The sequence below is a fragment of the Pongo pygmaeus genome, chromosome X (assembly GCF_028885625.2).
Source record: "Pongo pygmaeus isolate AG05252 chromosome X, NHGRI_mPonPyg2-v2.0_pri, whole genome shotgun sequence".
Taxonomy (NCBI): domain Eukaryota; kingdom Metazoa; phylum Chordata; class Mammalia; order Primates; family Hominidae; genus Pongo; species Pongo pygmaeus.
The window spans coordinates 31,417,588-31,561,766 of NC_072396.2; the positions used below are offsets into that span (position 1 = coordinate 31,417,588).

Consider the following 144,179-nt stretch of genomic DNA (forward strand, 5'->3'; position numbering starts at 1 on the left):
TGCCTTGTGCCTCATTTGGCTTGCTTTGCCTTGGGCCCTGCCTTTCTGTGTCTCGCTCTTTGCTTTGTTTTGACTTGCCTTGCCTTGTGCCTTGCCTTGCCTTGCTTTGCGCATTGACTTGACTTGCTTTGTGCCTTGCCTTGCCTTGCCTTGTGCCTTGCCTTGCTTTGCCTTCCACCTTGTCTTGCCTTACTTTGCCTTGTGCCTTGCCTTGCTTTGCCTTGCCATGCCTTGTGCCTTGTGCCTTGCCTTGCATTGCTTTGCCTTGCCTTGTGCCTTGCCCTGCTTTGCCTTGACTTGTTTGTTGATTTGCCTTGCCTTGTTACTTGCCTTCCCTTAGCTTGTGCCTTGCCTTGGCTTGTGCCTTGGGTTGCCTTGCCTTGTGCCTTGCTTGTGCCTTGGTGTCCCTTACCTTGTGCCTTGCCTTGTCTTGCCTTGCCCCTTGCATTGCCTTGCCTTGTCCCTTGCCTTGCCTTGCCTTGTAACTTGCCATGGCTTGTCTTGCTTTGCCTTTTGCCTTATCTTACACTGTGCCTTGCCTTGCCTTGTGCCTTGCTTTGCCTTTGTTCCTTGGTATGTTCTGTGCCTTACTTTGCCTTGCCTCGTGCCTTGCTTTGGCTTGCCTTGACTTGGGCCTTGCCTTGCTGTACCTTGCTTTCTGCCTTGCCTTGACTTTCCCTGCCTTTTGCCTTGCCTTGCCTTGAGTTTTGCTTTGCCTTGCCATTTCTTTATGGCTTGCCCTGACTTGCCTTGCCCCTTGCCCCTTGCCCCTTGCCTTGCCTTTTGCCTTCCCTTGCCTTGCTTTGTGCCTTGTCTTGCCTGGTGCCTTTACTTGCCTTGTGCCTTGCGTTGCCTTGTGCCTTGGCTCGCCTTGCCTTGCTTTACCCTGCACTTTGCATTGCCTTGCTTTGCCTTGTGCCTTGCCTTGCCTTGCTTTGTGCCTTGTCTTGCTTTTTGCCTTGCCTTGCCTTGTGCCTTGCCTTGCCTTGTGCCATGCTTGCCTTGTGCCATGCCTTGCCTTGCCTTCCGCCTTGCCTTGTCTTGCCTTCTGCCTTTTCTTGCTTTGCCTTGCTATGCCTTGCGCCTTGCCTTGCCTTGCCTTGCCTTGCCTTGCTTTGCCTTGCCTTGTGCCTTGCCTTGCCTTGCCTTGACTTGTGCGTTGATTTGCCTTGCCTTGTTACTTGCCTTCCCTTGGCTTGTGGCTTGTCTTGCCTTGCCTTGTGCCTTGGTCTCCCTTACCTTGTGCCTTATCTTGTCTTGCCTTGCCTTGCCTTATATCTTGCATTGCCTTGCCTTGTGCCTTACCTCGTGCCTTCCCTCGCCTTGCCTTGTGCCTTCCCTTGCCTTGCCTTGTAACTTAACTTGCCTTGCCTTGTAACCTGTCTTGCCTTATGCCTTGCCTTGCCTTATGCCTTGCCTTGCCATGCCTTGCCTTGCTTTGCCTTTTGCCTTGCCTTGCCTTGCATTGTGCCTTGCCTTGCCTTGCCTTGTGCCTTGCCTTGCCTTGCCTTGTGCCTTGCCTTGCCTTGTTCTGTGTCTTACCTTGCCTTGCCTTGTGCCTTGCTTTGGCTTGCCTTGACTTGGGTCTTGCCTTGCCTTGCCTTGCCTTGATTTTTGCTTTGCCTTGCCATTTCCTTGCAGCTTGCCCTGACTTGCCTTGTCCCTTGCCCCTTGCCTTGCCTTTTGCGTTCACTTGCCTTGCCTTGTGCCTTGCTTTGTGCCTTGCTTTGCCTGGTGCCTTGACTTGCCTTGTGCCTTGCCTTGCCTTCACTTGCCTTTTGCTTGCGTTGCCTTGTGCCTTGCCTTGCCTTGGCCTTGCCTTGCCTGGCTTTGCCTTGCCTTGTGGCTTGCTTTGCCTTGCCTTGCCTTGTTCCTTGCCTTATCTTGCCTTGCCTTGTGCCTTGCGTTACCTTTGCTTGTGCCTTGCCTTGCCTTCTGCCTTGCCTTCTGCCTTGCCTTGCCATGCTTTGTCTTGCCTTTTCTAGTCTTGCCTTGTGCCTTGCCTTGCCTTGCTTTGTAGCTTTCCTTGTGCCTTGGCTTGCCTTGTGCTTTGCATTGCCTTGCCTTACCCTGTGCCTTGCCTTGTGCCTTGCCGTGCCTTGCCTTGTGCCTTGCCTTGCCTTGCCTTGTGTTGCTTTGTGCCCTGCCTTTTGTTGCTTTGTGCCTGCCTTGCCTTACCTTGTGCCTTCCCTTGCCTTGCTTTGTGCTTTGCCTTGCCTTTTGCCTTGCTTTGTGCCTTGGCTTGCCTTCTGCCTTGCCTTGTGCCTTGCCTTGCGCCTTGCCTTGCTTTGCCTTGTCATGCCTTGTGCCTTGCCTTCACTTCTGCCTTGTCTTGCATTGCTTTGCTTTGCCTTGTGCTTTGCCTTGTGCCTTGCCTTGCCTTGCCTTGACTTGCACGTTGATTTTCCTTACCTTGTTACTTGACTTCCCTTGGCTTGTGCCTTGCCTTCCCTTGTGCCTTGCCTTGCCTTGTGCTTTGCCTTGTGCCTTGCCTTGCCTTGCCTTGCCTTGAGTTGCATGTTGATTTTCCTTACCTTGTTACTTGACTTCCCTTGGCTTGTGCCTTGCCTTCCCTTGTGCCTTGCCTTGCCTTGCCTTGCCTTGCTGTGTGCCTTGGTTTGCTTTGCCTTGTGCCTTGCCTTGCCTTGGCCTTGTTTTGCTTGGCTTTTCCTTGCCTTGTGCCTTGCCTTGCACCTTGCCTTGCACCTTGCCTGTGGCTTGCATTGCCTTGCCTTGCCTTGTTTTGTGCCTTGATTTGCCTTGCCTTGCCTTGCCTTGGCTTGTGCCTTGCCTTGTAACTTGCCTTGTGCCTTCCCTTGCTATGTGTTGTCTCTCCTTTCCTTTCCTGGCCTTGTTTTGCCTTGTGCCTTGCCTTGCCTTGCTTGTGCCTTGCCTTGTGCCTTGTCTTGCCTTGCCTTGTGCCTTGTGCCTTGTGTCTTGCCATGCTTTGTCCTGCCTTCCCTTGCCTTGCCTTGCCTTGCTTTGCCTTGCACTTTGCATTGCCTTGCCTTGCCTTGCCTTGCTTCCTGCCTTGCTTTGTCTTATGCCTTACCTTGCTTTGTGCCTTGCCTTTCCTTCTGCCTTGCCTCGTGCCTTGCCTTGCTGTGCCTCGCTTTCTGCGTTGCCTTGACTTGCCTTGCCTTGCCTTGCTTTTTGCTTTGCCTTGCCATTCCCTTGTGCTTTGCCTTGACTTGCACCTTGCCTTGCCTTTTGCCTTCACTTGCCTTGCTTTGTGCCTTGCCTTACCTTGTGTTGCCTGGTGCCTTAACTTGCTCTGTGCTTTGTCTTCCTTTCATTTGTCTTTTGCTTGCCTTGCCTTTCCTTTTGCCTAGCCTTTCCTTTTGCCTAGCCTTGCCTTGCCTGGCTTTGCCTAGCCTTTTGCCTTGCCTTGACTTGACTTGTGTCTTGCCTTGTCTTGCCTTGCGCCTTGCATTGCCTTGCCTTGTGCCTTGCATTGCCTTGCCTTATGCCTTGCCTTGCTTCCTGCCTTGCTTTGCCTTGTGCTTTACCTTACTTTGTGCCTTGCCTTGCTTTGCCTTGTGCCTTACCTTGCTTTGTGCCTCGCCTTTCCTTCTGCCTTGCCTTGTGCCTTGCCTTGCCTTGCTGTGCCTCACTTTCTGCTCTGCCTTGACTTGTGCCTTGCCTTGCCATTCCCTTGTGCCTTGACTTGACTAGACTTGCACCTTGCCTTGCCTTGACTTGCGCCTTGCCTTGCCTTTTGCCTTCGCTTGCCTTGCCTTGCCTTGCCTTGCCTTGCCTGGTGCCTTCACTTGCCTTGTGTCTTGCCTTCCCTTCACTTGTCTTTTGCTTGCCTTGCCTTTCCTTGTGCCTAGCCTTGCCTTGGCCTTGCCTTGCTTGGCTTTGCCTTGCCTTGACTTGTGCCTTGCCTTGTCTTGCCTTGCCTTATGTCTTGCATTGCCTTGCCTTGTGCCTTGCCTTCTGCTTTTCCTTGCCTTGCCCTGTGCCTTCATTTGCCTTGTCTTGTTCCCTGCCTTGGCTTGTGCCTTGCCTTGCCTTATGCCTTGCCTTGTTTTCTGTCTTGGTTTGCCTTGTGCCTTGCCTTGCCTTGCTTTGCCTTGTGTCTTGCCTTGTTTTGCCTTGTGCTTTGCCTTGCCTTGTCTTACCTTGTCTTGCCTTGCCTTGGCTTGCCTTGCTTATGCATTGCCTTGCCTTGCTTATGCGTTGCCTTGCCTTGTGCCTTGCCTTGCCTTTCTTGTGCCTTGCCTTCCCTTGTGCCTTGCCTTGCCTTGTTCCTTGCTTTGTTCTGTGCCTTACCTTGCCGTGCCTTGTGCCTTGCTTTGGCTTGCCTTGATTTGGGCCTTGCCTTGGTATGCCTTGCTTTCTGCCTTGTCTTGACTTACCTTGCCTTGTGCCTTGCCTTGCCTTAATTTTTGCTTTGCCTTGCCATTTCCTTGTGCCTTGCCTTGACTTGCCTTGTGCCTTGCCTTAACTTGCCTTTTGCCTTCACTTGCCTTGCTTTGTGCCTTGCCTTGCCTTGCCTGGTGCCTTGACTTGCCTTGTGCCTTGCCTGGTGCCTTGACTTGCCTTGTGCCTTGCCTGGTGCCTTGACTTGCCTTGTGCCTTGCCTTGCCTTCGCTTGCCTTGCCTTGCCTGTGCCTTGCTTTGCCATGGTCTTGCCTTGCCTTGTGGCTTGACTTGCTTTGCCTTGACTTGTGCCTTGCCCTGTCTTGCCTTGCCTTGTGCCTTGCATTGTCTTGCCTTGTGCCTTTCCTTGCCTTGCCTTGTGCCTTGATTTGCCTTGCCTCGTGCCTTGCGCTATCTTGGCTTGTGCCTTGCCTTGCCATGCCTTGTCTTGCCTTCCTTAGTCTTGCCTTGTGCCATACCTTGCCTTGCGCCATGCCTTGCCTTGCCTTGCTTTGTGGCCTCCCTTGTGCCTTGGCTTGCCTTGCACTTTGCATTGCCTTGTGCCTTGCCTTGCCTTGCCTTTTGCCTTGCCTTGCCTTGTGCCTAGACTTGTATTGCCTGTGGTTTGCCTTGCCTTGCCTTGTCTTGCTTTGAGCTTTGCCTTGCCTTGTGCCTTGCCTTGCCTTGACTTGTGCCTTGCCTTGCCTTGACTTGTGCCTTGCCTTGCCTTGCCTTGTGCCTTGCCTTGCTTTGCCTTGTCATGCCTTGTGCCTTGCTTTGCTTTGTGCCTTGCCTTACCTTGTGCGTTGCTTTGCCTTGCCTTGTGCTTTGTCTTTTGCCTTGCCTTGACTTGACTTGTGTGTTGATTTTCCTTACCCTACTTGCCTTCCCTTGCCTTGTGCCTTGCCTTGGCTTCTGCTTTGCCTTGCCTTGTGCCTTGCTTGTGCCTTGGTTTGCTTTGCCTTGTGCCTTGCCTTGGCTTTGACCTTATCATGTCTGGCTTTAACTTGCTTTGTGCCTTGCCTTGCTTGTGCCTTGCTTTGTTCCTTGCCTTGTCTTGCCTTCTGTTGTGCCTTGCCTTGTGTCTTCTCTTGCCTTGTTTTGTGCCTTGATTTGCCTTGCCTTGTGTCTTGCCTCGCTTGTGCCTTGCTTTGTTCCTTGCCTTGTCTTGCCTTCTGTTGTGCCTTGCATTGCCTTGCCTTGTGCCTTCTCTTGACTTGTTTTGTTCCTTGATTTGCCTTGCCTTGCCTTGTGCCTTGCCTCATTATGCCTTGTCTCTCCTTGCCTTTCCTGGCCTTGTTTTGCCTTGTGCCTTGTCTTGACTTGCCTTTTGCCTTGTCTTGCCCTGCCTTGTTGCTTGCATTGCATTGTTCCTTGCCTTGTTCTGTGCCTTACCTTGCCTTGTCTCTTGCCTTGCTTTGGCTTGCCTTGACTTGGGCCTTGCCTGGCTGTGCCTTGCTTTCTGCCTTGCCTTGACTTGGCTTGCCTTGTGCCTTGTGTTGCCTTGCCTTGCTTTTTGCTTTGCCTTGCCTTTCCCTTGTGCCTTGCCTTGACTTGCCTTGCACCTTGCCTTACCATTTGCCTTCACTTGTTTTGCTTTTTCCTTGCCTTGCTTTGCTGGTGCCTTGACTTGCCTTGTGCCTTGCTTTCCCATCGTTCCCCTTTTACTTGCCTTGCCTTGCCTTGGGCCTTCCCTTGCCTTGCCTTGGCCTTGCCTTGTGCCTTGCCTTGTGCCTTGGTTTGTTCCTTCCTGTTCCTTGCCTTGTGCCGTGATTTGCCTTGTCTTGCTTTGTGACTTGCCTTACCTTGGCTTGTCCCTTGCCTTGCCGTGTAACTTGCCTTGTTATGCCTTGTCTTGCCTTCCTTTGCCTTGTGCCTTGCCTTGTGCCTTGCCTTGTGCTTTGCCTTGCCTTGCCTTGCGCCTTGTGTTGACTTGCCTTGCTTCCTGCCTTGCTTTGCCTTGTGCCTTGCCTTGCTTTGTGCCTTGCCTTGCTTTGTGCCTTGCCTTTCCTTCCTTGTGCATTGCCTTGCCTTGTGCCTTGCCTTGGTTTGTGCCTTGCCTTGCCTTACCTTGGTTTGTGCCTTGGCTTGCCTTGCCTTGCCTTGCCTTGTGCTTTGCATTGCCTTGCCTTGCCTTGCTTTTTGCCTCATCTTGTGCCTTGCCTTGCTTTCTGCCTTGCTTTGCCTTGTGCCTTGTCTTGTGTTGTTCCTTGCCTTGTTCTGTGCCTTACCATGCCTTGCTTTGTCTTGCCTTGACTTGGGCCTTGCTTTGCTGTGCCTCGCTTTCTGCCTTGCCTTGCCTTGCCTTGCCTTGTGCCTTGCCTTGCTTTTTGCTTTGCCTTGCCATTGCCTTGTGCCTTGCCTTGACTTGCACCTTGCCTTGCCTTTTGCCTTCACTTGCCTTGCCTTATGCCTTTTCTTGCCTTGCCTTGTACCTTGCCTTGTCTTGCTTTGTGTCTTGCCTTGCCTTGTCTTGCCTTGCCTTTTCCCTTGCCTATCCTTGCTTTGCCTTGCCTTGTGTCTTGCTTTTCCTTGCCTCATGCCTTGCCTTCTTTTGCCTTGCCTTGCCTTGTACCTTGGCTTGCTGTGCCTTTCTTTCCCGTGTGGCTTGCCTTGCCTGCCTTGCCTGACCTTCCTTTGTGCCTTGCCTTGCCTTGCTTTGTGCCTTGACTTTCCTTGGATTGTGCCTTGCCTTGACTTGGCTTGTGCCTTTTCATACATTGCCTTATGCCTTGTCTTGCCCTGAGCCTTGCTTTGTCTTGCCTTGTGCCTTGTCTTGCCTTGCCATGTTTTACACATTGCCTTGCCTTGTCCCTTGCCTTCCCTTGCCTTGTGCCTAGCCTTGCCTTGCCTTGCCTTGTGACTTGCCTTGCCATGGCCTTGCCTTGCCATGGCCTTGCCTTGCCTGGCCTTTCCTTGCCTTATGCCTTGCCTTGCTTCAACTTGCTTTGTGCCTCACCTTGCCTTGTCTTGTGCCTTGTCTTTTCTTGTGACTTCCTTCTCTTGTCTTGTGCCTTGCCTTGCCTTGTGCCTTCCCTTGTTTTGCCTTGTGCTTTTCCTTCTCCTGCCTTGCCTTGCCTTGTGTATTGCCTTGTCTTGGCCTTGCCTTGCCTTACCTTGCCTTGCCTTGTGCCTTGCCTTGTTTTGTTCCTTTCCATGCCTTTCCTTGTCTTATGCCTTGGCTTGTCTTGTGCCTTGCCTTGCCATTTCTTGTGTTTTGTTTCGCTTTGTGTCTTGCCTTGCCTTGCCATGCCTTGTGCCTTGTCTTGCCTTGAGCATTGCCCTGCCTTTCCTTGCTTTGTGCCTTGCCTTGCCTAGCCTTTCTTTGTGCCTTTCCTTGTCTTGTACCTTGTTTTGCCTTGCTGTGCCTTGCCCCTTGCCATGACTTGCCTTTGCTTTGCATTACCTTGTCTTGCGCCTTGCCTTGCCATGCCTTGCCCCTTGCCATGACTTGCCTTTGCTTTGCATTACCTTGTCTTGCGCCTTGCCTTGCCTTTGCTTTGCATTACCTTGTCTTGCGCCTTGCCTTGCCTTGCCTTGCCTTGTGCCCAACCTTGCTTTACCTTTCGCTTTGCCTTGCTTTGTGTTTTGCCTTGCCTTGTGACTTTCCTTGCCTTGCCTTGCTTGTGCCTTGCTTTGCCTTGGCTTGCCGTGCCTTATCTTGTGCTTTGCCTCGCCTTATCTTGTGCTTTGCCTTACCTTGCCTTGCCTTGCCTACCCTCGTGCCTTGCTTTGCCTTGCCTTGTGCTTTGCCTGGACTTGTCCTATGCCTTGCCTTGCCTTGTGCCTTGACTTTCCTTGGCTTGTTCCTTGCATTAAATTGCCTTGTGCCATGTGTCTTGTCATACCTTGCCTGTGCCTTGCCTAGTGCCTTGCCTTGCATTGTGCCTAACCTCGCCTTGCCTTGCCTTGTGCCTTGCCTTCATTTGCCTCGTGCCTTGCCTTGACTTCCCTTGCCTTGGTTTGTGCTTTCCTTTGCCTTGCCTTGCACCTTGCCTTGCCTTGCCTTGTGCCTTATCTTGCCTTGTGCCCTGCCTTGCTTTGCCTTGGCTTGTGCCTTGCCTTGCCTTGTGCCTTGCCTTGTCCTGTGCCTTCCCTTGTCCTGTGCCTTCCCTTCCCTTCCCTTGCCTTGCCTTTTGCCTTGCCCTGCCTTGCCTTGTGCCTGGCCTTGCCTTGTGCGTTTGTGTTGCCTTGTGCCTTGCTTTGCTTTGTTTTGCCTCTTGCCTTGCCTTGCCTTGCCTTGTACCTTGACTTGTCTTGCCTTGGTTTTTGCTTTTCCATGCCTTCCTTTGCCTTGTGGCTTGCCTTGCACCTTGCCTTGCCTTGTGCCTTGCCACGGCTTGACTTGTTTTCCTCCTTGCCTTACCTTGCCTTGTGCCTTACCTTGCCTTGTGCCTTGCCTTGCCTTGTGCCTTGCCTTGCCTTACCTTGCCTTGTGCCTTGCCTTGCCTTGTTTTGTGTTTTCCTTACCTTGCCTTTTTTATGCCTTTGCTACATTTGCCTTGTGCCTTGGCTTGACTTGCCTTCACTTCCCTTGTGCCTTACCTTACTTTGCCCTGCTTGTGCCTTGTCATAGCTGGCCTTGTGCTTTGCCTTGCCTTGCCTGTGCTTTGCCTTGCCTTGCCTTCCTTTGTGCCTAGCCTTGCCTTGCCTTGTGCCTTGCCTTGCCTTGCCTAGCCTTGCCTTGCTCCTTGTGTTGCCTTGCATGGAGCCTCACCTTGCCTTGCCTTGTGCCTTACCTTGTGCCTTGCCTTGTTCCTTGCCTTGTCTCGCCTCGGCTTGTCCTTGCCTTGCCTTGCCTTGTGGCTTGCCTTGCCTTGGCTTGTTCCTTGTCTTGACTTGCCTTCTGAATTGTAATGCCTTGTGCCTTGCCTTGCCTTGTGCTTTGCCTTACCTTGCTTTGTGCCTTACCTTACCTTGCCTTGCCTTGTTCCTTGCCTTGCCTTGTCTTGAGCCTTGCCTTGCCTTGTCCTTTCCCTTGCCTTGTGCTATGCATTGCCTTGCCTGGCCTTGGCTTGTGCTTTGCCTTGTCTTATAGTGCTTTGCCTTGTCTTGCCTTGCCTTGTGCCTTGCCTCGTCTGCGCTTGTTTCTTGCCTTGCCTTGCCTTCTGAATTGTGATGCCTTCCTTTGTGCCTTGCCTTGCCTTGTCTTGTACCTTGTCTTGCCTTGCATTGCCTCCTGCCTTGCCTTGTCTTGTTTGTTGCCTTGCCTTGCTTTCTCTCTTGCCTTGACTTGCCTTGTCTTGTGCCTTGCCTTGTTTTTCCTTGTGTTGTATATTACTTTGCATTGGCTTTGCCTTGCCTTTTGCATTGCCTTGCCTTGCCTTGCCTTCCCTTTTGCCTTGCCTCCCCTTGCCTTGCCCTGCCTCGCCTTGCCTTGCATTTCCTTGCCTTGTGTCTGGTGCCTTGTTTGCCTGGCTTTGTGCCTTGCCTTCCCTTGTGTCTTGCCTTCCCTTGTGTCTTGCCTTGACTTGCCTTGTTTTGCTTTGCCTGGCTTTGTCTTGCCTTGCCTTGTGCCTTGTTTTGCCTTGCTTTGTGCCTTGTTTTGCCTTGTGCCTTGCCTTGGCCTGACTTTCCTTGTGCCCTGCCTTGACTTGCCTTGCTTTGTTGCTTTGCCTTGCCGTGTTCTGTGCCTGGCCTTGCCCTTTGGCTTGCTTTCCCTTGCCTTGCCGTGACTTGTACCTTGCCTTTCCTTGCAATGCCTTGTCTTACCTTGACCTGCCTTATGCCTTGTCTTGCCGTGCCTTTTTTTTTTCTTTTTTTTTTTTTTTTTTTTTTTGAGGCAGAGTCTCACTCTGTCGCCCAGGCTGGAGTGCAGTGGCATGATCTTGGCTCACTGCAAACTCCGCCTCCTGGGTTCATACCATTCTCCTGCCTCAGCCTCCCAAGTAGCTGGGACTACAGGTGCCTGCCACCACGCCCGGCTAATTTTTTTTTGCATTTTTTAGTAGAGATGGGGTTTCACCGTGTTAGCCAGGATGGCCATGCCTTTTTAGTGTCTTGCCTTTCTTGCCTTGCTTTCTCTTGCCTTATGCCTTGAATTGACTTGCCTTGCCTTGCCTTATGCCTAGCCTTTTCTTACCCTGTGACTTGCCTTGCCTTGTCTTGCATTGTGCCTTGCTGTGCCTTGCCATGCCTTGTGCCTAGACCTGCCTTGCCTTGTGCCTTTCCTTGCCTTGTGTCTTCCCTTGCCTTGCCTTGTGTCTTCCCTGGCCTTGCACCTTGCCTTGCCATGCCTTGTGCCTTGTTTTGCCTTGTGCCTTGTCTTCTGCCTTGCCTTACCTTGCCTTTTGCCTTCCTTGCAATGCCTTCTGCCTTGTCTTGCCTTGAGTGTTGCCTTGCCTTTCCTTGCCTTGTGCCTTCCCTAGAAGGCCTTGCCTTGTACCTTGTTTCTTTGTGCCTTGACTTGTACCTTGTTTTTCATTGCCATGCCTTGCCGTGCCTTGCCTTGTGCCTTGCCATGACTTGCCTTGTGCCTTGCCATGACTTGTCTTGCCTTTGCTTTGCATTGCCTTGCCTTTGCTTTGCATTGTCTTGCCTTTGCTTTGCATTGCCTTGCCTTGTGCCTTGCCTTGCTTTTCTTTGTGCCCATTCTTGCCTTGCCTTCCGCCTTACCTTGTGTTTTGCCTTGCCTTGTGCCTTGCCTTGCTTGTGCCTTACCTTGCTTTGTGCCTAACCTTGTCTTCCCTTTCCTAGTGTCTTGCCTTGTCCCTTGCCTTGCCTCATCTTGCCTTGCCGTGCCTCATCTTGCCTTGCCTTGTTCCTTGCCTTGCCTTGCATTACCTTGCTTGGGCGTTGCCTTGCTTTGCCTTTTGCCTTGCCTTTCATTGCCTTATTTTGTGCTTTGCCTTGCCTTGCCTTTTGTCTTGTCTCACCTTGCCTGGTGCCTTGCCTGGACTTGCCTTTTGCCTTGCCTTGCCTTGTGCCTTGCCTTGCCTTGGTCTTGCCTTGGCCTTGCCTTGCCTTGCCTTGTGCCTTACCTTTCCTTTCCTTGCCTTGTTTGTGCCTTGCCTTGCCTTGTGTGTTTTCCTTGCCTTGTCTTGTGCCTTGCCTTGCTTTGTTTTGCCTTTTGCCTTGCCTTGACTTGCCTTGCACCTTGACTTGCCCTGCCTTGGTTTGTGCTTTTCCTTGCCTTGCCTTGTGCCTTGCCTTGCCTTGCAGCTTGCCTCGCCTTGCCTTGTGCCTTTCCATGCCTTGCCTTGTTTCCCTCCTTGCTTTGCCTTGCCTTATACCTTGCCTAGCCTTCTGCCTTGCCTTGCTTTGTTTTGCCTTTTGCCTTGCCTTGACTTGCCTTGCACCTTGACTTGCCCTGCCTTGGTTTGTGCTTTTCCTTGCCTTGCCTTGTGCCTTGCCTTGCCTTGCAGCTTGCCTCGCCTTGCCTTGTGCCTTTCCATGCCTTGCCTTGTTTCCCTCCTTGCTTTGCCTTGCCTTATACCTTGCCTAGCCTTCTGCCTTGCCTTGCCTTATTTTCTGCCTTCCTTGCCTTGCCTTATGCCTTTCCTACATTTGCCTTGTGTCTTGGCTTGACTTGCCTTCCCTTCCCTAGTGCCTTGCCTTACCTTGCCTCGCCTTGTGCCTTTTCATACCTTGCCTTGTGCCTTGCCTTTCCTTGTGCCTTGCCTTGCCTTGTGCCTAGCCTTGCCTTACCTTGCATTGTATTGTTCCTTGCATTGCCTTGCCTTGAGCCTTGCCTTGCCCTGCCTTGCCTGACCTTGGCTTGTGCCTTGCCTGACCTTGGCTTGTGCCTTGCCTGGCCTTAGCTTGTGCCTTGCCTTGCCTTGGCTTGTGCCATGCCTTGCTTTGTCTTGTTCCTTGCCTTGCTTTGTCTTGTTCCTTGATTTGACTTGCCTTCTGAATTATAATGCTTTGCCTCGTGCCTTGCCTTGCCTTGTGCCTTGCCTTGCCTTGCCTTGTGCCTTGCCTTGCCTTGTGCCTTGCTTTGCCTTGTGCCTTGCCTTGCCGTGTTTCTTGCCTTTCCTTGTCTTGAGCCTTGCATTGCCTTGTCTTGGCTTGTGCCTTGCCTTTACTTGCCTTCTGAATTATCATGCCTTGCCTTGTGCCTTGTCTTGCATTGCATTGCTTCCTGCCTTGCCTTGCCTTGCATTGCCTTAAGTTTTGCCTTGCCTTGCCTTGCCTTCTGTATTGCCTTGAATTGGCTTTGCCTTGTCTTGTGCCTTTTCTTGTCTTTTGCCTTGCCTCAGCACGCCTTACCTTGCCTCACCTTGTGTTTTGCCCTACATTGCCTTGTGCCTTGCTTTGTGCCCAGCCTTGCCTTGCCTTTTGCCTTGCCTTGCCTTATGTTTTGCTTTGCCTTGCCTTGCGTTTTGCCTTGCCTTGCCTTGTGCTTTGCCTTGCGTTGCCTTGCTTGGGCATTGCCTTGCTTTGCCTTTTGCCTTGCTTTTCATTCCCTTATTTTGTGCTTTGCCTTGCCTTGCCTTTTATCTTGTCTTGCCTTACCTTGTGCCTTGCCTTGACTTGCATTGTGCCTTGCTTTGCGTTGCCTTGCATTGTGCCTTGCCTTGATTTGCCTTGTGCCTTTTCTGACCTTGCCTTGTGCCTTTCCTTGCCTTGTGCCTTGCCTCACCTTGACTTATGCCTTGGTTTGCCTTGCCTTGCCTTTCGTTCGCTTGTGATTTGCGTTTCCTTCACTTATGCTTTCCTGGTCTTACCTTGTGCCTTGCCTTGCTTTGCCATGCCTTACTCCTTGCCTTGGCTTGTGCCTTGCCATACCTTATGCCTTGCCTTGCCTTGTGATTTGCCTTGTGCCTTCCTTGCCTTGCCTTCTGCCTGGCCTTGCCTTGCCTTCTGCCTTCCCTTGTTTTGCCTTGTGCCTTTCCTCACTTTGCCTTGTACCTTTCGTTTCCCAGCCTTCTGCCTTGCCAGGCCTTACCTTGAATTATGCTTTGCCTTGCCTTGCCTTGTGCCTTTCCTTGCCATGACCTTGCCTTGCATGGCCTTGCCTCGTGCCTTGCCTTGTCTTGGCTTGCCTTGTGCCTTGCCTTGCCTTGGCTACCCTTGTGACTTCCTTGCCTTGCCTTGTGTTTCCTTGTCTGTGTCTTGCCTTGTGTTGGCCTTGCTTTGCCTGACTTTGCCTTGCCTTGTGCCTTCCCTTGCATTGCCTTGTTTTGTGCCTTTCCTTGCCTTGCCTTATGCCTTGGCTTGCCTTGTTTGGCCTTGCCTCTTAACTTGGTTTGTCTTGCCTAGTGCCTTGCCTTGTGCTTTGCCTTGCCTTGTTTTGCCTTGTGACTAGCCTGACCTTGCCTTGTACTTTACCTTGCCTTGCCTTGCCTTGTGACTTGCCTGGCCTTGCTTGTGCCTTGCTGTGTGTTGTCTTGCCTTGTGCCTGACCTTGCCTTGTGCCTTGCCTTGCCTTTTCTTGCCTTGTGTCTTGCCTTGTGCCTTGCCTTGCCTTTTCTTGCCTTGTGTTTTGCCTTGTGCCTTGCCTTGCCTTTTCTTGCCTTGTGTTTTGCCTTGCCTTTTCATGTCTTGTGCCTCGTCTTGCCTTCCCTTGTGACTTTCTTGCCTTGCCTTGCCTTCCCTCGTGACTTTTTTGCCTTGCCTTGTGCCTTCCCTGCGATACCTTGCTTTGTGTCATCCTTGTGTTCACTTTGCCTCGCTTTGCCTTGCTTTGTGTTTTGCCTTTCCTCGACTTTCCTTTTGCCTTTCCTGGCCTTGACTTGTGCCTTGCCTTTCCATGTCTTGTGCCTTGCCTTGCTTTCGCTTGTGCCTTGCCTTGCTTTTGCTTGTGCCTTGCCTTGACTTGCTTTGTGCCTTCTTATGACTTGCCTTGTGCCTTGCCTTGCCTTGCCTTGCCTTGCGCCTTGCCTTGTGCCTTACCTAGCTTTGTCTTGTGCCTTACCTAGCCTTGCCTTGTGCCTTACCTAGCCTTGCCTTGTGCCTTGCCTTGCCTTGCTTTGTTGTTTGCCTTGTCTTGCCATGTGTCCTGCCTTGGCTTGATTTTTGCCCTGCCTTGCCTCGCCTTTCCTTGTGCCTAGCCTTGCCTTGCCTTCTGTTTTGCCGTGCCTTTTTTGCCTTGCCTTGTGCCTTGACATGCCTTGCCTTGTGTCTTACTTGTCTTGCTTTGAGCCTTGCCTTGCCTTGTGTGTTTCCTTCCCTTGGCTTGCCTTTCATTTTGCCTTGCCTTGCCTTGTGCCTTGCCTTGCCTTGCCTTACCTTGTGCCTTGACATGCCTTGTCTTTTCTTGCCTTTCATTTTGCTTTGCTTTGCATTGCCTTGTGCCCTGCCTTGCCTTCCATTGCCTTGTGCCTCTCCTTGCCTTGGCCTTGTGTTGCCTGGCTTTGCCTTGCCTTGTGCCTTGCCTTGCCTATTTCCTTTTTCTGCTTTGCCTTGCCTTGCCTTGCCTTGTGCATTGCCTTACCTTGACTTGTGCCTTGTCTGGCCTTGTCTTGCCCTGTGCCTTGCCTTTGTGTTGCCTTTTGCCTTGCCTTACATTGTGCCTTTCCTTGCCTTGTGCCTTCTCTTGCCTTGGTTGTTGTCCCTTGTGCCTTGACTTGCTTTGCCTTGCCTCTTGCCTTGCCTCGACTTGCCTTGTGCCTTGCCTTGTGCATGGCCCCGCCTTGCCTTGTGACTTTCCTTTATTTACCTTGCTTTGTTCTTTGCCTTGCCTTTTCTTGCCTTGTGCCATTTTTTTTTTTTTTGCCTTGTGCCTTTCCTTGCATTGCATTGCATTGCTTCGTGCCTTGCCTTGCCTTGCCTTGCCTTGCCTTGTGATTTGCCTTGCCTTTCTGTGCCTTGTGCCTTGCCTTTCCTGACCTTGTTCCTTGCTTTGCCTCACCTTTTGCCTTGGTTTGCATTGCCTTGCCTTGCACCTTGTCTAGCCTTGCCTTGTGCCATGCCTTGTTTTGCCTTGTGCCTTGCCTTGCTTTTCCTTGCCTTATGCCTTACCTTGCTTTGTGCCTTGTTTTGCCTTGCTTTGTGCCTTGTTTTGTCTTGCTTTGTACCTTGTTTTTTCTTGTGCCTTGCCTTGCCTTGACTTGGCTTGCCTTTCCTTGCCTCTCCTTGTGCCTTGCCATGCCTTGCTTTGCCTTGCCTTGTGCCATGCCTGGCTTTGCCTTTTCCCTTGCCTTTCCTTGCCTTGCTTTATGCTTTGCATTGCCTTGCACCTTGCCTTTCCTTGCGATGCCTTGCCTTACCTTGACCTGCCTTGTACCTTGCCATGTGCCTTGCTTTGCCATGCCTTTCCTTGTGTCTTGCCTTTCTTGCCTTGCCTTCCCTTGTCTTATGCCTTGACTAGCCTTACCTTATGCCTTGCCTTTCTTTGCCCTGTGACTTGCCTTTTGCCTTGCCTTGCCTTGTGCCTTGCCATGCCCTGTGCTTAGACTTGCCTTGCCTTGCCTTGTGACTTGCCTTGCCTTGCCTTGCGCCTTGGCTTGCCTTGCCTTTCCTTGCCTTGTGCCTTGCCTTGCCATGCCTTGTGCCTTGCCTTCTGCCTTGCCTTTTTCCTTGCCTTGCCTTGTGGCTTGTCTTGCCTTGAGTGTTGCCTTGCCTTTCCTTGCCTTGTGCCTTGCCTCACATAGCATTTCTTTGTGCCTTGCCTTGCCTTGCCTTGTGCCTTGTTGTGCTTTGCCGTGCCTTGCCTTGAGCCTTGCCTTGCCATGCTGTGTGCCTTGCCTTTTATTGCCTTGCCTTGTGCCTTGCCTTGCCTCGTGCCTTGGCTTGCCTTGCCATACCTTGCCTTGCCTCGTGCCTTGGCTTGCCTTCCCATACCTTGCCTTGTGCCTTGTCTTGCATTGCCTTGCCTTCTCTTGCTTTGTGTCTTGCCTTGCCTTGCTTTGTGCCTTGCCTTGCTTTGTACCTTGTCTTTTGCCTTGCCTTTTTTTTTTTTTTTTTTTTTGCCTTGCTTTGCCTTGCCTTTTTTCTTGCTTTGTGCCTTATCTTGCCTTTTGAAGCCTTACCTTGCTTTGCCTTGTCTTGTGCTTTGCCCTGACTTGCCTTGCCTTGTGCCTTGCCTTGCCTTCTGCCTTGCTTTGGGCCCTGCCTTGTCTCTCCTTGTGCCTTGCCTTGCCTTGCCCTGTGTCCTGGTTTTCCTTCGCTTCCATTCCTTTGTGCCTTGCTTTGCCTTGCACCTTGACTGGCCTTGCCTTGTGCCTTGACTTGTCTTGCGCCCAGTCTCGTGCCTTGCCTTGCGCCTAGTCTCGTGCCTTGCCTTGCCTTGCCTTGCCTTTGCTTGTGCCTTGCCTAGACTTGCCTTGTGCCTTGTCATACCTTGCCCTGTGCCTTGCCTTGCCTTGTTTTTGCCTTGCCTTGTGCCTAGCCTTGCTTTGCCTTGCCTTGTGTCTTGCCTTGCCTTTTTTTTTTTCCTATTTGTGCCTTGCCTTGCTTTGCACCTTCCCTTCACTTGCCTTGCCTTGTGCCTTGTTTTGACATTTTTTTGCCTTGTACTTTGCCTTGCCATGCCTTTCCTTGCTTTGTGCTTTGCTTTGCCTTGCCTTGTGCCTTGCCATACCTTGACATTCTTTGCGGCTTGCCTTGTGCCTTGCCTTGCTTTGTTTCCTGCCTTGCCTTGCGCCTTGCCTTGCGCCTTGCCATACCTTGACATTCTTTGTGCTTTGCCTTGCACCTTGCCTTGCTTTGTCTCCTGCCTTGCCTTCCCTTGCCTTGTGCCTTGCCTTGCTATGCCTTGTGCCTTGCCTTGCCTTGGGCCTTGTCTTGCTTTGCCTTCTGCCTTGCCTTACCTTCTGCCTTGCCTTGCCTTCTGCCTTGCCTTACATTGCCTTGTACCTTGCCCTGCCTTGCCTTTTGCATTGCCTTGCCTTGCCTTGCCTTGCTTTGCCCTGTGTTTTGCCTTGTGCCTTGGCTTGCCTTTCCTTGTTTCTTGCCTTGCCTTGCCTTGCATTTTGCTTTCCATTGCCTTGCCCTGTGTTTAGCCTTTCTTAGCCTTGTGACTTGCCTTGCCTTGCCTCCTACCTTGCCTTGCCTCGCCTCCTGCCTTGCCTTGCCTCGCCTCCTGCCTTGCCTTGCCTCCTGCCTTGCCTTGCCTCCTGCCTTGCCTCCTGCCTTGCCTTGCCTTGCCTCCTGCCTTGTGCCTTGCCTTGCCTTGCCTTTCCTTGCCTTATGCCTTGCGTTGTGCCTTGCCTTGCCTTGCCTTCTGCCTTGCCTTGCTTTCTGCCTTGCCTTGCCTTGCCTTGTGCCTTGGCTTGTCTTGCCTTGACTTGTGTTTTGCCTTTCCTTGCCATGCTTTGTTCATTGCCTGTACTTGCTTTGCCTTTTGCCTTGCTTTGCCTTCTGCCTTGCCTTGCCTTCTGTGTTGCCTTGCCTTTTGCTCTGGCTTGTTTTGCCTTGTGACTTGCCTTGCCTTACATTGCCTTGTGTCTCGCCTTGTCTTGCCTTTTGCATTGCCTTACCGTGCCTTGTGCCTTACCTTTACTTGCCTTGTGCCTTGACATGCCTAGCCTTGTGCCTTGCCCTACCCTGCCTCGCCTTGTGTTTTGCCTTGCCTTGTGCCTTGCCTTGCCTTGTGCCTTGTGTTGTCTCTACTTGTGCCTTCCTTTGCCTTGCCATTTTCCTTGCCTTCTGCCTTACTTTGCCTTGCCTTGTGCCTTGCGTTGCCTTGCCTGGCCTTGCTTTGTGCCTTGTCTTGCCTTGTGCCTTTCATTGCCTTGCCTTGCCTTGTGTTTTGCCTTCCCTTGACTTGCCTTGTGCCTTGAATGTGTTTTGCCTTGCCTTGCCTTGCCTTGCCTTCTGCCTTGCCTTCTGCCTTGCCTTGCGTCACGCCTTGTTCTTTGCCTTGCCCTGCCTTCTGCCTTTCCTTGCATTGATCCTTGCCTTGCCTTGTCTTGTACTTTGCCTGCAGGTACATTGCCCTGTGCCTTATATTGCCTTGCCTTGTGCCTTTATTTGTCTTGCCTTGCCTGGTGCCTTGCCTTGCCTTGCCGTGTCCCTTGCCTTGCCGTGTGCCTTGCCTTGCCTTGCCTTGCCTTGTGCCTTGCCTTGCCTTGTGCTTTGACTTGCCCGTCTTGCCTTTTCTTGCCTTTTGCCTTGCCTTGCCTTGCCTTGCCTTGTGTCTTGCCTTGCCTTGCCTTGCGTCATGCCTTGCCTTGCCTTGCATCATGCCTTGCTTTTTGCTTTTCCCTGCCTTGTGCCTGGCCTTGCCTTGCCTTGCCTTGTGCTTTGACTTGCCTTACCTTGTGTATTGCGTTGCCTTGTGGCTTGCCTTGACTTCTGCCTTGCCTTGCCTTGCCTTGCCTTGCGCCTTGCCTTGCCTTGTCTTGCACGTTTCCTGGAGTTACCCTGCCTTGTGCCTTACATTGTCTTGCCTTGTGCCTTGCCTTTCCTTGCCTTACCTTGTGTCTTGCCTTTGTCTTGTGCCTTGACTTGCTTTTTCTTGCCTTGTGCCTTGCCTTGCTTGTGCCTTTTCTTAGGTCACATTGCCTTGTGCCTTGGCTTGCCTTACCTTGTCACTTTCCTTGCCTTTTTTTGCTTGTGCTTTGCATTGCCTTGCCTTGCGCCTTGCCTTGTGTTGCCTTGCATTGTGCCTTGCCTTGCCTTGTGCCTTGCTTTGCCTTGCTTTGTGCCTTGCCTCGTCTTGTACTTTACTTTGCCTTGCCTTCCCTTGAGTTTTGCCTTGGCTTGCCTTTGCTTGTGCCTTGCCTTGACTTCCCTTGCTTCATTTTGTCGTGTGCCTTGCCTTGTTTTTTCCCTTGCCTCACCCTGCCTGGACTTGCCTTTATTGCCTTGCCTTGTTCCTTGTTTTGCCTTGTTCCTTGCCTTGCTTTTTGCCTTGCCTTTCTTTGTACCTTGCCTTGCCTTGCACCTTGCCTTGCGATGCCTTGCCTTGTGATGCCTTGCCATGTGTTTTGCCTTGCCTTGTTTTGTTCCTTGATTTGCCTGGCCTGCCTTCTGCCTTGACTTGCGTTGCCTTGGCCTTGCCTTGCGTTGACTTTCCTTCTGCCTTGCCTTTCTTTGCCTTGCCTACCTTGTCCCATTCCTTGCCTTGCCTTGCGCCTTGCCGTCTCTCGCCTTGCTTCGTGCCTTGCCTTGCCTTGCCTTGCCTGGCCTTGGTGCTTGCCTTGCCTTGCCTTGGTGCTTGCCTTGCCTTGCCTCGCTCTGTGTCTTGTCTCACCTTGCCTGGTGTCTTGCCTTGCATTGCCTTGCCTTGTGCTTTGCCTTGCCTTGCCTTGTGTCATGGTTTGCCTGGCCTCGCCTTGTTTTTTGCTTTTCCTTGCGTTGCCTTTGGACTTGCCTTGCCTTGCCTTTTCTTGTGCTTTGCCTTCTGCCTTGCCTTGCCTTGCCTTTCCTTGTGCCTTGCATTGCCTTGCCTAGTTTTTCTTTATGCCTTGCCTTGCATTGTACCTTGCCTTGGCTTGCCTAACCTTGCACTGTGCCTCGCGTTGAGACATGCCTTGCGTTGCCTTCCCTTGCCTAACCTTGCATTGTGCCTCGCGTTGGGACGTGCCTTGCATTGCCTTCCCTTGTGCCTTGCCTTGCCTTGCCTGGTCTTGCCTTGCCTTGTGCCTTGCCTTGCCTTGCCTGGTCTGGTCTTGCCTTGCCTTGTGCCTTGCCTTGGCTTGCTGTGCCTTGTGCCTTGCATTGCCTTACCTAGCCTTCCTTTGTGCCTTGCCTTGCCTTGCCTTGTACCTTGCCTTGACTTGCCTTGCCATGTACCTTGCCTTGCCTAGGCTTCCATTGTGCCTTGCCTTGCCTTGCATTGTGCATTGCCTTGCCTTCTGCCTTGTCTTGTCATAGCCTTGCCTTGCCTTGCATTGCCTTGCCTTGTACCTTGCCTTGCCTTGTGCCTTGCCTTGCCTTGTCCCTTGGCTTGCCTTGACATCCCTTGTCCCTTGTCTCGCCTTGACTTGTGCCTTGCATTGCATTGCCTTGCTTTGTGCCTTGCCTTGACTTGTGCCTTGCCTTGCCTCGTGCCTTGCCTTATGCCTTGCCTCGCCTCGTGTCTTGCCCTGCCTTGCCTTGCCTCGTGCCTTGCCCTGCCTTGCCTTGCCTTGTGCCTTGCATTGCCTGGTTCTGCCTTTGCCCTTGCCCTTGCCTTTGCCCTTGCCCTTGCCTTTGCCCTTACCCTTGCCTTTGCCTTGCCCTTGCCTTGCATCTCATTCTGTCACCCAGGCTGGAGTGCCTGGGTGGTGTCATCATGGCTCACTGCGGCTGAGCCTCCGGAACCCAAGCAATTCCCCCACCTCAGCCTCTTAAGTAGCCGGGGCTACAGTTGCATGCCACCACACCCAGCGAATTTTAAAATTTTTTGTAGAGACAGGGTCCCACTATGTTTCCAAGGCTGGTCTCAAACTCCTAGACTCAAGTGATTCTTGTGCCTTGGCCACCCAAAGTTCTGACAGTACATGTGTAAGCCACCGCATTTGGCTTCCCTGTTGTTAATTAATTCATGCCTGATAAGAATTTATCTGGTGCTGCTCAGAGAACAAAAAATTGTAGAACAATTCTATTTTTTATCTAAGATACTTGCATGTTGAGATGCCGTCCACATTTAGCCATTTAATACATAATATTGGTTTAACATGTTATCGAGGAAAGCCTGCCCTAGCACCAATAGAAAAAAATGAAACAACAAATGGATGGGCTGTTAGATCTTTCAAAACTGTTTATGGGCCAGGTGCGGTGGTTCAGGCCTGTAATCCCAGCACTTTGGGAGGCTGAGGCAGGAGGATTGCTTGAGTCAGGAGTTCCAGACCAGCCTGGGCAACATAGCGAGATCTGTCTCTGCAAAAATAAAAAATTAAAAACAGAAAACACTAGCTGGTCATGGTGGTGTGCACCTATAATTCTACCTGCTTGGGAGGCTGAGGTGGGAGGATTGTTTGAGTCTAGGAGTTTGAGGCTGCAGTGAGCTATGATCGCACAGCTGCATTCCAGCCTGGGCAACAGAGCCAGACCCAGACCCTGTCTCAAAAAAAAAAAAAAAAAAAAAAAAATGCTTGGGGAATAGTGCTCATATTGTTTTATCATTATTTGCTTGAGAGAGAATTAAAACTGGGATATTTTTGAAGAGAAATATTGAAGGTTCACAAAAACAAGTACTAATTATTCTTCAATTTATTACTACTTTCTGGGTGGTAGAAAAATAATCTGATAAATATTTCAGAAATTTTCCTTCAAACTTATTCATTATTCATTTAATTCAACATTCTTTCAGTAGATGTTTATTGAATGCTTAGAATATGCCAAGCACTGTTTTAAACTCTTGGGACTCATCAGTGCAGGGTGGACATCCTGATTGTAAAAGGCTCTCAGCCTCCCCTCACACACCGCAGCAACTGTCTTTTAATTACTCTAGATTTTATGTTCCTTTTGCCTCTGCATAAAGATCCATGTGACACTGAAATGGTAAACATCTACTGTCCCTAATGAGACTCCAATATCCAAGACTAAATCCTCCTTTTTAAAAAAGCAGAGTGTTTTCCTTTAGCTGCTGTGAGAAGGATTTTATAGCTCACCCTGGCGTTTTTGGTAGGAAGAGAGCACTTCTAGAATGATTATGACTTGGAATGCATCTTCCTTATACTCTATGATTTTTTTTTTTTCCTGAATCCCACCATCAAATATTCTCTGAGCTACGGCAATCTTAGGTAAAATTTTTCCTCTTCACCAAAAAACACAAACTGTATATCAAGTTCAAAGTGAGCAAAACTGATTGGTGATAAAGCAGTGGTTACCCTTTCTGGAGAACTAACTCAGATGGGTAACAAAAGAGCCTTCTGAGATGCCTGAAATATTCCGTATCTTGATCTGGTTGAGTGTATGGGTGTCTATATATGTAAAAATTTTCAGGCTGTACATTGAAGATGTGTGTACTTTTATATATCAGTAACTTAAATAAGAAAATAGATTCTTATCCTCTCTCATTAAAATAACTCATCTGTTGCTCTCTCCCCAGTTTTTGCATTTAATTTTTTCATTTTAATTTCCATGTTTATTTTCAAATATTTCTTGAATATTAAACTTGTTTTGCGCATAAATTATTAGTAATGAAAGTCCCCGGCATGAGAAAATGGTAGGGATTTTGGTCTAAGTTGTAATTATGTGGAGAATAAAATAACAGAAACTCACATATAGATCACAAACAGAAGCCATACTCTTATGTTCCATAAACTAGAACTCAGAGGTTTCTAGTACTAAAAGGAAGATATGGAAAATGAATCCTGAAGGACAATTAAGGGCTATACTAGACCAAGTATTTCTGGGAATTCTCAAGATCCTTTACCTGTGTCCACAGTTCTGGTGGATAAAGGGCTACCATGGCCAGATAAGCTGGGATCCCACTGCTGAACCTCTCTGTCCCCCAAGCTGAAGTTCGCAGCTGTGCCTTTATGTCCATCTGCGATGATTTCAAAGTTTCTTCACCATTTACACACACCCCTTTAAAAATAAGAGAGTACTAGGCACTCCCTCTGTCTTTCTCAGTAGCATTAATAGAATGATCCTAGAATGGGGTACTTGGGCCTGGGAACACTGCAGAATGGGGTTCCTGCATGCAGGCTTCACCCTGAGGGCATAGCACACTTCCTTAGTGGCCCAGGCCAGGGCTGCTCTGGCACTGTTGGACAACCTGTGTTGTCCCCATACTGGGGTCAGAACCATCACTGCCTCTCAATCTTCCACTGAGACTGGCTGGCTGTATTAAGCTTCTCTTTCCTTTGTGACAAAATATCTCAGTGGCACTACCATTCATTCATGAAATATGACTATTGTCAGTTCCCCATCCCCACCCCCAACAATCTTCTTGACTTATTGACCCAAGTATACCAGACATTCATTCAATCGAGTCTTTTTTTTTTTTTGAGACAAGGTCTGGCCCTGTCACCCAGGCTGGAATGCAGTGGCACAATCTCGGTTAACTGCAACATCTGCCTCCTGGGCTCAAGCCATCCTCTCACCTCAGCCTCCCACGTAGCTGAGACCACAGGTGTATACCACCATGCCCTGGCTAAATTTTGTAGACATAGGGTTTCGCTATGTTGCCCAGGCTGGTCTCAAATTCGTGAGCTCAAGTTATCTACCTGCCTCGTCCTCCCAAACTGCTGGGATTACAGGTGTGAGCCACTGCACCCAGCCTCAATCAAGTTTTTATGAAGCTCCCATTATTTGCCAGGCAGTATGTATGACTGTATATGTGTATAGAAAAAACCTCATTTGGAGACATGAGTTTTTCTTTTGTCTTAAATTGCTCCTCAGCAGTGTGTAAAACAAGGGCTAGCATTAGGTAGAAAGATGTGGCTTAAATCTACTTACCAGAATATTCAAGTCCCAGCTCCATGTCAGCAAAATAAACGCTCAACCACTTTTTTTTTTTTTTTTGAGATGGAGTCTCGCTCTTGTCGCCCAGGCTGGAGTGCAATGGTGCAATCTCAGCTCACTGCAACCTCAGCCTCCTGCGTTCAAGCTCAGCCACTTAATTTTTATGAGAGATAAACCTAGAATGTGCCAAGTGGAAAGCCTATCCGTTGACCAAAAGTAATGTGTTTATACTAGTCCAAATAACTGGTTATGAAAAAGCCAGAGTTCTAAAGTTAAGATGGAAAAGTGAGCCTGTGTATGTGAATTTTTTTTTTTTTTTTTTTTTTGAGACGGAGTCTCGCTGTCGCCCAGGCTGGAGTGCAGTGGCGCGATCTCGGCTCACTGCAGGCTCCACCTCCTGGGTTCACGCCATTCTCCTGCCTCAGCCTCCCGAGTAGCTGGGACTACAGGCGCCCGCCACCTCGCCCGGCTAATTTTTTGTATTTTTAGTAGAGATGGGGTTTCACTGTGTTAGCCAGGATGGTCTCGATCTCCTGACCTCGTGATCCGCCCGCCTCAGCCTCCCAAAGTGCTGGGATTACAGGCGTGAGCCACCGCGCCCGGCTGTGAATTTTTTTCATTTGATCTCTTGTGTCAAAAGCACAAACAGCACAAAAGCTATCAAAATTTAAAGGGTTAATGATGTAAGAGTACTTTAAGCCAAATATATTTTGATGACCATGTGACTCAACCAAATCTACGACTCACTTTCAATGCAGATACACTTGAGAATCTCAAAAAGAGCCCCACTTTAGTGAAATCAAATTTTCATGACAATTGCTTCACATCCATAGGATCTCAGGTATTTCACCAAAGTAGATGGTGTATGGCTGGTCATGGTGGCTCATGCCTGTAATCCCAGCACTTTGGAAGGCCAAGGCAGAGGGATCTTTTGAGCCCAGGAGTTTGAGACCAGCCTGGGCAACATGGCGAAACCCTGTCTCTACCAAAAATACAAAAAATTAGTTAGGTCTCGTGGTGCGTGCCTGTGGTCCCAGCTACTTGGGAGGCTGAGATGGGAGGATCCCTTGAGCCCGGGAGGCGGAGGTTTCAGTGAGCCGAGATTGCACCACTGCACTCCAGCCTGGGTGACAGAGTGAGACCCCCCATCATAAATAAATAAATAAATAAATAAATAATAAAGTAGGTGGTGTTATCAGGAGGTCAAAATCCTAGTCCTCAGACATTTTAAAGTAAAAACTTTTGCTACTCTAGTCCAGTGGTTCTAATTCCTGGCTGAAGATCAGAATTATTAGGGAGTTTTTAAAACATTGATTCCTGGGTCCCAACAGCTATTAACTTCTGAGTTAGGTGACCTAGGGTGAGGTCTGAACAAGATCTAGTCATGTAAAGCGTGACTGTACCTTAGATTGGGGAATAAAAATCTGCAGCTCACATTGGTTTAAAGATAATACAGGACATAAAACAACAATCCATCCATCAACTGAAATTGTATAACTCTAGCAATCTTAGGGGACCCAATCATCAGGCAAACATCCTTCAAGATCAAACTAAAGACAAAGGGCACCTGCTCAAAATGGGTATAAAATCTCAAGTTTCTGTGGCAGAGATAGGCATCTTCCATTCCATTGCTGGAGATATGTGGGGCTCCCTCAGAGAAGACTTAGAGACCAGAAATGAAATCAGTAGGTCCTTTTGTCAAAATACCCATTTGTAAGAGTTGCGTAGAGCTCAGAAGCATAAAAAAGCACTACAGGGTGGGCCCAGTGGCTCACACCTGTAATCCCAGCCCCTTGGGAGGCCGAGGCAGGCGGATCACTTGAGCTCAGGAGTTCAAAACCAGCCTGGGCAACATAGTGAGACCTTGTCCTTACAAAAAATTTAAAAATTAGCTGAATGTGGTAGCATGCGCCTATAGTCCCAGCTACTCAGGAGGCTGAGGTGCCTGACTTCATAGAGTTATGAAACTCACCTGCTGCCAAAACCTGCCTGATCCTTCTTTTGTAAACAATCATAATCGTTTTTAGTGTGGTTTTAAAACCATGGATTTCTCCCATAGTTTAAAATTCTAAACCTATGTTTTTGGTGAAACAGCTCAAAAGACCCTAAAAATCTGACACATTTTAATTAGTATTTCATTACTTCCTTCTGAATCATAAGAGTTTTTCAAAACTATGGCATTAAAACCGGGGTGTGGTGGCTTCTGCTTATAATCCCAGCTACTCAGGAGGCTGGGGTAGGAAGATTGCTTGAACCCAGGAAGTTGAAGTTGCAGTGAGCTGAGATGGCACCACTGCACTCCAGCCTGAAGGATAGAGACCCCATCTCTTAAAAGAAAAAACTAAAAACAAAATGATGGAGTTCAAGTTTATGGTTAAACTTCACCAGCATGGCCAACATGGTGAAACCCCGTCTCTACTAAAAATACAAGAATTAGCTGGGCATGGTAGCAGGCAGGCGCCTGTAATCCCAGCTACTTGTGAGGCTGAGGCACAAGAATCTCTTGAACCTGGGAGGCAGAGGTTGTAATGAGCCGAGACCACACCGCTGTACTACAGCCTGCACAACAGGGTAAGATTCCATCTCAAAAAAAAAAAAAAAAAAATCTGCCCTGTTAACAAATGTTAAGTATATAATACAGCATTGTTAGCACTATGCTCTATAGACCTCCAAAACTTAGTTTGCAGAACTGAAACTTTGTACCCTTTAACCATCACTTCCCCATTTCCTTGTTCCCCTAGCCCCTGGCAACTGCTATTCTACTCTGTGCTCTATGAGTTGACTCTTAGATTCCGCATGTAAATGAAATCATATAGTATTTGTCTTTCTGTGCCTGACTTATTGCTCTTAACCTAATATCCTCCAGGTTCATCTATATTGTTGCAAAGGGCAGGATTTCCTTTGTTTTTAAAGTAGAATAATATTCTGTTGCATGTACTTGCCATAATTTCTTTGTAACATTAGAAAGCTATATTTCTTAATAGCATTTGCTATATGTGTGTCTATACACACAGTTTTACATCTTCAGTATACATTGCTTCATTCATTTGAGCTCCCTGGGAGAGGGTATGTAGAAGAATTAATTTCCAACTGGGGAAGTGAGGCATTGTCTATAAGAATTTTTATCAGGGCACACGTAATTCTGGGAAAAGTGGAAGTCTTAGCAGACAGGGTCCATCTGCCTTGTGCTCTGTTTCTCTAAGAATGAGTAAAGATTCATATTCCTAACAGCACGAATACATGCAAACTTGAACTCCATCGTTTTATTTTTAGTTTTTTTTTTTTTTTTAGAGATGGGGTCTCACTCTGTCGCTCAGGCTGGAGTGCAGTGGTGCAATCTCAGCTCACTGCAGGTTCAACTTCCTGGGCTCAAGCAATCCTCCCACCTCAGCCTCCCACGTAGCTGGGATTCTAGGCAGAAGCCACCACACCCAGGTTTTAATGCCATAGTTTTTAAAAACTCCTATGATTCAGAAAGGAGTAAGGAAGGAGTTACTTTTGGTATGATGTTGAGGAAATCTCTATAATTGGGTTTAGAAATCAAAGTGGAAATTAGATTATGATTCCATTGTATTAACATAAGTTTCACTTAGGTCTAATTTAGATTGTTGAGAGTCAGCATTACAGAGCATATATATATATATATATATATATATATATATATATATATATGTAAAGGTTTGTAGCAGCAACATTGTGAAAACTAGAAGGCCTAGTCTGGATGCAACATTCAACATATCACTTCTGAGAACGGGGTTAATGGTTTGGGTTGCCTGAGATAACTTGATGTCCTTACAAACTTTGGATATTTAAACTTTTATCCTTTAAAATAATCGTAGATTCACAGAATTAGCGAACATAGTACATAGAGTCCCATGAACCCTTCTCCCAGTGGTAACATCTTTTATGACTTTATAGCATAACACCATGATACTTGATATTAAAAATGATTTCAGTTCATTCAACGTTTGTAGCAAAGGAAACAAATGGGCCAAGTCATTTCATCTGAGATGTAATTTTATCTAGCCTCCACTGTGGAAGATTGCATAGAAAAAGAATAGTGGTATGCTCTTTTGAGATAAATAACCCTTAGTCATGTAAAAGGTGGTAATTCGTGTATGCAAGAGAACTGTTCATTAGTTAGAATATGGTTTAAGGCTCATCTGCCTGACATTTAACAAAGTGCATAATGGTTAGCTGATCAATCTGGAGTCCCCACAACTTCATATATCCTCAATTTTAATTGAAAGTCTTCTATATTCAGTTGCCTATAATTAATGTGACAATCCTTAAGTCACATAATATATTCAATTCTCTAGAATAAATTGCACTATTCTAAGAGATTTTGTGGCAGTTTAAAATCTAATGAGATTCTCACACATTAATATTTCAATATAAATAATCATTAGATTCACTATTTGATATCTGCTTAATTGAAATGTATATGAATATTTTGACAAAGCAGCTTATCCATATGGATGGATTTAAAAGAGCTAAGATTTCCAGTATCTTTTTTTTTTGACCACTTTATAAAGGTATGATTGACATCTAAAAAGCTACACATATTTAATTTTGATGAGTTTGGGGATAAATATATACCCGTGAAAGCATCACTGTCAAGGTCATCAATATATCCAAAAGTTTCTTCGTGTGTGTGTGTGTGTGTGTGTGTGTGTGTGTGTGTGTGTATGTGTATGTATGTTTTATGAGATGCTACGTAGGCTGGAGTGCAGTAGTGCAAACCATAGTTCACTGCAACCTCAAACTCCCTGGGCCCAAGCAATTCTCCTGCCTCACCCTTCTGAGTCCCTGGGACTACAGGCACACACTACCACACCTAGCTAGTTTAAATTTTTTTTTGTAGAGACAGGATCTTATGTTGCCCAGGCTGGTCTTGAACTTCTAGCCTCAAGCTATTCTCCTGCCTCAGCCTCCCAAAGTGCTGGGATTACAGGTGTGAGCCACCATTTCTGGTTGTTTGTTTTGTGGTAAGAACAAAACATAAGATCTGCCTTACAGATCACTTGAAGTCAGGAGTTTGAGACCAGCCTGGCCAAGATGGTGAAACCCCGTCTCTACTAAAAATACAAAAATTAGCTGGGCATGGTGGCAGGCGCCTGTAATCCCAGCTACTTGGGAGGCTGAGGCATGAGACTCTCTTGAACCTGGGAGGCAGAAGTTGTAATGAGCTGAGATCGTGCCACTGTACTCCAGCCTGCGGGACACAGTGAGACTCCATCTCAAAAAGAAAAAAAATTTTAAACTGCTGTTAACAAATGTTAAATATGCAATACAGTAGCACTATGCTCTATAGATTTCCAAAACTTGGTTTTGTATAAGTGAAACTTTGTACCCTTTAACCATCACTTCCCTATTTCCTTTTTCCCCTAGCCCCTGGCAACTACTAATCTACTCTCTGTTTCTATGAGCTTGACTCTTTTAGATGCCACATATAAATGAAATCATATAGTATTTGTCTTTCTGTATCTGGCTTATTTCTCTTAACGTAATACCCTCCACGTCCATCTACATTGTTGCAAAGAGCAGGGTTTTTGTTTTTGTTTATTTTTATTTTTTGTTTTTTGAGACAGAGTTTCACTCTTGTCACCCAGGCTAGAGCAATATGGCAGGATCTCGGCTCACTGCAACCTCCGCCTCCCAGGTTCAAGTTATCCTCATGCCTCAGCCTCCTGAGTAGCTGGGATTACAGGCACCCACCACCATGCCTAATTTTTGTATTTTTAGTAGAGACAGGGTTTCACCATGTTGGCCAGGCAGGTCTCAAAGTCCTGACCTCAAGTGATCCTCCCACCTTGGCCTCCCAAAGTGCTGGGATTACAGGCATGAGCCACTGCGCCTGGCCCCAGATGTGGATATGCTAGTTTCCAATAGTAAACATGAATTGCTTTCAGGATTCACATTTAGATACAAAGAAAAAATATTTACCTTCTGAATGGGCACAATGAATGAAACACCATATTAACTCCTCCATTTGTGTTAAGCTTATTTTTTAAAAATACCCATATCTCTGCAAGGATAAGCATACACATATGCTACATCTTTTTATGCCATATGAATTCCTATGATGGTGTTTTATTTTTGTTTTAGGGTATAGCCTGGACTATTAATGGTTAAGGATTCTATCTATGAAATCCTTGTTCCACCTACCACCTACTTGCTTTGTCATCTTCTACAAATTGCTTTATTTCTCTCAAATTCAGGCACCTCATTTTAAAAATGTAAATGATAATAGCACTCTGCCTCATTGAGCTGTTGTGAAAATTAAATGAGTTATTACAGTCAAGGCACAAAGAATAGTGCCTAGCATATTCTAACTGCTAAAAAGCTGTTAGCTATTATTATCATTATGCTATAATTACTGTTTTAAAACTATCATTATTACAAACATATGATGCAAACTGACAGAATTGATGGGCGAAATAGACAGTTATGCAATAATAGTTGGAAGCTTCAGTACAACACTTTAAATCTTGGATAAAACATCTAGACAAAAGACCAATAAAGAAATAGAGGCCTGAAACATTAAACCATCTAAGCCTAACAGACATATATAGAACATTCCATTCAACAACAGCAGAAGGCACATTCTTATCCATTGCACGTGGAACATTCTTCAGGATAGACCATATATTAGGCTTTACAAGTCTCAGTAGATTTAAAAAGAGTGAAATCATACAAAGTACCTTCTCTGACCATAATAGAATAAAATTAGAAATCAATAAAAGAAGGAAAACTGGAAAATTCCCAAATATGTGGAAATCAAACAACAAGAACAACCAATGGGTCAAAAAAGAAATCAAAAGAAAAATTAGAAAATACTTAGAGATGAATGAAAAGTAAATCACAACATATCAAAACTTATGGGATGCAGTGAAGGCACCCTCAGAGGGAAATTTATAGCTGTAAATGCCACTACTTGGCCCGGTGTAGTTGCTCATGCCTGTAATCTCAGCACTTTGGGAGGCCAAGGTGGGTGGATCACTTGAGGTCGGGAGTTCAAGACCAGCCTGGCCAACATGATGAAACCCCATCTCTACTAAAAATACAAAACTTAGCCAGATGTGGTGGTGCATGCCTGTAATCCCAGCTGCTCAAGAGGCGGAGGCATGAGAATCGCTTGAACCCAGGAGGCAGAGGTTGCAGTGAGAGCCAACATGGTGTCACTGCACTCCAGCCCAGGAGACAGTGAGATTCTGTCTCAAGAAACAATAGCAAAAACAAAAACAACAACAACAAAAAACACATAACTAAAATCTTAATAGCCTAACTTTACACCTTGAGGAACTAGAAAAAATAGTGAATTAAACCAAAAGCTGGCAGAAGGAAGGAAATAATAATGGTTAGAGCAGAGATAACTAAAATAGAGTATAGAAAAACAAGAGAGAGACAATGAAAACAAAAGTTGGTTCTTTGAAAAGGAAAAGAAAATGGACAAACCTTAAGCTAGACTGACAACAAAAAGAGATAATATCTAAAATCAGAAATGAAGTTGGAGACATTATTACTAATATTACAGAAATAAAAAGGATTGTGAGAGAATACTATGGACAATTGCACACCAAGAAATTAGATAACCTAAATGAAATGGACAAATTCCTAGAAACACACAGGTTACCTAAGGGACTCAAGAAGAAATGTAATTTCTTAGACTTACAACAGATTGAATGAGTAATCAAAAACCTTCCAAAAAGGAAACATCCAGGACTACATGGCTTTAGTGGTCAATTCTACCAAACATTTAAAGACGAATTAACACCAACTCTTCTCAAATTCTTCCAAAAAATAGAAGTGAAGGGAACACTTCCTTTCTTATTCTGTTAGGCTAGCGTTACCTTGATACCAAGCCAGACAAAGACATCACGAGGAAATTACTGACCAGTATCCTTATGAATATAGATGCAAGAATCCTCAACAAAATACTAGCAAATTGAGTCCAAGAGTATATTTAAAATATTGTACACCATGACCAAGTGGGATTCATCGCAGGAGTGTAAGGGTGGTTCGACATAAGAAAAGTCAACAATGTAATACATCACATTGACAGAACAAAAGAAAAAAATCATCTCAATTGATGCAGAAATAACATTTGAGAAAATCTAATACCCTTTCGTGATTAAAAAAAAAAAACACTCAAAACTATGCATAGAAGGAAACTTCCTCAACATGGTAAAGGGCATTTATAAAAATTTCACAGCTAACATCACATCCAAATCTCATGCTCAGTTGTAATCCCCAATGTTGTGGGTGGGTTGGGGGGATGGTGGGAGATAATTTGATCATGGGGGCAGGTTTCCCCCTTGGTACTTTGGTACTGTTGTCATTATAGTGAGTGAGTGTGTTATCGTGAGATGTGGTTGTTTACAAGTACGTAGCACCACCTCCCCCTCTCTCTAACTCCTGTTCCAGCCATGTGAAGTGCTGGCTTCCCCTTTGCCTTCCACCATGAGTAAAAGCTTCCTGAGGCATCCCCAGAAATGGATGCTGCCATGCCTGTACAGCCTACCGAACTGTGAGCCAATTAAACATCTTTTCTTTATGAATTACCCAGTCTCAGGTATTTCTTTTTTTTTTCTTTTCCTAAGTTGGGGGACTTATTCACTAGAATCTCTCTCTCTCTCTCTCTCTCTGTGTGTGTTTTAAATTTTTATTTCAATAGGTTTTGGGGGAATAGATAGTATTTAGTTACATATTAAGTTCTTTAGTGGTGATTTCTGAGATTTTGGTGCACCCATCATGCGAGCAGTGTACACTGTACCCAGTGTGTCGTCACCCCTCACAGCCTTTCCCCTGAGTCCCCAAAGTCCATTGTTTCATTCTTATGCCTTTGCATCCTCATAGCTTAGCTCCCACTTATGAGTAAGAACATACGGAGTTTGGTTTTCCATTCTTGAGTTACTTCATTTAGGATAATGGTCTCCAATTCCATCCAGGTTGCTGTGAATACCATTATTTTGTTCCTTTTTTTGGCTGAGTAGTATTCCATGGTATGTATGTATGTGTGTGTGTGTGTGTGTGTGTGTGTGTGTGTGTGTGTGTATCACCGTTTCTTTATCCACTCATTCATTGATGGGCATTTGGGCTGGTTCCATATTTTTGCAATTGCAAATTGTGCTCCTATAAACATGCGTGTGCAAGTATCTTTTTCATATAATGACTTCTTTTCCTCTGGGTAGATACCCACTAGTGGGATTGCTGAGTCAAATGGTAGATCTATTTTTAGTTATTTAAGGAATCTACACATTGTTTTCCATCATGGTTATACTAGTTTACACTCCCACCAGCAGTGTAAAAGTGTTCCCTTTTCACCACATCCACGCTTGCATCTATTATTTGATTTTTAAAATTATGGTCATTCTTGCAGGAGTAGAGTGGTATTGCATTGTGGTTTTGATTTGCATTTCCCTGTTAGTGATGTTGAACATTTTTTCATGTTTGTTGGCCATTTGCATATCTTCTTTTGAGAACTATTCATGTCCTTATCCCACTTTTTGATGTGATTGTTTTTTTCTTGCTGTTTTGTTTCAGTTCCTTGTAGGTTCTGGATATTCGTCCTTTGTTGGGTGCATAGTTTGCGAAGATTTTCTCCCACTATGTGAGTTGTCTGTTTACTCTGCTGATTATTTCTTCTGCTGTGCAGAAGCTTTTTAGTTTAAGTCCCATCTATTTTTCTTTGTTTTGTTGCATTTGCTTTTGGGTTTTTGGTCATGAAATCTTTACCTAGGCCAATGTATAGAAGGGTCTTTCTGATGTTATCTTCTAGAATTTTTATGGTTTCAGGTCTTAGATTTAAGTATTTGATCCATCTTGGGTTGATTTTTGTATAAGGTGAGAGATGATGATCCAGTTTCATTCCACTACATGTGACTTGCCAATTATCCCAGCACCATTTGTTGAATAGTATGTCCTTTCTCAGGTATTTCTTTATAGCAATGTGAGAACGGGCTAACACTAGGCCAGTTGAACAAAGAGCCCAGAAATAAATCCTCATATTTACAGTCAATTGCTTTTTGACAAAGGTGCCAAGGACATATGGGGAAAGGGCAGTTTCTTCAATAAATGGTGGCGGGAAAACTGAATATCTACATACAGAAGAATGAAATTAGATCATTATCTCACTCTATATAAAAATCAACTCAATGAATTAAAGATTTAAACATAAAATCTGAAAAAGTGAAACTACCAGAAGAAAATATAGGGAAAAAGCTCCATGACATTGGTCGGGGCAATGATTTGTTTTGAATATCTTCCCCCAAACACAGGCAACAAAAGTGAAAATAGACCAAGGGATTATATCTAATTAAAAACCTTCTGCATAGCCCAGGAGACAATCAGAATGAAGAGACAACCTGTGGATGGGAGAAAATATTTTCAAACCATACATCTGATCAGGGGTTAATATTCAAAATACATAAGGAATTCAGGCAACTCAATAGCAAGAAAACAACCCACTTAAAAATGGGCAAAGGAACTGAATAGACTTTTCTTTCTCTTTTTTTTTTCTTTTGAGACAGAGTCTTACTCTGTTGCCCAGGCTGGAGTTGGAGTGCAGTGGCGTGATCTCAGCTCACTGCAACCTCTACCTCCCAGGTTCAAGCGATTCTCCTGCCTCAGCCTCCCCCAAGTATTTGGGATTACATGCACGTGCCACCACACCCGGCTAATTTTTGTAGTTTTTAGTAGAGACAGGGTTTTGCCACGTTGTCCAGGCTGGTCTCGAGCTCCTGGGCTCAAGTGATCCACCTGCCTCGGCCTCCCAAAGTGCTGGGATTACAGGCATGAGCCACCACACTCGTCCTCAAAAAGATGAAAGATAAATGTTGGTAAAGATGTGGAGAAAAGGGAACCCTTGTACACCATTTGTGGAAATGTAAATTGGTACAGCCACTATGGAAAACAGCATGAAGGTTCCTTAAAGAATCAAATATAGAACTACCTTGTGATCCAGCAATACTACTATTGGTTATATCTGAAAATATGAAATCAGTATGTCAAAGAGATATCTGCACTCCCATGTTAATTGCAGCACTATTTACAGTAGCCAAGATATGGAATCAGCCTAAGTCTCCATCAACGGATAAATGAATAAAGAAAATGTGCTATATATACACAATGGAAGACTATTTAGCCTTAAAAAATAAGGAAATCCTGTCATTTGTGACGTGGATGAACCTGGAGGATATTATGTTAGGTGAAATAAGCCAGGCACAGAAAGACAAATACCACATAATCTCCGTCATATGTAGCAGCTAAAAAGGCAAATTCACAGAAGCAAAGAGAAGAACGTTGGTTACCAGAGGCTGGGGAGTGAGAAGATTGGGGAGATGTTGGTCAAAGGATGCAAAATTTCAGTTAGGAGAAATAAGTTCAAGAGATGTATTGCACCACCTGGTGACCATAGTTAACAATATATTGTATTCTTGGCCAGTCCCAGTGGCTCATGGCTGTAATCCCAGCACTTTGGGAGGATCACTTGAGGCCAGGAGTTCAAGACCAGCCTGGTCAGCATAGTGAGACCCCCCCCCCATCTCAAAACAAAACAAAGCAATGTATTATGTTCTTGAAAAATGCTGGGACAGTGGATGTAAAGTGTTCTCACCATAAAAATGGTAACTATGTGAGGTAATGCATATGTTAATTAGCTCAATTTAGCCATTCCACAATGTATACATATTTCCAGGCATCATGTACATAAGACAATTTTTATCAATTTAATAATAAATTAAGGGAAATAGGGTGTGGTATGAGGTGCTTTTACTTCAGTGAATGAAATTTTTACAAGAGATATTTATGTCTACTAACAGATATTTTAGTCATTTCATACTCCTCACAAAGTCAGTATAAGTTGTTGCAAAAAAGAAAAAAAAAAAATCATCTCTAGTTCCCAGCTAGCCACAAGAAGGATCTGTTGTAAAAGCCTGATTATTGATAACAGGTCCTTAGTCCCAAGAGGAGAAGTCAGTGTTAAAGCCATTTCAGAAACTTTCAAATCCATAGTTTCTGATTCAGGACTTTTCTGTATGGAATCTTATTCACTCCAAGCATGGTATGATCCTCTGTACTGAAGTCTAGAGTTTTGTCTGTTCCAGAATGAATTTTTGTTTTGTTCTTTACATTTTTTAATATCTTTGTAAGAATTTTTGCATCATCAATGGTCTGTCTTATTGATGGGATTCAAAGTGTTTGACTTCTGAAGAAATAGAAGTTTTCCCACAAATACTTTGTATAGTTTTTCACCTGTTTGTTTCAAGTATGCGTGATAAGAGAATTAGGGGCAGTAAATGCCATCTTCTGGGTATGACACACGTAAGGCTTCCTTTAATACGCATGCAAACCTGACAGGTCAGTTTGCTGCTGGGTTAGGCAAATCTCTGTCCACTCCTCTTTCTTAGACATATGGCTTCTCTCCACTAGGTGTCTGTATTAGTCTGTTTTCACACTGCTATAAAGAACTACTTGAGACTGGGTAATTTATGAAGGAAAGGGGTTTAATTGACTCACAGTTCCACAGGCTTAACAGGAAGCATGGCTGGGAGGCCTCAGGAAACTTACAATCATGGCGGAAGGCAAAGGGAAAGCAAGCACCTTCTTGGTGGCAGGAGAGAGAAGAGAGTAAATGGGGAAGTGCTACACACTTTTAAAACTCACATCAGATCTCTAAGAACTCACTGTCATGAGAACAGCAAGGGGGAAATCCGCCCTCATGATCTAATCACGTCCCACCAGGCCCCTCCTTCAACACATGGGGATTACAGTTTGACATGAGATTTGGGTGGGGATATAGAGGCAAACCATATCAGTGTGCTCGCGTGAGTATTGAGACTGCTAGAAGTTGCAAATTGTAAATCACATATATCACATTTACAGGTCTTTTTTCCTTACCGTGATATATGTGACTGTGGGTGATTACCCGGCGTGTTTGAGCTAAGCCTTTATCACATAATTCACATTTGTAAGACTCCTCGCCCGTATGAGTTCTTACATGAGTTTTCAGCTGGTTACAATGGGTACATACCTTTCCACAGACGTGGCCGATACAGAGTTTGACTCCTTTATCTATACTCACATGCATTCTTAAGCTGCTGGCTTCTAAGAACACTTTCTCACACATGTTACACATCAGCTTGGCCTTGGAATACTTCTGATCCAACTCTTTCCCCAGAGCTCTCCAGCTCATAAGGATTCCTGACACTGGCCATATTAGACAGAGTGTTCTCTCAGACTATAGCTGGGCTACAAATTTTGACATTTCCATTTTACTGTTAGAGTTTGCATAGAGACATCTTGTGTTGGAAACGTATTTCCCACAAGTGACATCAACTACAGTTCTGAATTATTTCTTTGTGCAACAACTTCTATTATGAGTGTGGACGATTCATTTACATCTAGAAATAATTCAACATTTGCACAGTATAAAACATTACTGGGATATGGCACTATTTTCTCCTGTTCTTTGGGAGCTGAAAATCTTTTTAGTTTGCGATAATGTCTTTGCCACAGGCTCTTGTTGAGGAGTCACCTGAACTAAATCTGACATTGTTTTTTATTCCATTTTTTAATTATTTAGAAGAGCTTTTTCTTTTAATTTTCAGGTGGCTTGATTTTAGTTATTTTTTAGATTTGATGCCTTACAGTCAGAAAAGTGTGGCCTGTTTAATTCTGTTTTAGAAATTGAGGTTTTCTCGATTTTTTGGGGGGTAAATGTTTGGACATTTGAAAGAACAGTTGGTTATTGGGAGGTATAAAGTTTTATTATAGCAGATTTAACCAAACTGATAATATTCACTATTTGTCTATTTTGCATGTGAAAATCAGACAGTTGTGTTCCTTTATTTGACCTTCATAGGTAAGATTTTTTCAGTCCTCCTGTCCCATGTTTCTTATATCTTCGTTGCTCCTCTCCTATCTGCTGTGTTTGTTTTTTCTGGTATTCCTTATTGCATCTCCTGAGTCTAGATTCACATTCATTTCTTCTATATGTCAGTTCTTCATCTCAGTATCCCTTTCCTCTGAATTCTAGAATCTCCGTTGACTCAGTTCTCTGAACTTTACTACCTGTATTTGTATTTTAGAGTTTTAGTAAAAATTAGTTTTCCTTTGAAGGAAACCTTTTTTGATCTGATTGTTCCTTTTTGAGAGATACAACATTGTTGTAAATTTTGTTTGGAATTCAATTTAGAAATTAAGGTTTTCTCTTTCCCTTCTGTAGAATGAGATTCTTTTTTCAGAATGCTACATCTTCATGTACATTTGATTTTTAAACAATTTTAAATACCATGTGGGTCACATTGTTTAAATCTTTTAATATCTTAAGAAAAAATTGTTCTACTTCTGTAGTCTTATTTTTCTTGGTTGGAAATTACTAAAAGTATTAGAAAGATCAGGAAGTTCAGTGCTTTGCTAAGCATTTCTTTTCAGCCAGTCAGTAACAGGCATCAATGGGTGCTGTTTTAAATATTTATTGTGGGGTTGAAAACTGCTCCCTGGAATCCTCAGCTGGGCCAAACAAGCTTTTCCTCTATGTTCATTGTGGCAGCTTGAAGTTACTTGGTGCCTTATGCCGCTTAACTAGGTGGCCAAACCACTCCCATTAAATGCTTTCTGTAGTGAACTCTGGTGCCAAGTGAGCCAGAAAGCAAATGCTGTAATCTACATGCTTCCTGTCCGGCACATATATCCCTTCCCATTTGCCCACAGCTCACTGTTTGGGGGTCTTCATGGGTTCTTTTGAGGAGTCCCATAGACTTGGTTTGCAGGTTGACTTTCACTGATGGCTGGAATTGTGTGCTGGCTGACACTGGTTGCTACTGCCCTCCATACATCCCCATCTGCTTCCTGTAATTTCTGACCCTGAGAGCCTATTCTCCAGTCCTTAAAAATGCTTTTGTTAGTTACACCAGTGGAATTTGGGAAGAGAAACTCAGATCGTAATCTTAAAATCAGAGTCTTCCTGCCACATGTGACCATTTGATTCACTGTCAAAGTGTATAGAGAACGCAAGGTATTTCCATATGCTAACCCAATTTCTCCTCCCCTAACCCCAAATACCTTCCATATATCTTTTTTTGAATCTTGCACGCCCAAATCAGACCAAATGATTTAAAACAGAATTGGGGGACAGCATTTAGAAATGGCTGTAAATGTTAGCAGTTCTTGATCAAGGGAATGGAATTGCCTGAAAACTACCTCAGTCCCCAGGAATAAATGCACAAATAAGTCAAAAGAAAACTAATTAATATAGAATGTAGTAACTGGCATTTTGTTCCCACCACAGTGCAAAACTCTAGAAAGCTAGGTGGCACCACTTTTCTTGCACGATATATTATCACTGTGATGTCATGAAAGGGTGCTCAAAAGCACACCCACCAATGTTCAAGAGGCAGGACAAGTGAGATGGTTTGACTGCTCTGAGAATAAGGAACTTGCAAAACAAAATCTCACTCACATATTCTATTAATATCTTTGAACTCTCCATCATAAAACATTACCTGGTCAACATTCTAGAAAAAAGGCCAAGAGGACAAAGTCAAGTCAGGAAGTCTTTGGAGGAATGCAGGTGGGAGACACACTGTGCATCTCCTACACAACAGTCCTCCAGTCTTCTGTGTGGAAAACTGAGCTGGGTAATACCTGAAATCATTATACTGATAGTGGGATTAAAGACTAATTATGGGCCAGGTGCAGTGACCTATAATCCCAGCACTTTGGGAGGCTGAGGCGAGCAGATGGCTTGAGCTCATGAGTTCGAGACCAGCCTGGACAATATGGCAAACCCCTCTGTCTACTAAAAATACAAAAGTTAACCGGGCATGGTGCCACACGTGTGTAATCCCAGCTACTTGGGAGGCTGAGGTGGGAGGATCATTTGAGCTTTGGAGTTTGAGGCTGCAGTGAGCCAAGATCATGCCACTCACTGCACTCTAGCCTAGGTGACAGAGTAAAACCCTGTCTCAAAAAAAAAAAGAAAAAGAAAAAGAAAAAAAATTCAGATATGTCTCTGAAAATGAGCACTAAAGTGAACCATTATTGTGGTAACCAGATTTTAAAAGGGACAACCCAGGATGTGGGAAACAAGGGGAAGGGAAAAAAATACTGCACATACTATTTAAAAAGTTATCTTAAAAATTATCTTTGACATTCTATGCATAATTGAACTATAAGATATGGTGGAGGATAACTCAATAGTAGATGAGGGAATTCGCCTATAAAAATATTCAGAGACTGGGCAACATAGCAAGGCCCCATCTCTACAAAAAAAAAAATAAGCTGGGCATGGTGGTATGTGCCTGTGGTCCCAGCTACTGAGGAGGCTGAGGCAGGAGGATCACTTGAGCCCAGGAGTTGAGGCTGCAGTGAGCTGTGATCGTGCCACTGCACTCCAGCCTGGGTGACACGGTGAGATCTTGTCTCAAAAAATCCAGTTAACACATGACTGGGTTTCTGACAGAGACTGTGAGAATGCATATGAAGACTTAAGAGACATAATCAATTTCACGTACTCTATTTAGACCCTAATTTGGATAAGCTTGTTAAAAAAATCCATGAAACTATTAGAGAAACTTACCACTGGATATTCAATGTTTAAATTATTAATTTTGATAAGTGTACTTTGCTTATAATGAATTGATATGATGTCTGGGATTTGTTTCAACATAATCTAGGGGGAGGTGGGATGAAAATATAGATGAAGTAAGAATGCTTATACATAGATAATTTTGGAAGCTGGGTAATAAATGGGGGATCATTATATCTCTACTTGCATATGCTTGCAATTTTTCATGTATTAAAACAATGTAGTGGAAATGACTTTTTTTTTTTTTTTTTTTTTGAGACAGTTTCACTCTGTTGCCCAGGCTGAAGTGCAGTGGCACAACCATGGCCTACTGTGACCTTGACCTCCTGGGCTCAAGGAATCCTCCCACCTCAGCCTCCCGAGTAGCTGGGACTATAGGCCTACGCCACCATGACCAGCTAATTTGTGTATTTTTGAATAGACAAGTCTCACTATGTTGCCCAGACTGGTCTTGAACTCTGGGCTTCAGCCTTCCTCCCACCTCGACCTCCCAAAGTGTTGGGATTACAAGCATAAGCCACCATGCCCAGCCTGGAAATGATTTTGAATTTAAATGTGCTTAATCACTGAAAATGTTACCTACTATAATTCATTTGTGGTAATTTCTGTGTAAAAGCTGTAAAGGTTTACTACAAAGTATCAGAACATTATTTGCCTCTGAAATGGCAAAGATTTTTAAAAAAAGAAAACTATGTATTCTTTTGTAAATAACATTCTAAAGTGGAATGAAAAGTTCCTAACAACATATTCCAACTTTTATGTAAAACCTGCTTATGTATAATTTTACCAAATTTTCCAATTGGAGTAATGTGCACTTAATACCCCAAATCTAACATTACATGTTCTAATAAAGGAAGACAAATGTGATTACGTTTGAGACAGCGTATTTCAGTCCAGAAATATGAGTGCTGACACTAGAACTAATTTGATACTGTAAATTTCTACGCAGAAAAGATGCAGAATGTAGTGTTTGCTTTTAGTTTATTTATTTTGCAGGAATCTTTGACTTTCCGAATATGTACTGTTTGGAGGTACGATGCATGCAGAGCCTTTTAAAATGCCTTTGTACAATTTCATCTCAAAATGATTTCATTCACAGCATACACAGAAATCTAAAAGAGACATGGTATTTACAAGATTTAATAAGTTTTTGCTCCTTTAATGAAGAAACTGATCAATTCTTTTACAGTAGGGAAAGAAACATGGACATTGGGTATCATAAATAATTCAGAATTGTTCAGTCTCAAAGTAACTTTTCATGGCTTTAGAATTAAAATTGAGTCATCATTCTATTAATCTCTGAATGCCCAAGCCATGCAGAATCTACTTGTATTAAATATTTGGGGATGCAAATAATACAGGAAAAAAAAGTCTGGTGAATGTGAAAACGTCATCAGAATTAACTTTTACAATAGGCAAATACTGTTAATTCTTTCGAAAAGATACAGTAGTGGTGCAACACAGACAGTGCCCAATTTATTCTGATTTTTAAAAGTAACATTTCAGTTGTCATTTTTCTTTCTCTACAGATAGATATACAGACACACACGGTAACATGGACTCATTCAAGGTCTAACAATGGTACAATATTAAAATAATTCAATTTTTAACTATAAAGGGACATCTTCACATTCCAGGATACATCATTGATATTTTTAGAGGACAATTCTTCTATGCCTTAATATTCTTTTTGTTTATGCTGTCTGTCAGAAATACATTACAATTACCTCTTAAAAGACTATATAAAATTGAATTGCCACAGAAGGTTGGATATGAACCCTAGACAACTGTGACAAAGCAATGACAAAATTTAAGGAAACATTGATTTATTTGCATAATTAAAAAGTACTAAAATTGAGACCAGCTCCTTAAAAATTAAACTGCTTATCACACTTCCCATTTCTTCCAGGGAAATAAACAAATTAGCAACACTTTCCCCACCATCATTATTAATTTGCTCTAAAACTACATTTTTACAATGCATTTCTTTGTTTCTTTAAAGCCCCCTGCCTCTACTCTCTTCCAAACAAAGTCAATATCAATTCAAAACAAACACTTTACAATGCTTAAAAAGTTTCTGGCTCCTCTATTACCACTTTAAACTTTTAAAAACTACTCCAAAATTTAAGGGGCAATGTACTTTAACAAAATGGCAAACGTGCTTTCTAAAATCCCAGTTTACAAAATAGCGAAATAATGTAAAATGTATAGTCAGGCCTATATGTTACCAGATACATCAAACTAGTCATTTGAAAGATACCTCTTACAAGAAACAAGAAGGGCAACAGCTGATCCAGCTGGCACCTCAGCAGCCAGGCATCATCCGATTTATACCCTACCACTTCCATGCCAGTTGTCTGTACATACCAACTGACTACGAGATCCTTTTGAAAAGGCACCTTGAAAGTTGGGTGAATTCTTGTTCAAGCTGGTCATAGGCAAAAAGCAGTCTACATATGAGACACAGTTAAACATACCAGATTTATCAGTGTCAAGTCATTTTGCCTATTTTAAAACTGAATACAGCCTATGTTGGCATATGAAACTTGTGCACAATTAAAAATTAACATGTACGAAACTTCCTTAAAATCAATCTGATACCGCATACCCCACCCTTTACACCTATCCACTAGACTGTTTTCTCTCTTTTCCTGGCAGGTGAAAACAATGATTGACTAGATATATCACCAAAGGATTGAAACCATGCATCTACTGTGTAACAGCTTATTAACCTTGATGTATTTTCATGCAATAGTTTTAAAGTCATCTACATGGTTTTATAAAGCATCAGACTGTTTTCAGACATGCTACTTTCATTCTCAACTGACAACTGCCAAGTTAATTGCCTCCACTTCAGCATATCACTATGAATACTGGTAAACCTTTTAGCTAGGACACCAAGCAGTATATATATATATATTTTCCCCTAAATTGTAACTTAAAACCAAGTGGGGTTGACCATCACTAAAGAGATATGAAACCATACAAAGGCAAAGGCATATTACAGAACAGTAGTACGGCTAGACTGTTATTGGAGACAGAGACCAGTGTTACAAAAACCTTTAAAGAACGTTGTTTTGGGGACCATGCTTTTAAGCCCATCTGCTTTCTCACCGTTATTTTCACAGTTTTGCCACAGTTGTTGTATGAGAGATGTTTTTATCAGTGTTAATTACCACGCTTCCTTTGGGAGACTAGTGGATATATTTTGGGGAATTTTTCACATATGAAAAAATGTTTTCAAAGCTGTAGGCAGAGTGTGAAATGATTCTGATGGAAAACTATGATGAGTTATTACGCCTTTGGTTTCATTATGCTATTAAGAGCAGCTTGTTTTTCCAGGTCTGCCAGAGATTACTGCTAAATTAGAAGCGGGGCGGGTGTGTGTGTGTGTGTGTGTGTGTGTGTGTGTGTGTGTGTGTGTGTGTGTGTGTGTGTGTGTGTGTGTGTGTGTGTGTGTGTGTGTGTGTGTGTGTGTGTGTGTGTGTGTGTGTGTGTGTGTGTGTGTGTGTGTGTGTGTGTGTGTGTGTGTGTGTGTGTGTGTGTGTGTGTGTGTGGTCTGGGGGAGAAACCTGATGCCTAAAACGATATCCTCAGGTAACATCCTTTAGGATGGGAGAACCTACTAACTTTATTGCTGTTTATACTCACCAAAATGAGGGGAAGATTCCAAAACTCCAATTCTGAGCTAAGAAGGAACTCCAACAATGGCAGAGACCTTAATGAAATGTGCTATTAAGTTTCCAGTGATGTACCCTAGTGAGTCACATGACTTTATATCTCTTCACTTATCCACACCCTGAAGTTCTATTTCATAAATAAGGAGTGCTTTAAAATGACCTGAACTGCCTGTAGAAACTCAATTGACCTCTAGATACAGTTATGTTAAATTTTAAAAGTTCTGTTTCAAAATTCTCTATATTCACCTTTCTCTTAATAATTTTTGACAATCCCTCTTATTTCCTAAATAATGCAGTGTGCAACTTTGTCATTGGCCAACTGTAATTCCCCTCACACTGGTTTATTAACATATGCAAGTAAGTTTTTATTGAACAGTTAATATTGATTTCAGCTAAATTAGGATTATGGCACAAAGTTTTATCTGTGCTGTAAACATCATGAATTTATCACAATTGGAAGGAGGAAAAAAAAAAAGGCCCTGTGGACTGCAAAAGTTTAAGAACCACAGCTGAGCTCAAGATTTCCAAATGGATTTTGGAATGGACTTGCATTTGGCATACATTCACTGTGCTACTGGCAAAGCGCAGTTTTACGAGAATATCATTTATAAAATCATACTTTGTAAGGACTTGTTATTTTGAAAACCAATGGCCTTAATAAAAACATGCAGTAACTTAAAAAATGCATCTCTTATGTGGCATAAGTAGGTCTTAGTTACCAGTGTTGATTGATAGAGCTTGATGAATCACTGTACAAGCCAAAGGCATCTTACCACCTCTGATTGTACTTTCAAACAAAGGCATGATATGCCTAGTTCCTGACTGCTACAAATCACATTTTAAAACATTTTGTTTGTGTGCATGTATGTGTGTTGGAAATTACCCCTGAAAAAAGCAGCAATTACAAATACCCTTAATTAATTTGCCCCCCCCTCCCCCAAAATATTCTAGGTGCTTTTTCCTGTTGTCCTCTTTAGTAGGAAGCAACGGGAAGGAGCACGGGGACCCTTGGTTTTCCAGAGAGCGGTGACCAGGTAAGTCTGCTCTGGGAATTCACAGTTTGCATAAACTGTTAACATTTCATACTAAGATTCAAAGTACTAGTTTAAAAAATAAGGGCCACTCAGCAGTAACTTTAACAATTGGGATTCTACCACAGAAGAGCTCTTGACTTCTGTGTGTACATTCTTTCACAGAGTGAATCCTTTCCCAGTTTCAAGTATCCCTTTCTATCTCTCACTCTGTAGTGAGTTAAGAAAGGAGAAAAAAAGACCTCCCCATTTTTCCTTTCGTGAGCACAACGACCACAGAGGCATTCCTCCTCCCCGCTGTGCAATCGAAAATGAAAAGGCTGGGTGGATGAATAGAGTCCCGAGGTTTCCTTTTCTTCTGGTGGTACTCAAAGTTTCACTTTCAACCTGGCGCAGACTTTTCTGAATTCAGGTGTACCGTGGCATCTCGCACTGCTCACAGCGATTTAGTGCTGGGTGGTTAAGAAAGGTGCAGCTATCACAATTCCATGGAGCCCCTTCGTAGTCTTCATCTCGAGGTTGTGTCCGAGGACTTTGTGTGGAGCCAGTTCGATGCTCTGAGGGAGGTTAGGATTAAGGGGGAGGGGGAAGGTAAATAGATTAACCTTTTTCCAAGTATAATCCAAACTGAAGAGAAAAATACCACAAAAATCAAGGGAGGTAATTGCCTACTTTAATATGTAAGCCGATTAGTAAATATATCTACTGGAAATGCATAGTTGAACAGAAAGTTGATCTTTTACTTTGTTCTAATTACTTTTTTTTTTGCTATAAGAAGATGAATATATGTCCAGAATAGATTGCCTTCCTAGGTCATTACCTGTAAATAGCAGAGAGTTATGCTTTATTCCAGCCAAATGAAAAAAAAGAGAAATGTTTTATAGCATGTTAAATTCTGTCGCCTCTGTAAGTTTTCCCTGACTTCAGCCTACCTTGACTTTTCCTCTCTATAGTATAATACTACCCACACTATATTAAACATCTGACTAAATGTGTGCCTTCTTCCATGACAACTTAAGCTCTACAATATGCATATATTTATTTTATATTAATGGTTCATAAATAGCAGTGGCAGTGCATACCAAAGTTTTCCTCAGAACAGTGAAAAGAGAAAGATTCTACAGTTCCTTTTTCATAAAGCTAAATTCATTCAGTATAAAAGACTTTTATTCTCATATTCTTTCCTACATTTTTGGCATTAAAAATCCTTCATATATCAGTTTTTAAAAATGCCCATACCTGGCAACCTTATGTTGGTCCCCAGGATTTGAAAAAGATATCCAAACTTACATTCCTCTTAGGTCCTCATTCTCTCTGGCTTTGTGCTCAAAAAAGCTCTTTGCAGCTAGAGTTAACCTGTAATTTCTGTCTTTTAGGTCCCTATTGAGACTGAGGTCAATGAATAGGAGGCTAAAGATCTCCAGATGGAATTCACCCTGGAATCTGGGGTAACTGGAAATGAGATTAAGATCTAAGGTAAGCAACACCTTTTTAAATAGGTAACAAAATAAACAGATCTAGGGAAGCTTTGTCAGTTACTATTTTGGGCTAGGCATATCTTCCACTGGAAATTAACAAGCTGACTTCTAGTTTATCAATTTGCCTTATATGACAAATGTTATAACATTCCCCAAGAGGTAAAGAGAACTGAATTTTAGACCCTGAACCTTACCCCAAGGTATGACAATGCTCAGCCTCAAACAGGAAGGTGATCTTAGCCTTAGGATATAACAGAAAATTACTGGGTTCTTCAGCTGCTTCCTATGACTATAAATAGGAGATGGGCTTGTTTCTCTTGCTTCAACTATTGCTTTTTAACTGCCATTATCACCCACCTTGTGTCTTTTGGCTCATGACTCCAAAACATGTAGATTTAATACAGTTTTCTTTTTTGTCTCATATGGAGGAATAAAGCCTTCGGTTGGAGGAAAAATGTTTACTATATGTTTACTATGCCATTTTTTGTTTTGTTTTTGTTTTTGAGACGGAGTCTCGCTCTGTCGCCCAGGCTGGAGTGCAGTGGCGCGATCTCGGCTCACTGCAAGCTCTGCCTCCTGGGTTCAAGCAATTCTCCTGCCTCAGCCTCCCGGGTAGCTGGGACTACAGGCGCCTGCCACCACGCCCGGCTAATTTTTTGTATTTTTAGTAGAGACAGGGTTTTGCCATGTTAGCCAGGATGGTCTCGATCTCCTGACCTCATGATCCGCCCGCCTCGGCCTCCCAAAGTGCTGGGATTACAGGTGTGCGCCACTGCGCCCAGCCTACTATGCCATTTTCAGAAAAGGACCTCTTTTGTCTTTACCTTTTAAAAGAACAATATGCCCCAAAACGTAACACTTAAAAAAAAATTCGTATCTTACTGTTGCTGGTTTTTAATAGACATGCTCTAAAAACTCAGTGTTGCTATAAGTGTAAAATATACACCAGATTTCAAAGACTTAGTATAAAAAGGATGTAAAACATCTCACTGATAATTTTATATTGATTTCATATTGAAATAATATTTTGTATGTACTGAATTATATAAAATATATTAAAATTAATTTCATCTTTGCTACTAGAAAATTTTAAATTATATATGTGGCTTGCATTATATTTCTATTGGACAGCACAGCCTTAGAAACTCGGTAATGTTTTTAAAGCAAAAAACAAAGGTATGGTTTTACTTATAATTCTACATGGATTAACATGTGTCTTTGGACATTCTGCACAAACTCTGGACACACAAGTACAAACCATCTGCAGCTGCTGCCTGGGTGTCATGGATGTCTGCCTGTACTTTGGAGGTCACGCTAATTCTTCGGGCTTTTCTCTCAATTGTGCAGGGGTCTGAGGAGTCTGCATAAGAATAAACAACGCCAGAAAGAAGTGATCCAGTCGTTCAACTGCAAGAGTGAACAGGCTCACAAGATCTTTCAAGCAACCCACACAGCTGAGTGCATTTACCCTACCTATTACTTCATGTTACCTTTAGCAAGGGCAGGCACCATATTTAATACTGCTTTTACAACCTATACAGAGCAGTGGTTCTTACAACTTTTTCCATCTTCTCCAATTACATCTTCTCCCATTACTTAGAACAAATGCCCTATTTCACTGTTTTCTACTTTTTAATGGATTAGGGGTACAAACTCAGTGATAGCAAATAAATGTCAATGTGAAAGCAAAATTTGGGAAATTATACTTCAGCAATTATCTGATTAAGCAATAATTATTTATAAATTATTTTAAAATTATGGGCACTATCCAGTAAGGCTATTATAATGATGAAATGTGATGAAAATGACAGGTGTTTTTTTTTTTTTTTTTTTTTTTTTTGAGACAGGGTCTTGTTCTGCTGTCCAGGCTGGAGTACAGTGGCACAATAATGGCTCACTGCAGCCTTGATCTCCTGGGCTCAAGTGATCCTCCTGCCTCAGCCTCCCAAGTATCCAAGACTACAGGTGCATGCCACTACCACGCCCAGCTAATTTGTTAAATTTTATTTTTTGTAGAGACAGGGTCTCACTATGTTGCCCAGGCTGGTTTCAAACTCCTGGCCTCAAGTGATCCTCCCACCTCAGCCTCCCAAAGTGTTGGTATTACAGGCAGGAGCCACTGTGTCTGGTAGATTTTTTAAAAATAGCAGTACTTGAAAAATCAGAACCAACTCGATATAATATTATATACTGACAACCACGTGCTCCCAAATCATTTCCTGAATTCCAATTACCTATGTGTGCAGAAGCCCAGCAGACACTTTGCAACACAGACAAGAACTGTAGGCATCCTAATACCTTGCTAGAAAATTGTTTCTATAAATTTATAGTTTATTAGTAAGCAACCCTTTGGATTAAAAATGAAAAATGGCAGCCTTTATATTATTTGCTCTTCGGAACCAAAGAAAGATCTTGCATTTTCTAATCAATTCTGAGCCCACAGTACAACTCATCTTTGGAAATCACTGCTCCAGAATCCAAAGCATGGTGCTCAGGTACTTAAACACCCCATTGTCTGAGTAAACAAAAGCAGAGTGAATGTCTCCTTAGGCTCCAAAGAATAAGGTAAAGTTCTGTTTCTTAGATTTGCGAAGTACTTCTATCGAGTCACATACCTTATCTCACTAACTCTTACAACCTTTGGAGTATTTGGCTGGATTGTCCCTCTATGGTGCTCAGATTGAGTTTGAACAAGGTCAGGTGGCCAAGATGACCAGGACCAGTGCTCAGATCGTGGGACACCAAGGTCAGTGTGCTTGCTTGCTTACTGATGAAGGTTGGGGAAACTTTCTAAGCCCACTGAAGAGCACACATACACACTGTATTGTTTAACTACAAAGTCCAATCTACCACTGTTATGAGTTACTAGTAAGGGTTGGGAGACATTCTAAGCCCGCTGAAGAGCACGTACACACTATTGCTTAACTACAAAGTCCAATCCAAAGAGGCTTGTTCCTCTGTCTCCCTCACATTCTTTAATTATCACACTTACAATTCAGATAAACTATATTACACTTGGATTTCTGGTATATATCTGTAATAACTCCAAGACATTTATTCGAACCAATAAACCTATTCTACCAGTAATTTGTGTTTTACTGGTTTATCTTTTTTCTTTTTGTATTTGAGTGGTATTGCAGGCCAATCTGTGCTAAACTGTATGTACTTTTAGAAAAGGCTGATTTAGTTTCAAATACAAAATGAGAATCTGCAAGTGCTTAATGGAAAACAAACTTGATTTTATGGAGAAAACTGAATAGCTTTTATAAATCTGTGATGAAAGGCTTACCAAAAAATTATAGAATTTAATCACGTTCTACTGTTTCTAAGTTTTAACAGAAGAAGATAAAAGACGGGTTAAAGACAATTTGGCATATAATAGAACCATTTATACTTTCACCAATAATATATATTATTATAGAATTACAACTACTAAATTTCTAAAATAGAAATTCATTTATAGTGAAGATGACTGTTTGAGATGGCTTCCTAGTCTATTTTTTATTAGAAGTGTACATATGTAGAGTATTAAACTGCTTGGGGTAGGAGTCATGTTTTCCCTTTGTAACATCAAGCATCTATCTACATAATTGAGCTACGCATTGAGCATTCAATACATATTTAAGAAATTGTAGCCGAAATCCCATTATAACTAACTCTAAGGGACTATCAGTTTTTGCAAATTGTATTTGAGTTAAATGAGCCATAGAAAAGAGTCTTTCAGACCAGGAACAGTGACTTATGCCTGTAATCGCAGCACTTTGGGAGGCCGAGGCAGCAGGATCGCTTCAGCCCAGGAGTTTGAGACCAGCCTGGGCAACATGGCGAAACCCTGTCTCCACAAAAAAATACAAAAATTAGCCGGGCGTGGTGGTGTGCGTCTGTAGTCCCAGCTACTCGGGTGGCTGAGGCAGGAGGATGGCTTGAGCCTGGGAGGTCGAGGCTGCAATGAGCTATGATCATGCCACTGCACTCCAGCCTGGGCGACAGAGCAGGACCCTGTCTCAAAACAAAAACAAACAAACAAAGTCTTTTTAGTGTAAAGGTACTTGTAGAGAGCTAGATGAAGCTTCATATTAATGGGAACACATCATGGAATATTAATGCAAGCCTTATTCAATGCCCAGCCAAGGAGGATACCAAACAGGAACCTCCCACCTCGAATACATGGTGTTGGTCCCAAAGACAGAAGGCAAAATGACATTTTTTTTTTTTTTTTTTTTTTTTTTGGAGACAGCATCTCGCTCTGTCACCTACGTTGGAGTGCAGTGGTGCGATCTCGGCTCACTGCAACCTCCACCTCCCAGGTTCAAGTGATTCTTCTGCCACAGCCTCCCAAGTAGCTGGGATTACAGGTGTACGCCACCATGCCCAGCTAATTTTGGTATCTTTAGTAGACACGGGGTTTCACCCTGTTGGACAGGCTGGTCTCAAACTCCTGACCTCAAGTGATCCTCCCTCCCTCCCGGGCCTCCCAAAGTGCTGAGATTATAAGCATGAGCCACAACGCTGGCCTCAGAATGACATATTAACACGAACATCACCATTGCTAGAAAACCACAATCTGACTATACAGGATCCTGGCAGCAGATCCATCTCATTACCCCAGGAAAATTTCTTGATATTTCTTTTTTCATAGTCTTTCATATATATATTCCTTTGTCAAGTGTCTGTTCAAGTGTTTTACCCTTTTTTATTGAGTTGTCTTTTTATTACTGTGTTATAGAAATTACTTTTATACCTAAATTGAAAAGATATTCTGTTCTGGAAGCTTTATAGTTTAACTTTTATACTTAGGTGTATGATCTATCTCAAATTTTTGTGTATGATGTGAGGTAGAGATCAGCCTGTGTGTTTCTTCCACATGGATATCCAGTTCTTCCAGCTCTGCCTGTTGAAAAAAATGTTCCTTTCTCTATTGGTTGCTTTGGTGCTTTTGTCAAATTATCAAATGACAGTGTGACTGGGGGGTATAAACCTGGGCTCCCTATTCTGTTCCAATGATCTATTTCTTTATTCCTATACCAATATCACACTGTGGTTATTGTAGCTTTACAGTAAGTCCTGAAGTTGGTTAGTCTAAGACTTTTTTTTTTTTTTTTTTTTTTTTGGAGACAGCCTGTCGCCCAGGCTGGAGTATAGTGCTACAATCACAGCTCACTGCAGCCTCAACCTCCTGGGCTCAAGCAATCCTACTGCCTCGGCCACCAGAATAGCTGGGACTATCAGTGAGGCTGCATTGAGCTATTTTTAAATTAGCTCTACACTAATACACTTTTAATACACTTTTAATTACACCATGTCTGGCTAATTTTTAAATTTTTTTTTTGTAGATGAGGTCTATGTTGCCCAGGCTAGTCTCGAACTCCTGAGCTCAAGTGATCCTCCTGCCTTGGTCTCCCAAAATGCTAGGTTTACAGGTGTGAGCCATTGCACCGAGCCAGTCTAAGACTTCTGGATGCTCTTTTTCAAGATTGTTTTGGATGTTCTAGGACTTTCTGTATTTCCGTATGAATTTTATAATCAGTTTGTTAATTAAAAATGCACTACCACCTAATGGGGTTATAATTGGTATTACACTGTATCTATATATCAACCTTGTAAGAACAGGTATCTCAAAAATATTGATTCAGTCAGTTATGAACATGGTATATCACTCCATTTACTTAGGTCTTCTTAAATATCTTTTGACAATGTTTTATAGTTTTCAATGTATACATCTCTGGATAAATTTATTCCTAAGTGTTACATGGTTTTTGATGGTATTGTAAATGAAATTCTCTTAAATTTTATTTTCCAAGTGTTTACTGATATTGTAAAAATATGTTTATATATTGACTTTGCATCCTGAGGCCTTGTTAAATTCACTTATTAGTTCTAATAGTTGTTTTCCAGTATCCTTAGGATTTTAAAAATAATTATGTCATCTGTAGTATATATAGTTTTATTTCTTCTTTTCCAATATTTACGCTTTTTTTTTTTTTCTCTTACTGCATGGGCTAGGAACTCCAGGTACAACGTTGAATAAAGGTGGTGAGAATAGACATCCTTGCCTTGTTCCCAATGTTAGTAAGTTCAGAATTGCATTATTCAAGTAATAATGGTAGCTAAAGGTTTTTGAAAGATGCCCTTTATGAGACTGAAAGAGTTCTTTTCTATTCTTAATTTGTTAAAAGTTTTTGTCTGTCAGGAATGGCTGTTGAATTTTGTCAAATGTTTTTCCTGTATCTGGTGAAAACGATCACATGCTTTTCCTCCCTTTGTTTAATATGGTAAATTACACTGGTTGGTTTTTTAATGCTTATACCAAGATTACATTCCTAAGCTAAACTCAACTTGGTCATAATGTATTATCTTTTCTTATATATTGTGACTATAAGTCAATGAGATAGAAAACAGAATTATGGATTTTTTGTTTCTATGTTCATGAGGGATATTGATCTGAAATTTTTTCTTTTTGTGAGGGGCAGATACATAATGTCTTTACCAGGTTTTAGAATCAGAGTTCTGCTAGCGCCATAAAAAAAGATGGGGTACAACACCAACAGTGAACCCTAATGTAAACTATGGACTCTGAGTGATTATGAGGTCTCAATATAAGTTCATCAATGGTAACAAACGTACCACTCTGGTGTAGGATGCTGATAATGGGGCAGGCTTTGAATTTGTAGAGGCAGGAGGTATATGGAAAATCCTCTGCAACTTCCTCTCGGTAACATGAAAAGGAAATGAAAAAACAAAAAAGAAATACGGGAAGCATTCCCTCCTGTATTTTCTCAAAGAGTTTAAGATTGGCATTTTTACTTTCTTAAATATTTGGTAGAATTTACCCACCAGTGAATCTATCTGGATCTGGAGTTTTCTTTGTGGGGGAAAATTTTGATAGCGGATTCAGTTTCTTTATATATATATTATAAAATTATATATAATATATTATATATTATTATATATTATATAATATATATTATATATTATTATATATTATATAATATATATAATTACATATTACATATTATATATTATATCATATGTAATTATATGTAATTACATGTAATATATGTAATGTGTAAATTATATGTATAAATTATATGTAATTACATGTAATATATTGTATATAATATATATTATATACAATATATTACATACAATATAATATATGTAATATATTGTATATAATATATATATATAAAAACACACGCCTATTAATATTTACTGTTTTGTCTTGTTTTCAGTTTGGGTAGATTATATTGTTCAGGAAATTTGTCCACTTTATCTAAGGTGTCAAGCTTACTGCATAAAGATGTCCATCACTTTCCCTTATTATCATTATCATTGTAATAGATAACTCATCTTTCTTTCACTTTTGATTGTGGTAATTTGTGTTCTCTTTTTTTTTTTTACAGATCAGTCTACCTTGAAGTTTATTGATTTTGTTTATCTTTTCAAAGATCAAACTTGCTTTGTTAACTTTTTCTGTTTTCTATCTCATTGACTTATCTTTCCTTTGTTTTTACTTTGTTCTTGTCTCGTTTCTTAAGGTAGAATTTTAGATATTCCTGTCTTACATGAGCATTTAAAGCTATAAATTTCCTTCTAAGCACTGCTTTAACTATTGCATAGGAAAGAATGCCTTGCCCAAAGAGAGGTCTGGTTTTGTCCCTGGCTCAAAACCTTGAAATTTCCTGAGTAACGGCAGTGTCTTTCTTTGTTATTGATGGTGGGTCCCTCAGACCACATGATATGGTTTGGCTGTGTCCCCACCCAAACCTCATCTTGAATTCCCACATGTTGTGGGAGGGGCCTGGTGGGAGGTAATTGAATCATGGGGCCAGGTCTTGTGACAGTAAGTCTCACGAGATCTGATGGTTATTATAAGGGAGAGTTTTCCTGCACAAGCTCTCTTTAAGGTGTGACCTGCTCCTCCTCGCCTTCTGCGATGATTGTGAGGCCCGCCCAGTCTTGGGTACGTCTTTATCCGCAGCGTGAAAACGGACTAATACACCACACCTATAGGGAGTTTATGCTGAGGGATGGCTCATGATGCACGTGTTTTCCACCATTTCTAATCAACTTGGTCCTGTTTCCAGGGTAAAAACTTTCCAATGCCCTCCCTTAGACAGGGCAATTCCTCTAAGACAGCTCCTTGAATCAATGAACTAAAAACTAAAGTTTGTCTGGCGATACTTCTTTAGTAGACATTCAGGCAAAATCGAGTTTAAAGACTCTGATTTTATGAACCCAAAAGACTAAATTGATCAATGATAACTATACACCTCAATGACTTTCGGCAAGAAACTGCATATAATGCTGCCAAAGTGCCAAATCTGGCACTCGGCAGTTATCCACTAAGATGATTCTTTGTGCCATTTTTAGAAATCAATAGACTATTTTTTGGCCAGGTGCGGTAGCTCATGCCTGTAATCCCAGCACTTTGGGAGGCTGAGTCACTTGAGGTCAAGAGTTCAAGACCAGCCTCGCCACCATGGTGAAACGCCGTCTCTACTAAAAATACAAAAATTAGCTGGGCATGGTGGTGGGTAATCCCAGCTACTTGGGAGGCTGAGACAGGAGAATCGCTTGAACCCGGGAGGTGGAGGTTGCAGTGAACTGAGATAGTGCCACTGCATTCCAGCCTGGGTGACAGAGAGAGTCTCCATCTCAAAAAAAAAGAGAAAGAAAGCAATAGGCTGTTTTTAAATGTAGATCAGATGAAACATCGATGGTAATATTAAACAATAAAAAGAACAGACACTATGTTGCAACTTATAAATGAAAAAAAAAACACTCTGTAATGAGCTTAATATACGTAGAAAACTATTCAACCAAAATTTAAGTAATTAGGTCAGGTAGTATTATTTAGATAGAATTTATACATTCTTTTAACTAAGTCTGATGAGATGTTAAATGTTATACTCTCTGGTAATTTTTTTCAAAACTAAGGCATTCTCCACTATTCTGTGTGTCTTCATGATCAATCTACCTTGAGTGGCTTAAGGCAAAAAGGATTAAAATATTAAGAATGAGGCAGAAAGTTAATCTACATTCAATGACTACTTATTTATGAATGAATGAATAAATGACAGGGTCTCTGTCGCCTAGGCTGGAGTACAGTGGCACGATCTCGGCTCACTGCAACCCCCACCTCCTGGGTTCAAGTGATTCTCATGCCTTAGCCACCTGAGTAGCTGGGATTACAGGCGCGCGCCATCAGGCCTAGCTAATTTTTGTATTTTTAGTAGAGACGGGGTTTTGCCATGTTGGCCAGGCTAGTCTCGAACTCCTGGCCTCATGTGATCCGTCCGTCTCGGCCTCCCAAAGTGCTGAGATTGCAGGCATGAGCCACTGCGTCTGGCTTAAATGACTGAATGTGTAAATTCAATTAAAATTAATTTTTTAAGATACGGAAATGCCAGTTAAACATTTGGTACATAAAAATAAGAACACGTTTGATATCTTTAATTTTAAATCATTTTTATGTAACAACTATCCAAAAATGATTCCTTCAAACCTTGGTTATATAGGATTTCTTTTGTTCTTGATGGGAAAATACCTAGTGACTACTAATTGCTATGCTCCCCTTTTGAGTACACAAGTATTCTTCTGTTGTCTGAAAAATAATCTTAAGTCTATTGCAAATCTAACTTTTTATTCTCACATTAGACCTTTAAAGTCCTCATTATTTTATGAGAATTATCTTTTAGGGTTATAGTTTTTACAATGCTAAGTAAATTTATAATGTTAACTATGTAACATAGTGTTTCAACTTCTGTTTGTAAAAATTATATATTCCATCAAATTACCTCTGACAGTAATTCTAAGAGTTACTAATTTCAGTACTTTTTAAAAACTAAAGTTTGGGGACATTTCATTATTGCCACATTATAACACCAATATGGTAAATTTGTTGAGACCAGTGAGCAACATGGTGAGATCCCATCTCTACAAAAAATAAAAAAAAAAAATTAGCCGGGCACGGTGGTGTGTGCCTACAGTCCCAGCTACTTGGGAGGCCAAGGCAGAAAGATCGCTGGAGCCCAGAAGGTCGAGGCTGCAATGAGCCATGATCGCACCACTGCACTCTAGCTGGGGCAGCAGAATGAGACCCTGTCTCAAAAAAATAAAAATCATAAAAATATGGTAACTTTATGCTGAACAAGTTAACCTCTAGTGGAAATTTCTTCAGATAAATGTGAAATCCCAAATTATTTTGATATTTATTTCTATCATATTTGTGACATTTTTCATACTCACCTTTTTTAGATGGCTTGGGTGGTACAACTGGGCCAGGTTCTATGTTGTCATAAAAATTATTCATGGCTTTTGGATCAAAGTTTCCTATAAAGAAAGTAAATTCATCAGGCATTTAAGAACTCTTTTTTCTGGTTATTTGATTTTTTTTTAAAGAAAATATGTAAATAAAACACATAAGAAGGGAAAAAATGTTTTCCAGGATTTCAAAACTCATTACATAATTCTGTCCTCCCAATGAAATTGTGTTTTCATCGCTGTGAGAAAAGACCCAAGAAAACCACTACACAGATGTATGTCTACAATGTATTACACCTAAAGGAATATTTTTCTAATTGTAAGGCTAGCCTCCTCAGGCAGAGTTAGGCATGTGGGGCATTTGGGGAGATAAATGAAGAAGAGAAATGAAAGGATGGTTGAACTGTTTTCTCTTTCTGCTTGTTTTGATTTTTAATGAACAAACTGTGAGAAAGAACACTTAAATAATGAAAGCTTACTTTCATATTTTTCATAATTTACCTTAAAAATTCATTATAAATTGAACTACGGAAGAAGCCAAATATAAACATTTACAAGGATTAATCAAGTTATATTTTGAGACTACTAAGCAACCTCAATAAATGTGAAATAACATCAGCAGTTTATGTATTCTTATTTTCAAGAAAAGGAGAATCTTATACTAAATGTTAAATGTTTCCTACAGTTTATCAATGATAAAAGGTGCCAGTTTCAGAATAGATAGAACGATACCTGAGAATTTTGTCTTGCCACAAACTTTTCACCTGTCTTCAAATGTTCATTCCCTGGTCTAGTGTCTGTATTTCAGCCACATCTCCTGCTGTGTCTCCTCCAAGGTTGGTTTTGGGTCCTGCCTTCACTTCTGTGAACCTATCACTGTGTTCTGCTTGTTCTAAACAATTATGGGTAACTGTAGCCATACTTATTTATAGAAGATGCTGTATGGTACTGATAGTTTAAATATATTAAATCTCTTCATTTCCAGATCTACTTTTTTTTTTCCCAACAAGTTTTCCTTACCAAAAATCACAAAAAAAGCTGGTTTTCATCAAATCATGCACTGATTTGCATCTATTCTAAATGCTTATTCCCCTGCCTCCCCCGTCACCACTGAAAAAGGTTTAGATTCCTCCCGTAGCTTAAAAGTTTAGATTGGAAACTCAGTATAAAAAGTCTTCTGCAGTGTGGAAGAGTAGAATTTAGTATAAAATGGATACATTTAGATTCGTTATGAAGAGATTTAGAAATGCCTAAGTATCCCAAAGAGCTCATTGCCCAATGCAGACAAAAAACACAGCTCTTTGCTTATAAAACCTTAATAGTGGTTTCCCTTGCAGGCCCTTTCACAAATGTTTTATCCACTTGAATATGCTGTTTTAAGATAATTTTCTGAAAATAATTGCTGTGATAGCTCATAAAAGCCACAGTGCTATTTGATGTATTAATTGGATCTTTTGATGCTTTAAGAAGCTGCATACGTATTTCTTCAATTACTTGTTACAGCTCATGTTCTAATTTCTAGATCACAAAAGGCTTACTATAAGTATCCTAACCAAATGTTTTGCTGTTTGTTTTGCTTCGAAGACCACACAAGTAAAAAAAAAATTGATGCAATCTTCTAAAATATAGTAGCAATAGTTTATGTAACCCCTACATCATGCATAGTAATTCTTTGATTGCTTCAAGTTAGTGGGCTATAGAGTGACTAGGCTTCTGAAAATAACTTCAAGGGTACCTGACTAGATTGCTCAATTCTCACATTCAAATTTGCTTCTGTCTGTTGTTCAGATAATGCCGTGTCTTTTGGGTTCACCTGCCACTAATCTTTTTTTTTTCTCTCTCTCTTTCTGTTGCCTATGCTAGAGTGCAGTGGTGTGATCACGGCTCACTGCAGCCTTGACCTCCCGGGCTCGGGTGATCCCCTCCCGCCTTAGCCTCCCACGTGGCTGGGATCACAGGCACACACCACCACACCTAGCTAATTTTTAAAAAATTATTTGTAGGGATGGGGTCTCCCTACGTTGCCCAGGCTGGTTTCTAACTCTTAGGCTCAAGTGATCCTCTCGCCTTGGCCTCCAAAACTGCTAGGAATAGGGCACATGAGCCATTGTGCCCAGCCTACTGTTTGTTTAATCTTGCCTAAAAATGGCAGTGAGATATTTTATTATATACTCTTAAAACACTGAAGAAACTCTTAGCTGCCATAACCAAGAAAAGTTCAGTGTGGGGGATGGGGGGGGCAGGAAAGCTGATTAATACACAGAATTGTTAAGAAAAATTACACGTCAACTTTAACATAACAAAACACTTGTATATAGCTATATTTTAAAGTTAGATAAAGACCTAATTTTTACGTGTCTGTTGGCTGGGGTTCCATATTGTATTTCTTACATAAACCACACCCATGATGACCTACAGCAGAGGTTGGCAAACCTTTTCTGTCAAGGGCCAGATAATATTTTAGACTTTGTGGACCTGTGATAGAGTCTCTGTTGCAAGCAGTCAACTGTGCTGTTGAAGCACAAAGGCAACCATAGACAATATGTAAACAAATGGGCATGGCTATCGCTCCACTAAAACTTTTATTCACAGAAACAGGCAACAAAAACAGGCCCTAGTTTGCTGAACCCTCATCTATAATTTTGATTGCTTTAGAATGGAGCAAGAAAGATATTAAGAACACTTATAATGCAATTTGAGTACAGAATCCTTTTAGACTTTTTTCAGTTGTTTTCACCCATATCTAATTCACAGTCCCTATTTTCTGAGTGATTTGCCTTTGGCTTTCATAGAAAGAGCAGCTTTCTCCTTCATGTCAGTTTATGAAACATTAAATTGCAGAAATACAATAATTGGCATAAACAGGTCTGGGGACAGAATCAACTCTTGGTAAGCAGACAATTCAACCGATGGGAGCAATATTCATGGGCCTACCAGAATGCAGCCTACTAGTCAAAAGTATGCAGCAGCTGTGGACATCAGTCAGTATATTTTCCACAGAAAATGAAGACCATCTCTAATCTGGTGAGTTGGGTAAATGAAAGTGTAAGAGAGCTTCTGCTGTAGTATACTTCTGTAAAAAAATCCAAAAAACTAAAACTATGATTATAGTTGAATGTTTTCACATAACATAACATGAAAAATAACATATAGAGTTTATTTTAAAACTGAGAAATCTGATACTCTGATTTGGGATCCCTTTTTACAGATATTTTAGATGTCTATCACATAATATGAACTCTACTAAGTTTTAGAATTAAAACCCATCAATTTATAAAATATTCACAGTAAATGACAAAAAGAGGATAAATGCAAAGTAACAACATAGAACAGTCTAAATGATAAGAACTTGATGAAACTGCTGAAGTAAAACTATTCTTTCATCCCCAAATCTGATCCATGACCATGGGACAGGGGGATCTCTTTACCAGGATTGTAATCTTACGGATAAAAACTGTCTCTTAAATCTACAAAACCAAAGTTATTGCTATTTAAGCAGCTTAAAATACCACACTATTACTTATGGTTTACCAAATAATCAAGTCTATACCTCTAGATTGAAGGAGGTCAACTTCTTTCAGTGTACAGTCAACATTTATCTGGAGTTGTCTGTTCATGCTTCTCAATCTTGTCATTTCCTCAGGCTAGTAAGAAAGGACCCAAAATAGCAATTGTGGGAAAGTCATTATCAAGCCCAACATTTAAGAACTGCGTTTCATGTTAATTGTCATGATTGGGTATTACCAAGAATACGGCCTTAGTCCATAAGAGGGCATGTTTAAGAAGTCCTATGCATATGTTTTTAAAGGAATAGTCGGGTAAAAATGGGGACATCAAAATGGCCACATAATAAACAAAATCTGCATATAAAGTGGCGAGCTGCAGTAGTGGACTGTGTTCTACCATACAAGATGCTACTATTTTAATCATAGAGCACTGAAAATATTTTGTGTCTATGTTTTCATGGTAAGGGAAACTGTAAGAATCAACCTTTTAAACGAGTCATGTCCATGATCTTAGTCTTGTCCAGCCTGGTAAAAATTACAACAATACAGTGTTTACCAGAATTCTCTCATTCCTTCTTCTTAACAATCCTTTAAGGTAGGTACTAATATTGTGCCCAGTTTATAGATGAGGAAACTGAGGCACAGAGAGGTTATATAATTTTCTTAAAGTTATAAAACTAGTAATTGGTAGAGGCAGGACTTATATAAATGACTCCTATATAAATTCATATATAAATATTTTTGTCATATTTTTTCTAGATTGAAGGAGGCAGTTACTCTAGCGCATGAAAACTTCAGAAACAAATGAATTCCATTTGTTCCCCAACTTTGTTTTCTTCTGCCTCCACTTCTTCAGGCCAGCCCACTCCTCAGGCCTTTCAGGGGCACATATGAGGCACTGAAATGTGAACAGAGTCCTAATCTTCCATTCAGTAAAGCTTTTTAGAAGCCTTTACTTCCCATGCCATTCTTAATTTCTTTATTTATGTATATACATATATATATAAAAATATATGTGTATATATATGTATAGTAAAAAAGTCAAAGTTTAGAATCTACAGGCTGAAATACTGAAGCTTTCAGCACAGCCCAGGTATTAATTACTAGGGTGATTTTAACTATAACATATAAACTGAAAAATTATATATCTGCTACTGTAGGAAGACAGAACAAAATCCTACTCTGTTAAAAACATGTACTTTGCTAAACGCTAAATATGTTAATATGCCAGTGAAAGAAAAATGAGCAGAAAGGATATCTTAATTCATATAGTGTTAGGAGGTATTATCAGAGTAACTGAGAATGCCCATTAAATAAGCAGGTATCAAAGTTTAAAATAAGTGATAAAAGGCAGAATATAATAGCTACAATTCCACAGAATGCTAGAGGAACAAAAAAAGTCGTTTAGAAATATTTATTATGGGACTGCCTTTTCTAATTCCTATGGGGTAAAACTGTGTGACATTAATGTGTAAAATGCTTTGCGCTTTGCCTATCAAGCAATATTCAAATAGTTTAAAACGTATACTTGAACATTTAAATTAAAGATAATGTAAGGGCTCCAAACAGTGATGCTGTCTTCCTAGGAACACATGGAAGAACCTATCGGGAAAGTCAAGCACCTGAAAAGGATTATCTTTTCCATAGGTTTTAGGGAGTTGGGGGCAAGCGAGACGTTTCAGCCACAGTGGCCCAAAACAGTGAAGCAGTCACCACACAGTTGCTCATAACAAAAACATACTCTCATCAGGCCGGGTGCAGTGGCTCACTCCTGTAATCCCGGCACTTTGGGAGGCCAAGGCAGGTGGATCACTTGAGGTCAGGAGTTTGAGATCAGCCTGGCTAACATGGCAAAACTGTCTCTGCCAAAAATACAAAAATTAGCTGTGCGTGGTGGTGCACGCCTGTAGTCCCAGCTACTCGAGAGGCTGAGGCACGAGAATTGCTTGAACTGGGGAGGTGGAGGTTGCAGTGAGCCCAGATTGCACCACTGCACTTCGGCCTGAGCAGCAGAGTGAGACTCTGTCTCAGAAACAACAAACATACTCTCATCAACAGGCTCATTTCCAAAGATAGTAGAACCACTCGATCTTACTAAGGGTATATCAATAAGATTCCTATGTCCTTTTTCATATAGCTTCTGATTAAACTGAGGGGGAAAAAAAGCAGTTTCTGGGAAATTAATGCCATTTGTCAAAAGTAGTTTTCGTGGAAGAGGAATTTCAAAATTGGGTATGTATAATTCAAAGTTGTTTGTAAGATAACAGGATGTTTGTAGCCAACATTTCAAAATAAAAAGTGGTAAGCTTTTTTTCCAAAGCTGGCATAGACCAGCGTCAAAGACCACGGATGTTCTTTGGTGGCTGGGACTCAGTTATGCCTCTGGGACTCAAAGCTGTGGGATAGTCCAAAAACGTAATTAGAACAGGAAGAATGGGGGGGGAATAACTTGAGGGAGGGGGTAATTGGCAGGTTTCTGCATATTAAAATCTTATCCTTCAAGGTAAAACCTAAATTTCCCCCTCCTCCTTGAAACTGTTTCATCTATAAACTCTATAGGTAAAAAGCTAACATTTCTATCTCAAAACTCTGAAAGTACTTATATTGTTACCATTTAGCTGGTCAACACTTCTGATTTACTGCCTTATATTTTCTCTCACACACAAATACATATAGACTCACAGATATACCTATCTCATTTCACATACAGATCTAAGAGATGACATCTTTGTCAGCATTTAATACAATGCTTTGCAAATAACAGATTAAGGGAAATGACACCATCATGCATCTTATATCTTGCACTTCTGCTCTCCTTAGAAAAAGATTATTTCACTGCTGTTCTAAGTTTCTACAACCCCCCCTCCCCCACATAGCTGGTCACAAATGTGCACTGCAGTATCATTAGGCAAGCAGCTTTCTAATCAATTTTGTATACACTGCCTGATAAGCAGTTTGTTTGAAAACTTGAAGGTAGCAATGTGTGCTTTAGTAGCAAAAATGTCAATTCTCTACTGGGTATCCTATACACAAGTGGGACAATGATAAGGCTAGCCATCTACTGATCACCTACTTCATGCCAGGCTTATTACATACACTGTCTCTTTATCTTGACAATTATTATAATGTACTTGCTATAATTCTCTTTTACAGCTAGGGAAAATCAGATGCAGAGAAATCAGATACAGCCAGTGAGCGCCTGAGCAATTGTGACTCCCAAGCCTATGTGGGCTCTCTTTGCACTATATCATGGTTCCTCAAATGAGCCTTGATGAGCAAAATGGGAAATCTGACTAAATGATTTATTTCTTGATTAATTTCCTACATTAAGTATAATCTTATATATGTTCAAGTTCAAAGGAAGTCAAAGTACAAAATGCTTCAGATTGGTGTGTCTAAACCTCAAGCAAATTTTTCTAGTATTTTGCAACCAACACATATTTTATAAGAACACTTACTATTTGTTGGGCATTGTGTAAACTGCTTCATATATATTACCTCATATAATCCTAAGAAAAATCCCATAAGATGGGTACTATACCACACATTTTATAGATAAGAAAACAAGCATAGAGAAAGTTACTTATCCAAGGATATATGAGTGACACAAATACAAGTAGGATTCAAACTGGCACCTGACTTGAAAGCCTACTGACGGTCTCAACCACCACGTATTGTCCCTCTGCTGTGTAAATGTCCTCCATTTTACACTAGGCTTGGCAATGAAAACACATGGGAAACACACTTAAATGTCTTATCTCTCAGATGTTAGCGCCCACATGAACTACCAATTTCTCAATCTGGGGGATGGCTACATGGGGGTTCATTATACTATTTTATGTATCTCTGAAATTATAATAAAAGTTAAAACTAAATTACAGCCCAGGGCAGCAGTTTCACCAACTTCTCTTTTTCCTTTCTCAAGAAGATAGATCGGGGGCCAGGTGCGGGGGCTCATGCCTGGAATCCCAGCACTTTGGGAGGCCGAGGCGGGCAGATCACAAGGTCAGGAGTTCGAGACTAGCCTGGCCAACATGGTGAAACCCCGTCTCTACTAAAGATACAAAAAATTAGCCAGGCGTGGTGGCGCACTCCTGTAATCGCAGCTACTCGGGAGGCTGAGGCAGGAGAATCGCTTGAACCTGGGAGGCGGAGGTTGCCGTGAGCCGAGATCGTGCCATTGCACTCCAGCCCGGGTGACAGGGTGACACTCTCCGTCTCAAAAAAAAAAAAAAAAAGAAAAAAGATACATCAATAAGAGCTCTGATATAAAATCTGGGGCTTTTTTTTTTTTTTTTTTAGTACTAACCTATGCTACATTAGACAGTTCTCCACTTCCAATGAAAAACAAAAAAAAAACAATGTTTTATTTAGCAGGGATTATCACACAGCAAGTAGTTGCTAAATAAAATGTATATGATTAAAGAAAATTACTATGCTAAGTTTGTTTATGCTCTACAGGTACCTAAAGGTTTCCAAAGTACCCAGCTACCACAGGTGGATTCCCATATGGGTTATGTCCTCCAATATCTTCCGCAATCAGAGGATTCAATTAAGATTTCAAATGGAGAAAATGAGGCAGAAATTTGATTTATATTAACATCACCTTTCTATTAAAGATAGCCTTGTTATTTTCCAGTGCTTTAAGTAGTTAAAATCTTCCTCCTCACTTCTAATATTGACTATACACGATATTACAAAAAAGTCATTAAATTAGTGAATATGCCTATTTCTCAAGACTCTCTTTCTCAAAAATTTCCACTTGTTCCCTGCTACCAGCAGAATAAAGTTCAAGCACCTCGACCTAGCATTCAAGGTCAAAGCTCCAGTTATCCTCTGTTAACTCTTCAGAAATCTCATGCTTATGCCAGGGAATTGTAGTTACTGTCTCCTACAAGTCACTCTCCATCTTGACTTCAAGCCTTCATTACCTTATTGTTCTTTTCTCTTCTAAAATGCCTTCCCCTTTTCTCTCTGCCTATTGTTTAGGGCAGTGGTTCCTCATTCTTTTTTTCCTTCAATGTAATAATCTTATGAAAATCTGATGAAAGCTATACACCCACTTCCCATATTAAACACACTTACGAAACTCTGCATATAATTTCAGAGAATTCACAGATCCCCTTTGAAGCCAAGAACCTCAAGTAGAAACTTCTCTACGAGGGAGTGGCTGCAGACATGCTGACTGCAAGAGGCCTGACATATGCCCACTTCTCTAAACCTGTACACTCAGAGATTGCCCTAAGTTTAGAGAGGGTAGGAAAATGAGGAAAGGCTTCATGGAAAAAGTAGAGGTTAAGTTGAGCCTTGAAGAACAGAACAGACAAGATTTACACGTGCAGAGCTTTTTAGAAGGGCATTCCAGCAGGAGGATAATGTAAGAGCAGAGAAGTGCAATGAATCTGCACAGAAACGAGTTGATGTATAAATTCTCTCATTACCCGTGAACATATACAGCACTTACCACATTGTATTATAATTATCTGTTGATGTATCTGTTTTTCCCACTGGTAGGTATGTACTAAGCATCTAGCGTAGTACCACATTGCATAAACTATATGCACAAAACTGCTAAATGTTGAAAGGTGAAATGATAGGTTGGATCATCGCTTGTGAAGTCACAAGATTTTAAACATGCTTCAAAATTCTCAGTTGTTTGGGATCGTTAGAACTCATATACATTAACCAACATGTTAAAACTATATTATCCGAATCTTTTCATTAGAGCAGTTCCCTTTAAGACTGCTATCAATCAATACTGTTATCTCAGTTTCTACAATTATTTATACTTAACAAAACTGCTCTGCCTTAAAATATTCTACAGTCAACACTTCCCCAAAATTCATACTGATCTATTCTAACTCATCTGAATTAATGTACTTAACAAAAATAATTTTAAATGTTTAAAAATATATGTATCATATGCTTAGAAGAATAAATGAATACACAAAGAATAATTCATCAAATTTTTGGTCAGGGTGCACTTTTCATTTCTATTTTCACAGCAATTTACAAATAAATGAGATGCTATACCTTGATTATAATCATCAGTGTTTGAAAATACTGATGAGCCTATGGAATCTGCATACATGAATTATTTTGATGAGAACTACTAAAGGCAAAAGTCCTTCATCTGTTGTTTTTAAAAAAAGCAACAATAACAACAACAAAAAAAACCCAGAACTCTGCCAGGAATAAAACCTAAAGAAAAATAAATGACCTGACAGCCAATATCCCGACCCTCCTATTAACGCACCCTAACAGATCACTTACCGTAGGGATCGCAGTGGTGCAGCTGACTCTTCTGAGCCGTCTCTGCATCAGGTCATGCTCCATACCGTTAACTTCAGACTTCAACCGCTCTAGCTCCTCTTTCTCAAGTTTCAATTGCTTTGCTAACCTCTCCATCCTTGCTCGTTGATGTAACAGCAAGGCTACAGCATTATAGATAATGTCATTGCAGAGAACAACACTGAACAAGCGACTGGAAAATTTCGATATGCACTGCTAATGTATAAAAGACTCATTCAACTTGGGGGTTGGCATTTACTCTCATGTCTTTCTAATGCTATGCTGCCTCCATATCTGCTTCAATTTAGCCCTCTGAATGCAACCAAAGTGACATCACCTGAACATCCCTCTTGTTCTATTGTCCTAAGATTCTCTTTATACTTGTGTGTGTTTTGAACAGGCTGACTACCAGGCATACTGAATAATTACTTCCCTTCTTATATACTGAAAGAAAACTAAATTCTCAGGTATCTTGAAACAATCTGAGTAGACTTTTTAAAAATTCTGTATCTAATTTAGGTCTACTATTACCTAGTCCAATAATCTACTATTAGCTAATCCAGTAATTCCACTTTTATATATTATTACTTTTTAGCTAATCCAATAATTCTACTTCTTATATATTATTTATATGTAAATATCATTATGCCCTCTGGGCCATCCTCTTTAGAAAAGATTCAAATTATTTCATTTGATGAACTTTAGTCCATTCTCCATGAATCTCTTTTTCCTACTCTGTAGTTTGTACTTTTGACAATTTCCATGTCACTTGTATTTTTCGCTCTACGAATATTCTTTCTAAACTAAGCCTTATTAGGCCTACACTTTCATGTTTTAAAACAAAGTCTATAGATAACTTTGAAGCACTAACTTTATTCTTTTTGTTTGTTTCGGACACAGTCTCCCTCTGTTGCCCAGGCTGGAGTGCAGTGGCGTGATCTCGGCTCACTGCAACCTCTGCCTCCTGGATTCAAGCGATTCTCCTGCCTTAGCCTCCCGGGTAGCTGGGATTACAGGCATGCACCACCACACCCAGCTAATTTTTGTATTTTTAGCAGAGGTGGGGTTTCTCCATGTTGGCCAGGCTGGTCTCAAACTCCTGACCTCAGGTGATCCACCCGCCTCAGCCTCCCAAAGTGCTGGGATTACAGGCGTGAGCCACCGCACCTGGCCACTAACTTTATTCTTAATAGCAATGCTACTGCCCAACATCTAATACTAAACATTTAATTAAAACTAAACAGCTAATATATTTGAATGGGAGATTGCTGCCTCACCACAGAAATTAAATTTCATAAAAGGGTTAAAATTTACCTTGTGTGTAGGCATAGTCATCTGATCCAGAACTAGAACTTCTCTGATATTTATGGCTTCCCTTTTCTCCCCCAGAGCCTGGTATCACTGAAATGGGCTGAATAGGTTCTGGTGCTGCAGAGCGCTCTTCTTGGTCCACTAAATTTAAAAGATTTTCAGTCGTTGCTCGGCCTACGGTAATTTTAAAAACTGTAGTTGGGTTTGGTATCACTCGAGGAGATGGTGATGGAGTACAAGAAGGTCCAGTTGGCTGTGTATATGTAATATACACAGGATTAACACTAAATGGAGGTTTTGGTTGACTAGATATCCCTCTTGAAGGAGAACTTGAAGGTGGCGTGGTGGCTGTGTACAGTGAGTGTTGATTCCGTGGAGATGGTTGATTACTGATGGGTGAAGGACTCCTATTAATTGCTGTCCCAGGTCTTTGAGAAGGTTCAACTGTAATTTCTATCTTCTTCATGGAACCTTTGGATAAACTAGATGCTGTGTATGGAAGATAGGCTACTGAATGGCTTCCCTGTTTCTGATAGCTAGGAGGTCCTTGTTGATATGGATGGGGTGGAGTAGTTGAAGGACTAGGTGGCATAAAGATGTGGCCCAACTGGGAAGGTTGCACTTGATGCTGTGGAGAGCTGAAGGGTGAAGGACATTGAGAAGGAGGTGGTGAATGGTAAGCAGACTGAGGGATCTGCTGCTGTTTGGGAGAATACTGAGAAGGTTGATAGTTCTGTTGGTGTGGATAAACAGGTAAAGGACGCTGGCTATAGTGAGGCACTGGGCCCTGTGGTGAGGACTGCCATGGCGTACTCTGAGGAGTTTGTCTTCCTGATGAACTCTGAGATGTCTGTCTAATATAAATAGAACCAGGAGACCCATAGAGATTGCTTGGAATTTGTGGAAGAATTTGTAAAGCTCTTGGTACAGTCTGTCCAGAAGGGAGGTTCTGGGATACTGTAACAGTAATTGGATTTGTACTATACCGAGGTATGTGCATGTATGAAGGTGGCGGTGGTGGTGAAGGCCCTTGCATAGCAGACGGATTCATTCCTGTTTGCATGGAAGATGGCTGTTGAGGTGGCTGTGAAGGAGGAGTAGCTGCACTTCTGTTCTGTTCATTCATAAAAAATGGATTGTAGTTGGGAGTAGCAGCAACAACAGCTGGAGCTGAGTGTGGTTCTTGAACTAAACATATCAGCTGTTTACCTGCTGCATGCTGAGGATCAATATGTCCATCACTTGAGCTATGTACCAGTGTTCGACCACCATTAAGTTGGGCTCCATCTCCTGGGTGATAGCTACTAGGAGAATGGATACCCAGGTTAATATGTAAAAGGCGATTTCTATTCATCCTATTGTCATCTGGACTATGGTATTCCATATATAAGTATTTGCTACTCTCCTGGGAAAGGGCTCGGCAACAGGCTTCAAGATTGTTGTTATTCTAGGGGAGAAAAATGGTAAAAGTAACATTGGCAACATTAACAAATTCTAATAGTGGAAGTCAGGCTTTGCCAGAGAGTTATGCAAATACTACTGTCAAAGAATAAATAGAGAGCAGTATTTTAACCACAAAAAAACTTCATGGTCATCTATCCTGAAAAGGAGATCCCAAACGATTCATATTATTTTACAAACATTTAGCTCACATTACTAGCACTACCACTACTGCTACAGAAATGTAAAGTACCTACTAATGAACACTGTGACTCAACCCCAAGTTTTCTGACTCCAAATCCAGGACTCATTTTATACTTGTTGCATCTCAACAAATTAAAATGTTGGGCTTATCTCGGATTCACCACAATTGCTGCAATATAAGTATAAGTAATATCCATTATTAATATTTAAATTGATAAAAAACATAAAAATAACCATGCTTTAGTTTTTAAAAGGCACTAAAACCACAAAAGGAGAAAAAGAATTACAATAAAATTCCTCAAGAGTTAAAACAATAAAAATTCTAAAGCAGCCCTCATTTTTCTTTTACCTAAATTTATCCTTGAATAACTTCAACTGTCTGAAGCACTAACTTTTAAGATTTAAGCAAAATGAATCAGTATAAAAAAAGTCCATAACTTGAACTATGCCTCCATGACTTTGCCCGAGTTAGGGTAATTTAATTAAAAACCTGGTGTTGATTGCCTTAGTTAAATTCATTCATACTCTCACAGTCTCAAAAGTTTTTACCCACTGAAAGGTATCTTGGTATACTTTCAAAATCACGGAAAGATTTGAATTGTTGAATTCTACACACTCACAAAGAAGGTAATAGCAAACTGACACTTTTGAAGTTCCAACTGACAGTAATCAGACTAATAAAAGGTTCCCTCTTTGTAAAATGTTAATTTATCATAAAGCAGTTTTCTGTGGAAATACAGAATTCCAAACTATTTTACTAGTGTAAAACACATATTATCCACCACTTTTGAAGTAATCCATAAAAGTTTCCCAATTATTGTGACTTTCTCTGTAGTTCATAAATATACACACAGATACGTACATGCATAGATATTACTAAATATTTATTTTAGGAAAAGTACACTTTATATAAAAATGAAAGGAAATAATTCATTTCTGCTGAGAACCAAATGAAGTTAAACCTAAAACAGGACCCATAATGTTGTAATTTTAGAGTTGGGAGAACTCCTATTAGAGTTCATCTGCTCCAATTCAACGCACATTTACAGATGAGGAAAAAGATGCCTGGGAAGTTACATGGCTTGACAATAGGCACTTAACTAGTTAACAGAAAAGCCAATTCTAGATTCTTATTCTCCTGAGTCCCAATGCTCTTTCCACATGGTAATTTCAAGGGAAAGGATGTCTGGCCAAAAGGACATTATTAAACTGGAGCTTTAGGAAGTTTAAAAAAAAGTCAAGCAAATCTTTGCAAAATGAATTTTTAGAAATTTAATGAATTGGCTTTATTGAAACTCTATAGATCATTTTTAACCTTTTCTTTATATAAAGTTTTTGATACTAAAATTCAAATACTTTAAAAAATGAGATCATGCATGTAAAACATTAACATGCTACCCAGATGATAGTAACAAATGGTAATTATAATCAATATAGAAAATTTAAAATTCAAATACTTTTAAAAATACTTTGAGTCACAGAAAGATGTATTAATTGAAGAAAATCATTACAACTCAAAGATCTGAATTATTTTTACCTTGCTTGGAAATCGTATTGAGCAAGGAAGGGAAGATATTAAAAGCAAATTTGGAGCCAAAGGATTCAAACTGATTGCCAACTAGAATGTGTCACTGACAGACATCTGAAGGAAAAAAATATGGAAGGTGAAATAAAGTATTCTTTCTTTTTTTTTTTTTTATAGACCTATGGATTAGGGGAAAACAAAAACTAGAGAGTTTCGTTTGAAACATAAGGTAGTCATGGATACTTTACCATCTGATATTTTTATTATTAATAACCCTGAAATTCCATGTTCTCTACACTGAGTTAGCCTACTTAGTATTGTCACAAAAAGGATCCAAATTCAAAATGATATAAAGTTGGAAGTGTCAGCATGTCTATAGTGACAAGTTGAGTAAATTTTCCTATGAAGAAAAATTAAAAACCACAAAACCAAGATATTAAAGTATTATTTTTACAGAAGTACTGTACAAAGAAAACTACCAGAATAGATTCTAATGTCACATTTGACCGTTAAATGTCTTTAAAGAAAAATAAGGATAAAAAATGTATCGAACAGTAACCATGAAGAAATCAAAATCATTTCAGAGGTAAGAATTTTTAAGACATATAATGAACACTTTTGAAAGGAATGAGGCAAAAAAGCATCATATTCCTAAAAAGTGATCCTAAATTGAGGATGATACCCCAGAGTGAGGCTCTAAGGCTTGCACATTAAATGCAAACTACTGAGCCTCATACATTTTAATGTGAATAAAGCAGTTTTCCAGAGCCAGTAGGTGGTAAATCTCCATACCAATATATTTTATTAATCCCAAAGGAAGAAAAAAGTGAAAGACTTAGGACAGTGTAATTATCAACAAATGTTCACTGAGCTGAATTTAAAGTTCTATTCCTTCAGTTTAGTTAAATGGTCATGAAAAATGCAGGTAATAAAGGGCTAAGTGAAATAAAACAAGGTCAGGGCTAGGTTGGGCCCTAAGAGAGGTGAGGAAGGTGATTGCTAGGAAGTGGTTTAAACTAAAAGCTTCATCCTTACTTGGTTTCACTCTGGTGGGAAGTGTCTCTGCTCTACCAGAAACCAAAATGGGGCTAAAGTAAAGAGCTGAGATTCAGGCTGGGAATGTGTGTGAGAAAAAGCAAAGGCAAGCCGTAACACAAAAACCATAAGCCCAAAGCTCTAGACTAGTAAAGGGCTTGCAAACAAAGGAAGCACCTCTGTTACCATCATTGTTCTGTGAGTCTCTATTTATAATTAACCACACCTGTATATAGGTTTCAGTTATATCCTGAGCTGCTCGCACTGCCATAAGGTAAAGTTTGAACATGAGTACTGACTGTGTGTGAGGAAGACCAGTGAGCATGGTAGAAGTACTGCTGCCCAAAGTTAAGCAAATAGGTAAGTGCCATAACCAAAAACACTAAGATCCTGTGAAGGATGATATAAAACACAACAAGGGGACAGTGGGACAGGGAGATGGGGTACAGGGAAAGTGGTAGGCCTACTTCTCTGTTTGTTGTCCCCTGAGTGGGAAAGACACATTCTATCTTAGAGATGAGATTTAATTCAATGTAAGACACACAGCAAGACAAAGGTAATGTGTGTGAAAGTGGGCTTACATTTAAAATTAGGTATCAGTAAGGATTTAGCATTAGAAAAACAGGGAGTGAATTATCTACAGACTTTTAAAAAACGACTCAAAAGTGTATAGTCTAAGAAGTTAAAATGATAAATTTGAGATTCAAAATTCAACTCTAAGGACTTAGGGACTGACAGTATAGCCCAAAAACTTCAAAAAGTGAAACATAAGGAGAATCTGTTTTTCTTGTTGTTACATGCTTTTATTCTCTTCTCCAATCTGTGGTTCTCAATGGTGGGAGATTTTGCCTCCCATGAGACATCTGACAATGTCTAAAGACATTTTCAGTTGTCACAAATGTGGGGATGCTATTGGTATTTAGTGGGTAGAGGCCTCGGATGCCCAGAACATTTAGTAATTCTACAACGCACAAGGCCGACTCCCACAACAGAGAATTATCCAGGCTAGACTGTCAACAGTGCCAAGGTTGAGGCGAAATCCTGCTCTAAATGTTCCCCCCGACCACACACACACACACACACACACACACACACACACACACACGAAAACATACCTGGGTTCTAATTACATCACACATCACTAGCTCTAATAGGAAAAACTAGAACTTAATATCACTATCACTGGTAGGTAACTTACCTGTAACATGCACTGAGACACCACGCCCTCTGGAATTTCAGGGAAACGTTGTCGAAGATCATGGAGAACCTGAATATCAAGCTGTGGGCTGCTTTGCGCCATGCCAGAGCAAATGGTGGCCAAGTTTCTCTTAGGAAATGGATGTTAACCAGCTTTCCAAAAGTAATGATCTTCTAGCACCACAATCATTTTCTATTAAAAAAAAAAAAAAAAAAAAAAAAAGTAAGGTTAAGTCTAGTTACACATTTTACTTTATTCCTATTGATCCTATACATCTCAGTAGTGGTGGCATCTCCTCTGAGGAGGCTTCCACTGACACTCCTTAGTCCTGCTGCCTTGCCTCTCCCCTCCGCGATGCTGCCAAAGCAGGCTGTGCTTACCCTCACAGAAACACTAAACACGCTATACTGAAACCATCTATGTACCTAAAGGTCTCACCTATTTAAAAAAAAACAAAAAACAAAAACCTGAAGCCCCACCTGGAATATAGCTCATTATTAAAGACAGTGAGGAAGTACTCAAGAAGTGATGGGAACATATAAGGACCTGGAAGTCAACTTGAAGAGGCGCACTCACTGGCCACATTTGCAACAATTTGAATACCAGAATAATAAAAGACAGTAATGAGTTATAAACCTGTAGAAAAAAGGGAGCCGTGTGTCCATATCGATGAAGATAGCTAAATACCTACCTATAAAAATAGGGGAGAAGGGAAGTCCCTGCTTACAGTAAAATCCAATTGGTAAACATGCAGGAGTGCTGGAGCTGGAAAAATCATCATTTTGCAGCCATCATAGTATAGACTGCTTCAAGCAAGTATCATCAATGGATGCTAAATCTAGGGGAAAATCTGGATGAAGAGTAGGAAATACACACAGTTTTAAAAGTGTGTACCCAAAGCTTATTAGTTGCAAAGGGGAAAAATTTAATTATACAGTGGACAAATTGAACAACATCTTGACTGGGTGATCAAAATGATGAACATCACCAATGAGGGCCAGATGGACTGCACAGGCCTCCAGATGTGACACCATGAGAAAAACACATCATTTTATAGTATTACAGTCAGGAATGCATGACCTGAAACTAATAATGAGGAAATAGAACATTTCTCATTTTGGGTTCTTCTATTAAAAAGCGAAGGGGAAAGGAAATGTCATTTTAAGACAAAGGTTTGAAAAATGTCCCAGGTTAAAAAAGAGAGAGCCATGACAACTAAATCTTTTACCTGATCCTGATCCTATACTAAAAGGGAAAACTGTTATAAAATAAATGAGTGGATCCATTGACCAAAGTGAAATGTTGATGGTAGATTAGAAGTATTCTATCAATGTTAAATGTTAAATTTCCTGTTTTCTGAATTGATAACTGTGCTGTGGTTACATAAGAGAATATTCCTATTTTTAGGTATTAGACAACGAAGCATTCAGTGGTAAAGGGCATGCAACTTACTCTCAAATAATTCAGAAAAAGAAAATATATGTACGTGTGTGTACATACAAACGTGTGTACATGCACACATGCATGTGTGCACAGACAACTATAAAGCAAACAGGAAAATGTTAACAATAGGTAAATTTAGGTAAAGGGTATGCGGTGTTCTTTCTCCTATTTTTAGTCAGTTTAAAATTATTTCCAAATAAAAAGTAAAAATGAAAACAAAAACCAGCTAACCAAACAAAAGCCTGTAGCTCTACTCAAGGTCTGTGCCTTGTTCACCACTGTATTTACAGAGCCCAACCTCATGTCTACTGAAGTATCTGTTAAATGATGAATCAATTTCACTGTACTAAACCGTCTACCTAATAAGATAGATTTGGATAAAACACTATTCATATTCAAAGAAAAATATATAGACAAGCCTTTTAGATGACTCTTGTCCCCCCATCTCCTGCCATCTCCCACCCAGCAAATGTCAGGGGAGTGGAGTCACCTATATAGGGCAATTTGTGAACGCTTAGGGAAAAAAATTGGTTTAGGCTACTAAATCAATGGGTATATTTTTCCAGTTTGTCCCTTTTGAAAATTCCAAATCTGAAATACTAAGAGATGCTACCAGATTAACAATCCAGGATTTAATTTAAAATGTAAATTATTTCAAAGTCCTTAGTGTTAATTTAACTTTTTTCTGAATGGGGTTTGAATTATCTATCTTCCATTTTCACAGTAAAGCAATTTATAATTTCCACTGGCCAAAGGAGTCCTAGCTAGATGTATAATCTTACCAAGTCACTGAAGCTCTAAGGCAGCATTGTCCAGTAAAAATATGTGACGCATATGTATAATTTTAAATGTTCTAGTGGTCAACTTAAAAAGAAACAGGTGAAATTAATTGTAACATTTAACCCATGTCAAAAGTATTGTTTTAAATGTAATCTACATAAAATCAATTATTTTATATATATTTTTCAAGTGATATCTTTGAAATCCAGTGCATATTTTATACTTAAAGCACACCTTAATTCACACTGGTCCAATTTCCAGTGCTCAGTAGCCATCTGTAGTTAGTGGCTACTTTACTGCACAGTGCAGCTCTAAGGCTTTAGGATCTTCATTTAAATAATAGGCGACAACCTACAACTCTTAGATTCCTTAATTCAACATCTCCTTTGAGGGTATACAATCGAGTAGGCACATGGCCTAGCACAGGCTAGGTGTTCAATAAATGTTTATTAGGAGAAATGGGGAGAAAAAAGGAATTCACTGAATTTAATGGTAGGGATGACCTTAACTAATCAAATCGGCTTGTATTTACAGAAATAACAGTTTTCCTAACAGGAAGTGATCCCAATATTTTAGGTGCTAAACCACATTCAGAACACTTCATGGCTATTTAATCAAACCTTCAATAAAGAGCTTCTGAAGCAGCCAAAGGCCTAACTCCAGCTTTCCCAGTGGCTCCCAAAAACGGTTTTATTCATTTTCCAATCTTAATTACAAGCCTTTAAAATACAAGGGCAATACCATTGTCTTTTTTATGAGACAGAAGAAAAGGCGAGAAGAATCAAAACGAGGACAGACAGGTTTCAGGTGTCAAAAGCATAGGCTCCATATACTTCAGAGATCGAGAACGGCCAGCTCTCACCTAGCTTTGTCAGAGCCTTCAGAAACCTCAGATGCTACTGAATCCAAGGTTACCATTATTTTTATCACTATAATTAGCTACCATTTACTGGTAGCTAATAATATACCCTCAAAGGTAGTTATGATTATCTCCATTTTACAAATAAGAAAATGAACTCAAAGAATGAACATATGGCAGAATCATGACTCAAATCCATGCCTGCCTGCTCCAAAGTCTGTGTTCTTTCCACTGTGTCACTAGTAGGTATCAGAGACATTTCTAATGATGAGTGCCTTTCTTTGACTGGCTAAGGAGCAAACCCTCAATAAGTTTATCATTCAAATAGGGAGCTAAAGGTGTGTGGTGAGGTGGAAGACTGAGAGGGAAGGAAAAAATAATTCTTGTACAAATAAGTTAGCTGTTTAAACACACAAGAAGAAAATGCCTTTTTAAAAAATGGTTATAAATACTTGCCTTTGAAGAAACATGTTAAAGCATCTTTCAAATGGAAGCCAACAGCTTACAAAAATGGCTACCATCTGAAAAGATGATTCATAGTAGACTGACTTTTCACAACAAATAGGAATCTAAACTGGTAAACACATATCCTTCTTAAGGGATTATGTATGTAATCTTAATAGTGGTTAGCACTCTGCCCTGTACAAACATTCACTCACATCAGCACTAACTGACATGAATAATCATTTAGTATTTCACAGTAATATATAACACTCTCAAACTTAATTTTTTGATAACTATATCATGTTAAAAGACTTTAAAAAAGCAATTTCCATTTTGCTCACTGGGAGGCTTTCTGTTTACAAACAGAAAATATTCCAGCCAATAAATTAAGTCAATGATACAGTTTGGATGTTTGTCCCCTCCAAATCTCATGTTGAAATGTGATTCCCAATGTTGGAGGTGGGGCCTGATGGGAGGTGACTGGATGATAGGGGCAGATCTCTTGTGAATGGTTTAGCACCAGCCTAGGTGAGTCCTTGTTCCGTTCACTCAAGATCTGATTGTTTAAAACTCTAGGACCTCTCCCTCACCCGCCTTGCTCCCGCTCTCGCCATATTACATGCCTGCTCTTGCTTCACCATCTGCCATGATTGTAAGCTTCCTGAGGCTCTCACCAGAAGCTGGGCAGATATTGGTGCCATGCTTATGCAGCCTGTAGAATCCTGAGCCAATTAAACCTCTTTTCTTTATAAATTACCCCGCCTCAGGTGTTTCTTTACAGTGACATAAGAATGGCCAAATATAGTCAGTTTCCTTTAAAAACACAAAGTTTTACAGTAAAGTATTATGCTGTACTTTTGTATTTAATCCAATAGAAACAAAATAAAAACACTGTCATATAGTGTCATATTATAGATGTGGCTACCATGCAGATCAAAGCATATAATCTATTCTTCTCCATATAGATCAATGTAGGCAACAACTACTAAGCAAAATACACATTGAGTTTGTTTCTTAACATTATAATGGGCTATTTTGTATACAATAAGTGCTGAATGATGATTTGTCACTTTAAAACCAGACAGACGACTCAAGCAATATCTAAGCTGTACAGGCTAGGCTCAGGCATGACCAAACTCCTGGGACACCCTTGAAACACCCCCACTAAAGTCCAGATGGCCACAGCTGTGGACTGTGGAGCCGTGTAGGCCGTAACCCTAGATCAAGAAAGAAGAAATACTAAAGACATAAACCCTATGATCATCACACAGTTCAGGGGCCACATGAACCAAGAGATTCTGCAGAGTTTTAAGCCTTTACTGCATGTCAGCTTTGTGAGGATTCTTTTCTTAAAGGCAAGACAGACTATGGGGCCCGATGCTATGCTTAGCAGTGGAATCAGAGGCTTCCTTCAGTGGTGCAGCTACCTCCCTAATTCAAGACTGCTGGTAACACAAGGCACAGTGGTTTCTGTTCCTGAAAAAGCAGTTGCTAGGATGTCTCCCAACAGAATTGCTCCTCCCAATCAGAGAGGAAGCTCCCCCAGAGCTCTGCTCTAATGCCACAATTCCCCACACTCTAGAAAATGATGTCGACATCTAGTGCTTTGTTTCCACAGTTTTTCCTGAGCTCAGCAAATAAACAGGGTGGTGCCATTATGGCCCAGAGTGTTTTACCTCTGTCAGAATTTTAGGTCACTTCCTAAAACAGTTATATCAGAGGTTGCAAACCAATGGTCTGTGGAATGAATTCAGCCCACAGATCTGCCTGGTTTGGCTGCCACAGTGTGGTTTTTTGTTTTTGTTTTTGTTTTTTTTAAAGTTGAGCTACATTTAAAACTGGGAGACTTCACATAAAAATGTACATATCTGGCTTTTCTCTGAAAAATCACATGATCTAGCAACTGCAGGCAACAACTGGCTGAAGCTAAGGTACCACTCCCCTTTTAGAAAGGACAGTTTGCCTAGTTCCTATACTCCGTAGCTGATTCCAAACACTGCAGCCTGGCCTTGCTTCACTCATCTAGATAACCTGCTGGCTTTGTGACACCTGAAATGTGTTCTGCAGAAAGGTTTAAAGATACAATGGTAAGTATCAGTGTACTCTAGTGTGTCTCAACAGCATACTATTGATGCAATAATTTGGGGCACAAGAATTCCTTGTCATGCAAGACTATCCCAGGCAATGAAAGGTATTCAGCATCCTGGCCCCTCCCATAAAATCTCAGTAGCACCCCCAAGTGGCCTCTAGAGAGGCAATACTTTCTTGGGCTGACAGCCACTGCTAGCATTTTAAGGTAATGAGGTGAGTGAGCATTTCCCAGATTTGAAGAAAAGTTAGCCTTGTCTTGAGAGAACTTTTAGGATTGCAAAATAAAAGAATCATTAATTTTTCTGGTTGGTCTGGCCCAGTAATAATTGTTGAACAAAACACAGTATGTATATGAGTACAAAGCTTTCAAACTTTCATATATTTTTTTGCTGCTTTGGAGGTTTTGATTTTAGATCATATTTACTGAGCCATATCTGTGTATCAAGTACTGTGCTAAGTGCTTTACCTCATTTAATCTCTAAAATACTTCCATGAGAGAGGTAATATTATCATCCACATTTCACAAATAAGGAAACTTGAAGTTCAGAGAGGGCAAATAAATTGCCTGTGGTTACACAGTCAACCAGTAGCAAAGCTAGGATACAAATTTAAGGTTATGGTCTTAACCATTATTCTTCTGTACTACTGGCTACCTGGTAAGACTCTGATGATGTCATAACTCTTAACAACAGTTTAAAGCAAACCTTGCTTTTAAAACAGAAGAGTTTTTGTACTAGAGTGTGAATTCTTCAAGTTAAACAGTAACAAAAAGTGGCTGATATTGAGGCATAACAAATGGTCTTTTACTGGCAGAGATAAGAGTTCCATTTTCAGGATTTTTCATGCATATATGTAAAGGTGCTACCAAATAACAAGGGAGAGAGGAATATGATAGTTATTATTTCCCCTAAATAAGCCTTCTAAATAATTTATGAAACAGTCATCCTATAGGATTTTTATTACAGTAGAGACCATTTTGAAATAGTCACATATTCACTGCATCTATCTCATATTCTGTAAGTCTCAAGAGATATACGATGAGACTGAAATAATAATATTAAAATAATCCTCAAAAACATTTTCAATTTAAATATGGCCTCCAGAAACAATATATTCATATTTAATTTAAACTTAACACCCCCCACAAAGAATATGTTTGTTAGCTGCCACATTAAAATTATACATAAAAATATTTATAAATATGCATAAATATATAGACTATATACACAGAAATTTCAGCTGAGAGGACACAGAGGCAACAATACCCCAGTAGCAATGAGCACACCCAGCACCCAGTTCTTGATTTCTAATTGCATTCTCTCTTTAATAAAGGGAACCAAGGCCCTGTGGAGAAATGGATGATTCTAAAACTGGGGCAGGGAATATATAGGATGAGCCTGGAGCATCTTGTAGTACCAGAAAGTAAGGAAGTACTAAAAAATCAAAATCACATGATGATGAGGGCATGTCGAAATGACACAGGAGCCAACTGAAGGAACTCCCAATGGTCAAAGCTGGAAAAATTTGAACACCAAAATAAATAAAGTAGTAGTATATTATGATCCAACGTATAAAATAAATAGCCATGAGCCCATACTGCTATAAAGAAATGACTGAATAAATGAATGAATGATAAATGAGGGGTGGGGGGAGCCTCCCACGCAGAAAATCCCAAACAATTTACATAGATAATTCACCTCAAGGAGGTAGAGCATAACCTCCCACCTCTTAAGTGTGGACTGCACACAGTGACTACTTTCCAAAGAGCACAATACAGGAAAGAGGTGTTTAAAAAAAAAAAAAAAAAGATTACAGTGAAGAAACCTGACAAACACGTTCTCAGCCAGGTGATCAAGGTCAACATCAACAGTGACAAGTCACGTTGATAGTATGGACTGTTTGTATGATGTGATGAGAATGTGAGAATGGCACTTTATCTTTGTGGTCTTCCTCCTCAAAACCCATAACCCCATTCTACCCATGAGAAAACCATCTGACACATCCCAATTGAGTGATAGTCTACAAAATACCTGATCAGTACTCCTCAAAAACAAAAGTCTGAGAAACTGTCACAGCCAAGAGGAGTCTAAGGAGACATAACAACCAACTGTGATGGGGTTTCCTGGATGGAATCCTGAAAGAGGAAAAAAAACATGTTCAGTAAAAGTTAAGGAAATCTGAATATAGACTTCAGTTAATGTTTCAATATTGGTTCACTAATTGTAACAAATGTACCATGCTAATGTAAGCTGTTAATAACAGGGGAAACTGAGTGCAGGGTATATGGGGACTCCCTGTACCATCTTCTCAATTTTCCTGTAAAACTAAAACTGTTCTAAAAAATAGAGTTATTTAAAATTAGAAAAAAAAATACCTCAAGACGGTTTATCAACCCTGGCACAGAAATTTTATTCACATCTCCAGCTCTGAAAGCAACTTCTTTTCAGTAGTCTAGAAATCTGAGAAAACGAAAAGATGGTTATCTTTTTGCTAACTTCCCAACTCAATATGGAAAATAACAAAAAACTAGTAGACTTCTGGTGCCTCAAAGTAACAGCAGACAGGATGCTAGACCACACTTTCAGGGCAGGTTGGCTCTTTCCCAAGTATCCTTACAAGCTGAATCTTCTTTTCTTTTAGGTCAAAAATATCTTCTACAGCAACTAAATTCTACGTTATCCCACAGAAGAGAGCAGAAGTTCAAAAAGAAAAACAAGTCCACTGCTTATTTTCTTAAGTCAACACCTGGTTCTGACTTAGCATCCTGAGCCTCCATTCTATTTAGAAAAGAGAGGATTAAGCCCAGGCCTATGAAGCATGCATATAATTTTTTTTTTTTTTTTTTTGAGACAGGCTAGAGTATAGTGGCAAACTCACGGATCACTGCAGCCTCGACCTCCCAGGCTCAAGTGATCCTCCCATCTCAGCTGTCCAAGTAGCTGGGACTATAGGTGTGCACCACCATACCTGGCTAATTTTTTTATTTTTCATAGAGACGGGGTTTCACCATATTGCCCAAGCTGGTCTCAAACTCCTGGGCTCAAGTGATCTACCCACCTGGGCCTCCCAAAGTGTTGGGATTACAGGTGTGAGCCACCACGCCTGGCCTATATGATTTTTAATTGCATAGCACAAAGTGTGTATAACTTTTTGAAAAATGCTACCTCTATCATAAACCCTGTTTTCTGTTTAGTTCTGTTTAGTGAAAAGCTATATATATATATATATATATATAGAGAGAGAGAGAGAGAGAGAGAGAATAGTAACCTTATTCACTTATTTTGACAGATGAGCACTCTCTCTCCCCATTTAGAGATTATCCGCATTCTCAGTAAACCTAGTAATTCAATGTTAATATTATCATTTTAGGGCATATACTGGCTTTTATCAGAGCTATCATACATACAAGTTTCTAACTGATCTCCTGAGTCAACTTCATTTTACAACCACGGTAGAGCTAAAATAACATACCCTGTTTATATCATACATTTAATTTTGCAGTTTACCAAACTTTCTTATTTTTTAATTTCTCAGTTACTTTGATTATTCAAAAAAAAAAACTAACTTCAAGTATGAGCAAGAAGCACTGGGCACTGACATAAATTCTGTTTCCACCATGTGTAATATTTTTTTCTACTTTCTGATACAACAATGCGAAATCCACCCCACATTTTTTTTTTTTTTTTTTTTTTTTTTGAGACGGAGTTTTGCTCTGTCACCCAGGCTGGAGTGCAATGGCACGATCTCAGCTTACTGCAACCTCCGCCTCCTGGGTTCAAGTGATTCTCCTGCCTCAACCTCCCGAGTGGCTGGGATTACAGGCACCCTCCATCATGCCTGGCTAATTTTTGTATTTTTGTAGAGATGGGGTTTCACCATTTTGGCCAGGCTGGTCTTAAACTCCTGACCTCAGGAGATCTGCCCACCTTGGCCTCCCAAAGTGCTGGGATTACAGGTGTGAGCCACTGTGCCCAGCCTTTTGTTTGTTTTTTGCCATCCCACATTTACGTTAACCCCCTCCTAAATGCCTACAAAGTTTTCTCCCTTTCGTAAATGCCTATAAAAGTCACTGTGTGTTGATTATCACTTTCAGCACTTAGTATATTAACTTTTTATTCTCCTCTAGGATTTTTCACTATAAATCTTGAGAACAAGAACCAAACATGCTCTTTTGGCTACAGTGCCTTGTACACACTAAATATTCAATATAAATGACAAAATATAGGCCTTGAAAATAACTGGAAATCTAATTTGCTCTGGTCAAGGTGTTTTGAGGTCTTGGTTGCATCAATTCCTAAATGATGTTATTTTAAAAGAAAGATAGAACAACCTATTGGTGACATATGCCAGAGGCAGATCATCTGTACATTTTATTACTTAAAGAGATTACTTAGAACAGTGTTTTTCAAATGGTGGGTTTTGACCTATTAATGTATTGTATAACAAATGTACTAGGTGATGACTATAAGGGGAAAAGAAAAAGAAATAACAGAAAATATTGAAGTGTTTCACACACAGTAATGGCAAATACTAATTCAAAAAACTTGTTTCAGGTATGTGCATATGTACTAGATCACGATTAAAATGTATTTCTTACTGTGAGTTTGAGAAATAGTGACTTCAAATATGGTGATATATTTTAAGTTATACAAGGAAAAATATTACTACTTTCTTCTAAATAGATGGAAGCTTTCTGATTAAGAAGCAAAATGGAAGTACTGGAGAAACCCTCTGGATATGAAAGTTGAAATGACTTAACTCTTCACGTTATGAATTTCTGTGTGATTTCTCTCAAGTGCAGCCTAGATGTGTTCATGTAGCATCCTCACATACCTATAGGAGGCTCCTGCCTTCTAATATATTTAAAAGATTTTTTAAAAAATGAATAATCAGTCTCATTAACCCTGAAATCCAAGATCACAACTATGGGAATTTCCTAGTGGAATAGTTTCAAAGATTAACAGAAATGCTATTTATAATCATTAACTAAACAATTTCTAATCCATTGCCCATTCATTTAATAAAATCTGTGGCGACACAGAAGACCCACGTCCTCGTAGTGAGAGAAACACACTGGCAGTTATAATAGAGTGGGGTTGAGTTCTATAATAAGTAGTCAGAAAAAGAAACAATGAAGGTAGAACAAAGAGAAGGAGAGCTGAGGAAAGCTTCAGGGAAGAGATGACATTTAAGCTGGATTACAAAAAATAGGTTTTTTGTTTAAAATAAAAACAACAGAATTAGAAAGCTGGAAGAAACTCCACATCATCTAACCCAGTAGTTCCCAACCAGAGGTGACTTTTCCCTGCAAGGGACATTTGGCAACGTCTGAAGATACTTTTGGTTGTCATACTGAGGAAAGGTGCTACTGACATCTGACAGGTAGAGTCCAGAGATGCTGCTAAACATCCTACACTGCACAGGACAGCCCCTGACAACAGAAAATTATCCAGCCCAAGATGCCAATAGTGCCAAATCTGAGAAACCCTGAACTCAACCCAAATACAAACACTTCACACAAGAAGATAACTAAAGGCTGGAGGGATTTTAAAACCTGTTAAAAGCCAAGATTATTAAACGGGTGTCACAACATCCTGCCTAAGTATTTAATTCACAGCACATACCCATGCTGGATACTAGGAAACAGATGTTATAAAAAGTGGGAACATTTTCGTAAGGTAGAAAGATAAACTATGTCGAAATCACGGCTGATATTGTTATGCAGTCTTTCCTGATACAGATCTACCAATGGTTCAAAGCAAGAATTATGGTTACAATACCACTAACAAAATTATACCCTTATTTGTTCATAATACTGTATTTACCATCTGCTTAATTCAGTTATTCAACATGGATTTGAGAATAAGAAAAATTACAAAAACTAGGAAGTTGGAAGATTTGTATATCCCACACACATCTAGTTATTTTTGGGGGGCAGATCTTTCAATCTCCACCAGCTCCAATGCTGGGGATCTGGCACCTGAGTAGGATTAGCCCCTTTTATTCAAAATAAACTGCTAAATTACCCTTCTATTTTCTGGTGAGGTTTCTAATAGCAAATGAATTGTCCAAAGAACTTGTAACTCCCACTAGCAGTAGTAGTAGTACTAGTACTAGTAGTAGCAGTAGCAGCTGCTGCTCTTAGGGCCTAAATCTAAACACATGAAATCACTTGGACATCTTTTATTTTGTCATCCTTGCTCTTAAATGCACAAAGCACACGGACTATAAATGGAGGGGAGGGTGTAAACATGTTAACAGTAATATAGATTCATTTTCAAAAAAGAAATGTACTCCTTACCTCCAATTTTTCAACTGGTGAAAATTCAACTAAGATAATTCGTCCAGTTTGACACAACACAATCTACGGTCAAAAACTTGAAGAAAAGGCTGAAGACAGTGTCCTGAAAAATAAAAGGCTAATGAGGTTAAGATTCAAACTGTGAAAGCTTTAAATACAACAGTGTGAGCAAGTGATATAGTGTATGAATAAAAGGTCATGAAAAAGCAGGCAGCCATTTTACTACATGAAATTTCAGTGAATGAAATTTAGGTTTAATTGATACTAAGAGAAAGTTTTCCTGACTGCCTGAGCCAGCCTGCTCCTCTCTCATCACCTCAAGTGCCTAAGGTAGAGCTTTACAACAGCAGAGGGGACGAACAAAGCTTTCCTGAGATTTTAGCTTCAGAGAAAGCTAGCAAGAGGAGCTTTAGCTGCATCCCTGGAAAACCATCAGGAGTCCCTGCAGCTTCCCAAGATGTACTAGTCATTAAAATTTAATGAATTTGATTGCAAAACTGTGCTGAGGCCCTTTTAAGGCCATAGGTCTTTAAAATTTAAAGGACTCCGTGGTGAGCCTGATTTAGTCTCTGGTAAAGTAGAGGAACTTCTTAAAATTCCCATACCCCAAGTAAGCACCACACCCACACTGCAAGCCCACAATAATGAAGAGAGTATACAATCTTTTCTTCTGGTTTTTTGTTTGTTTTTCCCTGCTACCCTACCTTTTCTCAATAGGATTAGAACTGTTCACTCAGGATTGGAAGACCTTCCCCATGACCCAACCTACAAAAATTACTAATCTAACACTCAGGAACAGCTTTAACTTCTTCAAGAATTACTTTATCATAAGCCTTAGTAAAATAATAGAGTTATACATTTAACAATTCAATAAATGACTACATATTTCAGGTTAACCAAATAGCTCCTGTGAATGAGAAAGCAGTTTGTCCATATATAAATATTTCAGCTAATAATAGCAGAAGTGACCAAATTGAACAACCACAATTTTGCAACCTTTAATTACATAACTAATTCATGCACCAGTAATCAATGAATGGTAAAAGCATTAGGTAAAAGGTTGGGCTTCACAAAGGGATCAAGCTGTCACCACTTGAACCCTCTGATGAATCTTCACAACACTTAAGGTGAAATGACCAGATGGTATGTGCCTCCAGATGTGATGTAATATGAAGTGACCACAAGCACTCTTGCCCACCCCTCCAAGAAAATATATTCTGAACCTAATTAAGCATATAGATCTAATTTCCGGTCCATATGAAATAAGAGGATAAAGAAACAAGTTAAACAATACCTCACCAGAATGGCATAGTCTGAGGATGAAAAAAAGCAGACAGGATTGTTATAAATTATAAGAGAATTAAGAGACTTAAGGGGTATAACCAAATACAATGAGTAGATCCTGTTGCAAACAAACCAACTATCAAAAAAAGAATTTCTTTTAGACAATTAGGGAAATTTAAGGATGGACTAAGTACAGGTGACCCTTGAACAACACAGGTTTGAATTATGTGGGTCTACTTATATGTGGATTTTCTTCAATACAAAAAATAGTTACATTAAGTGTGCCTGCCTCTCCTTCCACCCCCTCCCCTTTTTCTGCCTCTGCCATGCCTGAGACAGCAGGACCAACCCCACCTCTTCCTCCACCTCCTCGGCCTCTTCAACATGAAGATGACAATGATGAAGACCTTTATGATGATCTACTTCCACTTAATGAGTAGTAAATATATTTTTCTATGATTTTAACATTTTCTTTTCTCTAGCTTACTTTATTGTAAGAATACAGTAATATGTGTAACATACAAAATATGTGTTAATTGTTTATATTACTGATAAGGCTTCTGTTCAACAGCAGGCTATTAGTAGTTAAGTTTTGGGGGAGTCAAAAGTGGCACATTGGCTGGGCACAGTAGCTCACGCCTGTAATCCTAGTACTTTGGGAAGGCAAGGCAGGAGGATCCCTTGATCCCAGGAGTTCAAGACTGGCCTGGGCAACATGAGGAGACCCTATCTCCACAAAACAATATAAAAAAGTAGTCAGGTGTGATGGTGCATGCTTATGGTCCAGCTGCTCAGGAAGCTGAGGTGGAAGGATCACTTGAGCCCAGGGGATTGAGGCTGCAGTGAACCATGATCATGCCGCTGCACTCCAGCCTGGGGGACAGAGTGAGACCCTGTCTCAAAACAACAACAACAACAACAACAACAACAAAAGTTCAGGTGGATTTTTGACTCTGCAGGCAGTCAGCACTCCTAACTTCGGCTTTGTTCATGGGTCAACTGTATTGTACGTGCTATTAAGAACTGTATTGTATGTGCTGTATAAGATAATAACATTGTAGCTATGTAAGAAAATGTGTTGTTTTAGAGATGTTAAATTATTGGGGAGTGAAATTATGTCTTGGCTATGCCTTAAATTCTTGGAAAAAAGAGGAGTAAGGAGATGAAACCAGTATGGTAAAATGTACATAACTGTAGCATCAGAGGTTCATTGGACCTTTCATTTGTGTACATTTAGAAATGTTCAAATAAAATATTCAAATGTCAAGTACCTACAAATAAACAAGGGTATTTGACATTCACAGGCCTAACGTAAGATAACTGTTCAAGGCTATCATTACAAGTGAGTAGCAAGGATGTTGCTGGATGCTGAAAACAATGATTTGAAAATGAGATATGAGGGCGGTTCAGAAGCAGAATCACCACTAGAAGTATAGGAGCATTGACTCTATTGCTGGGAAAGAAGTACAAGGCAGATAAGCTTTTTGCCCTTCTTAAGATTCAGAAGGATAAGGCAAAGAAGACTGGCTAGGATTTCATCAAAATTGGAGAAGCAACAAAGGAAGCCTTGAGTGCCAAGAAAGACGGCAAATGAACTGGGAAGCAAAGACACATCTCTTTTAGAACTGGAAAAATGGAGACATGTCTAAAAAGAGAGAAAGGGACTGTATGTGTAGGGATGAGAAAGGACTAGTGACACAGCAAGCTTTCTAACAGGGCAGAGAGGTTGGCAAATTCCAGAGCTGGTGGTACCATGTTCTAGAAATGGGGTGGGAGGCGGTGAGGATGAGATATGAAGGAGTAATCTCCCAGTTGTCTCAATCTTCAGGACATGAGTCATAGGGTCAGGATATTATATGACTTACAGAAAGAAGAAAGCACAACATGATAAAACTGGGAAGTCAGTGAGCATCTTCAGGCAAGAGTTACCTGGCCATTACAGCTGAAACACAATGTTGTAACAGTAACAGACAAAGAACATAGGCCATTCACCAGGTGTGGGACTACAGACGAGTTACTTAACCTCTTAGGCCCGGTTTCCTAATCCTTTGCTTAATATCACACCTATCATATACTTACCTCACAAGGCTGCTGTGGGTTATTAATTTACATAGAAGGAAAAAAGTTTGTAAAGCACAATGTTCATTGATTAGGTTGTTTGAGGGTTCTCACATGGCAGAAATCTAGGAATCTCAGCAGAAGTGCCTTTTTTTTCCTATTTCACAAGGGCAGATATATATTATACCTACATATAGGTATGCTAAGACAGAAGTTGTGATTGCAAAAGTGTAACTAGGAAAGTATTCTCTTCCATGAGAGGAAAAAATTTTAGTTGATATTATGCATCCTAATTTCAATAGCAATTAAGAGGGATTTCATATTTTGAGTCATTCCAGACGTAGCTGAAATTTAAATAAACCTGTCCATTGTCAAGGTCTAGCAATTGACCAAGGTTGAAGAGACTTAAAATATTGCTGAGTGTTTAGGAAAAAATTTACTTATATTTACGCACATACAATGTAACCTTTCAATTAAAAATGTATATAATTATACAAGTGAGTACAGCTATATAAAACAAAGCTTAAAAAGAACTAGGGCTGAGTCTGAAGTCTTAGAGAAAATGACAGTCTCTGCCACTTCTAAGAAAATCCTGCCCATAAAGAGCCAACAAAGCACCTCCCTATCTGAAGGCAAGGAATAGGGTTGGTCAAAATATAAGAAATGCCTTTCTTAAAAGTGTCAAAGAGCCAAAACAGAAGGACAAAAGGGAAAATCCTCTTCACCCACTTTCGGGTTGGGACCCTGAAGGGCTGCACCTTAGAAATAAGGGTGAACCGCAATGAATCAGTTCACACACTGAATGCAATGTGGCCTTGAGTCATCTGGTTGGCCCAGGAAGGTCTCTAAAGCTGAGATTTGATTAAGCAACTCTGGATTTTCTGGATTCCCTTAAGCAGATGTACACACATACACATACACTCCTTTCTGAAAAACTATCATCCTTGGTCTCAAATGATTTTTCAAATACAATGCCCAGCATTCAATTAAAGACAATCAGGCACACGAGGAAACATGATAAGATGACCAGAACAGACTCAGAAGGACTCCAAGTATTGGAATTATCAGACATGGATTTTAAATTATGCTTGCTATGTTCAAGGAGACGAAAGCCAAACTTAAAAATCTCAGCAATGACCTAGAAATCATAAAATGTGACACAGCAGAATTTGGGTGTTTTTGAGACCAGGTCTCGCTCTGTCACCCAGGCTGGAATGCGGTGGCGTGATCACGGCTCACTGCAGCCTTGACCTCTGGGGCTCAGGTGATCTTCCCACCTCAGTCTCCTGAGTAGCTGAGACTATAGGCATGCACCAGCATGCCCAGCTAATTTTTGTATTTTTTTTTTTTTTGTAGAGATGGGGTTTTGTCATGTTGCCCGGGCTACACAGCAGATTTTTAAAAGAAGCAAAGAATAATTTTATTACTGAGAAATGCAAAAACCAAAATTAAGAATTCAATAAACAGGTCTAACAGCCAATAGACACCGTTGAGACAGTGAACCAAAAGATAGGTCGGGGGAAAATAAAACGCTCAGAATGAAGAGAGGGTAAGAAATATGGAAGATACAGTGAGAAAGGTCTAATATCCAAGAGTTAATCAGAATCCCAGAAGGAAAAGAGACAGAATGGGGCAGAGGCAATATTTGAATAAATGTTCCAAAAATGATGAAACCTGTCAAACCACATGTGTAACAATCTCAATGAATTCCCACCAGACAAAGGAAAGTTTTAAAGCATCCTGATGGAGGGGCAGCGGGGGCAGAGGTGGGGAGATTACTTTCAAAGAAGCAACAGTTAGATTGATAGCTTAATTTTCAACAACAAAAATGGCAGCTAAAAGACTGTGTATCTCCAAGGAGCATGAAGAAAACAACTGCCAACCTAGTATTCCACTGAGGAGAAAATATCCTTCAAGAAAAAAATTAAAATACAGGCTCAGACAAATAAAAACAGAGTTCATCTCCAGCAAACCCTCACTAAGAATGAAGCAAAAGAAAACTGCCTCAAGATGGAAGGTCACAGATAGAGAAAGGAATGAAGACCCATGAAGTTCAAATAAGCATGTGAAATCTAAAGGAATATTGACTGTATAAAATAATGTCTTGTAAGGTTTAAAATACATATAGAAAATTAAATTACAGGACAACAATATGTATGTCACAAGGTAGGTAAATGGAACTAAGGCGCTTTAACATTCTTGCTTCAACTAGGAGGAAGGTAGAAGTATCAGTTAACACTAGATTTTGATAAGTGAAGAATACATGCTATAAATGCTAGGGTGATCACAAAAAGACTAAAAATGAATAAGTGATGTCTGAAGTAATAAAGGAAAAATGATATAAAAATAGTCAAATAAAAGAAAAAGACAAGGGGAAAAAGAAATACAGAGCTAGTAGAATAAAAATGCGATGCTGTACTTAACCCCAAAATGTCAATAATTATATTAAGTATAAATGAATCAAGTGTTTCAAAAAAGAACGATTATCAGATTGGGTTAAAAAAAAAAATCTACAAATATATGTTGCTTTCAAGAGCCCCATCTAAAACATAAGAATACAGAAAGGTTAAAAGTAAAAGGATAAACATATATCATGCAAACATTAGCTAAAATAAAGATGGTATTGCTATATTAAAGATGGTGTTGCTGTATTAGTTTCAGACAAAATAGAATCAAAGAAAAAGGATCACTAGAGTTAAAAAGAGTCCCTTCATAGTCATAAAATGCTTAATTCACCAGAACAATATAACGAACTAAATCTGTATGCAGTTGATAACATGGACTCAAATTATATATAAAGCAAAGGTTGACAAAACCTCTCGGAGAATTAGACATGCATTAGTATCTCAGGGGCAAATTTTAAGACATCTCTCGGCTGGGTGTGGTGGCTCATGCCTGTAATCCCAGCACTTTGGGAGGCCGAGGCAGGTGAATCACTTGAGGTCAGGAGTTCGAGACCAGTCTGGTCAACATGGTGAAACCTCGTCTCTACTGAAAATACAAAAATTAGCCAGGTGTGGTGGCACGTGCCTGTAGTCCCAGCTACATGGGAGGCTGAGGCAGGAGAATTGCTTGAATCCGGGAGGCAGGGGTTGCAGTGAGCTGAGATTGCACCACTGCACACTCCAGCCTGGGCAACAGGGCAAGATTCCATCTCAAAAAAAAAAAAAAAAGAAAGAAAGAAAGAAAGATATCTCTCTCAGTAGTTAAAAGAATAAGCAGACCAAAAAAGTTAGCAGGGACAGAGATACAATACAATTACCAAACTTGATCAATGGACATGTATAGAATGCTGTATCTAGTAACTGCAGAATATATGCTTTTCAAGTGCTTACATATTTGCAAAAACTGACCACATGCTAAGCCATAAAGTAAGTCTCAGGGCATTTTAAAAGATTGAAATCACTCAAAGTACTCTAAGGAAAATGTGTTAAAGCCAGAAACAAAATACAAAAAATACACAGTTAGAAAATTCTCATATTACTGGAAATTAAGAAATATACTTTTAAAAAACCCATGGATCAAAAAAGAAATTACAGTGGGAATTTTAAAATATTGTGAAATAATGAAAATATTACACCTCAAAAATGATGGGATGCAGGTAAAGCAATACTTGAAAATGAAATGTATAGCTTTAAATATGTATGTCAGGAAGGAAACAAGGGTATAAACACCTACCTACCCATCTCAAGAAGTTAGAAAGAAAAAGAGCAAAATAATTCCTAAAAAGGTATATAAAATATACTGAATATAAAAGCAGATATTAACAAAATAGAAACACTTGAAGAATACTATTAGTATTTTTAAAACTGCATCTGTAATTAAAAGCTTTCCCACAAAGAAAATTCTAGGCCTAAATGGCTTCACTGCTAAAATCTATCATGCATTTAAAGAAAAAATAAAACCAAACTTAACCTAAACTCTTCCAGAGAATCAAAAAGCAGGTATCTTCCTTAGCTCATTTTACAAGGCTACTAAAGCCTGACAAGGACAGTACAAGAAAAACAAAATTTCAGGCCAATCCCACTCACGAACAAAGATCTAAAACTGCAAAGTAAAATTAGAGGAAAATGTGATGTTGACCATGCTAGGTTTATTTCTGGCATGCAGTTTATTTAGCATTAGGAAATCAATCAATATAATTTGACTTGAGGAATATCCTATGGTTATATTAACAATAGGAAAAACATTTGATAAAATCCAGCATCTATTCATGATGTAAGCGCCTAACAAACTAAGGACAGAATGAAACTTCCTTAATCTGATGATAGCTAGAAAAAAATTAAAGTAAACATCATATTTAATGGAGAAATGTTCAAAGTTTTCCTTTCAAGAAAGGAAACAAGACAATAGCGCCACTATTACTACTTCTATTCCACATTATAATCGAAATACTAGCCAGTACAGTAAGATAAGAAACAAAAGTATAACATTTCGAAAGGAAGAAACAAGACTTTATTTGCAGATAAGAAGACTGAATACATAATAAAAGATCAAATACATACTCTAAAGATATATGACTAAAAGTTTAGCAAAACTGTTAGATACAAGATCAATATAAAGATATAAACAAACAAAATAATGGCTATAAACATTTACAATATGAAAAATATCAAATATCTACAAATAAAACTCTCAAAAGTTGTGAACAATCTTCTGGAGAAAATCACAACCATTACTGAAAGAAATTAAAGGCCTAAATAAATGGAGTAGTGTATCATGTTCATGAATTAGAAAATGATAAAGATGTCAATTCTTCCCAAATTGCTCTCTAGATTCCATGCAGTTCCAATCAGAGTAGCAACAGGTTTTGTGGGTGTGTGTGGAAAATGACAAGATGATATTAAAATCAAAGAAATGTGCAAAGGGCCAAGAATAGCGAAGATGCTTTCGAAGGACAATGTGGAAGAACTTGTTCTACTAGATATCAGGTTTTATGATAAAACTATAATAAACAAGACAATGTGGCATCAGTACAAGTAGAGACAAACAGACCAAAGGAACAGAACAGAAAGCACAGAAACAGAACCACAGATATATGGACATTTGATTCCTGACAATAGCAGGGAAATGGTGTGCTGGGAAAATTAGCTATCCATATAGGAAAAGACAGTATTATCCCCTACCTCACACAAAATACAAAAATCAATTTCAGGTATATGCTAGATCTATATGTGAAAGCCAAAACAATAAAGCTTCTAGAAAGTGAGAGAATGAATACCTTGGAGGTAATCTTATGAGAATACCATGAAATAGAAAAAGCATGCCACACAGTGGGAGAAGATATTTACAACCAGCAAGGGCTCATTTCCAGCATATAGTAAAAACTCCTACAAATCGGCAAGTCAAAAAGACAAGGAAGTACATGACACATTTTTGAACGAATTCCTCCCAAAATAGTCATGAAAGCACAAACCTGTTACCTGGAAGATTTAGTTAAAAATACTAACATTCTCCCTGAGATTTAGAGAATATTAAGTTTTAACTACATATTAACATTAAAAAAATTTAACTGCTCATATTTCAATAAACCAGTTCTCCCATTCCTTATCCAATCTAAACTGTAAGAGAAATAATTACTCTTGAAAAGTCCTGTTGAAGAAATCTTTGCCTACTCCAAGGTCACAAAGACATTCTCCACAAACTGACATCTACCTACATATCCCTCAACAATAATATATAATGATCTATTCATACAGTGGAATAGTATACAGTAATGAGAATAAACAGTCTACAACTACATACGATATAAATACATCTCAAATTCACAATGTTGCATAAAAGAAGTCAGAGACAAAACAGTCCATTTAGATAAAGTACAAAAGTAGGCAAAACTAATCTGTGGTGTTAAAAGTTAGGAAAATATGCAGGGATGGGGGTGGAGGGGGGTAAGGTAGTAAGAATTTCTTGATCTGGGTGCTAGTACACAAGTGTGCTCAGTTGGTGAAAATTCACTGAGTTGTTCACTACCGTACTTTCTGCATATTAAACTTCAGTAAGAGGTTTTTTGTTTTTTGTTTTTTTTTAAGTGTAAAGGAGTATATTTTTCAAAATTGTTTAGGGAATATGAGAAAAAAGTTTGAAGTTCATTGCTTCAGGGTAAAGCACAAAAATCAGATAACAAAATTTTAAAAAGCAATATACTAATTACCAAAAATATACAAGAGGTGTCAAACCAACTAATGACTCTCAAACTTACAGTAATATTGGTTTGAAACTATTTGAACCCAATTGATAAACTGACTTATATCTAGACTTAGTGACTAGTGTTGATTCATAAAGATTTCAGATAAGCAACTTGATCTTGTAGGTTTTTGTTAAACAAGAGGGTTTTTACATCTTAGAAGTTAACTAACAAGTAGATTTACGCATCTAGTCAAACTCCCTAATTTTACAAATGAAGAAACCGAGGTCTTTTGAAGTTGGGTGATTTCTTCAAGGTCATAAGAAGCTCTGAATATGTCTAAACAATTCAAGTTATTTAATTAAGTTCACCTCCTCTCAATTTTCTGTAACTTCTAGGGGATTTCCACCTACCAAGAGAGTTTGTTTACTGGCAGTGTCTCTCAATACACACTATAGTCAACTGAAACATTTTTATCCAAACAACTCAAAATTAATTTCTTTGCCATCCATGACTAATAGCCAAATGCTATTTCTGTGGCATAAAAGATAAGCCTTTCTAAAAGTTCATGATGTGCGGCCTAACAGATAACTTGCTGTTTACACTAAATGATGACTTTGACATCAAACTGAAGGCATGTGTGAAAAGTTAAGAGTAACAATGGCACCTGTTACATATGGTATCCCTGAAAAAAACAAAAAGACTCGATTGTTGCCACAAATCGAAACCAAGGATTTTCTAAAAGCGCATATAAACAAATGTGCTAAATTACTGAAATTATACTAATATTAATGTATTAAATCAATCATAACTATGATGAGTACTAAAAAATTAAATTCTCCAATTCATTTCAATTAGCTTCCATATCCAAGAAGTATGCTTAACACTTTTTTAATAGGAAGAATGACTTGTCATTTTGAAATCAAATCCATCAAAAGTGAATAGAGTGCATAAAATAACTCAATTTAGTCCCATGAAAACACAGTTTTAAATTATAAAAATGCTTTAGCCTACACTCCATCACCATAGTGTTCTTTCCACAGTAATAGAACTCTCTCCTTTTATTTCAACCTATAAAGTTCAGTGCCAAGATAAATCCCTGGACTTCCCATCCCTAGAGGAAACACCTAGCCTTCGAGTATATGCAGAGAACTTAAAACTAAAACAGAAAATGGTTTTACAGCCACAGAAATCTATTCACTAAAGAACTGTAGGTCTCCATGATATAAAAACAAATAATTAAAAATGACTTAACAACTAAGTGCAACATGGTATCCTGGAACAGCAAAAGGACATTAGTGAGATTCTGGTAAAATCGAGTAAAATCTACAGTCTCACTAACAATAATGTACCAATGTTAATGTCTTAGTTTAGACAAATGTACCAGGGTTATATATACTTGGGTGAAGAGTATATGGGAATTCTGTACAATCTTTGCAACTTCATTGTAAGTCTAAAATTATTCCAAAATAAAAAGCTTATTTAAAAAGAAATGACTTAGCAAAAACTACTAAAAGTTGAGAAATTTGTACCTCAATTCTGACTCAATTAAATGCCCACAGTCAATATCTTTCTTCAAATGATGATCTCCATCAACACAAGGCCTAAATGGGGAAATGGAGTGGGTTCACAGAAGAATGCTATTTCTCCAACATTAAAAAATAAAATAAACCCCCCAAAACCCCTTAAAAAATACTTCAGGCAGGAATGAAAAGTCTGAAACCATTCCTCAGTAGAAAGGAAAGAGAAGAATCCTATTTAGTGCAAAAGATGTGGGCAGTGGACAGCCAAGCAGACAAAGGTATTCTAGAGATCCTAGACCAGTCAAGCTGAATAATTAAAAAATACATAACACTTCTTATGCACTCACTTATGGGTCAGGTGCTATTTTAAACGCTACACACGGATTAACACATTTAATCCTCTCAAGAACCCCATAAGGGAGGCACTACTTTTACCTACATTTTACAGATGGGAAGTTCTGTAAGTAATGGAACAGAGATTTGAAGATAAGCACTCTGAGTGGACAGTCCATGCACTTAACCACTATACTATACAGCCTTTTGAGGAGCCAAGCCAGAAAAAAGCTACTGCCTTCTAGAGACCAGTCTCCACTACTTACCCTCGGCCTCTACCAGAGGAGAGAGTTCTCTTCCCAAGGCTTGACGGTCCTTGCTAGGACTGCAAAGGAAGATAGCCCTACTGCCGTATCTGCAAGATTGTGTTCATAATCTTTCAGTACTTGATGTACTCAGTGCATGTTCCTGCTGAGACACTGTTACACATAAAAGTTAGTTTTTATAATACTATCAGTATTCAAATTCAGATATGTTGGGCTAGCTTGGGAATCTGAACACTATTATGTGACATTTTTCTGTGGGAAAATGGTGCTGCTTAAAAAAAAGTCTTACCAATGGATCATTTAGAAATTGAGGCTCCCCCTGCACAGACTCTAGCCTTTAGATACCAAGATAACCGTATTTTAATAAAGACATTGCAATTACTCAAATAATCTAGTTTTGCTCAAACATCAAAAAGGCATAGTTCTTTATACCTAACAAAAGGAATGGTGTTACTGAAAAAAATAAGCTTAATATTCTATGAATTTCCTGCACTATGGCCAATTGTGGATGTATCCAGCAGTTAACATACTGCTCTCTCCCTGAACCTCTCAAATAAACTCTGCATTAAAAAATTGCTACCAGGTAAACAAATCTATCTTTCATGCCCACACCCCAGAACAGAAGGCGTATCATCTTCGAAAGCAGCTGAAGTAATAACAGTAATAGTAGTAATGATGACGACAACGTAATAATAAGAACTAACTCTTTTTGAGTATTCACCATTGCTAGGCATGTTTTAAATATGATACATCCTCTGGCTCATTTAATCCTTATATGAGGTAGGTACCACATTATCCCTTCAAAAATGAGGGAACAGGTCAGAGATTAAGTAATTTGCCCACGAACACAGAGCTAGTTAGTGTCAGATCTGAACATCTGAGCATTTTACCCCTAGAGATCATATTTTTAACCTCTGCACTCTGTGTGTAATTAAATAACTTGGTAAACTCTTAAAATGAACACAGCGTGCTTACTGAAAGTCATTTTTCAAATGAAAGAGTGGTTTGGAAACCAAAAAAATAAAAAACCCATCTTGCCTTTTATTAGGAGTATTTCCTTCAACCAAGATAAGACTGAACACATTTATGGAAAACAAATTTAAAATGTACTTAGCTTTGTTTTTATCACCTTCATATCCCTCACTTAATTGACTGAACATCACAAACAGTGGTAACAGTATGTAACCTCAACATGCTAACACTTTATTTTAAAATCTTGAAGTAAAACAAACACACTGTCCCATGTTTACACTAAATAAACGAGGGTAAAATAACTGCAAGAGGTCCAATACCTTTGAAAAGTTTCAAATCAGCAGTAATTCATGGTGGGAACAAGATATTCCTTTTATGAAAAACCAAAACTATGCTCTTTCAACAAAACTGCAAGATCTGTCTGCTTTAATGACAATATTAGGCTGAGATGGACTAACTTAAATTTTATTTCAAAACATGTGCCTAAATTTAGAAATCCTTCATTGACAATCTAAAAAGCCTATCAGTTTATCTCCCACAAGAGCCATCTGATCCACATAAATCTAATTCCGGACAGCTAAAGGTGTACTATTAATACCTGCCATTTCAGTGAATAATTAACAAAAAGCAGGCAACCCTCAACAATTTCTGGAGCACAAGCTGATTTTTAAAATCATGTATTTAAAACTCAGACTCTGCCTTTCCAGGAGACAATGATCAATATGCTAGGTTTCCAAGCCGGCTCACAAAAGCCTAAATGTCCAAAAGGTTACAGAAGTATAACAAAACACAGAACCTGTGTGGGCAATGTTTCTACAGGAAAATCAATTTAGCATTCCAACTCAGGATAACAGCAACTACTCCTGACCCATTTAGCCCTGGAGGTAGAAAAAGGAAATCTTCCCTCCCATAACTGGAAGCCTGAGCTTCCCTAGGACCACAGACCTCGGCTTCCACTATGAAGGAAGGCAAAAAGGCAGAGCTGGGGTGGGAGGAGATCCAGGGATGAGGAAGGCAAGACCAACTGGGAAAGAAGGATGGAGCAGGGGATGGCAGCTGAAAGGAGTGAGGAAACTGCGAAGATGGCGGGCTGCTGAAGAGGATGAGTGTACAGTGCCTGTTCCTGCAGCACGTGGGCTTTTACCAACTTTCCTCCTTGGGTGCTTAAGGAGAGTGAAGAAGAGGAGAAACCATTGGAGGGTCTTGACAGTGCCTCCCTCACTCTGGCTATTCTCATCCTCCTTTTCAAGAAAGAACAGGGTGGGTTAAGAGGTCTTATCCGCATCCCTCTTGACCTCCTAGAGCACAGGAAGGTGGAGAAGGGACTTGGAGGAGTTTTGGTGCCTTCCTTGTTAGCATCCACCCTATCAAAGACTTCAGTGTCAATGGAAAACTAAGGGTGCCAGGTAAATGGCAGGAACAGCATCAGAAGGAGGGGATGGAAAGTAGAGAAATTTGAAGCAGGGAGGGAAGTAGGATGTTAGAGTTGGACAAATAGAACTGTCCATGAATTAAATTATAATAAATGTTCTTATTTAGGATTAATTCAGTTTGATAGTTCCAAATATTTCATCAGGTCCATTTCACTTTTAGAGAAATAAATATTTGTGGCCATGGTAATAATTTGAGGTTTACTATATAGAAGGTATGAAAATAAACTTATAAGTAGATATAAGGCAATTTCCTGGTGTTTTATCTTTATACAGTGGCAATATAAATCATTTCAGAAAGGCTTTATTTACTTGGTAAGCATTCAGTTACATTATCATTTGTTGATTTTTTTCGCCCTAATAAATAGCCCAAATACCATGAGTAATTACTTTCACAAGTAAGGAAGTATATTTTATTTAACTCTTTCTTGGGAGTATAACTATATTTAAAAACTTATTCAGACCACAGATTGCCCATCAAGATGCCAAGGGATTATTTAAAACAGTCTCTAAAGCTACATAATACACACACATGCTGATGTGTACTGAGGAACACAAGACTTCTTTTTCTGTTTCCATGAAGACAGGACTACTTAACTGAAGGCCCCCAAACAATGTACTTCTTAAAAGATGAAGCAGCAAACCCCGAATTTCAAAACTTTTCTAGAACTTTCAGCCAGAGATAATTAACTAGGCAGCTAAACCGGACCAAATGACTTGGTGGAGGATGACTACCAGACATTTAGTATCTTTTTCTCTTTTTTTCTGATTTCTGTGGCTGTTCTTCCACTTCAACTCTACTCAGATGTGGAGCCCTTCTCTTGAGCAGGCTCTGCAGCACATAAGAAATGCAACAGCAGAGACCAGTGGGAGATAAAAGTGACCACTGGCAAGATGTTCCCGCTGTTTCATCAACACCTCAGATACTGCCTGGGAACCTGTTAAGGTCTTTCATTCCCTTGCCCCATAGCAGATTATGGTGGATCCCAGAAGAGCTGCCGTCTTTTCTGCAAATCATGAATAGGGTCCAAAACCTTTGTATCAAATTATTAAAGAGAAGAAAAACAGGGTCAGCTGTCAAGTACTCCACTTGCTGGAGAAGGCAGGGATGTGTATGTGTACCTCCAAGCTCTGATAAAGCAAATTCAAACCCCTATAGGTAGTTGCCATTTAATAATGTAATTTGAAATACTATTCAGGACCAGAATAAACAAAATATTTGTTCTTTGAAGTATCTTGGGCATGCTGACACATGAGGCAAAGTTACTGAAAATATCTGAATTTCAGATAGGTCACTACCAGCTATTTAGGAATCTCTTTACAGATCAGCAGACTTCTAGCTCAAATGTTACCTCTGGCTAGAAAATGGACGCATCTGAAAAGAAAAAAAACCTTGAGATTATCTGGAGCCGAGGACACTGAAAGCTTTCAAGATTACCAACAGAACTGAAAGGTTTCTTTGTAACACAAATTTCCATTTTCATAAAATTTGTATCAGTCAGCACAAAAACTTACACAGAGTATGGTGAAAGAACACACGCTCTAGAATCAGACCTACATGAGTTTGAGTTCTAGCTCTGCAATTTACCAGCTATATAATCTCCTCAGGGAAGTCGCCAAAGAATATTGGAGGTTAGTATTGTTCTGTGCAATCGGGATAACATTATCTTTAGCATAGGGTAGCTGTGAGGATCTCCAGTGCCTGAATATAATCGACATTAGCTCTGTTTGCTCCAACAAACTGTACACAATGTGGTATCTATAACCGAGGAGAAGACTCCATCAAATAAACATATGGAAGAAAATTCAGGGTGATTGAATGCAGATTATGTTCTTTCAGATGTGAAGATGAAAATCACATATTTAATATTTACCTTCACTGAAGTCTAGCTTTCCCTTGATTAAGCCAGTTGTAAGCAAGTGGGGGCGGGGGCTGTCCCTACGGTTGTAAAGATTCATATCACACACTGACTAAAAAGCATGTATATGTATGTGCCTGGATTCTTCCGGTGTTCATAAAAACACACCATCACAAAACTTACCATGGGTGATGAGGCCCTTTATAATTTAACACTGTGCAAAATTAAACTCTCATCTCAAAAAACCCTTTCTTCTTCCACGTGTTCTTGTATACTACTGCAAATCATTGCTAAAGCAAAGAAAAAAGTAAATTCTCTTATCCTTTCAAAATGAAAAAGTGCGCAAAGAAAGCTCAGTTTGCCAAACTGTTCCCTTTTCTCATTCATTCTTGTTCTTTTAGAAACCAGAAGTAAATATACTGTATGCCAAAATGACTGCCTGATTGACAAACGTCACTGAAGAAACACATCGAACTGACAAGCCCGGTCTGGACCAAAGGTGGCAAGTTTTCTTAAATAATTTAAATAAGTTACATTTCAGTAGAAACAGAAGGCTTTACACTTTAACACATTAACAGTGTTAATTTTAACACATTAACAAACTTCGGATTTTTTTTATGCAGCTTACTTTATACCTCACCTGTCCCTCACCCTTCAAATCCTGCTTTTACGCACTTTATGAGCTGGCACACGGTAGTAAACTACAGAACTCCAACTGGGAATAACTCTAATCTGTTGTTGGACCTCAGAGGACTGCTTGTGTGATCTTTAAAGGAAAGCAATGTTTTCTCCTTACTCAACACCTACCAACAGTCATCTGTAAACCTCCTCTCCAACAATTCTTACTATACTGCTACTAACCTTCACATCTCTCAACACCCTCAACGGCCCCCACGCTGGTGCTGCTAGTCCTCATCCTCAAACACCTTCCTGGGGGCTTAAAGCCGGTCCACAGAGGCTCACCCTCCGCAATGCCTAGGGTCCGGCGAGGAAGGGCATCGTCCCCTCCGTTTGGGGGACCAAGGCCAATCAAGTCGACACACCACCCCAGCCACTCCCTCTCCCCTCGGCCTCTCGGGGCGTCTGGGGCGGGCGCGGACGCGCCAGGCCCTGCGCAAACCTCCGGCAGCCCCGCAGTTCCCGCTGTCAGCCGCAGTCCCGGGCCGGGCTGAGTCCCCGGGACACCCGCAGTTGCGCACACGCCCACCGTCGCAGGCACAGGGTCACTGGGACGATCCCGGGGGCGCCCCCGACGTCCCTGCTCGGGCAGGTGCCGGGCCTCCCCGCGGACACTCACCAGGCGGCTGCTGCTCTCTGGCCGCCGCCGCCGCCTAGCCCTCACGCCCGTCGCCTGCTCCCGCGGGGGGTCCGGGCCGGCGCCGCTTCCCCGCCCGAACCCCCAGGGTACGCGCCGTGCGGGGCCGGGATCCGGTGTGAGCCGCCGCCGCCGCCGCCCCCTTTCCTCCCTCCTCCCTCAGTGCGTCCCTCCCACCGAGGCCCGCCTGGTATTTCCTAGATCCGGTCTGAGCGAGAGCTTGGCGAGCAAGCTCTGGCTTCAGGGCTTCCGTCGGGCGCCGTCGCTCGCCAGGCACAAAGATGGCGCCGCCGGGTACTGCCAAGGGCGATCTCGCGAGGCTTCCCCCACAGGAACAGGAGGGCGGGGGCCCAAAGGAAAGGTGATAAGTTAGGGAAGCCTGAGCAAATGCTTCCCATATCGGAAATGGGCAGTACCAGTTACCGAGGAAGTTACTGCGCCTGCGTGCGCGGGTAATGACGCATGCCCGGAACGGCCCCTAAAGTAGGACCTAGTTCTCCAGGTTTTACCTGTTTCCACTAGTGGCGCGGGGCGGGGTAATGAAACCCAGTCAAGAAACCCAGTAAAGGGCTTGGCAGGACCAGGCACCAAGTGAGAGGCGTCCCTTAAGGCTTGGTCATCCCTCAGGAGCCCGAATGGCCAACACACTTTTTGCGTCCCCGGGAGTCTTCCAACCCTTTGCTTGTCCTTATGGGTTTTGTCACCGAGTATTCTGTGCAAAGCCTCAGCTGCACCTTCTTCATCCTGTTATGAGTTCACATTATCAAGAGCTTCTTGCTGTGTGCTTGCGGATGGCCTCACAGCTGGCAGCCACAGTCCTCCTGTTTCCCACATCACCATCTAACTTTCTCCTTCATTTTTGGTGCTACATGAGCCATCTGATACTAATAATTCTTTTTCCTATTTTATTTTTTCTTGCTCATTCATTCAAACGTGTGTTGTTCAGTTTCCTATGTGCCAGCTACTGAGGAAATGCTGTGATCTCAGGGAGCTATTGGTCTGGGATGGAGATGAATGAGAAAAAACAATGATGACACTTTAGCACAGTAAGTTCTATGATAGAAATGAGTAGAGAGGAGTGACGGATATGGGGGTAGGATATCATAAAATACATCAAAGAGGAAATTCCTTTTTTTTTTTTTTTTTTTTGAGACCGAGTCTCACTCTGTTGCCTAGGCTGGAGTGCAGTGGTGTGATCTCGGCTCACTCCTAACCTCAGCCTCCCAGGTTCAAGTGATTCTCGTGCCTCAGCCTCCCGAGTAGCTGGGACTACAGGTGTGTGCCACCATGCCCAGCTGATTAGTTTTGGTAGAGACAGGGTTTCTCCTGTTGACCAGGCTGGTCTCGAACTCCTGACCTCAGGTGATCTGCCCGCCTCGGCCTCCCAAAGTGCTGGGATTACAGGTGGTGAGCCACCGTGCCCAGCCAAAGAGAAAATTCTTGAGCGGTGTCTGACAGGCATAGGATTTAGTCCAGTGAATCACTCAGGGCAATAGCAGGAAACAAACCACCCCAATTATTTCAACCAAGAGAATTTAATATCAAGAATTGATTATTAGGCAACTGATAAGGTCAGAGAGAACTCTTAATGTATCACAGAGGTAGCAACTGCAGGAAGCAGCTACTATGCCTAGAGCTAATAGGAGAAAGGGAAGAGGTTGGGATTATTACAGTTTAGACGTTTAGAGGAATTGCCTTGTGGAGGTAAAACTCAGACCTCTGAGAAAGGAGCAGCATCTGCTGGTGCTTGTGTCTCTGAGTGGGGCTCAAGACGTCTCTGCAAGTGTGGGGAAACTGCAAAGGATCCAACTGCTGCTATGGGAAGGAAGTTCTCCTGTCCCTCTGGGAGCTTCCAATCTCCCTCTAGCCTGGGGATGAGAATGTGACACCTGGACTGGAGCTGAACTTGACCCACATCCTGAAGTAGAGCAGCTCCAGTGTCAAGAGCCACTCATTTTGGAAGCTGGATGTGGTCAGAAAGGGGTCATTCACTCCTATCACACACCCCACATAGTGGGGCCCATCGTGCTGAAACATTTGTAGAAAACCTGCTTCAAGTTCAGGTTTCGGACCCAGCAGAGCAGCTCCAGCCAACTCACAAACCCATGAGTGAGAAATAAATGCTTATTGTAGCATGGCACTGAGACTTTTGCTTATTACGTGGCAGAAGTGGACTAATACGGCAGCTGTGTTCCACAAAGTGAGCCACGGTTTAGTCTCCCTATGTCTTCTTGCTCCACCATTCCTAGACTGTTGTCCTATTATTCTACATGGTCCGGAATGGCTCAGCACAACATCACATTTCAGTCATCAAGGGTGTGAAAGCCTACCCATTTCCTTTAAGGGCATGACCCAGAAGTTGTTACCATCAACTTATGTTCACAACCCATTGGCCAGAACTTAATCACGTTACTGCATCTACCTGCAAGGGAGGCTGTGAAATGCGGTCTTATTCTGAGCAGTCCTGTAACTAGCTAAACATTCCATGACTTTGGAAAAAACATTGAGGGGACAACCAGAAGCCCCATAAAATTATCAAAACCCAGACCTTATTTGAAGTTATATCTTGTCGTCTCTCCCAGTTGGATCCTACCACCGATGAGGAGCTTGGAGTCAAGGAAGCAGGTGTAACCCTTCCCTTTCCGTCCCTTAGGCTTCTACTTCTCCTACCCTATCTTGCTAACCATAGCTGTATCTCCTCCAGAGATGAAGAGGATAGAAATGGAGGTGGCAAGGTGTTGCTTCACTGATCCTTTCATAAGATGGCTTTGTCCTCTCTGGACATGGCAAATGCCGAAAATTGGCTCTTTGTTGATTTCTTCTGTGAGTTCTTCTTAGGGTCCCACTGGGAAGATTCAGGAGTACCTCTCAGGACACAAATGAAGCTCTTTCTTCCATCTGGCCTCTCTCTCCTCAGCCCTTTGTCTCTCTTACTTTTCAATGCTGCTGTAAGTCAATGCTGCTATTGGTTGTCAATGCCTTCTATGTGACTGGCATCCGAATGCTGGCTCTCATAGGGTGAGTATGATTGTTCAGGACCCCCTTCACTGTACATTTCTTAAATATGGACTCAATCCTTTTAAACTTCTCCTCAGCCCCTGTCTCTTGTGGAATACCCATAGTTTCTTACTGCCATGCTGAACAACAGACATGCTGCCTTGTCATTGCTGCTCCAGCAAGTTTTCTGCCTTCAGAATTCTGACAAGAGGCAGTCTCAGTGTCTATACTGACATGGGCCTCCAAACTCCAGGGATACATAGCAGGCTCTCTCTAAAACTTTCTCTCCAGGTTGGACCTACAGTTAGCTTCAGTTCAGTAACCAAGCATCTGGAGGGTGATATATCTTGAAGACATTCTTAATCAGCTCTCATAGGCCACCTCACTCTCATTTTTCTCATTGGCTTCCCCTTTTTCAATGGGAGAGAAAATGTACAACACCCCCTTGAAGGTAATAACTAATAAACGTCTCCCTTGTAGTCTTCTCTTATTTAGGCTGGAGGAAGTGTTTGAGTGCGGTCATAGAACCGGTTTTGTCACCTCTTGGAGAGTCCTGTAGAGAAGTGCCTAGGAGCTCTCTTTGGAATGTGATAGTACTTAGTATGCATTCTTTTCACCTGTATCATCAGATACATCTTATGTACCATTTCAGATAATTTTAGCCTCACCTGTTGTATCAATATTCCATTGTCCTGTAACAAACCACTTCAAAACATAGTCTAAAATAATAATCATGTTATTTGCTCATTATGCTGTGGGTCAGCAAATTGGGGTGGGCTCAGCCAGGCAGTTTTTCTTCTGGTCTCACATGGGGTCACTCATGGTAGAAAGAATAGAGGCTATTCATGGGACCAACGACATTCGGTGTCACCCCCAACTCCACAAGGTATGGTCTAAAAGCTAAAAAGTGAGCTGGGCCTTTCATGGACCATTTCATGAGGCTGTCTGCTTCTACAGGATGAGGTATATGATACCAACAGTTCTTATCGTCATGTGCAACTCCTTTGCAGTAAAATGGGTCCATTGGTTTAAGGCAATACTTTGTGGGATACCATGTTACTAGATGACCATTTGTAAACTCCTGAATGGTGGTGCTCGTGGGGAAACTGCGGATAGGTAAGCCAAACTCATATTCGGAGTATGAATCGGTTCTGGCAAGAATGAACTGCATGCCCCACACCCCGTGCGGAAGGGATCCAAAGTAATCAATCTGCCAAAGTGGCTGGTCTCCTTGAGAAATGGTACTGTACTGTGGGCTCGGTGTTGATCTCTGCTGCTGGTAGGTCGGGCCGGTAGTAGCTAATTGAGCCTTGGTAAGAGGAAGCCCTTGCTGGGCCTGAAGGGTAACACTGGGTTCTGTTGAGAGGATCCCTTGCCCCTTTGCTTTCCCTTCTTATAGTGCAAGTCTAAGAGAAGCCTTGTCAGTGATGGATTACTCAGGCTGCTTGATGCCAGGCAATCTGAAGTTGTGGTGCCAACTGTTTATAGGCATTGTCTGGGACCTTGGGGTTAATTAGATATTACAATTCTTCTATGAGGGGGAGAAGTCCTATGGGAAGCTGAAATTGGGTGCAGCTTTTCTCTTTGGTAAAAGGGCAGATCCCTGGTTCCAGTTAGCTTTTTGCCTGTAACCCAACATGAGTTCTCAGGATCACATTTAGGCAAATCTGCTCTTTGTACTAAAATACCCTATTTAAATTATGTTAATGTTCTGTGTAGACCCCTTGATTGATTTTTACTTTGTGATTTAGTGATTCTCAATGAAAAAGGGGTTTCTCATAATCTATTTTTTTTCTGTGTATTCTACCCCCTACTCTGCTTCCCACCTAACCTTCGTTTAGTACTTGCCCCTGTACTGGCCAGTACCTTAAATAACAAGTGTCAGAATGCCTTCTGAGCTTGCTAGAAGAATTAAGAGCAACCTACTCTAATTTTCCCTATTGTAAGAACAAGAAACAACTGAATTGAGCCCTCTTATACCAAGACACTGAAAGAGGGAATATAAAATTATTAATTAGTTCTATATCATGACTATAGTGGGGACTCTGAAGAAAAGCACCAACCCAAAGGTAGTGAACTGAGGGATAAAGGGAGAGACAGAAGAACTAGGTTTGGGGATATCATTTGTACTCCTGCATCATGCAGTGCTTAAAACCAGCCCTATCTTCCATACTATTTAGTTACATGATCTCTTTTCCTTTTGCATAAGCCTATTTGAGATACGTTTTCTGTCACTTGCAAAGAAAAGATTCTAAATGAATATATCATGAATGAATGAGCATAAGAAATGAATGGTTTGAATATTCAAGATCATGACTGAGTATAGGGAAGGTGACATGGTTTGGCTCTGTGTCCCCACCCAAATCTCATCTTGAATTGTACTCCTATAATTCCCACATGTTGTGGGAGGGATCTGGTAGGAGATCATTGAATCATGGGGGCAGTTTCCCCCATACTGTATTCCTGATAGTGAAAAGTCTTACAAGATCTGATGGTTTGATAAGGGGAAACCGTTTCGCTTGGCTCTCATTGTCTCTCTTGCCGCCACCATGTGAGATGTGCCTTTTACCTTCCACCATGATTGTGAGGCACCCCCAGCCACATGGACCGGTAAGTCCAATAAACCTCTTTATTTTGTAAATTGCTCAGTCTTGGGTATCTCTTTATTAGCAGCATGGAAATTGACTAATACAGAAGGCAAAGTGACCAAAAATATTTATATTGTTTCACTAAAATGAATCCAATTTTTGCCTAGTGCTTAGGGCTCAACATGTAATAAATACTCAAGACATAAGTGCTCAATAAGCATGTGTTAAATTAATTGTAATTCTACAAAACGAAACACACCTGGAGAATCTAAGGTGACACAGTGAGTGGACAGGGGCAGGATTTAAACCCCTCCCCACCAAAAGTAAGTGATTTATGAATCAATACTGCTTACAAAATATTGTAGCTGAGAGTGTTCTTTGCTTTTGGGAAGACTATAGACTACCCTTCAATAAACATAAAAAATGGCTTGTTTTAGTAGCTTTTTTTCCTGATGGTCTTGAGGTTTTCCTGAACCACAGAGTTTCCTTTCCATAGTAAACATGTAATAGTACAAAGAGACATTTGACAGATGAAAATTGAGGTTAAGAGAATTGCCCAAGGTAATAGGTAACTGCTCCAGCCAAGATGGGAATTCAGCCCTTCCCTTCCCAAATGCAATGAGCTCGCTGCCAGGAACACCAGAAACAGTAAGTGTCATTTATTCATAGCCTTAGGGATTAATTCATTGTTCAACATACATTTATTGAGCCACATTCTGAGGATACCATGGCTTCAAGGTATTTGCAGCCTATTAGAAAGAATGTCACATAAACAAATAAGCATAATGGAATGTAGCAAATGAAGCCATAGCTCATGGCTTTGGTGTTCTAGAAGCTATGGGTCTGGAGGAAGTGTTTGGGAGAGTGGGGGTTGGGAAAAGTTATGGGTGGGAGAGAGTTAGTTGTCTGCAGTTGTCTGAAGGAGGTCATGTGTAAACTCATAATAAAAATGAGTAAATATATGTCCAGTTATTATAAATAAAATAATTAAATTCAAAATTAAGGTTTATTATTATTTCCATCTTGCCTAGGATAAATTATGTAAAGAATTTTTTAACGTCTTTTTTTTTTTTTTTTTTTTTTTTTTGCGACTCCAGTCTTGCTCTGTCACCCAGGCTGGAGTGTAATGGCTCGATCTTAGCTCATTGCAACCTCTGCCTCCCGGGTTCAAGCGATTCTCATGCTTCTGCCTCCTGACTAGCTGGGATTGCAGGCGTTAGCCACCACACCTGGCTAATTTTTGTGTTTTTAGTTGAAACGGGGTTTCGCCATATTGGTCAGGCTGGTCTCGAACTCCTGACCTCAGGTGATCCACCCTCCTCGGCCTCCCAAAGTGCTGAGATTACAGGCGTGAGCCACCACGCCTGGCTAACGTCTCCTTTTGCTACTTAAAAAGATGGTTTGCTTACTCCCACATCTCATGCTCTCAATCAGAGAGTGATGACACCATAAGAACTCTTACTAACTTCTCTTTCTACAATCTTCTGACTCACTGTTGTGAGCTCAGAGATGTGAGAGGGAACAGTTGGGAGATGCTAAATCATGGCGCATGAGAGTGAGTCCTCTTGATATTCCTTAGACAAGGAATAGTCTTGGAGTAGCCAATAAAGTGCATGCATAGATCTTTCAAACCCAGATGGGTTAAAAACCAGTTTCAGGCTGGGCATGGTGGCTCACACCTATAATTCCAACCCTTTGGGAGGCTGAGATGGGAGGATCACTTGGGTCCAGGAGTTCAAGACCAGCCTGGGCAACACAGCAAGACCTTGTCTCTACAAAAAATTAAAAACTTAGCCAGGCATGGTGGCACTTACCTGTGGTCCCAGCTATTTGGGTGGCTGAGATGGAAGGATTGCTTGAGGTTGGGAGGTTGAGGCCATAGTGAGTCATGGTCATGCCACTACACTCCAGCCTGGGTGACAGAGCAAGACCCTGCCTCAAAATGAAATTCCAAAAAATGAAAAAAACCCACTAGTTTCAAACCCATATTATGGTTCATGTGTGTAATGTCCAAAAGACATGCCGAAGAGTAATATTTGACAATACTTAGTTTGGCATATTTGGTTAGAAAATTATAAATAAAGCATATTGACTTATAGTCAAAAGTCAGTGGATAATTATTTAAAATATTACATTTGATTGCCTACAATTCTATTATTATAAAACAGTTACTTTCCTTTTTACTCATTCATTCATTCAACAAATATGTAAGGAGGCTCTGTGATGTTATGTCTTATGCTAGAAGCCAGGGTCATAGCAGTGAACAAAGATCTGTGGTTATAGCTTTCCGTTTAAAGGGATGGATACACAAACAAGTACAATAAAGTGTAGTAAGGGGTAGGTATGAGGAGCACCTAGTAGAGATACCTAATTTGGACTGAGGGACTCATGAAAGGCTTCATGGAGAAAATGACATCTAAATTGAAGGAAGTGACAGGATCATTTACTTTTACAAATGCAGTAATACTTGTATCCGTTAGTAGGCTAATAGAACCCCAAAGAAATCCTCAAAATTTAGTGACTTAAAGAACACAATTATTTCTCCCTAACCTAACAGTCTAGGTCAGGTGTTCTCCACATGGTGATCTAGGGACCCAGGGTCCTCTTGCTTTGTGCCTCTATAACTTCTATAGCCTTGTTACCTACGAGATTGAGGTTGGATTGCCACAAACGGACATCAGCTACTAGATGACCAAAAATGTGTAAAGGAGGCACCTGGCCGGGGAGTATCACACACCCCTTCTACTCATATCTCATTGACTAGAATTTAATCATATGACTACATCTAACTTTATATACCTAGGAAGCAGGTTAGAATGGATTTTGGTGAACAGTTACCAGAATTCACCATGATGGTATACGTAAAATCTTTTTGTAGATTCTTACTTTACTTTTCTTCATATCAAACATTTTCCATGTTTCTTCATAGTCTTCATTAATGTAGTAGGTTTTATTATTCTTCAATAAATTTGCTTCCCTTCTCCTCTGGGTCCATCTCTATAGAACCTCTTCTGGGAGAGGGGCCTCCCTGAAGGAGTAGTATCTGTCCCATTGATAGCAGGCTTGGTCATGTGACTTTCTTTGGCCAGTGGAATTTGTCCAGAAATGAAATATTCCACTTCTGAACATAAGCTTGAAGAGCTGTTATTCTGTTCTACTTTTCGTCCACTGCCATGAGACCAATATGGGGACTGGTCCTTCCAACTGGGTCCTAGGATGAAGCAGATCTGTAGCTAACCTGCAAAGGGTAGGTAATGTGAGTGAGAAATAAATCTGTGATAAATCACTGAGATTTGGGAATCATCTGTTACCGCAGCATAATCTAGCAAAAGCTTACTGAATTAATAATTATAATGTCTACATTGTTCCGTTGTGGTATGCACACCAATTTTTTAAGCCATTTAAGAAATATTGGATATTTAAGTGGTTTCCAATTTTCTGCTATTATAGTCATGCTAAAATTGACATCTTTATGCAAATATTATATTTCTTTTATATTATCTTCCAAAGACACATTTTTCAGATTAAAAAATTGAGTCAACATATATGACTATCATTATTGCTCTTGTTTCTAAGAGGGTTATATTGTCTGTGTATTAAGACAGGGTACAGCAATAAACACAGAAACTACTCTAATACTTTCAAAAAAGGAAAAATTAAACAGGAAATTGATTTCACAAATAATGAAGAAGCTGAGAAGTCAGTGATGAAACTACCCTGAGATTGGCAACAGCAGAAAGATGCTGCCATCCCTAGGGATAGGAAACATTTATTTGGACGAGGTGGTTTTACCAGATCCCAGAATCCAGGGCAATTTAAAGGGAACCTGAACCATGGCTATGACTGCCTGGTCAGAATTGTCCAGTAGTAGCTGGGACCATCAAGGGAGGTTTGGTTTGGCAAAAGCTAAATCCGTGGAAGAGATGCTTTAAGAATCAGAAAAAGAGGGAGAAAAATACTGCAAACTCTTCCCTCTTGCTCTCCAATCTCTCCAATCTTGTGCCTGTACCATTGCTACAGTTTGAATATTTGTGTCCCCTTCAAAATTCATGTTGGGACTTAAACCCCAATGCGGTAGTATTAAGAAGTGGGGTTTTTAGGAGGTGATTAAGTCATGAAGACAGACCCCTCGTGAATGGGATTATCAACTTTATGAAAGGGCTGTAGTGAACTAGCTAGCTTTTGCTTATCTATTTCTTCTGCCGTGTGAGTGGTGAACATTTGTCCTTTTTGCCCTTCTGCTCTTCTGCCGTGTGAGGATGTAGCAAAAAGGCCCTCACCAGGCACCAAATAGTAGCTCTTTGATCTTGCACTTTCCAGTCACACATAGAACAAACTCATCAGTCACCAACGAAGAAAACTCCAAAATACAAGCCTGTTACTACATACATCTCAAAGTCCAGGATCTCTGAATGATGTGCTGATGTGCAGTCCTCTATATCAGGCTGATGTGTCTCCTTGTGATCCTGTGATTTATGAAAAGACAAGTTATGTGCCCCATGCACAACATAATGGTGGACTAGGAACAAGGTAACAAGAACAGAAACACTGATGTTGGAAAGGGAAAAGGGGAACCACTCAGCAGTCATTATTAGTTCATGGTAATTATTAAGTCCTACTGGCTTGGACATGCAAAAGCTCCTTGTCCTAACATTGGATTGAATTTCTTAGTTAGCTCATCTGACAGCTCTTAGCTCTGCTCTCTTAAGAAAACTCCTTGTCCATTGTCCTTTATGGACCTTGTCTCTGCTCTCTGGAAGGTTCATTTTTATTGATTATTATGGCCACATTTGCAGTGGGCGGTTCTTGGGGATTGCTCGGCTTTCACAGCCTGTTTCCTACTGAGAAGTTTGGGGGGTCCTAACACTACATGAGGGCTCTACTCATGATAGGCATTTGCAAACCAGCCTTTTGGTTTCTGTGGCTTTTGGATTCCCTCTACTACTTAACAGGATTCTGGTCTATTTGCTTCTTGCCAATTACATATAGAAGTAACCATAGTCTAAGATCTCTTCCAGGTAAATTCTTTTGCTGTCACTGTACTCTGTGCTGATTCATCTTCCTCTCATTGAACTTAATAGTTGCTTCCTTAGGTTCTTCTTAATAGGTTTGTATGAGAAGTTGACATACTTAACATGATCCCTACCTCTGCTCTGGTTCTCATTTACTGGTCAAAAGGAAGATGTGTGAGGAGTCACAATATTATTTCCTGCCAAGTCTTCCTTTTCTGCAGCCTCTTTAAGCTGCTTTACTGTGAAGTTGCAGAAAGCAGATGGCTTTTTCAATTGCGTAGGACTCTGAAATTGCAGGCCACGGGCGAAGAACGTACTCTTGACAGAGCTATGTTCCCTCCACTTTTTGTTGCTTTCTGTCTGACTCTCACCAGGGTCCATCACTCTATAGGATGTTGTTAAAAGTACTAAGATGCAGCATACATTCCCCTAACACTTGGAATCTTTCTTATCATTTACCCCAATGCCATCGCTTGCTATGCTCAAGAGTTGTCTTCTAAGATCTTGCCGACCTTTGTTAATACTGTGCCTAGCTAAAATTTCTATTTCCATGGAAGAAAGAGAAAATGGATATTGGGGAAGAACTAGCATGCTCACACAAATGCCTATTGATTTGGACAGGTTCTTAATTCCATCCCATAAAGTGAGTCAGCAACTTGCAGAAGGCACGGGGCCAATGAAATAGAAAGCTGGCACCCTCAGATTGCCATACAGTACAGTATGAAAGGACTCACTGTAAAAAGGAAACCCAGACAGCCTCCTCCTCACCAAAACAAAGAATTGTGGCTAAATTTTTGCTAGTTTTGATATGACTGGTATAGATGCCTAAAGATTATCTCATAACTAGCAAAAACCTGACTTTCTGGTTCATGTCAAAAACTAAATAAAAAAGAAATTAATTTTGAAAGTCTAACAAAACAGCTACCTGCTGATTTTAAAAGCTATAAAGGTGAGAAAAGCCATGCACTATTATAATTTTTTCAATATGGTTGTTGGATTGCTGAAGTTACTTCTGAAATTCTTTTGTTTCCTTTTAGAAATATTCAATGTTGATTTGGAGCTTGTAACATATTCTAAATACCTCATGATATTTCTTTCCTTCTTACATTATAAAATAAGCCTTTAAAGAGAATAAAAAATTATCAATTGTCACAGAGATTTTTCCTTCTCTTCTCAGCATGTTCATATTATTTATTATGTCATTTTCCTGATGTTCATTTCATCTGATAAATGCACTCCGGATTCTTTCATTTCTAGCACTAAAAATACCTTCATTAGTTTGCACTGTCAAAATACAAATTAAATATCAATTTTACTTAAAAATGGGAATAATGGCTATTCTAAGAAGTTCTGGGACAAAGCCAATAGACTTTGAGAAATGCATATTGCTATAGTTTTTTATACCAATAGAAATATAAGAAATTTTGCCTATTTGTTCACTGCTACATACCTGGTGCCCAGAATAGTACTTGGTGCACACTCAATAAATATTTATTGAATTAATAAATTGAAATCAATGAATTTCCTTTTAATAATTCTAAAATGCACTGGAAATATTTAACTAAAATAGTCAAAAGAGAATTAGGTCTTTTCAAGTCTAAAGAGGAGACAGCATGATGTGATTATATTGTGATGGCCCTCCAAAACTCCAAGTGGACATCTCGGCCCAGGTAACATAGACTGGATCGCTAATGGCATTGAGCACTGTTTTTGCCTAGACAGGAAACTAGCCTAAGGGGCTTTCCTGTGTGTCCTTTCTCCTGAGCCCAAACTTAATTTCTGCTCAAGTGTCTAAGGGGTACGAGTAGGAGTAGAGGTCTTTTACTTAGATGAATAAGGAGTGAGCAAAAGAAGAAATATGGCCCATTTGTCATCGCCAGTCACAGAAAGAGGTCATGAGTAAGATTCTGAGCAGGCTGGGCATGGTGGCTCACACCTGTAATCCCAGCACTTTGGGAGGCCAAGACAGGTGGATTGCTTGAGATCAGGAGTTCGAGACCAGCCTGGCCAACATGGTAAAACCCCGTCTCTACTAAATACAAAAATTAGCCGGGTGAGGCTGAGGCACGAGGATTGCTTGAACCTGTGAGGCAGAGGTATCAGTGAGCCGAGATCATGCCACTGCACTCCAGCCTGGTTGAGAGAGCAAGACCCCGTCTCTAAATAAATAAATAAATACAGATTCTGAGCAAAAAAACCTCCAAAAAGGGAATTCAGAGGGAGAGGAATCCCAATGGCTTATATACAGAACCATTTAACTTCCTAGTTTATCATGCAAGCTGAGATAATTGATTTGAGATCTTTGCTTTTTTCTCAAAGAGGTGTTCAGTGCTGTAACTTTTCTTCCAGGCACTGCTTTAGGTGCATCACACAAATTTTAATTTGTCATATTTTTGTTTTTATATAATTAAAAATCTTTCTAATTTCTCCTTTGATCCATAAGTTATTTAAAGTTGTGTTATTTGAGGATTTTCCAGAGATCTTTCTGTTACTGTTTTCTAATTTAATTTCACTGTGGTTATAGAACACATCACAAAATTTGGATCTTTTTAAATTCATTGGGACTTGCTTTGCGGCCCAGAATATGGTCTATCTTGCTAAATATTCCATGTGTATTTGAAAATAATGTGTATTCTGCTCTTGGTACACAGAATGTTTTATAAATGTTAATTAGGTCACTTTAGTTCATAGTATTATTCAAGTTTCCTACATACTTGCTGATTTTCTGCTTACTTGTTTTTTCTGTTTACTCTGGATTGATTATTGAGAGGGTTGTTTCAATCTCCAATTGTAAATGTGGAATTATCTATTCCACCTTTCAGTTCTATCAGTTTTTGTTTCATGTATTTTGAAGCTCTGTTATTAAGTTTATAAATACTTAGTATTACTATGTACTCCTCATGAATTGACCCCTTTATCATTATGGAATGACCATCTTTATCCCTTATATTCTTTGCTCTGAAATCTACTTTCATGTTAATATAGCCACTCCAGCTTTATTTTTACTAGTGTTAGTGTGGTATATATTTTCCCATGCTTTTATTTTTAACCTTATTTACATCTTTAAATTCAAAGTGGATTTCTTGTAAGCAGCATATTTGGGTCTTGCTTTTTCATCCAATCTGATGATCTCAAAAATTATTAGAAGTTCTTTTCGTATTTGTATTACAAACTTTTAAAAGTTTGTAATACAAACTTTTATTTTGTTTGTATTACAAACTTTTGTATTACAAACTTTTAAAAGTTTTTGTATTACAAACTTTTAAAAGTTTTTTAATATGTGTGTATGTATATATTGTATCTGTGTATGTATATGCAGATGTATATATTTTATAAATAAAGGTATGTATATATGTTGGAAAGTGTCATCAAAAATCTTTTTATTCACAGGGTAAACAGTAAACAAAGCGTGGAGACCACAGCTTTAGGGGGAATGTGAACAAGTGACCAGTACTTATTTCAGGTGAAGAAAAATAAGGACTGAGGGGTGAGACAGAGTCTGGACATCACACAACTCTAGTTGAGTAGCATCCCTCTATCATATATTTGAATGGTATTCACTGGAATTGTGTTAAGCTATGGCTTTTGCTAGAGGATCCATTTGGAGGAAAGACTAACAGAGCCATGTGTGAAAGAGGCTTTGAAGGGTCTGTTCCCAAGTGGACCCAAGACCAAGCAAGCTGTCCCAACATACATCATTGGTCATGAGTCCAGAAGGATTGTCCAGTGGAGGGAGATATGTATATTGTGGAAAGGACTGGAGGGAAGAAGGCAAGACAGAAAAGATGCAGAAAGCTGCATAGGGGGTCCTTCTAGTCTATGGCTAAATCTAAGTTATGTACGTTCATTGTTTAAATACATAGTGTGACCAAAAGTTGGAAAGGCAAAAGGTTAAATTACCATCTCTGAAAAGGAGATATTTTATAAAAGCTAATGCTTACAAAACATGCTGTTAAAATAGTTCACTTGGATAACAAGTATATTCTGCTGAAGAATATTGGTAATAATAGTTCTAAGGACTAAATGTGTATGTGAACTGCCTAAAGATTACCTCACTCAACATCAGATTTCTTGAATTTATTTTTTGAACTTCCAAAAGCAATCTAAAGCCTGCTATTTTCCAAGTTGTGGACTGAGGGTGTGAATTTCCCTCAGCCCTTGTAGGGAAGCACTTTGGAATTCATTTCCCTGACATGAGATTGCTTTCCCCAAAGCAATTTTGGAGGGAACATTAAGTGCTATAGAACTAGAATTGGAGAAATGGGCCCCACAAAATGTTTTTAATCAGAGTAGGAGCACATTTAATCACTGTGTAATAGAAGACTTTAAAGGAACAACACTTTGTTAAAGAGACTTATTGACTGGGAAGTTAAACTGGTCTTCTTCTTCTCCTCTTTGGCTTTCCATTTTGGAACTGTTTGGCCAAGGTTGAGCTCAATATTTTATTTCTATTTGGTAGTTATTCTACAGCCCCCCATTGCCACTCCCTTTAGCATCTTCATCCTTTGAACTATAAATGGAAATTCTCATGTTTTGGTTTTTGTTTTTGCAAGTTATACTTGTCTCTGACAATTCCCTTTTCATTTGAGAAAAGCCAGAGTGGCACTGTGTATTTTCAGTCATATTCCCCCTGGTATCAAATGTCACAGCTGGGTTGCAAGAAGGTTTATTTGTATTATCATAGCATTTCCTTTAGATCTCAAGAGGCCTCTGTCTCTAAAATCACTTGTCTACAGGAACTTCAGGGAGAATAATTTGACCTTTTAGAAAGTAAACTTTCCAACTGAATATCTCCCTCTGGATCTAGGTTCAGATGGTTGTGCATGCGCATGCATGCCTGTGTGGCTTGAGCTTTTAGGTTAATATAGATTCTGACTTTTCAAAGTGATATAGTGTGTCTTTGATTTCCCAAACAGAAAGAGCTTTTGTTGATTGTGATAATGAGTAAACTATAAATATTGTGGCAGGATAATATATTGAGATCATAATGTATGTTCTTTCTTCTTGTTTTTTCCTCCTTCATTCCAGAAAGTTAGTAATTCTTTTTGTGCATCTTCCCAGAGGAGGGTTTGTATTTTATTTGTAGGCATAAATAGGGTAACTAAGTATCCCAGTTTGCTCAGGACTTGTAGGGAGGTTTGAGAGGGGAACAGTTCCTAGCACATGAGACTTTCAGTACTGAAGCCAGGAAAATCCCAGGCAAGCCAGGACAAGTTGGTCGCCCTAAGCAGAAGTCATGTACGAGATCCTTCCCATCTGGATTTTTTTCTAAACCCTGAGCTCATTGAAGAGAGGTGCCCTTAAAGGTAAATGAGGAGAGGAATACCATGTTTATGTAAATTTCTTATTAAAATATAACATACAAATTAAAAATGCACACATCATAAGTGTGCAATTCTACAAATTTTCACCAAGTAAACACACATGTAAGTAATATCCAGATCAAGAAAGAGAATATTTTCAGGATCCCTGAAGCCCCCTTGTGTATTCTTTTTGTCACCACCCCCTTGAATAACCATTATCCTTATTTAAAACATTTTAGATTAGTTTTGCCTGGTTTTAAAATTTATTTCAATGGAAACATACAGTTTACAATCTCATTTCCAGTTTCTTTCATTCAACATTATGTTTGTAAGATTCATCCATGTTGTTGTATGTTATCTAGTTTGGTCAATTCTTATTGATATATATATCCCATTATATGACCATATCACTCTCTTAATCCTTTTCTACTATAATAGAATACCACAGACTGGATAATTTATAAAGAAAACAAGTCTATTTGGCTCACAGTTCTGGAGGCTGGAAGTCCAAGATTAAGGGGCTGTTTCTGGTGAGGGCCTTCTTGCTGTGTCATATCATGGCAGAAGGGCAAGCAAGCATGTGAGACAGAGAAAGGAAATCAGACCAAACTTGCTTTTGTAACAAATTCAGTCTCATGATAACTAGCCCACTCCCATGATAACAGCAGTAATCCATTCATGAAAGTATAAACCCAAAATAAAATTCTAAGCTCTACAATTGACCACCCCCCACCTCCTTGGCCAAGAGCATTCCAAAGTAAACCTGAAAATCTAATTCAGGCCATGATGGGAAGTGAGGGTCAGGCATATTATACCCTCCTCCCTTTGGAATTGAGGCACAACTGACCAGCACTAATATTAAAACAGAGATCTTAAGACTGACCAAACAGACTAGCAATAAGATACATCACATGACAGATAGCAGGATCTGAAAGAAATCAAAGTATTTTACCCTGAAATATATTTCTTTGACGTATTTAAAAATGGTTCTGCAAAGCTGTCTGTTGTGGGGGAAATCTACATTCTGTAGAGAGTCCCCTTCCCTTTCCAGGTCTTTTCCTGACCCGGGAGAGATTAAGTAAGAGTCTGGCACCTCTTTAAGTCCAATAAGAAACATTTACCATCTGCTCTCTCTGAAGCCTGCTACCTGGAGGCTTCATCTGCATAATAAGAACCTTGGTCTCCACAACTCCTTACCACAACCCCGACATTCCTTTTTATTGATTCCAGGCCTTTAGGTGAACTCAACCAATTGCCAATCAGAAAATCTTGGAATCTGCTTATGACCTAGAACCTCCTCACCCCCACCCACCCCACCTCCCCTTCAAGTTATCTCACCTTTCCAGATAAAACCAATGTACGCTATACATGCATTGATTAAATCCTATCTCCCTAAAATGTATAAAATCAAGCTGTAACCCCACCATCTTGGGCACATGTTCTCAGACCTCCTGACGCTGTGTCATGGGCGTGCCCTTAATCTTCTAAATTGAAACTTGTCTCAGATACTTTATGGTTTACAAAGGCAGAGCCCTCATGGCCTAATCACCTCTTAAAAGTCCCACCTGTGTTATGATAGCAATTACATTTCAATCTGTGTTTTGGAGGGGACATTCAAACCATAGCAACCATAATTTACTTATCTATTCTATTTTTGATGAACACTGTTTCCACTTTGGGACTATTATGAATAGTACTACTGTGGATATATTAAAATCAGGAAAAGATGCACAGGGCAGAGTGTGGAAGGATTCCCAAGGATTCCAAACGTGAAGCTCCCATTGTTCTCAGGATGCATTACTCTCATGACAGCAATGTGTAACGATACCCACAAAGGATTGCCAACAATATTCTGTGCAAACTATCAACCCGGGAAGCTCACTTCAGCTTTTATATCCAGAGTTTTCACTGGGGCTTCATTGTGTAGGCTGATTGAGTTGTGGTTGAATTCAATCTCCAGCTCCCACCCCCATCAAATAATTAACCTTTCTGGTATGTCTAGCCTCCACCAAAAGACTATCCAGTGTGGCTTGCTCCACCCTGAGTCATCTCCTTAGCATGAACTATTGGGTGTGGTCCAAGTGGCTGACCATGGATAACAAGGACAGTCCCATTACTCTCAAAAATTCCAAGGCTTTAGAGGTTACCTTCAAGAGCCAGGACAAAGGCCAGACCACTCTTTGAGCAAGGCCAAATTCCTTACTACACAGGACCCTTTCCCCTTTTTCTATAAGACTCTTGGATTCTGATATAACAATGAGAGAGGAGCTAGTCCAATAATGATTGGGATCATCTGCCCAGTGGGAATGGAGACCCAAAACAGAATTTAAGGTGATTTATAGAAAACAAAGCAATACCATATTTCCTATATATGCGATATAGCAGAATAGTATCTTGCAATATAAACCAATGTGTTTTTCATTACTGGTAATTACTTTTTACCCCCACAGCCCTCCCCTTATTAAAATGAACAGAAAGAAAAGAGAATCATTTACTTTTGCACTACAAAACAGGCTTTTGAAGCTCTTTGTGGAACTTATATTTATGAAAGAAAAGATTTTGGGGCTGCAGGAGCCTGAGTAGTTTGAGTATCAAAACCCAAGGTCCTGAAGGCTTCAGGGTAGACACAGAAAGATCTGGAAAAAGACCAGATCAATAATAGCTGCTTAAAGCTATATAAAATTTTCCCAGGACTAGCAGAGAGGAGACTCAGAGGGAAAAAAGAACCCTACAAATGTGTTCCTAAGAAGGGGATCAATTACCTGCATGCACTCTCTCTACCCCCACCTAGGTTCTCTAAATAAACGTGGGCACTAGGAAGGGGTTTTTCTGTCCTTTGTCAAAGAGTAGAAGTAGAATACACACAAGTAGTGTACCCACCCTGGGCCATTGGCAAAAATAGAGCTACCTGCAAGAAACTGGAACCCTGAATATGATCTCTGCCTGGGAGTGGGTACAAATTTGTAATACCTTGGACATGTATATATATACATGTCCATATACACATATGTATATATGTGTGTATATATATGCATGTGTATATATATGTGTGTATATATAGTGTGCGTGTGTGTGTGTGTGTGTTTGTGTGTAGAGAGAGAGAGAGAGAGACAGAGTTTTATCATGTTGCCCAGGCTGTTCTCAAATTCCTGGGCTCAAGCAGTCCTCCCACCTCAGCCTTATCTAGCCTTTCAATGAGGTAGGAGTAAAAGGGACTTTAACATCTTGCCAGGCAACAATAATTACTGTGAGTTAAAGCAGTGTAAACTCTCAGCATGTCACCCTGCCCACAATGAAAACAATTTTTCACATTATGCAGAGTCCATTCAGGCCTCCCAAAGCAAAAGAGCCCTCAAAGAAGAATTTTAGCCTCTGTTTCAAGCACTTAGGCTTTGTTTCAAGATTTCAACAATCTCTGGAATAATTTTTTAGGCAGATTTCATGGTCAATCTACCTGAGCTGTTCCTTTCACCAGAAGTCTTTGCAAGAGGAAAACTCTTCCCCAAAACATGGTCCAAGATGGAGGCATAGCCTTAACATAAGGAGAGATACAGCATAAGATTTCTTTCTCAATTCCAGAGAAAATTAATCTCAGGGAGCACGGCTCTTTTCCTATTCCTATATATATTGGCATGCTCATCTTGAAAGGTAATCTACTATAGGAAAAGACCAAGGACTTTGAAGTCAAACATTATAGCACCAAAGAGTGATTTTCAAAAGTTAAAAACGTGACTCTCATACAAATATAAAATGGAAATATGTCAGAGATTTTATTCAATTCATGAATGAGGGAATCCATAAGATGGTAAGTTAACCAAAATGCTCTTCTGTGGAAATTAACTTCCATGAGAGTGCTCTGTGTGTCCCGGGTTGAGGAGGTGTTATAATTGGATGGCTTAACATTTGTCTTTGCTCTGGCCTTGCAAATTTCATAAATTCAAGATCAGTTTTAAGTAAATTTCTCAGCAAAGGATATTCACAGTCCAGGGTATTAGAAATTTGTACCCACTCCCAGGGGTGGTTCAAAGAGCATTGTGACTGCTGGCATATTTATAGTCACGGGGAAAGCCACTTTGAAATAAATGTACTAAGTTAGAGACAAAACTTGTTAATATCCAAACAGCAATGAAACCGTTCCTTTGGGGTTATATTTTCTACTGGACATAAAAATTAACATGTAACTACAGAGTCTGAGCCCTTAATTAATAGTAAATGGCAAAGTTGCCCACAGATACATCTCCCTTGATAATTAAATAATGCTTGAGTAATCCTGTCAATACCCCAGGGTGACATTAAAACATCATATAATCCAATTTCCTCCCTTATTTCACAAGTTTTAAATATGTATCTTAACAATAGCTAGGATATCTAACTACGAAATATACTAGCTTTTGAACAATTACCTAATTTCTCTGAGACTCAATTTCTTCATCTGTAAAATCGAGATAATAATATCTGCCTTGCCTGATTATCTTTTCTTACTCTGCAACTAATGGGAGACTAAGTAGAGATAACCCCTAGGTAGACATAAGATGGAGTTGGGTAACTTTTACACTCATGACCAGGAGTAGAAACCTTTGGGTCCTAGGGTCAGGCACCAGAGCCTAGGTCACCATATCTGGGGGTGGGAAACCTTGAAAGGAAACAAAGTAAAAAGGAGCAGCAAATCTAAAGAGGAGTCAAAAGAAGAAGAAACCCAGAGATAAAGCCAAGAACATGTGTCAGCCAAAGTCACACACAAGTTTGGAGTTCAAAATATAAAATGCTAAGAGAAAGGAGACAAAAATGAAATGTGAACCTGAGTCACAGAAAGTGGCAGCTTTTGTACTATTCAGTGTTGCCTATGATGTGGGATGGCCTGTCCCTGAAGATTAAGGTTATCCTTGGACAAAGAATAGTGGAAAGGTTAAAGATAATTTATGCCAGCCTCCTTGTTTCATCTCTAAAAATAGCAGGTGTTTAATAAATGGTAGTGATTATACTTTTTATCTGCTTTTCTGTCAGTGGAGTTTGTAAGCGAAGCAGTTATCTTTAAAAAGAAACTATGAGAATAAAAGTCTCTGTGACTTGTTTAGTATAGAAGAGATTCATATTACTGATGAAAATGAGGTGGACATCTGTTGTTTTTGCCTGCTGTGGCAAACAAGGTGTGCCATTTGCATCTTCTTTAAAGAAAAAAACTTGTTAATCAGCTGCGGAGTGCAGTTAGCTGATAGCCCCCAACTGCAGTGTCTTCAGGATCTGCCTCAGCACATAATTGTGAGGCCCTGCTTTTCCTGGGCAAGCATAATGTGGCCACAATGACGTGGCCATTTCTGCCGAACACAGGTCTTCATTAACAGGCAATCTTTTTTCAGAGCTCCCCACTGGGTTGGCTGAGGCTTTGTCAGATCTGCATTGCCGTCTGAGGCTTTCTCTGCCTATTTCTACTTCCTCTCTCTTTTTTTTTTTTTTTTTGATAGATGTCAGATTTGCATCACCATCTTAAGGCTTTGTATGTTTATCCTGCTTTCTACTTCTTTGTTTTTTTCTGCTAAACCCCTCAATAAACTTTTTGCACTCCTCATTCCATCTTACCATTTACTTCCCAGAGGACCTGAACGGATGCAGTTGGTACTGGAAGTGTTCTGAGAAATCAGGAGAAAAGATGGGGAATGGTGACTGAGTCACTCGCCACCTGATTGGCAATGAGGAACCCATGCTGGGAGGTATGATGGACCCTGGCCTAATCTTGCAGTCTAATTGCTATAACTTCCACTGGTAGTGATTTGAGAAAAAAATTCTGATGGAGGGAAATGCTCTGACTGGTGCAAGGATTTGAAAATTCCATGGTAGGAGGAGGTAGGGGTGGAGGTGTGTGGTCATAATACATATAAGAATAGTGGAATTGCCTGGTTGCTATTAAGATTCAATGACACCCTACAGAGAGATAATGAAATACTGAGGGAACTTAGTAAACAATTGAAAAACAGGTGTGAAGGCCAGAAGTCCTCTTTGGTAGTTTACAAAGAGGCCCTTACCTCCAGAAGTGGGATAGCAGAAAAAGCTAAGGACAAAACTCAATAATTAATAGTTATATTCATTGACCTTCAGAAATGATTGAGTGTTCAGCTGAGGGAGTTTATTATATAAAAGTTGGAGCCCTGTTTGGGGCAAACTTGGACTCTGGTACATGGGATGAGGACATGTGGGTGGATGCTCTTGATGATTTTGACTCTCCAGTCTCTTTAAACCCTGAGAACCTTCACAGGGGCCCACCTCTCCCTATTACAAGCTAGCATGCTCCCTCTTACCCTCCAGCGTAGAAAGATACACCAGCACTATCTTCTTCCTGGCAAGGCTATAGAAGCTGCTCTCAGGATCTGTCTCCACTGTATCTCCTGATTGCCATGGCAATAACTAGGATTATGTTATGTCTCCATTGGAAAAGTGCTGGGTCTAATAAGGGAGGAAAGGGAATTTACCCCAAAGGAGCTGCAAGACCTGTCAAGCATGCACTGACAAGAGCTGGGGAAGTACTTACCAATCAGCTGGATTTCGAGGGTAATTGATCAATGGGGCTGAAAACTATGACTGGATAAGGGAGGGTTTATTGACTTGATGGTACTTTCTTGGGACACGCAGGCAAGGACCTCAGGCGTGGGGTAAAGTCACTGCTGGGTGGCTCCAGAGAAAGTGGCAGCCTACATTGAGCAAAATTGAAGTGTCTAAATTGCTATAACAAACTGTAGAGCAAGGAATAAAGAGTCTGAGATAAGTGGGCAGACAGAAATGCATATATTATGCAAGGCCAAAAAGTCCACCAGTGGATTATGCCCAGAGGACACAGTACTTGCCAAGGCCATGAGAAATGTGCTGGTGAGATGGTCATCCATCAGCACCATTAAGACATTTAGTGGTGGCTTCCGCTGCATGCAGGCCTGGGTTAAATCAGGGAGTCTGTCACAAAACTTGGTTTGTTGATAGCAATAGGGATGATGGGACTCAAAAAGCAATAGAGGCCAGGTGGTGGTGGCGTTAATCACCAGAAGCCACGGGGGGTGCAATTATCATTATGACCAGAAAGATTGAAATGACTGCCAAAGGGCCCTAACTAGCAGAGAATTGTGAAGAGGGTTAAAAACTACAGCTCCCTAAGGGCAAAACCAATGGGCATACAACCAGGATGCTGGTTAATCAAAAGGATGCAAAAATGTACGCATAGAAGGCTTAGAGTGTCCATTCAATAGAAAGTCCTGACACATTGCCCATTTCCTGGGTCTGAGCCAGATTTTAGGACCAAAACCCATTGACTAAAGAGATGATCAGGGAACCAGGTCTCCAGGTCCCCAGGAGGAAGGACACTGAAACACTATGACAGTGTAGAGTGTGACAATTCCACCAGTCCTTTCCCAAAGGGACTGTTATTAACTTAGATGACTGTTACATTGGGGAAAGGGAAATATGCAGACAATTTGAGGACTACTGGACAGAGGATCTTAGTTGACATTGAGGTCTAGACACACTAAGCATCACCATGGCCCCCTGTTAGAGTGGAAGCATATGGGAGCCAAAGTCTAGCTTACTGATTTTGTGGACTCACCTGGTGGTTATTTTCCCAGTCTCTGTATAATTGGGACGGATATACTTGGCAATTGATTTAACCCCCACATTGGGTACTTGGCCTGTGTGGGGCCAACAGCTATCATAGTAGGGAAGGCCAAGTGGATGAAACATACCTCTTTCTCTATCACTTACCCCAACCCCCAAGCAGCCAAGGTAGTAACTCAAAAATAATATCACATCCTGGGGGGTTGCAACAATTAGTGCTGCCCTTAAGAATCTAAAGAGATCTCATGAATTATTTTATTTGCTAGTGTGGCCTCTGCAGAAACTGAATGGATCCTGGGGCATGATCACAGATTGTTCCAAGCAATCAGCCCATCCACAGCTGCCAGACTGAACATGGTATCCATGTTAGAACAGATTAACGTGGCTTCAGGTAAATGATAGGCAGCCATTGATTTGGCATGTGTTTTCTTTTCTATCCCGGCCAGGAAAGAGGATCAGAAACAGTTCTCATTTATCTGGAATGGACAAACTATGCAGTCACAGTTTTGCCACAAGGCTTTCTTAACTTGTCTGTACTCTGTCATAACATAGACCAAAGAGATCTGGGCAGTCCCACAGAATATCACATTGACCCATTATATTGATGACATTACGCTGGTTGAGAAAAGTGAGGAAGAGGTGTCCAGCTGGAATCCTATACTTCAGTAAAATTTTTAAGGGTCCAGTGCTCGGGCACACTGAGACATCCTCTGTAAAGTAAACTAATTGTTGCATCTTATATCCCTCCCACAAAGAAGGAATCATAACACCTGGTGATCTCTTTGGGTTCTGGAGACAATACCTTCCATCCCTAGGAATAGCATTCTAGGCATGTACTGGGTGACACAAAACACTACCAACTTTGAGTGAATCTAGAGCCTGAAAGGGCTATGTAGCAAGTCCAGGCTATAGTGCAATCAGCCCTACAGATCCAGTAGACCCGATGGCATTGGAGGTGGTGGTGGTGGAAAAAGATATAGTGTGGAATTTATGCCAAGACAGATATGATCCCCAAGACTATGAGGTGGATGCAATAACCGGATAGGACTTTGGATTTATCTTTCTTAGAGAGGGTGTGTGTGTGTGTGTGTGTGTGTGTGTATTTGAAGATTATACAGTAATGTGTCACTTAACAATGTAGACATATTCTGATAAATGTGTTGTAAGGTAATTAGTGTACTTACACAAACCCAGATGGTACAGCCTACTACACACCTAGGTTATATGGTATAGCCTATTGCTCACAGGCTACACACCTCCATGGCATGTGACTGTACTGAATACTGTAGTCAGTTATAACACAATGGTAAGTGTTTGTGTATCTAAACATATCTAAACACAGAAAAGGTATAGTAGAAATACAGTATAAAAGATAAAAAATAGTACACCTGTATAGGACACTTACCATGAATGGAGCTAGCAGGACTGGAGTTGCTCTGAGTGAGACAGTGAGTGAGTGGTGAGGAAATGTGAAGGTTTAGGACATCACTGTACATGACTACAGACTTTATAAACACTGCACACTTATGCTACACTAAATTTATAAAACATTTTTTACTTTATAAACTTAATTTTTAAAAACTTTTTGACTCTTTTGTAAAACACTTAGCTTAAAATACAAACACATTGTATAGTTCTGCAAAAATATTTTCTTTCTTTATACCCTTATTCTACAAGCTATTTCTATTTTAAATTTTTTTATTTTTTACTTCTTAAACTTTTTTGTTAAAGACCAAGACAGAGCACACACGTTAGCCCAGGCCTACACAGGGTCAGGATAATTAATATCACTCTCTTCCACCTTCACATCTTGTCCCACCGGAAATTCTTCAGAGGCAATTAACATGCAGGGAGCTGTCATCCCGTATATTTACAATGCCTTCTTCTGTACTACCTCCTGAAGGACTTGCCTGAGGCTGTTTTACAGTTAACTATTTTTTTTCACAAGTAGAAAGAGTACACTGTAAAATAACAATAAAATGTATAGTATAGTAAACACATAACCCAGTTACATAGTCATTTATTATCATTATCAAGTGTTACGTATTGTACATCATTGTATGTGCTATGCTTTTATAAGACTGGTACGCAGTAGGTTTGCTTACAGCAGCGTCACCACAAACACGTGAGCAATGTGTTATGAAAGCTAAGAAGTCACCCACCAGGTGATAGGAATTTTTCAGCTCCATTATAATCTGATGGGACTACTGTAGTATATATGGCTCATCATTGATGAAAATGTCACATGACTGCACATTGATATCTACTCTCTACTTCCTGTTTACTAATAGAACCTACAACAAATTTTAGGGAGGCACATGGACGTCTGAAATACAGACTAAATTTCTCAGCCTCATTTGCAGTTAGGTGAACTTTTGACTAAGTTCTGGTCAACAGACTACAAGTTTAAGTGCCATTGTAAAGGGGAGAGTAAATGCCTTCAATTCTTCTGCTGCCTGGAAAGTGGATGTGAAGACTGAAGCCGAAGCAACTGTCTTGAACCATAAATGTGGTAGCGTATTTTAAGGATGGTCAAACAGCAAATTACACAGAGCACAGGTCCCTGATAATAGTCTCCCTGCCAGCTCAAGATTGCTTAGGACTCCACTTACGTGAAAGAGAAATAAACCTCAATTGGTTTTAAGCTAATGTTACTTTGGGGTTTTGTCACTCACAGCCAATCCTAATCATGATATAGGATTATTTGCCCAAAATAATTGTGGTGTTTTAGAGCAATTGATATTAAGAAGTATTTACTGTATTTCTGATAATTAGATAACAGAACTGCCTATTGATATTGCTACCAGTTCATGTCAATAAAAAAACATACTGATCTTTCTATTCTACAATGGGAATTAAAGTGAGAGGGTATGATTCTAAGTTATCTAAAAGGTTTGCAAATAGTCAAGACACAAAGCAAGGGAAGGGAAGTAGAATGCAGTCTTATATTACTTCACTTTAAACCATTGATTGTCTGACCTCCAGACCTTTAAGAGAATACATTTGTGTTGTTTTAAGCCAAAAAAAAAAAAATCCCATCATTGATTGGCCGGGGGCAGTGGCTCATGCCTGTAGTCTCACCTACTTGGGAGGCTGAGATACGAGGATCCTTTGAACTCAGGAGTTCAGGGCCAGGCTGGACAACAAAGCCGGAGCCTGTATCTAAAATTAAAAAAAATTTTTTTTGATTAATCTGTTAGGGGGCCATTAGGACAGACCCCAAGTCTCACAATAGTGCTGAGGCTATGGGTCTAGTAAGTGTGAATAATCAGTGGTCCATATTGAGATCACAGAGTTGTTATTCTTATCTGTCAGTGAATGGTTAAGGAGCAGTCAATTCAATTAGACCTGCAATTGACTCATATTTCTTAATAGATTATTGGCAAAAATTATAAATGAGTATATCAGTGGCTGCTCATGCCCATGTGAAATATTGTCTGCACAATCTGACACATACAGTTTTTCAAGCAGGAGCAGACACTGAATTTAAATTCAGTGATCAGCAGACCATTAGGTCTGTAGTTTGGGCTGAATTAGAGAAATGTCCATAAAAATAATGATACTACTTAAAAGCCTGATCAGGAATGCAATTTAAGAGGCTTAATAAAATTATAAGCAGTTGCTTTGGATTATGAAAGATGAGTAAAGGAAACTTTCTGGGTGTCAGCTGAAATCTGAGCACGCTGCTTCAATCTCATTCACCAGATTCAAAATATGGATTCACAGTGTCCTCTAAACTATGTTCATTAGTGCCTACAGAGGCCTAACTTGGGTCAATTGTGCAATGTAACAAGGACATGTTTCACATATGCATTTTTTTAACTTAAAGTATTTTAAAACTTATTACTTTAGTTAGGCATTTCTTATGCAATAAGTTTGTAATAAGAGAGTTACCTTTAATAACCTCCTCCAAGGTGACCTCTTCTGTATGTCTTTTCACATGACACCACATTATACTAATTAAGGTTATGTTTTGTTTTGTTTTGTTGCATCCCAACGGTGCTTGTCAAACCAGAAACTGGAAGGGCAAGGCCCACATTTACCAACACCTGAAACATGATTTTAATTGTCAATGGTCTGTTGTTAGAAATGAAAGGGGAAGCTCCTCTCTTTGGGTATTCAGAGCAATTTCAGGAAAGAGTAGGAAATTGCCAATGAAATTTGAAAAAGAAAACCCTTGCTATCGATTATTTTTCTCAGCCTTTTAATATCCCCATCCAATTAGGGTAAATAGACTTTACGACAAGTCAACAGTTGAAGTGAAGTAAAACCGTACACTTTTTACAGAGTACAAAATACCTATACTATAACATATAGCACTGACCTCAAGGGTATAAATAGTATTCTCCCAACATTTGTCACATTTCCTAACACTCGTCAATATGCAAATTATAATTGTATATTGTTTGTTGAGAAATTTTACATTTAAGCAAATAGAGCTCTCTTAGTACAACTGCTTATGGAGAACCAGCTTTGGCTGCCCTCTGTCAATTGTGATGTTTAGGTTTTCAAAGATCCACATATAAAGATGATTAAAACTGGTAAAGACTAAAACATAAAAAAAACCCCACAATCTTGGACACACTTAAAACTGTAAAATTGAATACATTTTTTAAAAGGCCAACTTGTCAATATGTATCAAAACTTTAAAAAGCCTATGGTTTTTATCCAAGCATCCTCACTTTAAGGAATTTTTTTAGAAGAATATAATCATATAATTGAAAGGCATCTGTAAAATAATATTTATTGTAGTTTTGATTATGACAATATGCTACCTGAAACAATGAAATATATGACAATACATAAGTGGTTAAAAATTATAGCATGAATGTATAACGAAATATTATGTCATTAAAATATTTTATAGTTATTAATAAAGAAGATATACTATTGAGTGAAAATATCATGTAACAAAGTACTATGAATTCTATGAGCTCAACATTGTTTAAAGCATGAACTTATACATTTGCATATATATGCATAGAACATGTCTGGAAATTTATAGTAGGAAATATTAACTGATTGCTAGGTGCTAGAAATATTTTATAAAATATTGCAAACACACAAAGATATGAAAAATAAAGTGAGAAATACTTGTGTACCTAATACTTGTCTTTATCAAATGTTAACATTTTGCCATATTTGCTAGTTATGTTTTAAGTAATAAAAGATTTCAGAGATAGACAAAGCCCTCTGTATTGACCCCTCTCCAACCATTCCTCTCTCTCCCTCCTAAAGTTCACCGCTTTCCTGAACTTGCCAAAATGTTAAATTTGCCAAAATCATATATTTAATATGTATATAATAATACCACTCCCCACATGTATGTACATAAATGTATTATGCATATTATATGTATATAATATTTGATAGTTTTTGCATTTTAAAAGCTTCATCGAAATATCATTATAAAGTACATGTCCTGCAACTTCCTTTTTTCTATTAATATTGTGTTTTTAAGATTTATATGTGCACACAAACATATGAATAGCTTTAGGTAATTTAAATATTTAAACCATATTCTACTTTTTTGACGTACCATAAATCATTTATTTATTCAACTATTGATGCCAGTGTAACGTAAATGGCAGTAATGTGTTACTTCTGATATAAAGCAGTTGAGAGCTGTTGTGTTTTTGTTTTTCCATTTTATTTGTACAAGTTTATGGGGTACATATGCAATTTTGTTACATGCATAGATTGTGTAGTGGTCAAGTCAGGGTTTTTAGCATATCCATCATCCAGATAATGTACATTGTACCCATTAACCAATCTCTCATCATCCTACCGCCTCCCACTCTTCTGAGTCTCTTTCGTCTATCATTCCACTCTCTACATCTATGTGAACACATTTTTAGCATCCACTAAACAATCTTATGAGTGAGAACATATAATATTTGTGTTTCTATGCCTGGCTTGTTTTACTTAAGATAGTGACTTCTAGTTCTATCTATGTTGCTGCAAAAGACATAATTTCATTCTTTTTATAGCTGACTAGTATTCCATTGTGTGCATATCCCTGGTGTGTGTGTCTTACCCACACACTCTCTTCCTTTGTTTTCTGGCTGGATGTAGTATTCCAGTGGAAGACCACAAGGATCACAAGGACTGAAAAATAGAAAGAGGCTGAGTCTTTGAAAGGTCATATGGAAGTCTTTTCTTAAGTACTCAACAGCTCTGTGAAATGAACAAGAAATATACCTTTTATTTTGTGAAGCCATTGAGATGTGAGTGTTGTCTGCTACAGCATCTAGCTTTACTTGAGTAGGAGAGTAAGAACCAAGATTTTCTTTTAGTTTTTGATGTTTTGCAGTTTTAAGCACAACATATCTGTGGATTTATATTTATTGAGCTTGGTGCTTAAGATGTACTTTAAAAAATGAAGAGAATTCTTTAATACAGGACAATTATTAATTCTTTAATACAGGAAAAACATTATTTCTTCAAATATTACTTTCTGTTATTTCCCCTTTTTCTTCTTCTGTAACCCTATCAGACGTATTGTATAATTTCTCAATGTATTTCCCATATCTCTCGTTTTCCCTCTGATACTTTTTTTTTATTGTGGCAAAATATACATAACATAAAATTTACCCTTTTAGCTACTTTTAAGTCTACTATTCAGTGGCATTGAGTACATTCACAATGTTGTGCAACCATCACCACTATCCATTTCCAGAACTTTTTTATTGTCTCAATCAAAAACTCTGTACCCATCACACAATAACTTCCCATTCTCCTAGCTTTTTAAGGGTGGGTTTAGATTAGCCTTTACTCTAGGGCTAGTTTAGCTTCTCTCGTAAAGAGTGATCCTCTGAGCTCTTCACTGAAGGCCTGGGTGTTCAGCACGAAATTTCTTCTCTGATTAGTCAGAACTCAACCAATGCACAGTCCTGTGTGGTCTCTGGGAACTGTTCAGATTACAGCTCCAATTTATCTTTTGCCCAACATCAAGCATGTTCACTCTATGCACGTGCTGCTTAGTATTCAGCAACAGACTCGAGGGAATCTCTATGTTTATTTTTGGATTGATTTCTCTGCACATCTCCCTCCTCCCTGGTACTGTATCCTATAAATTCCAGCCATCTAAGTCTTCCTGAGCACTGATAGCCATCTCTTCAATTCATCAACATCTCCTTGCTCTGCTTGGGATTCAAGGTTTGGAAAATTGCCTCTAAGCAGAAAACTGGGGTGATTGTATAACTCACCTCATTTGTTTGTTTTCCTTACGTCCTTATGCTCCTGTACTGCCTGTTTTCCAATGTCTAAAAATTGTCTCATATACTTTGAGCAGTTTTGTAATTATTTATGGTGGGAGAATATTTTAAGCCCCACTTACTCCACCATGGCTGGAAATAGAAATTTAAGTTTTCAAGGCATAAACTCAAATTTCCTCCAGAAGACCTTAAATGTAAAGAAATATACTTTTCTACTAATTCAGGCGTGGTGTCTACCTGGAGAAAATCGTGGGGGTGGGGGTTAACTGTGGCCTTCCTGAGTTATTGAGAAAGATAAGTAAATGTGGAGAAATTAAATTTGGAACTGATGAAAGAGCTTTCCTTGGTGACACTGAAACAGTTCCAGGAGCCATTAGGGAAGAGAGGGTATCTAAAATAATAGATACCATTCATATTCTGTTCCAGATCTTTTTGGCTTGCCTGGATCACTTGAAGCTATGGACACTCCCAGCAAGCTAGCAACTTCCCACCGCAAAGTATCTGGGTATCTCTACTCTTGTGCCAAGGGCTTTCTCTGGCACAGCAAAAGCTTGCTCAGCTTCCTGTAGGTGCAACTTCTGCAGAGTAGTTTACGGCTCTGGAGACAAATCTCAAGCAAGGGAAGAGAAGAGTTGCTGGATAAATTCCTCAGCATCCTCAACCTCCACTGGGGCAATTTTGAGGGGCATTCCATACATACCTCAGATAATTCTCAGCAGGACTGAGCCCTAATTGCCTACAATGACAACCTTATTATGAACACATATTTTGTAGGCTTTTTGCTCTTTCTTTTCTCACTTTTCCCAATTCCTCACATGTGCTTCCTGGGACCACCTTCCACATAATCAAAATCCTTGTCATAGGGTCTGCTTTTAGGAAAATCCAAGCTCAGACATCTATTTTGCCCAGTTTTGGTTTATGCAAATAGGTTTTTACAATGATGTATCCTCTACAAAGACTATGTTTCTTGCCTATAATTACCAAGTTAATACCAAAAGTAAACTTAGGGGTTTAAAGACATATTTGTTTCTCACCCATTTAATGAGTTTCTTCTACTTAAATCCTAAACGAGTGACCCATTTTTTTTTCTTTTTCTGAGATGGAGTCTCACTCTGTTGCCCAGGCTGGAGTACAGTGGCGCAATCTCGGCTTACTGCAACCTCTGCCTCCCAGGTTCAAGTGATTCCCCTGTCTCAGCTTCCTGAGTAGCTAGGATTACAGGCGTGCGCCACCACACCCGGCTAGTTTTTGTATTTTTAGTAGAGACAGGGTTTCACCATGTTGGCCAGGCTGGTCTCAAATTCCTGACCTCAAGTGATCTGCCTGCCTCGGCCTCCCAAAGTGCTGGGATTACAGGCATGAGCCACGGCGTCGGGCCTGAGTGAACCATTTCTATGGTCTTTTGAATTGAGCTTACACTCAGGTAGGAAAGCAGGAAGGGGAAGGCACAGTTTGGATTTGGTTGCGAACTTCAGACACCTACTCAAAGTATAGCTCAATCAGAAAGGAGCATTTATTGGCTCACATAGTTCCAGGATGTACCTGGGTCTCAGGAATATTTGGAACCAGAGGTGTGATTGCCAATATTTCTTTTTCTCTCCCTGAATTTTATCTTCACTTTTCTCTGTGAATTGACTGGACTTTCTCTCATTGCAGATCAGCTCTCTTCTCTTTTTCTTTCTCATCCTGATGGCTAACATTTATTAAGCTTCTACAATATTCTAATATTTTATTTCATGGCCCACCAACCTTATGAGTTATGTGCTTTCATTATCCCAATATTCCATCTGTGTGATGATCATGAGCAAGTCACTTAAATTCTCTGCGTCTTAGTTTTCTCATTTATAAAATGGAGCTAACGAGAGTGTCTACCTCATGGAGTTGTTGTGATGATTAAATCAGATAGTGTAAGTGCAAGGTCTAGCACAGTGCCTAGCCTACAATAAGTGATCAATAATATTACTATTATCACAGGGTGCCATCATCAAAGTAAAATAGGTAGATGCAACAAGCCCCTCTCCCTTCCATATACTCTCTTCAAGGTAACATATTTTTTTTCCTTTAAGGCTGCATCTAATTTTTAAAAATCAGATTATATCAGGCTAAAATTGTTTAAAGTACAAGAAGGAAGCACAAAATATCAAGCACTGTGGTTCAACTGCGCTAAGAATGGCCTGACTCATGATCAAGAATGAAAAAAGATTATGAAAATGTCCCCTGATGTGTAGAATTCTCTGATACTTCTTGGACACCATATTTCTAATTTCAAGTTAAATGTCACACATTTTCTTCACCATTTTAATTCTATACCACTGACTGGGCTAACCTGAATACATTAATAGTGTGGTCAATGTGTTTTGAGGGAGTCATCTTAAAATTAATTGCATATGACACAATGAGCAAGAAAAATAAAGCCTAAAACTAGTTTTGACGCCTAAAAGAAAAATCAACTGCTATTATGGCTAATGCAAATTTCTGCAAAAGGGAATCATGCCCTAGAGAGATAGCGTATTTTGTTAAAGAATACCATGTCCAAACAACTTTGTAAATTCAGATTTTAGGATAATCAATTGTGGACTGCTTATTTTTTCCCTACCCCCTCTCCCAAGTTTAAAGAAATATTAAGTTCAAACTAAGGAGGCATTATCCATTATGAGGACATTAGTTGAAATGCCACCTTATATTTTTAAAGAAGTTTAGAATTTTCAAAGAGCATTTTTTTACATTTAACACCCTTTACAAATTCTTAAGTGAAGTAGAACATGAGATTTAGCCGTAAACAACAAAGTGAGTATGAATGCACAGTGATGTAAAAGTAATTCCTGCCCCATACCAGGTGATGACTCCATTAAGCAGAGGAAGAGTTCAGATTTGGAGAGGAAAATGAGAACATCTGAGATCAGTGAGTGTTCCTCAGAGTACGGGGACTCAGCCCCCATTCTCTGGAATGGGTCTGCAGTGAGAGGCGGTGATGCGAGACTCAGATGGGTTTTAGGGGATCTGAGAGTGGAAGGAATTGCACCATACATCTCCACTGTAGCCCGGAGACTGAAAGCCTCTAAGAGAAGCCTCTCATTTAGCAAGGCACCAGAACAGAGGACACTGAGACCGAGAGGTCCCCAAGCAGATCTACCTGATGTCAGCCTCACAGGGCCTCATGCACATTAGCCTGGTGTGGGGAAAGTAGCCGAGTGATCCTAAACCTCTGGGAGTCTAAGATAGCACCAGTGGACCTGACGGTGCCTGGGGTCAGGATGAAGAAGAATCAGAGTTGTGTCCTGGTGGCCACAGGCCATGATGGGATTATGGACTTCAGAAACAAAGTGGACTTTGTTTCTATCAAAACATCACACTCTACCCCATGAAAATCTACAATTAGTATTAAAAATAAAATAAAACAACAACAAAAGAACTACCATATGATCCAGCAATCCCACTACTGGGTATATAACCAAAGGAAATAAATTCCAGAACTCAGTGACAAAGACCAGATAAGCGAGTTAAATTTCAATAAACTCTGGTAAAAGACAAGACTTGCATGTAAGCTTTTCCATACTGAAGTCTGATCTGTAGTAAGCCACCCAGAAGGAAACTAGCTCATTCCTGGGGAGAAGAAGAGGTTAGGAATATTAAGTTACTCAAAAGACTCTAAGTTTCAAGCTAGAAATGGCTGAGTTACCTTGAATTGGCAAAATTAAGTTTTATACTGCTGACTACCTTGTGAGCTTAATAGCTAAATTAAGTACAGTTAAAGAGAAAGGAGGAAAGTTACACTTTTTAAGGTTCTTTGAAAGTTTAATGATTTTAAGTAACATATATATAAAGCACGTTAATTTAAGGATTTCTATGGTGATTAAATGATAAAAGTTGTCTCATAATTAATTTATGAGTTTTCTGACTTCCAATGAAATATTTAAACATCAGATTTGAAAGTTAAATGTTTATGCATTCAGGTTTTTGGGTTGTGAATTTAATACCTACTGTCTTTGCACAGATAAGTCACACATTTCCCTATCTCACAAACAAAGGTCTTTTGCTATTGGAGGGATTGCAGGTAAAAGATAAACTATGAGGCCGGGCGTGGTGGCTCACACCTGTAATCTCAGCACTTTGGGAGGCTGAGGCAGGTGCATCACTTTGAGGCCAGGAGTTTGAGACCAGCCTGGCCAACATGGCGAAACCTCATCTCTACTAAAAATACAAAAATTAGCCAGGTGTGGTGGCACATGCCTGTAATCCCAGCTACTTGGGTGGCTGAGGCAGGAGAATCGCTTGAACCCGGGAGGCAGAGGTTGCAGTAAGCTGAGATAGTGCCACTGCACTCCAGCCTGGAGGACAGAATAAGACTCTGTCTCAAAAAATAAAATAAAATAAAATAAAAATAAACTATGAGATCATAAGTAAGGGCAGAGTGGGGAGGTGGGAGAGAGAGAGAGGGGGGAAAGGATTTTTTTGGGGTTTCAAAATTAGCTGCATCTCTAGTATTCTCAATATCTGAGCGAATATATCTTATTTTTTTCTTCTAGCTCATTTGTTATGGTTCGTGTCACCTGCAATTGAGATTCTTGACTAATAATAGAAACCTAACAAAAACATGCAAGTCTTGTATGGAAAAAACCACGACACTTTACATCACGTTCTGGAAGAAGACCTGAATAAATGGAGAGATATAACAAGTGAACATCCAATAAAACATTCTATTTGGGAGGGATCTATTTTGTGTAATATTGGTGCAACCACTATGAAAAAGAAAGGAGGGTGACTATAGTTAACAATATTACATTGTATATTTCAACATAGCTAGAAAAGAGGATTTTGAATGTCCTCACCACAGAAAAAATGATAAGTGTCTGAGGTGATGGATATGCTAAATACTCTGATTTGATCATTACACAATGTATACATGTATCAAAACATCACGCTATACCCCATGAAAATCTACAATTAGTATTAAAAATAAAATAAAACAACAAGCAAAGAACTACCATATGATCCAGCAATCCCACTCCTGGGTATATAACCAAAGGAAATGAAATCACTATGTCCAAGAGATGTCTGCACACCCATGTCCGTTGCAGCACTAGTCACACTAGCCAAGATATGGAATCAACCTAAGTGTCCATTAACAGATGAATGGATAAAGAAAATGCGGTACAAATACACAACTATTTAGTCTTAAAAAGGAATGAAACCCTGTCATTTGTGGCAACATGGATGAACCTGGAAGACGTTATGTTAAGTGAAATAAGCCTGGCACAGAAAGACAAATACCACATGATCTCACTCTTATGTGGATTCTAAAAAGTTGTTCTCATAGAAGTAGAGAGTTGAACAGTTGTTATCAGAGGATGGGGAGTGTAGGGGGAAGAGGAAAATGGTGAGAGGTTTGTCAATAGGTACAAAGCTACAGTTGTTGGAATAAGTTCCAACGGTCTCTTGCATAGGAGGATAACAAGAGTAAACAATATTGTATTGTATATGTCAAAAATAGCTAGAAGACAGGTTTTTGAATGTTCTCATCACAAAGAAATAATAAATGTTTAAGGTGATAAATATGCTAATTACCCTGATTTGATCATTACACAATGCATACATGTATCAAAGCATCATGTTGTGCTCTATAAATATGTACAACAATTGTATGTCAATTATAAATAAAAAATAAATTTATAAAAAAGAAAATAAAGGAGGGAAATTCTCCCTTTCTTTGCTATCTAGGAAGGGAATGAGCGAGCACATGACAAGAGTTCAGCCAATGAATGCTACACTCCTTGAATCTTGAAGGAGTGAGGGGTCAAGATACAGGGAAATTTAGAAATTATTCATACCTATGGCAGTCATAAGAGTCCAGAATCAGTGTTATGTGGTGCTGATATCAGCATCTATCTGCTAACTATGGTGGACACACCCTTAAGGAATCCCTTCCTTTTGAGTGTGGGTGGAAGCTGTGACTTGCTCCTAGCCGATAGAATATGGTGAATGTGATGGGATAGTCATTCCCTTGATTATGTGACATTATATAAAACTCTGTCTCAGTGGACTGGAGAAAGAGATCCTCCTGCTGCCTTGAAGAAGTGAGCTGCTGTATCTTGAGAGGGCCACATGGCAAGAAACTGTGGGCGACTTCTAGGAGGTAACAATAGCCCCTGGCCAACAGCCAGAAGGAAAGTATGGCTCTCAGTCCTACAATCACAAGGCACTGAATTCTGCCAGTAAGGATGTGAGTTTGGTCAAGGATCTGGAGACCCAATGAAACAGCAGCCCTGGCTGGCATCTTGATCAGAGTCCTGATCAAGACTTTGAGCAGAAAACCCAGTTGTGCTCTACCTCTACCCTGAGCAGAGGACCCAGTTATGCCATGCCCAATCTCCTGAGTCACGGAAACTGTGAGATAATAAATGTAGGTTGTTGTAAGCTGCTGCATTTGTGATAATTTGTTACACAGCAGTAGAAAACTAACATGCCAAACATACTCTTTCTGTGCCAAATGATGCCTGGTGTCTCTCACCTCTGTACTCAAATCTTGGTCTCACTTATGAATTGCTGGTGCTAAAACCCTGCAAACTACATCCCCCAAACTCCCTTAGTAGCTGGCTTTCTGCTAGATTCTGCCAATAGAAATTAATGCAGAAAGACTTTAAGGCAAAGGATAAATCTTTACCCCACTTTTGGAGGAAGTCTCTGGCAACAGCACCATCAGAGAAATTAATTGAAGGTAACTAGAAAGCTCTGGGCTCTAGCATCATTTGTGAGATATGGGATCCTGGTTTCCTGCTCAGCAGAAATGGTTCAGTTTCAACAGTAGTGGTAGCGATAGTGGTGTCTTCAGAAGCTCAATGGTGAGTGCAGTCTCATGGTCTCCAGTTCAGGAGCGGTAGCATCATACTCATCCCTGAGTAACTCCTATCCATAGTTGATCCTTCTGCTCACTTTTTCTTTGGCCCCCCTTTGCATTTTGCCCTTTCAGCACTTCCAGCATCCATTTAATCAATTCCTTATGTTAAATTCCCTTCGCTTGAATATCTAAAGTGGTTTCTGAGTTTTCAATTGAACACTGACTGATGTCAAAACTCTGGTTATGCATCTTGCTGTCTGGCCTCCCTTGGTTCTTGCTTCACTTCCAGATCCTAATTTCCAAAGATTTTGATATTTATACAATCTCTAATATTATCACAATAAAATTTCTCTTGTATTTAAGCTAGCCATAGTCTATTTCTGCTGCTTGCAACTAAATATCCCAACTGTTACAGAAATTTCAATATTGTAGAGTGTATTAGTTTTCTATTGCTGCCGTAAAAAATGTAAATTAGTTCAACCACTGTGGAAGACAGTGTGGTGATTCCTCAAAGACATAGAACCAGAAATACCATTTGACCCAGCAATCCCATTACTGGGTATATACTCAAAGGAATAGAAATCATTATATCACAAAGATACATGCCCATGTATGTTCATTGCAGCACTATTCACAATAGCAAAGGCATGAAATTAACCCAAATGCCCCTCAATGATAGACTGGATAAAGAAAATGTGATACATATAAGCCAGGGAATACTATACAGCCATAAAGAGGAGTGAGATCATGTCCTTTGCAGAAACATGGATGGAGCTGGAAGTCATTACCTTCAGCAAACTAATGCAGGAACAGGAAACTAAATACCACATGTTCTCACTTAGAAGTGGAAGCTGAACAATGAGAATGCATGTACACAGTGAGGGGAACAACACACATTGGGGCCTGTCAGGGTGCAGGGGAGGGAAAGCATCAGGATGAATAGCTAATGCATGCTGGGCTGAATACCTAGGTGATGGTTTGATAGGTGCAGCAAACCACCATGGCACATGTTTACCTATGTAATAAACCTGCACGTGTACCCCAGCACTTAAGTAAAATAAAATAATAAAATAAAATCACAAATTTATTATCTTACATCTCTGCCAGCTAGTAGTTCTCTGGGCTGAAATCAAAGTGTCAACAGGGCTGCATTCCTTCCTGGAGGCTCTAGGAGAAAATTGATTTCCTTGCTTTCTCCAGCTTTTATAAACCACTGCACTCCTTGGTTCATGGTCTTCTTCCTCCAACTTCAAGGTCAGCAACATTACATCTCTTGACCCTTTTTTCATAGTTGTTATCTCCCTCTGACTCTATTCTTCCACTTCCCTCTTCCATTTTTAAGGACCCTTATGATTACATTGGGCCCACCCAGATAATTCAGAATAATCTATTTTAAAGTCAGCTGATTAGCAACCTTAATTTCATATGCAACTTTAATTTCCCTTTGCCATGCAACATAAAATATTCACAGGTTTCAGGACATGGATTCTTTAGGGAGGGGAGCATTAGTCTGCCTGTCACATAAACCTGTCATTTCCCTCCAGAGTTAATCTGTAAATTTAATGCAATGCCAATTAGAATCTTGATGAAGTGATTCCAAATTTAATAAAATTTAGATACAGATAATATACAAGAATAACAAAGACATTTTTGAAAAATAGAAATAGTGATGGGGACTTGCTCTACCAGACAAAAAACATGCTATAAAGCTGATATGGTTTGACTGTGTCCCCACCCAAATCTCATCTTGAATTGTAACCCCCATAATCCTCACATGTGGTGGGAGGGACCATGGAGGAGGTAATTTAATCATGGGGGTAGTTTCCACCATGCTGTTCTTGTGGTAGTGAATGAGTTCTCACGAGATCTGATGGTTTTATAAGCATCTGGCATTTCCCCTGCTGGCATTCATTATCTTTTCTGTCACCCTGTGAACAGATGCCTTCCACCATGATTGTAAGTTTCCTGAGGCCTCCCCAGCCATGCAGAACTGTGAGTCAATTAAATCTCTTTTCTTTATAAATTACCCAGTCTTTGGTATTTCTTTATAGCAATGTGAGAATGGACTAATACAAAAGCTAACATAATAAAAATACTTTGGCATTCAGGTAGGGTGTGTGGTTGAGGGGGAGGATGAAGAGAGGTTGGTCAATAGGTACAAACGTACAGTTAGATAGAAGATATAAGTTCTAGTGTTCTGTAGTAGAGTAGGGTGCCTATAGTTAGCAACAGTGTGTTGTGTATTTCAAGGTGGCTAGAAAAGAGGACTCAAAATGTTCCCAACACATAGATATAATAAATACTCAAGGTAATGAATACCTCAGATATCCTGACTTGGTCATTACACATTCTATGCATATAACAAGTACTTACATGTACCCTCCCCCCAATATGTAAAATATTATGTATCAATTAAAAAATACATTGGCATAGAACATGGTGGGTGATAGAAGATGGTGTTGTGGAAACTGGCGATCCATTGGGTTAAAAGTCAGCCCCATTCTGTACATCAAATACAAAAATAAATTCCAGTTGAATTAGATACCTAAATGTTAAAAAAAAAACTTAGGAAGTACTAGAAGTACACACATACACACACACACACACACACACACACACACACACACTATCTCAGAGTGAGGGAAGTCATTTTTAAAAGCATAGAAGCCATAAAAAATAGACATCTGAATACATGCAAATTTAACATTTTTGCACATACCATAAAGATAAGTGACAAACTGGGAGAATATTTTATATATATATCAAAGTATCAATATCTATATTATATATAATTATATGTCCATTTTATATATATATATATATATATATAAAATATCTGGTTTCCAAAGCAAAAGAAAAACAATTAAAATTGAACACAGGAAATACATTAATAATTATTGAAGAAGAAACTCAAATGTCCAATAAACATACAAACTAACACTTGTTTGAAAATCAGGAAAATGTAAATTATGCAATAACGGTCTGTTTTTCTCTAATCAAATTAGGACAAATTTATTAAATATATAATATCTGGCATTCACTAGTGTGGTGGAAATGGGCATTTATATCCTGTTTGGAACTGGTCTCCTAGAGGGTAAATGTGGCAGTATTTTTGCAAATTAAAACTATGTTTTCATCTATAAATAGAAATTCTTTCATGTTTACAATGCTGTATGTATAATTACATTTGTTACAGTATTTTTAAAAGAAAGGATATTCATAATTGTGTTGTTGTAGCAACATATTGGAAACAACCTAAATGCACATGGATAAGAGAAGGGTTAAATAAAATATGGTACATGTACCTTTTGCATATTTAAAAAAATGTGGCAGATCTACATGTCCTAATGTAGAAAGATCTCCAAGGCATATTGCTAAGTGAAAGAAATTTGCAACAAATATAGCTAGACTTATCCCATTTACGTAAAACAAAAAAGTCTGCATGTAAGTAAGATACAATATAATACAGTATAATTTTTTTTGTAATATGTTTGCAAGGGTACACCCCAAACTGATACTTTAAAAAAAAAGTCTTACAAATTTTTTTGCTTGCTTAAATTTTTTTTTTTTTTTTTTGTCTGAGATAGGATCTTGCTCTGTCACCCAGGCTGAAGGGCAGCCTTGAACTCTTCAGCTCAAACTATCCTCCTGCCTCAGCCTTCCAAGTTGCTGGGACTACAGGTGCCTGCCACCATACCCTGCTAATTTGTTTTTACTTTTTGTAGAGACAGGATCTATGTTGACTGGGCTGGTCTTGAACTAGATTGCTTAATTTTTTATAATAAACACTTGTTTATATATTATTGGCATGATTTAAGAAATAATAATTAAAATGCTTTTTTACTTAAGAAAACCCAGTATAGAGAAAGTACATGGGAAAATATGTCCCAATATTTAACAGTAGTAGTTTTGAGACAATAGGATCTTGCATGCATGGATAATACTTTAATGCCAATGTTTCCCATAGGCGTATCTTTCTGTCGTAAGACAAAAATATGAGAAATAAAAAGAAAAATGTTTAATGATAACTAATTTCAGTTGACTCTGCTGGGTGGCATGTCAACAACTAAGGTAGTGATAGGAAAGAAATACCTTAGGCTTCAAAGTCCAAAGGCCTGTGTGCATACCCTGGTTATTATATCTTATTTTGTTTGAACTTAGGCAAATTATTTACCATCTGCAAGCCTTATTTATCTTACTTGTAAGAGGGATTGATAATAACTACTTTTCAGGATCGTTTTGAGGGTGAAATAAGCTAATGCATAGTACATAAATAACTGGGAACTTTGCCTGTGCTCAGTAACTATTAGTTCTTTCTTCACCATTTCTCAGCCTGCCTAGGAGATGGAGCATCCCTCCATAGTCTTGCCCTGGTCTTCATTTATTTTCCTTAGACTAACTTTGTAT

At 40.3% G+C, this 144,179-nt stretch overlaps 1 protein-coding gene across 6 annotated transcripts; it reads right to left on the reverse strand.

The window, feature by feature from the left end:
* Window positions 1-41,307: 41,307 nt before the first annotated feature.
* Window positions 41,308-102,533, reverse strand: TAB3 (TGF-beta activated kinase 1 (MAP3K7) binding protein 3). Of its 6 annotated transcripts, XM_063660669.1 has the most exons (11): window positions 102,213-102,531; window positions 85,067-85,169; window positions 81,140-81,224; window positions 80,796-80,899; window positions 73,149-73,340; window positions 67,750-69,193; window positions 66,418-66,578; window positions 60,189-60,282; window positions 56,624-56,707; window positions 47,631-47,732; window positions 41,308-45,451 (listed from the first exon to the last, which is right to left on the reverse strand). In XM_063660669.1, the coding sequence occupies exons 5-11, from the start codon at window positions 73,248-73,250 to the stop codon at window positions 45,303-45,305; spliced, it is 2,136 nt and encodes a 711-aa protein (XP_063516739.1). In that variant the 5' UTR covers window positions 73,251-73,340; window positions 80,796-80,899; window positions 81,140-81,224; window positions 85,067-85,169; window positions 102,213-102,531; the 3' UTR covers window positions 41,308-45,302. The 6 variants fall into 6 exon arrangements, 3 of the variants coding, with proteins under 3 accessions (XP_063516739.1, XP_063516741.1, XP_063516742.1); XM_063660671.1 differs by lacking the exon at window positions 56,624-56,707 and having other exon boundaries at window positions 102,213-102,533; XM_063660672.1 differs by lacking the exon at window positions 47,631-47,732.
* Between the last annotated feature and the right edge of the window lie 41,646 nt (window positions 102,534-144,179).

What these genes read in the sequence shown, in the direction of transcription:
- TAB3 (XM_063660669.1), bottom strand. Translation starts at nt 73,250, where the DNA reads ATGGCGCAAAGCAGCCCACAGCTTGATATTCAGGTTCTCCATGATCTT. An exon ending in TGTCTCAGTGCATGTTACAG is followed by an intron (nt 69,194 to 73,148) that starts GTAAGTTACCTA and finishes TTTCTCCCCTAG; the next exon opens with AATAACAACAATCTTGAAGC. An exon ending in ACCCAAGCCATCTAAAAAAG is followed by an intron (nt 47,733 to 56,623) that starts GTGAGTATGAAA and finishes ATTCTTATGCAG; the next exon opens with ACTCCTCAGACCCCTGCACA.